Genomic DNA, 113,496 nt, shown 5'->3' with positions numbered 1-113,496 from the left:
ATCTCCCTGGTCTTTTTGCTTAGTCCTGACAATCTGTGATTCCCCGGTGGCAAGACAAATTTAGCTTTGGCTACTTCTCAGGCTTCAGGCTTTCTTGTAGACTTTTGATTTGAGCTAATGAGACCAAGTTTGGAAATTTGGTTCTTAAGGGACTCATTGATTTTTTTTTTCTGTGCTCTATCATTTTTTAATTCACTCTTTCACCAAATACTCACTGACCATTTGTTGTGTACTAGGCATTGCGCTCAACAGGGCAGTATCCCAGCCCTTCTGAGCTCAGTCTGGTGGGGAGATAGATATATAACCAAATAATCAGGAACATGTTTGATGAATGCTATAGCTGTCTTATAAATATCATGTGCTATGGGTCCTGGGAGAGTGAGGTGGATAGTTCTGCCTGGAGGCAATCAGGGAAGGTTGTAGCGAGGAGATGAGCTATATCTGAAAGGTTGAATAGTAGTTCTTCAGGGAGAGAGGAACAGAAGAGGAATTCTAAGCAGAGGGAACAGAGTGTGCTGTTCCTGGTGGTATGAAAAAGTAATTAGATATGGCTGGTGCTCTGAGACATGTGGCTGACTAGTGGGAGATAAGGATGGAAATGTGGCTTCAGACCTCATTATGAAGGGTGTTATCTGCCAGGCCAAGGAGTTTAGACTTCATCCTGAGACTACAAAGGAACCATGAGGGTTTTTACACTGGGGGAGTTATATGTTCACGTTTGTTTTTGGAAGATCTCTGGCAGCAGCCTGAGGGAGCTGTTGGAAGTGAAGAGGCAGTTAAGGGCCAGTCTCACAGCTCAGGTGAGTGATGATGAGGGCTGGACCAAGGCAGGATCATGGCGATTGAGAAAGGACAAATTCAAGAGATGTTTAACAGGTCTTTAGTTTGGGCCACTGGATGTTTAGTTGTGCAGTGGCTGCTCAGGGAAGAGGAGGGGGATTTGGCTGGAAAAAGTAATGACTTCTGTTTTGGACATATTGTATTCAGGGGCTCTGGGAACCACCAGGGAGGTGGGTGCCATCAGCTTGTGAACTGGAGTCCAGGGAGGGGCAGGAGCCATCTCCTCCCGCTCACTTCTCTAGCCCCTCTGCCCTTCTGATTCTTCTTAGCTCATCCCAGTCATGCTCATTCCCACTTTAGGGCCTCTGGTTTTCTGCATGACTGGCTCCTCTCATTCTTCAGTTCCCAGCTCCCTAAGGGCAGGGACCTTGACTGTTTTGTTCAGTGCTGTATCCTCAGGGCCAAGCACAGTGCCTGGCCCATAGTAGCTGCTCAGTGAATGTCTGCTGAGTGAATAAATGAGTGGTAGCTAAAATCTGGAAATGAAGCAGGGAGAAAGGATGAACATTAACATTAATGTAAAAGGGATCTGCAGGGAATCTGAGGGAAGAGCAATTCCCTCCACATTTGGCACTGGAATCCTTTCGGTGTCATTATTTTTGCTGATAACGATAATATTGAAAATGACAGTGTAAGAGTTAGAGTACTTGGGCTCAGGTTTCCTTCTTATTACTTGTGTGACCTTGGGCCAGTGCCCCAGTTTCCTCATCTGTAAAATGGGGATAATAATAATGTTATCTACCACTCTGGGTTGTTGTGAAGGTTAAATGAGGTGATGCCTGTGTAGACAGGCCCAGAGCAAATGTTCAATAAATATTAGCTATAGTTATTAAATGAACATCACCTTATGTCAGGCACTTTGCTAAGGATTTTCCCTTCATGTTCTTAAATAATTTCCCCAATAACCTGGTGGGTTTTATTTTTTTTTAAATCTATGTTTCATCGTTTAGGAAATGGAGGCTCAGAAAGAGGAAATCACTGAGTTACCACCTGGCAGATGGAGGCATTGAGAGTTAAACCCAAGTTTGTCTGACTTTAACGCTGGTGCACCAAACGATCGCATCATACTGTGACCCCTCTGCAGGAGTGACCTTGGAGTCCCGGCATGGTCAAGGGAGTTGGTTACAGAGGCTGATCAGAACTCAGGGGTCCTGCCTCCTAGACTTTAGCCTTCCTCAGCTTGAGTGGGCCCCTGTGGAAGGGCAGCAGAAAGGGTATCCCAAGACAAGGGATACCTGAAGATCAGTCTTCTTACCTCTGACTGGGAAGGCTGGGCAGGGGACCTGGGAGACCTTGTGACATTTACAGTCTGGTGACCCACACCAATCTATAGACCAGAATGTTTATAACCAGTCATCACATTTATCTCCAATATCTAGGAGATATTTGGGTAGAATAAGAGGTTTCAATCAGAACAAGAGCTGCCCCTTTCAGCAATCAATCTTTAATTATCTTGCCACTCACTAACCTTGGCTGATATCATGATAAGTAAGAGGAAATGACTTTTTAAAAAATTTTTTGAATTTTATTTATTTATTTTTATACAGCAGGTTCTTATTAGTTATCTATTTTATACATATTAGTGTATATATGTCAATCCCGATCTCCCAATTCATCCCACCCCCACCCCGTTTTCCCCCCTTGGTGTCCATACATTTGTTTTCTACATCTCTGTCTCTATTTCTTCCTTGCAAACTGGTTCATCTGTACCATTTTTCTAGATTCCATATATATGTGTTAATATACGATATTTGTTTTTCTCTTTCTGACTTACTTCACTCTGTATGACAGTCTCTAGATCCATCCACGTCTCTACAAATGACCCAATTTCATTCCTTTTTATGACTGAGTAATATTCCATTGTATATATGTACCACATCTTCTTTATCCATTCGTCTGTTGATGGACATTTAGGTTGCTTCCATGTCCTGGCTATTGTAAGTAGTGCTGCAATGAATATTGGGGTGCATGTGTCTTTTTGAATTATGGTTTTCTCTGGGTATATGCCCAGTAGTGGGATTGCTGGGTCATATGGTAATTCTTTTTTTTTTGCGGTTCACAGGGCTCTCACTGCTGTGTGTGGCCTCTCCCGTTGCGGAGCACAGGCTCCAGACACGCAGGCTCAGCGGCCATGGCTCATGGGCCTAGCCACTCCGCGGCATGTGGGATCTTCCCAAACCGGGGCACGAACCTGTGTCCCCTGCATCGGCAGGCAGACGCTCAACCACTGCGCCACCAGGGAAGCCCCGGTAATTCTATTGTTAGTTTTTTAAGGAACCTCCATACTGTTCTCCATAGTGGCTGTATCAGTTTACATTCCCACCAACAGTGCAAGAGGGTTCCCTTTTCTCCACACCCTCTCCAGCATTTGTTGTTTGTAGATTTTCTGATGACGCCCATTCTAATCGGTGTGAGGTGATACCTCATTGTAGTTTTGACTTGCATTTCTCTAATAATTAGTGAATTTTAGAGATTTTCATGTGCCTTTTGGCCATCTATATGTCTTCTTTGGAGAAATGTCTATTTAGGTCTTCTGCCCATTTTTGGATTGGGTTGTTTTTTTTTTTAATATTGAGCTGCATGAGCTGTTTATATATTTTGGAGATTAATCCTTTGTCCGTTGATTCATTAGCAAATATTTTCTCCCATTCTGAGAGTTTCCTTTTTGTCTTGTTTGTAGTTTCCTTTGCTGTGCAAAAGCTTTTAAGTTTCATTAGGTCCCATTTGTTTATTTTTGTTTTTATTTCCATTACTCTAGGAGGTGGGTCAAAAAAGATCTTGCTGTGATTTATGTCAAAGAGTGTTCTTCCTATGTTTTCCTCTAAGAGTTTTATAGTGTCCAGTCTTACATTTAGGTCTTTAATCCATTTTGAGTTTATTTTTGTGTATGGTGTTAGGGAGTGTTCTAATTTCATTGTTTTACATGTAGCTGTCCACTTTTCCCAGCACAACTTATTGAAGAGACTGTCTTTTCTCCATTGTATATCCTTGCCTCCTTTGTCATAGATTAGTTGACCATAGGTGTGTGGGCTTATCTCTGGGCTTTCTATCCTGTTCCATTGATCTATATTTCTGTTTTTGTGCCAGTACCATATTGTCTTGATTACTGTAGCTTTGTAGTATAGTCTGAAGTCAGGGAGTCTGATTAAGAGGAAATGACTTTTGAATTAGTTCATTGACAACAAAGTCTTCTAAGGAAATCGTGTTTTATATATACACAGATACACATGCACACACTGCTCAGCTGCAAACATGTGAACACGTGCCTCCCAAGGTGTGTGTCTACACTGGTCCACATACTCCTGGAAATAGAAACCATCTTGTGAGGAACTTGCCCTACGTGCAAGGGCTCTTTTCTATCCAATTGTGCACACGTAGCAAAAATCAAAACAAAGCAACCACATACACACACACATAAGCCTTCAGATGACTCAAGTTTCATAGGACAGAGACTAAATAAAGGAATAATAGGAATATTATTTTCCTTCATTGAGTGCTCACTGAGTGCTGGAGATTGTTATAAGCATCTTACATTATATTGTTTCACCTAATCTTCATGGCAGCCCTCTCACCATTCCCTTGTTTCTCACTGGGAGACTGAGGCTGTGGTGAAGTCTGGATGCCCCAAAGGTTTGTATGCATATCAAAGTCTAGACACCTTGTGGTATAGCTTGCTGGAGGTTACACAACTAGTGTAATCACAGAAGCAAACATTGAACTCAGTTGTATCCTGAATACAAATCTTTGTTCTTAACTACTAAGATCTTACCTGTCTATATGTCCCTGATGGCGACAGAGAGAAGAAACATAGATTTAATTTTTACTGAATAGCAGCATAGGACAATCATCTATAGCCATCATCCTCAGCTTAGATGGAGCAGATATTTTCACAACACTTATCATTTTAATGGTAATTTATTTATTACAGCCTTTCCCACTAGGTTGTACCTCCAGCTGGACAGGTACCTAACTGTTTTATCCTCGGCTCTATCCCTAGGCTTAACACAGAACTGGCACATAGTAGGTACTCAATAAATATACGTAAAATCAGCAAATGAGTGGATCCTTAATAAGTAATTGTTGTGTGAATTAATCTAAGGGTCTTTCAATGATTCTGTTTGATATCATTTTTTTAAAATTTAAATTTATTTATTTATTCTTTTTTTGGCTGTGTTGGATCTTCGTTTCTGTGCGAGAGCTTTCTCTAGTTGCGGCAAGTGGGGACCACTCTTCATCGTGGTGCGCGGGCCTTTCACTGTAGTGGCCTCCTTGTTGTGGGGCACAGGCTCCAGACGCGCAGGCTCAGTAGTTGTGGCTCACGGGCCTAGTTGCTCCGTGGCATGTGGGATCTTCCCAGACCAGGGCTCGAACCCATGTCCTCTGCATTGGCAGGCAGATTCTCAACCACTGCGCCACCAGGGAAGCCCTGTTTGATATCATTTTATTCCATTCTCTGGCCCTGAAAAAATTGCAGCACCAGTTTCACAGCTAATGATTTAAACTCTTTAGACCCCACCTTAACCAATTTGTTTGGCTTAGTGTTATGATCTGGTTGAGCCCCTAACATTTTTCAGACAATGTGCTTCAGCTCCTTCAGTCGTGTTCAGGTTGAGAAAGGCAACTAGCAACTCTGGCGTCATCAATTCTCTTGCTCATCCAGGAAAGTCAACTGAAATACTTGTATCATCTCATACATATATTCTTAGATCTTTCAAGACCTTTCAAACCCATGGTCTTCTTTTTGTGAAGTAAGCCTAGGAGGCATAATTATCCTCATTTTATAACGAGAAAAACAGACTCAGAAGTTAGAGCTACATAGAGATCTACAGTAACAGAACCTTCCCTAGGAGAGGTGTATTGTTACTCCTCCCTCTTGTATCTGAGACAGATGTTAATTATTAATGACGTTCTTTCCACTGAACTCAAACTCTACCTCAGAATCCTACTTAACACAATATTCTAACTAGCTACTACCAGTTAACTGAAGTTGACACTTGAGATGAAGACAATTGGCCATCTGTGGCTGGTGATCCTTGCTTCTGCGATCAGGCAGTTTTATAGAGAAAAAGGTTAATTTATTTTTCTTCTTCTTTTTTTTTTTTTGTTGCACCGCACAGCATGCGGGCAACCAACCAGGGATTGCATCCACGCCCCCCACAGTGGAAGTGAGGAGTTTTAACACTGCACCACCAGGGAAGTCCCAAAAGGTTAACTTATTTTTCAAGAAGGCCTGAGGCTCATAGATAATCAATACAAGCTCACACCACCACCTGGGAACATCAGTGGTATTATACTATTCCTCCTGTCTTCCCCCATTTCATTCACCTTCAGGCTTTCTGATCTAGGTGGTCCTGATCTTGCCTGCAGTATGTTAGGAAGAAGGGAGGCCTGCAGGACTTCAACCCCAGAACAGGGTCTCCTGATTCCTGGTCATGTCTGTTGTTTACTCTAGTTCTTAGCTTCCGATGACCCCCATCCCTCTCCAGTGATTCCGCACCCAGACAAGGTACAGCCACTGAATAGTCTTGAGAGGAACCATCTCAGCACAATGCTGGGTCTCACTACAAGGTGGAGCTGTAGCCCTCTTTGCTTTTAGCTTTTATCTTGGTGGAAAATGTCTAAATTTGCACTCTGTCATTCAACAAATAGAACTGTGACCAAGGTGTGGCTTCACAATTTAAATAGATAATTTAATTGACTATCCTATTTCAACTTCTATTACGTTTCAGATAGTTACAAATAATATTGTTTCTTTGCTGTGCTTTTAAGATGATGGCAGTTTTGTGTTTTCCAGAATGTATATATTAGAAAGTATAGGGGCTCTAAACCCTAACCCTCACCTTATACATATGGACTTTCCAGAAATTTCTGCTAGGTTCCTTCTTATAAGGTCTCTGAAAAAGAGGCAGCTTGGAGGAAATAATCTGGTCTTTCCATCTTCCTGCAAAATTCTAGGAGCCCTAGGCCCCTCTTGCCCCTTAGATGACATTGCTTTCATTCTATCTTTTTATTAGCTATTTGGCCTATATAAGATACTAGCATATATGCAGTGGGGCCATGAAAAGGCAGGGCTTAGTCTTCAGGTTGCTCTTAAAGCCTGTGGAGAGTTTTCCAGAAAAAGAGTATGAACGTAAGAAATCTTTAGATATTCTGGGTGTTTATTTTTATGTGTATGTTTATTCCCTGTCCTCACAGACTTCACAGTCAAATGAGAACAGGCAATGAAGTATGATGGGTGCTGTGAGAAGTACCCAGGGCTAAAGACACATGGGGAGGATATAAGCCAGATTTTAGGAGGAATGGGAGGCTTCCCAGAAGTGACATTTAATCTGAGATCCTGGGAGATGAGGTAGCCAGTTGGGGAACTGGGCCATATCTTCTTCCTCTTTTTATCTCCCCAGGAACACTTTTTCCACACAGTACCTTCCACATGAGCACTATTTAGTGTTTGTGGAAGTAAAAGGGAATTTCAGGCAGAGGAGAGATTTGGGGCAGGTAGGACCTTATAGTATCTCTCAAATTTTACTCAGCTAAAGAGTTTAGGGGAATTCAGCTTCCACTGTGCAGTGCTTGGGAATTCATGAATTTTAGAATTGATCTAGAACTAAGAGGCCATTGATTCTAATCTTTTACCCAGTGCTGGAATCCCCTGTATGAAATCTTAGATAAGTGGTCAATCCAGTTCTGTTGTTTAGTCCTTGAGGCTGAGAAGTTCACTCCTTCCACGAAGCATCCTATTCTATTTGCAGATTAACTGGTTGTTGGAAATCTCTTATATTGGGCTCTGTGCCCTTTCCACACATTGTTTCCTGTCTTCCCACTAGAAACACAAAAACTTCTGTTTTTTCCACCTGATCACCCTTCAAATACCTGAAGACAATAACCTTGTGTTTTGAGTCTCCTTTTCTCCAGATGAAATATTCCTAGTTCAGTCAACCTCCACTTTCATTCTGAGGCATTCGTGGGTCACTTTTTACGACTCAGTGAGTCTTTGTTAATGACCCACTGGGGTGGGAGGGGAGCCTGGACTTCTCTTGAGAAGCCTGGGAAGAAAAGGTAGCCCTAGGGGATCTATGTACACACATGTGTGGGAAAATCACTGCCTTGGGCTATGGTTCTTAACCTTGATTGCATATTGGAACCATCTGGGGGATTTTTCCTTTATTACACTGTAAAGGGTAGTTTATTAATTCACACTTTATTGGAAATCATAGATCTTTCACTGGTGTTTAGTTCTATGAATTTTGACAAATGCAGAGTCATGTAACTACCACACAATCAAGATACAGAAAATTTCCATCATCCCCACAAATTCCCTCATGTTGTCAGTTTGTGGTAACCCCTGCCACTCTTAACCCCTGGCAATCAGTTCTCCATTGCTAAAGTTTTGTGTTTTCCAGAATGTATATAAAAGAAATAATACAGTATGCAGCCTTTTGACTCTGACTTCTTCCATTTAGCAAAATACATTTGAGATTCATCAGTGTTGTTGCATGAATCAGCAAATTGTTACTTTTTACTGATGAATAATAATCCATTTTATGGTTATAGTATTATTTGTTTATCCATTCCCCAGTTGAGGGACATGTTTCCAATTTTTGGCATGTACCGCTTTTTGTGTGAACGTAGGTTTGCATTTTATTTGAGTAAATAGCTATGAATGGGTTTGCTGGGGCACATGTTAATTATATGTTTAACTTTATAAGAAAATGACATTGTTTTCCAGAGTGGCTGTACCATTTTACATTCCCACAAGCAATATATGAGAGTTCCAATTGTTCTATATCCTCTCCAACACTTGGTATTGTGCTTTAGGTGTCAAGTATAAGAACTCTTTGCCTAGCTCTAGATCTTGAAGACTCTCTCCTATGTTTTAAAGTTTTGTAGTTTTACATTTTACAATTACATCTATGATAGTTAATTTTTATATAAGATGTGAGGTTCAGATTGAACTTCATTTTTGTGTGTGTGTAAGGATGTCTAATTTTCCCAGCACCATTTGTTTTATTACTTTAAATTTTAATTAAATTTAATTTTTTTAGTCAAGTAGAAGTAACTTTTATTAGTCTAATGAGCAGGGAGCAGTGACAGTGTCCCAACTGTGCCTTCCTCTAACTCAGTGCTTCCCAGACTTTCAGGTGACCATGTCACCTGGGATTTGTTAATGCAGCTTCTTATTTATTTATTTATTTATTATTATTTTTGGCTGGGTCCAGTCTTAGTTGCGGCATGTAGGATCTTTGTTGAGGCATGCAGGATATTTCTTTGTGGTGCGTGGGCTTCTGATCCAACGGGTCTGGGGTGGGGCTGACACCCTGCATTCTTTTTTTTTTCAGCACCATTTAAAAAAATGTGCAATTCCCTTATGACATATAATGTTAGACATCTTTTCATATGCTATTTTCCATCTGTACATTTTCTTTGGTGAGGTGTCTGTTTATGTCTTTGGCTTATTTTAAATTGAGTTGTTCATTTTCTTACTGTTGAGTTTTATGAGTTCTTTGCATATTTCAGATAACAGCCCTTCATCAGATGTGTCTTTTGCAGATATTTTCTCCTAGACTGTGGCTTGTCTCCTCATTCTCTTGACAGTGTCTTTCTCAGAGAAAATGTTTTTAATTTTAATGAAGTCCAGCTTATCAATTATTTCTTCCATGGATTGTACCTGTATTGTTGTATCTAAAATCATCACAATACTGAAGATTACCTAGGTTCTTTCCTGTGTTGCCTTCTAGGAGTTTTATTGTTCTGCATTTTACATTTATTTAGTTCTATGATCCATTTTTGTGAAGGGTGTAAGTTTTGTGTCTAGATTAAGTTTTTTGGTATATGTGTCCAGTTTTCCAGCACCATTTGTTGAAAAGACTGTCTTTCTCTATAGTGTTGCCTTTGCTCCTTTGCCAAAGATCAGTTGACTATGTTTTTTTTAAAAAAGTATTTATTTATTTATTTTGGCTGCTCCAGGTCTTAGTTGTGGCATGCGGGATTTTAGTTGCATTGCGGCATGCAGGATCTAGTTCCCCAATCAGGGATTGAACCCAGGGCCCCCTGCATTGGGAGTGCAGAGTCTTACCCACTGGACCACCAGGGAAGTCCCCAGTTGACTATGTTTATGTGGATCTATTTCTGGGCGCTCTATTCCATTCCATTGATCTATTTGTCTATTCTTTTGCCAATATCATGCTGTTTTGATTACTTTATAATCAAATTACTTTATAATTACTTTATAATTAGCTTTATAATAAATCTTGAAGTTGGATAGTGTCAGTCCTCCAACTTTGTTTTTCACTTTTAACACTGTGTTGGCTATTCTGTGTCTTTTGCCTGCATACAAACTTGAGACTCAGCCAGCCCAACAGATGTAAGTTGATATCTCATTGTGGTTTTGATTTTCTTTTCCCTGATGATTAGTGATGCTGAGCATCATTATATACCTGGTTGTAATCTGTATGTCTTCTTTAGAAGAAATGTCTATTTAGGTCCTTTGCCAAAATTTAAAATCAGGTTTGTTTATTATTATTATCTGGCTTTGGGACTCCAGAATAAGGGTAGAATCCTTGCTGGGTGAGGTAAGTTAGGTAAGACTTGAATCATGGTTATGCCAAAGGCACAGACTCAGATTTAAATGCAGATTCCAGCTTTGCCTCTTACGACTTCTGATTTTGGGCCATTTACCTCACTTCTGTGAATCTCAGTTTCTTCATCTGTGAAACCTGGTAATAGATCTCACCTTATATAGGATTCTTGTGAAAATTAAACTAGCCAATATATTAAAAAATGCCTAGCCCAGTGCCTAGCACATGGTAAGTAGCTGCCATGATATTAGCATGGCAGTGTCAGTATTATCATTCATATTATTATTAAAGGGCAGGGCATTCCAGGCAGAAGTAAAATTGTTGAGGAAGGAACAGTGAGTTATGTGAGTGACATCTCTCCAGTGAAATGAGGACCGTATCTGATTATCTTTGGACTCCCCAGTGTTGAGCTATGTGTAGAATGTTGTTCAGGGCAGGCTGGTGAGAGTCACCTATGAAGTGGGCAGGGAAAGAGAGCTCTGTCAGATGAGTAGTGTCTAAAACCAAGGGCGGTGGGCTTCATGGGTGGTTTTCAGCTGGTGTTGTGAGGAACCCTAGGAGGAGGAGGGGGCCCTTTGCAGGAGTGAGGGGGCAGCAAAGTTTACCAGGCTCTGAGACTCCCCTCCACGAGTTTCTGCTTTAAATGTATGGTGGGGGTTCATGGGAGAGTTTATTTAAACCACAAACTCATGATATTGGATGGTGGCCAAGAGTTTCAACTCATGTCTTTCCAGAAGAATGTGGGATATGACTCTAGTCCAGCAACTGGCTTGGCTGCCTCCTCCTCACTGGGCCTGAGTGTGAGACGTGTCTCCTCCTGTCAGCTGCCGGTGGCTTCCCTGTGGTGGGAGGCTGAATAATGGTCCCCCCAAACATTTATGTCTGAATCCCTAGAACCTGTGGATGTTTCCTTATATGGGACTTTGCCAATGTGTCAAAAGAATTTTGAGATGGGGAGATTATCCTGGATTGTCTGTGTGGGCCCAATGTCATCACAGGTGTTCTCGTAAGACAGACAGATGAAGACTTGACAAAGAAGGCTTTGAAGGTGGAAAAAGGGGCCATGGGCATGTAGTTCTAGAAGCTGGAAAAAGCAAGCAAACAGATTCTCTCCTAGAGCCTATGGAGGCAGGGCAGCCCTACTTAATTTCAGCCCAGTGAAACTGATTTCAGACTTCTGACCTTGGAGTTAAAATTGTAAGAACAGGGCTTCCCTGGTGGCACAGTGGTTGAGAGTCCGTCTGCCTATGCAGGGGACACGGGTTCATGCCCCGGTCCGGGAAGATCCCACATGCTGCGGAGTGGCTGGACCCGTGAGCCATGGCCGCTGAGCCTGCGCATCCGGAGCCTGTGCTCCGCAACGGGAGAGGCCACAACAGTGAGAGCCCGCATACCGCAAAAAAAAAAAAAAAAAAAAGTAAGAATAGATGTGTGTTTTTCTCCACTTTCAAATAAAATTTAATAACAAGGAAAATCTTCATAAAAAAGTGCTAAGTAACAAAAGTAGCCTACAAAGCCGTATGTACACAATAAATGCTCCCTAAATAATTACGTATGCTTGTGTATGTGTGCGTGAGCGTGCACGTGAGCACACGTGAGTCATATGTGTGTACAATAACATACATAAAACCTGGAAGGAAAACTGTTAGCAGTGCTTATTTTTGGATCCTGGATGACTTAAAAATACTTTTCAATAGTGATCAATAGCTAGATGGGAATGCTCAGCTACAGTTTGACAGTCAACATAGAAGAAGCAGAGATGAGGCACAAAGTTAGAATGAGGAAGTCTTGACATCATTTGGGTTTCTGGATGAAGTCATGCATAAATCCAGCTCCCCATTGTCCTCACAATTTTGTTGAATATACAAATACGTTACTCACACTTTGATTTTTGCTTGTTGTGTTTTCCCTTACTTAAGCTTAGACTAGATTTCTATCACTTGAATCAAATTTGTGTGTTGTTGTAAGCCACTAAGTTTATGATAATTTGTTAGAGAAGCCATAGGCAACTTGTACACCTGCCCTCTCCCCATCTTCCCTCCCCTCCCTTCTTGGAGCAGCTGGATGTTCAGGTTGCTGCTCTCGAGTTTGTGCATCGTTAATGTGCGCTGTGGTGGAGATCTGGTCTATCACCTCTTCTCTAGGACCATACACAATACTGAACCAATTAAAAATGCAAAGAATGACTAGATCTTTGGGGTTACATGACGCAAATAATTCAGATGGAATTTTTTCATCAAACGACTTTTTTGATGAAGTAACTAATTTAATATCGAATTGAACTATAGTTAAAAATACTCTGTTATATGTTTGAAAGTTACTAAGAGAGTAGATCTTAAATGTTCTCACCAAAAAAAGGTCACTGTGTGAGGTGATGGAAGTGTTAACTAACCTTATGTGGTTATCATTTTGCAATATATACATGTATCACATCATCGCATTGTACACCTTAAATTTACACAATGTTATACCAATTGTATCTCAATAAAATTGGAAGAAAGTACTGCATTGACAAAATTGACCAGTTTTACATAAATCAGTACTTTTCTATTCAAAAGAATTGTTTTAAAATGTAGTTTATTTGTTTCTTACCAGATTAACAAAAATTATACTCACTGAAGCTGCCTATTTTTGCCTTGAATTCTGTGATTGCCCCCACTCCACCCCAGGTGTCCTGTGGATAGAATCTGAGGCCAGGTAGCTCGCTGGAATTTTGGGCTCCCCACCCCAGCTGTGAAAAGGAAAATTTCCCAGGAAGTGGGTGTGACAATGCTCCTAAAGTGATTAGTGTTTCTTGCTTCAGAGACAGATGTGACCTAAAGAGGGTGGTGCCAGCCTCTTAGGCCAAACTCCTCCTGAATTGAGCAGGCGAAAACATGCCCCTACATGACGCAGCTGGAGGAACAAGGGAGCACCAACCAAAGCTCAGTGTTCCTTCCCAAACCTTGATATCAGGGAATGGATCACCTGAGGATAGTGAGCGCAGGGCAGGGATGAGACTTACCCAAGGTCACATGCCATGACTGTTGTCAGAGAATCCCATGGCTGTGCCCTTCACCCCAGGCTGCCTCTTATTTGGCAAATACTTATCAAGCACCAGCTGTGTGTAGGGTGCTGTGGTGCTCCGACTTGCTCTGTGCTCCTATCTCGTGCTCTGCCTTCTGCCCCGCTTGCCCATTTTGCCCCTTTCCCCTGGATCATTATCATTGGTTTTTCCAAACACTGCTCACACCACTCTTCTGGGGAGCTTTCCCTGAGCCCCCGCCTCCCAGGGCACAGCCCCAATTCAATGCCCTTTCTGGAAGCTCTAGAGTACCCTATGGTTATCTTTGTCATAGCACTTCTCACCCTGTATGATATGGAGGTCAGATGTTTCCTTGTTGTCTGCTTCCCCACTAGTCTCTGAGTTTTCAAAGGCATGGGCCTAGTTTTCTTTGTGTCTGTATCCCCAGCGTTCTCCACAATTCCAGGCACATAGCAGGAGCTATGTTTATTTTTGTTAGTAGTAGTATTGCCTTATTAATTGAATACTTACTATGTGCCAGGCATTGTGCTATGTCATTGTGCTATGACCATATGTTACCTCATTAGTCATTACAATAACATTGTGAACTAGGTCTTATTATCCTCATTTTGCAGAGGAGAAAATCTGAGGCTCAGAATGGTTAAGTACCTTGCTCAATATCATACTACTAGCAAGTGTTAGAGCTTGGACTCATGCTCAGGTCTCTTGGACTCCAAAACTCTGTTCAGTAAATTATTAATAAAAACATTAATCAATGAATAAAAAGCACCATACTGGGCCTGTGGGAAACATACAGACAAATCAATATGTATTGTTTTTGAGAAGGTTTGTATTGTTAGGAGAGAAAACAGGTACATAAATACCTAAGGTTTAAGGTCCATCCATCGCAGGGTCTTGAGGTGGGAGCAATTATTTCCATTGGGAATGGAGTATGGGGAAGCTTCTTGGGGTGAGAGGGCATTTGAGCCAAGCCTTGTAGGAATGTAGTTCGGATAGGTGGAGGTGACAGGTGGGCAGTGGGCAGGACGGTCCTGCAAACTCAGTGGAGGAAATAGCATGACCAAATGCAGAAGCAGAAGGGAGATACTGGGAACAGCAACCAGTTGATTTGGGCTAGATTTAGGGTCTGTGGGGAGGGGAGATCGAGGGGGATGGGAAGCTCTTAGCAAGTTGGCATTGGATGGTGATGGGCCTTGAACACCAGGTCAAGGCTTTTGGGTTTTCTTTGGCAGGAAGGGGGAGCCCCTGACAATTTTCGGGTTAGAGTGACCTGGCACAACACCCAGGATGGACTGAAGGAAGGGGAGAATTGGAGGAGGGAGACCACAAGAGTCTGTAGCAGCAATCTAGGGAGAGATGATGGTCTGGGAGGTTGTGGGGGAAGGGGTGAGGAAAACACTAGAAGAGGCATTTCAAAGGCTGACTCCATGGGTCCAGAAACTAGCTGAGGGGTGAAATGGGGGCAAGCATCAAGGAGGCAGCATGGGGGCAGAAAGCCCAAGCTTTGGTTCTAGCTGAGCCACATGGCCTCACTGGGCCTCAGTGTCCCATTTGTGAAAGGTGGAGGATGAGTCATGCCATCTCTAGTGGACTTTCCAGAGCTCACAGTCAAGCCAGATTTTGGAATTTCCAGATCTTTGAAAAAAGCTGAGAGAGTTGCAACCTAGGTGAGCAGATTTGGAAATGCAGACTAGTTATCTTCCTGGAGGTGGTAAGCCAGCTTTGGCAAGACTTCAGCTCTGGGCTCCTAGGTGAGGTAGCTGTGATGGCTTTGTGACACGTGTATAATCAGGGAGCTGTGATAACAGAATTAGAAACTCTGCTCCCTTAAACATTTTTGCCGTGGGGTTATGTTGGCATGACTGAGGTTATCACCTAAATTGTGTACCTTCTGAGAGGAGAGTATGTGATTTATTGGCCTACGAAAGCACCAAACTCATTATGTGATAAGGTTCAATGTATGGGCCCTGCTAAAAGTCGTAGAGAAAGAGCCAAGTGTCCTGAGCTGAGCAGAACTCCCGGGAATCTCCTGTCTGTCCCTCCACCCACAGGCCATCTAGACTTTGGGCCCCAGTTAGAAGCTAAGTCTGGCTCATTTGGAAATATGGGAAGAAGGGGTCAGTAGCAAGATGCCAGAGAGGATGAAGAGAGCCCGTGGACTGAAGGAAAATGTCTATTCATGTCTTCTGCCCATTTTTAAATCAGGTTGTTTGTTTTTATTGATGTTGAGTTGTATGAGCTGTTTATATATTTTGGATATTAACCCCTTATTGGTCATATTGTTTGAAAATATTTTCTCCCATTCAGTAGGTTCCTTTGCAGTGCAAAAACTTTTAAGTTTAATTAGGTCCCATTTGTTTATTTTTGCTTTTATTTTCTTTGCTTAGGAGACAGATCCAAAAAAAAATATTGCTACGAGTTATGTCAGAGTGTTCGTCTAAGAGTTCTGTGGTTTCCAGTCTTGCATTTAGGTCTTTAATCCATTTTGAGTTTATTTTTGTATATGGTGTTAGAGAATGTTCTAATTTCATTCTTTTACATGTAGCTGTCCAGTTTTCCTAGCACCACTTATTGAAGAGACTGTCTTTTCTCCATGGTATGTTCTTGCCTCCTTTGCCGTAGACTAATTGACCATAAGTGCATGGATTTATTTCTGGGCTCTCTATTCTGTTCCATTGATATATGTGTCTGTTTTTGTGCCAGTACCATACTGTTTTGATTACTGTAGCTTTGTAATATAGTCTGAAGTCAGGGAGGGTGATTCCTCCAGCTCTGTTCTTTCTCAAGATTGTTTTGGCTATTTAGTGTCTCTTGTGTTTCCATACAAATTTTAAAATTATTTACTCTAGTTCTGTGAAAAATGGCATTGATAGGACTGCATTGAATTTGTAGATTGCCTTGGGTAGTATAATCATTTTTAACAATATTATTTCTTTCAATCCAAGAACATGGTATATCTTTCCATTTGTTTGTGTCGTCTTCAATTACTTTCATCAGTGTCTTATGGTTTTCCAAGTACAAGTGTTTTACTTTCTTAGGTAGGTTTATTCCTAGGTATTTTATTCTTTTTGATACGATGGTAAATGGGACTGTTTCCTTAATTTCTCTTTCTGATAGTTTGTTGTTAGTGCATAGAAATGTAACAGATTTATGTATATTAATTTTGTATCCTGCAACTTTACCAATTCATTGATGAGTTCTAGTAGTTTTCTGGTGGCATCTTTAGGATCTTCTATGTATTGTAGCATGTCATCTGCAAAGAGTGACAGTTTTACTTCTTCCTTTCCAATTTGGATTCCTTTTATTTCTTTTTCTTGTGTGATTGCTGTGGCTAAGACTTCCAATAATATGTTGAATAAAGGTGGTGAGAGTGGGCTTCCTTGTTTTGTTCCTGACCTTAGGGGAAATGCTTTCAGCTTTTCACCATTGAGTATGATGTTCCTGCTTTAATTTCTTTTGGGTATCCCAGAAGTGGAATTCCTGGATCATATTGTAATTCTATTTTTAATTTTTTGAGGAACCACCATACTATTTTCCATATTGGCTGCACTATTTTACAATACTACCAGAAGTGCACAAGGGTTCTAATTTCTCTACATCCTCACCAACAATTTTTTTTATAATAATCATTCTAATGGGTGTGAAGAGGTATATTATTATGGTTATAATTCACATTTCCCTAATGATTAGTGATATTAGCATCTTTTTGTATAATTATTAGAATTATTTTTAAAATTTGCCAATCTGGCACTGTCCGTATTTCAGTTTGGGTCAGTTCAATTTACTACAATTAAATTTTTTTTTAAAGGTCAAGTCTTTAATTAATTAATTTATTTATTTATTTTTGGCTGCGTTGGATCTTCGTTGCTGTGTGCGGGCTTTCCCCAGTTGCGGCAAATGGGGGCTATTCTTCTTTGCAATGCACGGGCTTCTCATCGTGGTGGCTTCTCTTGTTGCGGAGCACGGGCTCTAGGCATGCGGGCTTCAGTAGTTGTGGCACGTGGGCTCAGTAATTGTGGCTTGCGGGCTCTAGAGCGTAGATTCAGTAGTTGTGGTGCACGGGCTTAGTTGCTCCGTGGCATGTGGGATCTTCCCGGACCAGGGCTTGAACCCATGTCTCCTGCATTAGCAGGCAGATTCTTAACCACTGCACCACCAGGGAAGTCCACTACAAGTAAATTTAACATTTTCACTTCCTTTCCTAGAGAGCTGTTGCTCTTGTAAAACAAAGAACATCTGGATACAACCCAGACGTCTATTTGTAAGGGAGTGGTTCAATTGATTATTGCTCATACAGACTATGGAATACTAGTGGCCATTAAAAAAATAAGACAGTTATCAATTTACAAGACAGTTTTCCTCAATATGTTATGTGAAAAAAGTTCTATAGGGTTCCATATTCGAACTAATCTCCCATAGTAACATTTAGATTGTTTCTAATTTTTCACTCTAATGTGTAAATATTTTTGTTCACCTGTGTGAGTATTTCTGCAGGATAAACACCTTGAAGTTGGAATTGCTGGGTCAGAGAATCCACATTTAAGGTTTTTTTAGGTATTGCTAAATTACGATAAAAATTTACACTCCCACCGGCAAAGTGTGAGTGTGCCCATTTTTCTCTTACCCTTGGCAGCACTGGATATTATTCATCTTCTAGACATCTGACAATCTTTTTTTAAAAGTCGATAAATTTTTATTTAAGGAATTTCAGGACTTCCCTTGTGGTGCTGTGGTTTAATAAACCACCTGCCAATGCAGGGGACACGGGTTTGATCCCTGGTCCAGGAAGATCCCACATGCCATGGAGCAACTAAGTCCATGCGCCACAACTACTGAAGCCTGCATGCTCTAGGGTCTGCATGCCACAACTACTGAGGCCGTGTGCTGCAACTACTGAAGCCCGTGTGCCTAGAGCCCGTGCTCCACAGCAAGAGAAGCTACCACAATGAGAAGCCCATGCACCACAATGAAGAGTAGCCCCCACTCACCACAACTAGAGAAAGCCTGCACGCAGCAACGAAGACCCAGCGCAGCCAAAAAAAAAAAAGGAATTTCGCATGCTCTGATTCCTTCTACTGCCAATCACCTTAGTTCCTCCAATGTTTGAGTCATAATCTTCAAGATAGTCCTTTTAAAAAGAACTTCTGCTCAATCCACAGTTGTCATATCAGTCAATCCACAACTTTTTTAGTTGGCTTTCTTTGATCTCCAATTGGATATGAACATACTTCAAAAATTCCCCACCTGTAATCTTTGGGAGCCATTTTCTTCAAGTATTTTACTTTAGGGCCATGTTTAAGTTCAGAGTAGATGGATTTGCCTGGTTCTGAATTTTAGACAACCTCTAAACATGCATAGGTTCAAATCATGTTCACTCCTAAGTTATCACAGCCTAGAATAACACAGATTGGTAGGATATGCCAATACCTAAGATAAAAGAAGTTTGACTGTTAGGTCTTTCATAGTTTAGCAGCTCTGTCTTATAGTTATTTCCCACAGATGTAACACATAATTTACTCACATAATTCTGTGAATAAATAAAAAATCCACATATTTACTCTGTGAGGTGTTTCCAACAATGTAGGCTAATTGAAAAAGCCCCATTGGGAGAGACCTCAATGACATCTGACAATCTTGTAGGTGGAAAATGATCTTTTAACTTTTTCTTTGATTAATAAATTCTTACTCTTTCAATTGTGGCAGATGTCCTTGGGTGGAATAACACTGGGAATTCTTTCATAAGAAACAACCCTGTGGATGAATTCATTAGAACCCTGGAGAGGGTTGACAACTAGCTGAGAACAGGGCCCGAGGAGCCCAGAATTCACCTAGGGAAGAGTGCAGAACTGGGATTTGGGGCTTAGCTTGAGGAAGTCAGCCTTGGAGCCCCCAGAGGGATCTGAGGGCAGCCCGGGCAGCAGGAGCAGGCCCTGGCCTGAGAGAGAAGGGAGGGGAGCAAAAATGCAGTGGGTGAGGGAGCACATGGAGCCAGGAACCAGGGGTCCAGGACCCTAATCCCGATCCTGCCCCCTGATTCACTGTAGGACTCACAAGTTCCTGTCCCTCTGAGCCAGAGTGTGTCTGTCTGACAAGTGAGTGGTAGACTCTGCTCTTCAGGTCCTATGACCATAGAGATGCTTCCAGTACCTGGCACAGGTGGCTGAGACTGCTGCTTCTTAGTCTCAGTTTTCTTTCCTATAAAATAGAGACAGTGTCCCCAGTCGTACCTCGCTGAGTTCACAGGGCTGTTGTGAGGTGGTTGTGAGATGAGAGGTGGGAAAGTGCTCTGTGAACAGAAAAGAGCACTGCAAATATAAGGGCTTGTCTTTCCCCTTTTTATTTTATTTATTTATTTATTTATTTATTTATTTATTTATTTATTTATTTATTTTGCGGTACGCGGGCCTCTCACTGTTGTGGCCTCTCCCATTGCGGAGCACAGGCTCCGGACGCTTAGGTTCAGCGGCCATGGTTCATGGGCCTAGCCGCTCCGCGGCATGTGGGATCCTTCTGGACTGGGGCACAAACCCGTGTCGCCTGCATTGGCAGGCGGACTCTCAACCGCTGCGCCACCAGGGAAGCCCTCTCCTTTTCATTAGTTAATTTTATGAAGGTACACTTTTTTTTTTTTTTTTTTTTTTTTTGCGCGGTACGCGGGCCTCTCACTGTTGTGGCCTCTCCCGTTGCAGAGCACAGGCTCCGGACGTGCAGGCTCAGCGGCCATGGCTCACGGGCCCATCCGCTCCGCGGCATGTGGGATCCTTCCGGACCGGGGCACGAACCTGTGTCGCCTGCATCGGCAGGCGGACTCTCAACCACTGCGCCACCAGTGAAGCCCTGAATAATGTTTTTGGAGAAGAAGCCAGAGCATTGGATTGGGAACACAGATTCAGGCAATGACCATGGACAAATCACCCTTCCTCTTTGAGTCTCAATTTCCACTATAGAACGAAGGGGTGGGTTGGATGCTCTTAACCCCTTTCAGCCTGAAGAGTCTATTATCTTACATGTTGTGGAAATTGAAAACCCAACATATGCCTGATTCAGACATTAAAAGAACTAGCCCTCAAGGCCACTCACATCAGCAGCTCCCTGTGCCCAAGAAGGCACAAGCAGTCCTCCCATATCAGGGCGATGTGGGTGTAATCACAATGTTAATGACAGTTCTAATTTGAAGAGGCCTTTGCCCCAAAGAGCTCACAGCTCTTTCACATGAAACAATGACTTTGGCTTGACTTTGGAGAATACCTAAGGAAGCTCTCACAAGGAGTGGAAGTGGGAAACAAGTGGGGAGTGACTCAGGATGAGTCAAAACAAGAGATTAAACTGGGAACTGTGATGATTCCTGGCTGGAGAACAGAGCAAATGGACTTTGTGGTGGCCCACCATTAAAAATGAGGCCTTATGGTTGGATCCATGGCCTAAGCCCATATAAAAAAAAATCTCAGTTTCCTTCTCCACTTTTTTCAAACACAGCCCTGAACCATTTCCTCTCACCTATCAGCAATTTCAGTCTCACCAAGGATAAATTTCTTGTTCTACCTACCTGTCAGAACCAAATTAAAGCTGGAGGGTCGACCAGCAGGTCCTCCTCCAATCACAGAATCACTTGGAAGACAAACAGAGATTTCAGGATTTTGCATTTTGAAACATCACATTGGTTCTTTCTTTAAGTGTAGCCAATTTAGAATAGAAGGTTCTTCATCTCAGGCTTTTATTTTGTGCTTTGGGGTTGATATTTGTGTGTACATCTATGTGGGTATATGTTTGTGGTGATGTTTATATGTGTTTGTGTATATATGGTTTCATTTTTATACCTGTTCTATAATACTTTAATCAAAGTCAGTCTAAAACATTAGGCTAAGCCACAGGCCATTGACTGTTGCACCTTTGTCATTCAATGTAATGAGAATGATGCTCTTCTTTTCTTGCTTCCTGGTAGGATTTCCCAAACTTGGAAAAACCCTATTGAAGTGTTTGCCTAAAATCCTTAGAAAATCCCAGGGATCAGGGATACTTGACTAGGATTAGGTTTTTCCTCTTGCTCAGACAGAAGATCATTCTTTAGGGGAGTCTGTGCCTTAATTACTTTGTCTTAGCATTTTTGGTGTCTCAACCAAAAGGACAAATGAATCATCTTTTGGAAAAGTGTATGTGTGTGTGTATAAACAGTATTTATTTATAATGACTCAAATAATTGTTTGTGTGAATGAAGGATGAAGATAGTATTGGGAGATCTTTCATGGGTTGGGGGTGACTATGACCATTAGAAAGCATGTGTAGAAGAAGAAAGCTCTTTCTGGGAAGCCAGTTTTGTGGTTCACTTATCTTTACACTCGTAAGCATTGCCTGGGTAATCAAGTCCATTTCCCTCACTGTACTTTAAATCCCAGGGTAGATAATAAAACCAGGCAGGAGCCTGCAGACCTGGGTTTCAGCCCTAGCTCTTCCACCAACAATCTGGGTGATCTTGACAAGGTCTGTTCATTCTCTGGGACTCGGTTTCTCATTTTATAAAAATAAGGTCTTTCCCCATTAGATTGTGTACTCCTACATCTTTGCATCTTGCTGTCTACAGCACCTGAAACAGTGGCAGGCATATATAGGACACTCAGTATATATTTGTTGATCCAGTGAATATATTATGGAGTCAAGTTTGACGATCCCTGAGGTCCCCAAATACTTGAATATTCAGTGATCCTAGTGTAGTGTTCCTTCCTTCTTCTCTCTCTCTTTCCCTCCCACCCTCCCTCCTTCTTACTATCCATTGATCTAATAAATAATACATTCACATGGTTCATATGTAAGCATATATGGAGAAAGTCTCCCAGTCATCCAAATATTTTCCCTGAAGGCAATAAATTTTGCCAGCTTCTTGTGTATCCAAGAGATTTAAAAATTGTACATGTAAGCAAATATATACCTATATCCTTCCCTTACCCCCTGATATTTTATACTAATTTTAGCATACTATATGTTGTTTTGTACACTTTGCTTTTTTAACCTAACAAAATATCTTTGAGATCACTACTACATATCAATATACAAGAGCTTTTTAATTAATTTATTTATTTAATAAATTTATTTATTTTTGGCTGTGTTGGGTCTTCGTTGCTGCGTGCAGGCTTTCTCTAGTTGCAGTAAGCGGGAGCTACTCTTTGTTGCAGTGCACAGGCTTCTCATTGCGGTGGCTTCTCTTGTCGAGCATGGGCTCTAGGCACACAGGCTTCAGTAGTTGTGGTGCGCGGGCTCAGTAGTTGTGGCTCACGGGCTCTGGAGCGCAGGCTCAGTAGTTGTGGTGCATGGGCTTAGTTGCCTCACGGCATGTGGGATCTTACTGGACCAGGGATTGAACCTGTGTCGCCTGTATTGGCAGGCGGATTCTTAACCACTGTGCCACCAGGGAAGTCCCTCTTTTTTATTTTTAATGGCTGCATATTATTATTCCATTAAGTGGATAAACTGTAATATATTTAACCAATCCTTTATGGATGGATTTAGGTTGCTTCTAATCTTTGCCCGTTACAAATAGTGCTGCAATAAATAACTTAGAACATAGGTCATTTGCCCTTATGTAAGCCTATCTGTAGCATAAATTCTTAGGAAAAAAAGGTCAAAGGTATGTGAATATAAAATTTTTAAATAGATTTTATTTTTTTAGAGCAGTTTTAGGTTCACAGCAAAATTGAGCTGGAAGTACTGAGTTACCATATCCCCCTCCCTCCATGCACAGCCTCTGTCACTGTCAACATTCTGCACCAGAATGGTACATTTGTTAGAATCAATTAATCTACATTGATACTTCATTATCATCCAAAGTCCATAGTTCACATTACGGCTCACTCTTGGCATTGCACATTCTATGAGTTTTGATAAATAGATAATGACATGTATCTACAACTGGAGTATCATACAGAATAATTTCACTGCCTTAAAAATTATCTGTATTCTTCTATTCATCTCCCTTTGCTGTCTAAACCCTGGCAATCACTGATCTTTTTTTACTGTTTCCATAGTTTTGCCTTTTCCAGAATGTCATATAGTTGGAATTACACAGTATATAGCCTTTTCAGATTGACTTCTTTTACTCATTAATATACATTTAACATTCCTCCATGTCTTTTCTTGGCTTGATAGAATATTTGTTTTTATCACTGAATAATATTCCATTGTTTGGATGTACCACTTACTAAAGGACATTTTGGTTGTTTCCAAGTTTTAGCAATCATGCTATAAATATCCGTGTGCAGGTTTGTGTGCAAACATGTTTTCACCTCCTTTGGGTAAATACCTAGGAGCACAGTTACTGGATTGTATGGTAGGACTATGTTTGGTTTTGTAAGAAACTGCCAAACTATCATCCAAAGTGGGTGCACCAATTTACATTCTCACCAGCAATGAATGAGAGTTTCTGTTGTTCCACATTCTTGTCAGCATTTGGTGTTGTCAGTGTTTCGGATTTTGGTCCTATCGTTAGGTGTGTCGTGGTATCTCATTGTTTTAATTTGCAATTCTCCAGTGACATATGATGTTGAGCATCTTTTCATATGCTTATTTGTATGTCAGAAGATATATCTGTATATTTGAACAGGTGTCTGTTGAGACCTTTTGCCCATTTTCAAATCGAGTTGTTCATTTTCTTTTTGTTAAGTTTTAAAAGTTCTTTGTATAGGTTTGGTTAACAGTTCTTTATCAGATGTGTCTTTTACAAATATCGTCTCCCAGTCTGTGACTTGTCTCCTCATTCTCTTGATATAATTTTGATAGATGTTCTCAAATTACTCTGTTAAAGTTGGTACCAATTTATACTTTCACCTGTAATGTGTGAGAGTAAATGTTTCCTCTATGACTCAATGTATTATCAATTTATTTGTGATTTTTTTCCAGTCTGATAGGTAAAAAATAGTATCTTACTGTAGTTTTAATTTCCATGTACTTTATTAGAGAGAGACTGGGTATCTTTTAGTATGTTTATGTGCCATTTGTATTTTCTTTTTTTAAAAAAATTTTTATTTTTGGTTGCGTTGGGTCTTCGTTGTTGTATGCAGGCTTTCTCTAGTTGCAGTGAGCAGGGGCTACTCTTCATTGTGGTGCGTGGGCTTCTCATTGTGGTGGCTTCTCTTGTTGCAGAGCACGGACTCTAGGCTTGCAGGCTTCAGTAGTTGTGGTACTCGGGCTCAGTAGTTGTGGCTCACAGGCTTTGCTGCTGCGTGGCATGTGGGATCTTTCCGCACCAGGGCTCGAACCCGTATCCCCTGCACTGGCAGGCAGATTTTTAACCCCTGCGCCACCAAGGAAATCCTGTATTTTCTTTTATATGAACTGTTTGTATTTTTTGTTCATTTTTCTGTTAGGATTGGTTCTTACATTGCTGTGGATGGTGAGACTAAGGATAAACAAATCCTATGGGCCAGTTTAGAGCGGAGCTCAGTATTCTCAAAAATATCCTCTCTATACTCTTCATTTTTGCCCAGTTCTTTGCATCTTGGATCCATTCACTGCCAGCATCATCTGTGGCTCAAGGTCCTGAATTTTCAGTGACTCTGTTTCTGCTGTTTTGACTGATGTTATGGTTGTTCCACATTTGATACTGAGTGTGAGTTTCACCCAACTTGAATACTCCCTTCCTTCCTAGGATTACCACTCTGGGAAATCCCATTCTTCTTAGTCAGCAATACCTTAAGGTCTTGTAAATATATAATCTTTTTACTGATACATGCCAACTGTGATCATGAAATAGCACAGTTACTCATCTTTATAAGTATTTTGAAATTCCCTTTAACTCAATCCTACTGCCATTGTTACAATGGGGTCACTGTTATGTCACAATATCTCTGATGTCCGGTGTGTCATGCAGGTAGAAAGTGTGACAAACAGGACAGGAAACAGATTTAATTCAGTTTGGAGCTCTTTCACTTTTCTATCAATCCATCTATCACCCATCAATCCACCCATCCATCCACTATTCATCCATCCATCCATCCGTCCATCCATCCATCCACCCACCCATCCTGTGATTGCTCTTATTTGAAAGAGGATCAAAAAATACCTCCACACCCATTCCATAGCAGCATTAGTCACAATGGCTGAAAGGTGAAAGCAACCCAAATGTCCATTAGTAAATGAATGGATAAACAACATGTGGTCTATTTACATAATGGAATGATTCAGCCTTTAAAAGGAAGGATATTCTTTTTAAAACATCTTTATTGGAGTATAATTGCTTTACAGTGGTGTGTTAGTTTCCGCTTCTGCTTTATAACAAAGTGAATCAGCTATACATATACGTGTATCCTCATATCTCCTCCCTCTTGCGTCTCCCTCGCATTCTCACTATTCCCAGCCCTCTAAGTGGTCACAAAGCACCGAGCTGATCTCCCTGTGCTATGCGGCTGCTTCCCACTAGCTATATATTTTACATTTGGTAGTGTATATAAGTCCATGCCACTCTCTCACTTCGTCCCAGCTTACCCTTCCCCCTCCCTATGTCCTCAAGTCCATTCTCTATGTCTGCGTCTTTATTCCTCTCCTGCCCCTAGGTTCTTCCTAACCTTTTTTTTTTTTAGATTCCATATATCTGTGTTAGCATATGGTATTTGTTTTTCTCTTTTTGACTTACTTCACTCTCTATGACAGACTCTAGGTCCATCCACCTCACTACAAATAACTCAATTTCGTTTTTTTAATGGCTGAGTAATATTCCACTGTATATATGTGCCACATCTTCTTTATCCATTCATCTGTCGATGGACACTTAGATTGCTTCCATGTCCTGGTTATTGTAAATAGAGCTGCAGTGAACATTGTGGTATATGATTTGTCTCATCTTTGATGATGGTCTGTTTCCCTTACTGGGCTGGAAGCCCTGTGAGGAAGGTAAGAGCCCTGTGAGTCTTGTTCACAGCTGTATCCCTAGAGTCATTGCACATGACCTGGCACATAGAAGCTGCTCTTTTGTTGTAAGAGTGAATGAATGAATGAATGCCTTTTATGGTCTCTCCTTGGCTGCCACCCATCCCTTTCCTTCTCTGGCCACCTATGTTCTGCTGTCCTAGAAAGATCAAAGAACAGCTTGGTCCCTCCTTTGAGGTCCTTTAGCACTTCCAAGCCTTCCTCCCACTCACGCTTTGGATTTGCTCATTTCCACAGACTTCACTTTTAGAACCGGGCATGGGCTGGCAGCCTGCAGCTGGTGGTTAAAGGCTGGACTTTTCCTGTGGGTGAGCTCACTTCCAGACCAGACTGGAAGTTCCCTGAGGGCAGGGACTCTGCTTGGCAGAGTCAGGTGAAAAAGCTTTGCTGAATGCGGGAACCAGTGGACACAGATGGAAGGCAAGCTGCTCCAAGCTGTGGCTGACTGCTGAGCTCTAGGTCATGGGAGGCATCCACGGTGAAGAGCCCCTGCTTCCAAGATCCCCAAATGGGGAATTTTTTCTTCCTGTGGGCAGGTGTTATGATGGGCCCTTATACAGTTTACAGTCCTGGGGGATGGGTGGGGGAAGTGGGGACAAACAAGCACTGAAGAGGCAGGAGGGCAGTGGCCCTCAGAGGCAACAAGGTGCAAAGGAATGGGCTGCTTGACTTTAAGCAGTGGATGGATGTCTGGTGGTGGGCAGGGAGGGCCTGAGGCAGAATAGCATCCTGGCGGGTTTGGATGGTCCTTCCCCCTCCCTCACCTCATCACCTAGCAAGGGTCCCCTCTCCAAAGTGGCTGCTCTGGGGCCTCCAGCACCAGCCCCTGAGAGCATCCCAACCCTCCTCTGAACTAGGGCTGCCTTGGTCTGGGCTGCATGGTCACCTCTGTCACTGGCTCACTGTGTGACCTTTGGTGAGTTGTGCCTCTTCTCACAGTCATCTCTCTTCTGAGCCTTGACTTCCAAATTAGACATGTGTTTCCAGATGGGTAGGCTGAGCCCCCAGAAAGGGCTAGGGTTTGATGAGTTCCTTGGAAGGGATTCTGTAGTATCTTTCCTCCCTCCCACCTGCCTTGGAAGGGCCCCAAATAACATTACTGGGTGAGGCACAGGGCAAGGAAATAGCTCCCAGGGGGATCCTTTTCCCCAGTCTCAGTTCCTTCTTCCTTACAGCTGGGGTAACAGTGCCCCTTGGCGCTGCAGGCTGTAGAGGGAGAGGCAGAAAGGTGGATGGGTGAGTGGTCATCCCACTCACCCATGAGTGGCCAAGATACTGCCATCATGCTGAATTTTCTTCCAGCAACATCCAGCAACTTCTGGTTCTCACCAGAATGTTCTCCATGGAGGCCAAGAACTTGGCTGATTCCTGGAACAGTCCCGCACTCATTTTACACATGGAGAAGCCAGGTCCACAGAGAATACAAGATTGGTCCAACAGCAGGTGGCAGGTGATCTGAAGCTTCTAGGCCCCCAGCACCAGGAAGCCTGGCTCCTCAATGGAGCCGCTGGAGCCCTGGCCTGGGTGTTGCCACACAGCAGCCCAGGTGAAGCTGCCCCGTGCCCAGTGCCGGTGCGGGAGCACAGTGGGCCTTTGTGCTAGGAGGGCACCACTCCCTGGCCGGCCCCACCCCACTTGAGGGAGAGTGCTTATCTACCCGCCCACCTCACCGCCAAAGCTCTGCCAGCTCCTCCTTGTTGTGCACTCAGAGCTGCTCCCCGACGGCGCAGCGCTGGGGCTCCTGCAAGACAGCACTGCTGCCAGACTTCACGGGTCCCCTCCCTGGGACTGATCATTAACCCGGAGACCATATAAGGAGCGAACGGCCTGGGCTGGAGGGACGCATTGCGGCCGCCGTCATGGACAGTAGTACCTGGAGCCCTGCGACCTCTGCCACCGCCGAGCCCCTCAAGGCCTATGAGCGCATCCGCAATGCGGCCGACATCTCTGTCATTGTTGTCTACTTCGTGGTGGTGATGGCTGTCGGGCTGTGGGTATGTAGGGGTCCTGAAACGCGGGCTGAGGTGGCAAGGGCCAAGGGGAGGGAGGAGGGGGCACACGGAGGAGCCACCGCCTTGGTGAACTGCAAGGAGGGGAAGGTGGGCTGAAGGGTGTGTGGAGCCGGGTGGAAATGACTTGGAAATGTTTGAGAGGAGTTCAGGGGGCACCGTGTGAGGTGAGGGGCCAAGCAAGGGTGAGCAGAAGTGGGGGTGCTGGCCAGTGCCTGAGGAGGCTCCCCCACCCCGGCTCTGTGAGCAGAGAAGGAGAGTGAGAGATTGGAGAGGCTGGGGGCTGGGGGTGTGAGGGGCAGGAGAGGACCAGCTGGTAGCTGCAGGAAGGATCCCAGGGCTTGGGAAATGAGCCCCAGGAAGGTGACTACTGTCCTGCCTCTTAGTCATCCAGTTTCAGAGGGGAAAGAAGCAGGGTAGATCCAGAAGGACACCAGCCTCTGCCAGCTGCAGGTGCTTTGGGGCAGCCCAAGGCAGAGGGGCTGCCCTGCGTCCCCCACCTGGGAGAGGTCTTGTGCCCTGGGATCTAGGGGCTGGAGTGAGTGAGAGCTGAAAAGCTGGGCCCAGGAAGAGGAGGAGGAGGAGGAAGACTGGAGGGTGGCCTGGTGCTGGGGAGAGGGAAATGCGTGTGGCTCCCTTTTGGGACTATGGGGACACACCAAACCAGAGAAACTTGTTCTTAGCAGTCTTGAACTTGGAAATTTCACTTGTGACAGACGTCGGCACACCTAGCAACTGGAAGAGAGGTATTTTTAAGTGTGAACATATTCCAGTCACTCTCAAAGGCTTTCATGAGGGACCGCAGGCCAGGAGGCTGAGGTGCTAGCAGGTGGTTGAAGTCGTTTGACTTAGAGTAGAGGAGGGTGGGCATTAACCCCTTCATGGCCAAGAGATTTTTTTTTAGAGATAAAAGGAAGTGTTGATTTTTAAAAAGAAAAAAATAATTGTAGAAACCAGATGTGACTGAAAGCCTAAAGTGTCACAAGGAATCTGTGTGGCTGATTCTTGCTCAGTACTCTCAGCTTCCCAGACATGGTGGAAAGTCCAGCCAGGAGCCAGGGTTCTCAGGTTTAGCACTGGCTGTGACACATGCCAGCCTTGCGATGTTGGTAACCCCACTCAGTCTCAGTTTATTCAAATGTGCAATGCGTACAATCTTACCTGTTCTTATGACACCCCACGTGGCTGTGAGGATCTGCAGAGATGTATCTGAAAGCTCCTTATGGACTCTAGGAGTCTTCATAATGACCTTCAGAATGGTCTTTCCCTGACCAACTTTCAGAGCCTGATTCCTTGGAACTTTTTTTTGTTTCAGCCCTAGCTACCTCCCCTGCTCCTTGGGGCTGTTGGTCCCCTTGCTATTCCCAGAAAAACCACTGCAGAGGCCCTAAGACTATGGCCTATGGAAGCCTCCCTGCCAGGAGTCCAGAAATATCTGAGCCATGCTCTCCTTGGCACTGCCTAGGGCACAGGGGGCTCAACAAATCTGTGTTAATTGCCTGTCAAATATAGGTTCCTGCCTCCGTCTTCTGAGCTTCAAGGAAGTAAGGAATGTGGAAGTGTTTCAGAAAGTGAAGTGGGTTGAAGAAAGTGCAAGTATATGGGGGATGAGGGTGATCCTCTTGGCTGGCAAGGTTACTCCGTTCTAGTTTTCTATTGAATTTTTGACACTTCCTCCCCAGGCCATGTTTTCCACTAATCGTGGGACTGTTGGAGGCTTCTTCCTGGCAGGACGAAGTATGGTGTGGTGGCCGGTAAGTTTTCTCTGAAATACTATTTGCTGAACCACGATATTCCCCATAGGAGGCCATTTTCTTGTTGGCTTTGGGTGATGGTTCTTCTTTCTTCTTGCCTTAGATCCCTGATAATGGGTCACCTGCTCTCCAGGTCTCTGGGCACCCTTAATCTCTTGCAGTAAGGGAATAGCCTTTAAATAAATAACACTTGGAAGTTTTTCAAGGGATAAACAGAGGAAAGACTTCACAAGGAGGACAGCGTGGAGAAGCAAAAAGAGCACACAGTCCGAGGTGATCTTGGGCAAGTCTGAGATTCCACTTCTCTTTCTATAAAATGGGAGTTGGTAATATTTGCCTTCCAGGAGTATGATGAGAAGCGGAGACTGCTTGTGGGGTGGAAACTCAATAAATAGTAGCTCTTTTGCTACCTTTTTGCTACTTTAAGACCCACAGAGGAGAGACTTTATCTCTCCTACCTCAGGAGCCTAACACAGTGCCTGATACACAGGAGGCCCTCAATAAACATTTGTAGAGTGGCTGGAGAAGGAGCCCCCTACTGTCCCCAGTTACAGTTTTCCTCATCTCTTGGTGGATTTTGTATTTTGTATAAACGTGAGGTGTTTTCCCTGACACTTGCACATAGGCAGAAGTATCCCAATCAAAGGACGTGTGCATGGGTGGAAGAGAAACTGGAAGGGCCCTTCCATCCTAACAGCACAGGGCTCTGCTGGGTTATCAGTCAGCCCAATGATTATTTCAATCCAGAGTTCTCATCGAAACTACTGGTTGACCAGATTGGCCAAATTGTGAAATTCTTTGGGCGTAAGATACAAGCAGGACTGACTGGTGAAAGGGGCAGGGGTAATGAAATGTACATACAATGAGAAGAGAGAGACAGCTATGGAGGAAGAGAAGCAAGAAAGTGAAGATTGTCACTGTCGTATACACAGAACAGAGGGAAGGTAGGAGGAAATCATGCCACTTCCTGCACTTGGCCTTTGATCAGCTATTTGGGGATGGATTTTAATATTTGGCATCTTCACAGTTGCTAATGTTATCCCTGAAGTCATTTCTGCTTTACCCTTGGCCAAGAATACTGGGCAGATGCTGACTTCTGTGTTGGGTCCCTCATGGTGGTCTCTCCTGACACATTTTATCTTCTCATGCTTTGGACTTTGGTGCTTTCCTAAAAGCTGGTGTTGGATAGGCAGCTCTGATCACAAAGTTCAAGGCAAGGTTGGAGTAGTTCCTCTAGAACTGCACTGTGCAATATGGTAGCCACTAATCACATTGGCTTTTTAAATTGAAATTAAAATAAGATAAATAATTTGTTTCCTCAGTCACACTAGCCATATTTCAAGTGCTTAATAGCTACATGTAGATGGTAGCCACCATATTGGACACTGCAGATCTAGAACATTTCCATCATTTTAGAAAGTTCTATTGGACAGTGCTGCTGTACAGATTTCACAGCCAAGGCTGGCATGAAATCTCAGTGGACTTGAGATTTTCTGAATTAGAAAACTGAATAGGACCTTGAAGTTTACTTTAGTTGTTAAGAAACCAGTGTATCCCCACCCCATCTAATGCTTCAATGCCCCCCAAGAGTAAGCCTGCCATCCAGGATGTTTATCCAGCCTTGGTTTGCATCCTGACCTCTTTTCTCTTCCTTCCTCCCTCTTTAACAGGAAACTCATATCTCTTCATGTAAATTTTCTAGGGCTGATTTATTGGGGATAAGGCCTTAGCTTCCAATCTCTGGGTCTTGGAGAAGCCAACAAGAAGGCAGAGGCATGGGGCAGAACCACCCGTAGGAGATATACATTTTGGGCTAGGCCTGGGAACACATCACATCTTAACCAGTGATGATGTCTTTCTTCCTGATGGCACCTGGGTTTGGATCTGGGCTGAGAGTTGGGTGATGAGAGGATTAGCCCCACCCAAAACAGATAATGTGGGGTTTCCGGTGGGTGTTGTTTTCCTTACTCATGTCTCGGATTATTCTAACCAACAGAGAAACATGACATCATTCCGCTTTTGTGCAGAAGTCCCTGTTTCCTTGATGAGGCTGAAATTTGACTTTTCTTCCTCCAACAACAGTTTCCATCTAAGGTTTCACGAGATTACATTAATGGTTCATAAACCTGCCCGTGTATCTGAGTCACCTGGATGTGCTTTCTAAAAATACAGATTCCTGAGCCTCACTCCAGACCTACTAGATGAAAAAACCTTGGAAGAGGGCCCCAAGAATCTGCATTTAAAAAAAGCTTACCAGGTGCTTTTGATGATCAGGCAGGCTTGATAATCACTGGTTTGGGTAGACTCTTCCCTATATGGTCAGATTTACCGAGAATATCAACATCTATTAGGGATCCTGGCAAGGGGGATTCTTGAATGGGGATACAATGACCTCTAAGTCCCTCCCAACTCTGAAAATGCTCTAATTCTAGAAAATTCTAGAGTAGAATGAGTATGGGCTTTGAAGTCAGCTCATCTGACCTGCCTCATTTACTAGTTGTATGACCTTGGGGAAGTCACTGAACTTCCCTGAGCTTCAGTTCCTCCCTCTATAAAATAGGAGAATAATATGTACTTTGGAGGGTTCTTGTCAGGATTAAATGAGATTATGCATGTGCAGCACTCAACACTGTGCTTGGCAGGTGCTCAGTAAATGGGGACATTAACAAATGGAAGGAAGGTTAAGAGCGTCAGGGCATCTTACCCCTAAGATGCCCTGACGCTCTTAACCTTCCTTCCATTTGTTAATGTTCACAGACCTACTAGAGAATGGACTTGAGGATATGAGGAGGGGGAAGGGTAAGCTGTGACAAAGAGAGAGAGTGGCATGGACATATATACACTACCAAACGTAAAATAGATAGCTAGTGGGAAGCAGCCGCATAGCACAGGGAGATCAGCTTGGTGGTTTGTGACCACCTAGAGGGGTGGGATAGGGAGGGTGGGAGGGAGGGAGACGCAAGAGGGAAGAGATGTGGGAACATATGTATATGTATAACTGATTCACTTTGTTATAAAGCAGAAACTAACATACCATTGCAAAGCAATTATACTCCAATAAAGATGTTAAAAAAAAAAAAAAGTGTCAGGGCAACGCCCCAGCTGGCACTTGTCTGGTGCCCAGTAAATGGAAGCTAGCATTTATGTGAAGATATTGCTACCACATCACTTAAATTTAACTTTCACATTGTGTGAGTATATGAACACGATTTATATGTAATTTATTTATACTACTGTAAGTCATCAATTCCAGCTACACATTGACCGCATTTTTACAGTTCTGAGATTGACTGTGTCTGACAGTTAGTGGCATGCCATACTTTAAGTGGCAATGTTTTTTCTTCTTTGTGCTCCGTGGTATGTCTTACAATAGTTGGTGTTTTTGATTCAGTAAAGTATGGTTATATTCTAAGGTAGTAGTTTTTATCTTTTATTTTTTTTACATCTTTATTGGAGTATAATTGCTTTACAATGTTGTGTTCGTTTCTGCTGTATAACAAAGTGAATCAGCTATATGTATACATATATCCTCATATCCCCTCCCTCTTGCATCTCCCTCCCACCCTCCCTATCCCACCCCTCTAGGTGGTCACAAAGCACTGAACTGATCTCCCTGTGCTATGCAGCTGCTTCCCACTAGCCATCTATTTTACATTTGGTAGTGTATATATGTCAGTGCTATTTCTCACTTCGTCCCAGCTTACCCTTCCCCCTCCCCGGTAGCAGTCTTTAAAAATATGTTCACTACAACTCTTAAGCGCTGTAGAAATGCCTCAGGGGCTGCCCTCACTCTCCTTCCCAGCAACCCGTCTTTTATTTATTTTATATGAGGGGAATCTGCTAAGATTTTGTTTGAGGGCAAGGTTCTGCTGACTTACAAAATTTAAAAACTGCTAATTTAGAAGAAAAATAAGCATGATGATTTCCATTCTAAAATTTAAAATGATTTTAAAACTATTGTAGTACACACTTGAAAGAACAACAAGGCATGCAAGAAAATGCAAATCAAACTACTTTCTCTCCAAAATTGAAAAATAGTTTAAACTGCATCAAAACTATATTTCAGAAAGAATATATTTCTTTCTTTTTTTTTTTAAATGGATACGGCTGCCTTCTGCAGTCCCCAAATTGGAACATGTGGTTTGACCAGTTCAATTGCACTTCTGGGTGCAAAGGAGAAGCACGTGTGTGGGAAATATGGGGCACCCCCCCCCCAAGGTTTTAGGGACATTTGAGGGACCCACACCCTGGTGGGGAGGAGAGGTTTGGGGACCTCTCTTGGGTGGATGCGTGCCTCTCCCAGCCGTCCTTGTCCTCGCTCAGGCCATTGTGCTAATGTTGGCCAGGCTGGAGGGGATCCTTCTGGGTGGGCATTCAGAGGAAAATACCTGAATAGGTAGTGCAGATAATTGGGGCCTGCCAAGACATTCTGTATTTTCTTTCTTTTTTTTTTTTTTTTTTTTGGCCGCGGGGCATGCGGGATGGTAGTTCCCTGACCAGGGATAGAACCCGTGTCCCCTGCAGTGGAAGCGCAGAGTCTTAACCACTGGACTGCCAGGGAATTCACAAAACTATGCTTCTAAATTTCCCTTTGGATTAAAATACAAAGTCAGTTTAAGCCTGTCTTCGGTCTATAAGTTTATAACCAGAATATCTGTCCTCAAATGTGCTGGCCCAAGGAGGACATCACAGGGGCCACAGGCTCTTGGAGCTGACATTTCTCTTGGCCTCCAAGGGGACACTTTGCCTCCTTCATCTGCCTTTAGCACTGTTGCTTTGTGCTGTAGGATGTGTGAGCAACCAGAGAAACTTCGGAAGGATAGTCCCAGGGGATTTTTAGGAGGAAAGGACTTGTATTGACCTTGGATTGATACACCTGAGGCCCCGAGGGCTTGGATAGTCACCCATGAGAAAAGCAGGTGGAAATCAGAGCTCATAAAATCTGAAAGAAGATTGGATAAAGGAGACGCCAGTTGGGGGGCATTCCTGGGGGCTTCAGTGACTTTGAATGTGGCAGTTGTGACCTGTAACAGGTGGAGATCCAGGCACTCTAGAAAAGGACCCCGTTCTTAAAAAGTTAATGAGGCCAAGAGGGAGAAATAGTTTGTGCTTGGCCTAGGGATAAAAGTGAGGGACCATTGGGAGGAGGAGCAAGGACTCCAGGGCTGGGTAAAGGAAGGTCAACTCACAAAGAGGGCCAGGCAGGGAGGGCCCCAGAAACCTGAGTCACATTGAGGCAAGCCAAGCCAACTGAGAAACACGAAACCTTGTGAGTGAAATGAAACCTTATGTAATTGTGGGCTGGCACCATGGTTGGGTGCCTTTGATGAACAGCTGCCTGGGTGCTGTGCTATAATGATTCTTTGAGGATGTGGGAGACGTGAAAGCAGGAAAGTGAGCTTTGAAGGGGAAATTCTCCATGCCTTGGCTAGTGGCAGCAGAAATTACTTAGAGAGATAGAGCCCCAGGTACACAGCCCCACGGAGAACTTTTGTTTTGGAAGAGAGTTTGGTCACACCAGCCAGGACCACTGGCAGAGCCAGGTCCATGGGAGCAGCGAGTACAACAGGGCTGAGCCAACCCTTCAACAACCCCCAAGGCATTTTCAAACACTTCAGAAGTAAGTATTCTAAAGGGAGTGGGGACCTCACAAGGAGCCAGAGGACTTGCTTTGTCCTAGATTTGTGACGTCAGGCAAATCATCAGCCTCTCTGAGTCTCAGAGAGTCTTCTCAGTGTGGGAAACAGTAAGACTGAGATCTCAAAGCCTCTTCCAGGACTAAAATGCTGAGATTTCACACCACAGAGGAAGGAACAAGCATGGAGGAAATGGGTGTGTACATGCGAGCCAGTCCATTGCCAGTGGAAATGTGATGGCTGTGTGTCTCTCAATAGCCACAGTTTCTTTCCTTCCTTTACTATTAAAGAATCATCAGAGAGGAGTATATCACAGTGGTTTAGGTCACGGGTTGACAAACTTTCTTTGCAGAGGCCCACAAAGTAAATATCTCTGTCACAACTACTAAACTCTGCTGCTGTAGCATGAAAGCAGCCATGGACAATACATAGATAGATGGGCATGGATGTGTTCCAGTAAAACTCTATTTATAAAAACAGGAGGATGGCCAGATTGGGCCCGTAGACTCTAGTTTGTTGACCTCTTGTTCAGGTCTGGGCCAGGCTGCTTGGGTTCAAATGCAGCCTCTGCCCCTTACTAGCTGTGTGACCCTGTTTGAGTTACTAAACATCTGTGTGCCTTACATTTGTTTTCTTATAACAGAGATAACAGTACTTACTTGAGGTTGTTTTGAGGATGCACACTCAGTCTCAGAACAGAACCTGGCACACAAATTCTCAGGTTTAGCTCTTGTTCTTTTTTCAATCATCTATCTGATTGAATCCTCAGTGATCCAGCAAGAATGACGATTAACCCCATGGGTTGCCCAAGTTCACACAAGATAACAGTAGAGCTAGGGTTCTCCCTGTTCTTCTGGTTACTCAGGTCTCTTTTTCCTTATCCTTTGAGATGGAAATTTATGAGATCTATAGGTACAGTCTACAGGTTTCTCTGAAAACCAAGACAATCTTTCATTTAGGTTTGACCATAGACCCTGATGGAAATTTTCTCTGAGGAAAGAGGACAGCTTCTCATACTTCTTAGACTCTTTTGAGTAAAATGTATCTGATTAAGTCTCTAAAACCTAATGATCAGATCAAAGTTCAGTCACTTAGGATGCTACTGGAGTGGCCACCGGGAGGCCTGGAACAGCCTGGCAGGCCTAATACCTAGGTGAGAACTCATGAATAAGAGAGGAAGAGCAGGAACAAGGCGAATGGACATAGGAGAGGCAGAGAGCTCACCAAGGGAGCAAGGGTTGGGAAGATGTGAGATGGGAGACAGACAAGTACTTGACCTTCATAAGACCGGGTGACTGCCAAGTCCAGGTGGCCCTGTCTTCCTGCTCTGATTGCATGTAGCTGTGTGTGCTTTCATTTGTCCCAGGGTTGAGCCTGTGTTTTTCTTAATCTTTTTTTTTTTTTTTAAATCTCTTCCACCACCTAGTCCAGGGCCTTGCATCTAGTATGTGCTGAATTAAAGGAATGAGAGGGAGAAGAGGGATATGTCCCCAGACCCTCATACTGGATCCCTTTGTCAATGTCACCTGAGCCTTCAGCCTGCATTCTGCTCTCTGGTGCAGTGACTACACTGTGTAGGTGGTGGAAAGAATTCAGGAGATTAGGAGGATGCTGAGTCCAAGTGAAAGGCTGCTTCCAGCAGTGCTCCACGTTTCTGTTCCTATGTACACAGAACATTTTTTTCCTTTAGGTTTTTTTTTTTTTTCTTGGCTCATGGTAGTAAAACTGGAAAACCAAGCCTGGCCCTAATTAGGGTGCCTGATTTCAGCCCAGATTGGACTCCTTGGTAAAGTCTGGTGTGGCCATGCTTCCTCACTCTCTCAAACATTTGGCTTCTCTCAGTTTAAGTCAAGATTTTGCAAACCTTGTCAGTTCCCATATATCTGTGTCTCATTTGTGGTGAGAGTTTTTTGCTTAGCATGCCAGTGACTGCCTTACTCTCGAAGGACCAGTTCTTTCTCTTCCTCCTCCTCTTTCTTCTCTTCCTTCTCCTCCTCTTCCTCCCCCCTGCCTTCCTCCTCCTCTTGCTCTCTCCCCCTCATCCTTCCCTCTCTCTCTTTGGTGGACCCATTTCCCTCCAATTCTTCAAGGCTTGGTTTCCTTTGAGGAGTTTCTCTGATTCATGCACAGGCACTCACCATCCCATGTATCCTTTGTGTTCCGCGGCCTCAGTTGACTGTGTGTAGCCAAGTTCCTGTCATCTAGTTTGTACCTAAGCTCCTGGCTTCTCCTTTCCCTCTGGCTGTCTTCCCAACATTCTCTAACACACTAGCAATTCTGCCAACAGAGAAAGGGAAAAGTAAGTTATAATCAATATCTCTAGTTGGTTGAGGTCAGAAGAGTGCTGAAACTATCAGCCATTTATAATCAATATCTCTAGTTGGTTGAGGTCAGAAGAGTGCTGAAACTATCAGCCATGATGAAGTCTTTGGATTGTTCATGTTAGAAATGTGTCTGGGCTTTCCCTGTCTACTAGTGGCATGGCACATTTTGAGTTGGCTACAGCTATATGTTTGTTCTGGATAAACTGTATGCAAGGGAGGTGATTTGGAGTTGGGGTTAAGAGCATAGGTTCTGGATCCAGGCTGCCTTGGTCTTAACCCCAGTTCCATCCATTCCTATCTCTGTGGCCTTGGCTGAGTTACTTACCCTCTCCTGACTCAGTTTCCTCAACTTCAAAATAGAGGTCATAGCACCTACCTCACAGGGTTGTTTTGAGGATTAAAGTAGTTAATACATGTAAATCTCTTAGAATAGTATACAGTTAGTACTACCCAAGTTGGACATTCTTATCATCATCATCATCATTGTCCTTATTATTGTATCTCATCTCCAGATCCTCCTTCTTTTTATTTATTTATTTATTTAGCTGCTCCAGGTCTTAGTTGCGGCACGCGGGATCTTCAGTGCTACAGGCGGGATCTTCATTGAGGCACGCGGGATCTTTAGTTGCAGCACGCGAACTCTTAGTTGCAGCATGTGGGATCTAGTTCCCTGACGAGGGATCTAACCCAGGCCTCCTGCATTGGAGGCGCGGAGCCTTAGCCACTGGACCACCAGGGAAGTCCCCAGATGCTCCTTCTTAAAGTGTGAATTCAATCATTTATCCATATATGCATTGCTATTATTTCATTCTACATTTACATATTGATTACCTTCTATGTGCCACATTCTGTGTTAGGTGCTGGCATATATTTGTGTGTGTGTGTGTGTGTGTGTGTTTGTGTATGTGTGTGTGACACACATTCTTACAAAATGTATCTGAAATTACAAATAGTGGTGAGGGTTAAGAAGGAAATGTGTTTGAATCTTTTTGTACATAAGAGGATCAGGGAAGGCCTTTCTGAGGATTGGGCATTTAGGTTGAGCTCTGAAAGATGAGAAGGAGGCAGCCATGTGAAGACTGGGGGAAGAGCGATCCAAGCAGAAGGAACAGAATTGTCAAAGGCCTGAGGTGAGGAGGAGCTTGGGATACTTGGGACCTGAAAGAGGGCCAGCATAGGGGAGAGACCATGCATATTGATCAGGCCCTTCAGGTGAGCGACCCTGAGTTGTTGATGATCCCAAGGATGAGCCCGTCTGAGCTGGTGAGAGGGTTGGTCTTCAGCCTCCTTGACCTATAAATGCCAACAGAAGACCTCACCCCCCTTTTGTGCCAACAGCCTGTGGGAAGATGCCAGCTTTGGCAGTCGTTTCCTGATTTCACGCCCCTTTGGTTGTTGGGGCAAAGAGAGAGTTCATGAAGAAAATAAGTGAAAGGCCACCATTGTCCATTTTGAGTTGACATAGGGTAAACAGAGATTATGATGACTCTGGAGAACGCCTGTGTCTAAATATTTACGAGTCTCCAAAATTAAGTAGCCTGAATATGTAAGCCCCACCTTCTCTTCTGTCCCAATCCAGGAAATGTCATCCCTACGAGATGGCAAGGGTCAAAGATTAAACCTTTTCAAACTTCCCCTGTGAAAAGATTCCTTACTAAGGGAACCAAGATGTTAATTAATCAACTTATTTATTTTTAGTTTGGAAAATAGAGTCACTTTTTATTAATACATGTTATTTTTTGTTAACATATAATAAGTCTATTATTGTTATTTTAAATGATTTCACAAATACATATTCTTTCAATTTCTCATTTTATATCTCCAATATAAATATAGATAGATATAATCCTCATAAACTCTTTGGAGTCTTTAAAATTATTTTATTTTATTTTTTTGAATTTTATTCTATTTTATTTTTTTATACAGCATGTTCTTATTAGTTATCTATTTTATACATACTGGTGTATATATGTCAATCCCAATCTCCCAATTCATCCCACCACCACCACCTGACCCAAGATGTTAATTTAGATTAAAGACCAGTTCCCCAGAGGATGAGGGAAGTATCGAAATACAAGTGTGATGCAGACACACACATGCTGTTCCTGAATTTACAATGAGTCAATGAGGTGGGCTGGGGGGTCTGACTGCATTGTGCCCCTTCAGGGAAGTTCAGAAGGGAATGTCTGGGGAGGAAGGGGGAAAGACAGTGTGGTGCTCTGGCCTCTTCTTCTGTCCTTTGGACAGAAGTCACATTGGGCTGTGGGACCTTGGGCAAATCACGTCACTGCTCTTGTCCTCAGACTTCTTACCTGTAAAATGAAGATGAGAACAATATGCACTTCACAGACTGTTGTGAGCATGATCAGATAAGGTGAATGAAGTGCCTGGCCCAACACTTGGCCTCCAAGGAGGCACTGTAAGTTAGTCATCCTCTCTCCCTTTCTTATTCTCCTAGGACGGAGCTCTCAAAGTGTGGTATCCGCAGCAGCAGCAGCAAAAAAAAAAAAAAAAAACTTGGGTTCTTGTTAGAAATGCAAAATTTCCAACCCCAACCTCGACCAGTGTATCAGAAACTTGAGGGGATGGGGCTCAGCCATCTGTGGTTTAGCAAATCTTCCAGGTGATTCTGACTAGGGTTGCCAGATTTAGCAAATAAAAATACTGGCTGGCCAGTTAACTCTGAATTTCAGACAGTGAATGATTTTTTAGTATAAGTATGTATCACTCAATATTGGCACATACTTTTACTAAAAAATGTATTCTTTTATCTGAAATTCAGATTTAAGTGGACATCCTGTATTTTGAGTCTAGATTGTGGTGCATGCCAAAGTTTGAGAACCACTGTCTGAGGATATCTCGAGGGAGGCATCCAGCACAGCCCAGAGTAGTGGAGAGGAGGCCCTGAGATATCCTGGTAGCATTCCTTAAAGGAAAGTCAGAAGCTGAGAACAGGAAGCCATCTCCAGAGCTCTGGACATTCTGGGTGTTATATGATCCGTTAACAAAGAAAGTGGTTCCCCGAAATTAGCTGAGTGTATTTTCCATTTGAGCTATGAAGATCTTGCTCCCTCCAAGAGAAAATGACCACTCTGTCTAAGGAAATTCAGGGAACTCCATCAAAACACGGGCTATGTAAAAGCATCATTAATATTTCTTCTGATTAGTATGGCTTTGTGGGGTAAAACTTTCCTAAAGATTTCTCACGTGTCACTTCATTTAAGCCAGAGAACACCCTTGTGAAATAGGCTAAGAAGGATTCTTATCCTCAGTTTATAGTGGAGAAAACTGAGGCTCAGGGTAGTAATATGACTTGCTCAAGGTCACATAATTTGTCCTGGCAGAGCCAAGAATTTTTTTTCTTTGGCCGTACTGCATGGCTTGTGGGATCTTAGTTCCCCTACCAGGGATTGAAGCTGGGCCCTCGGCAGTGAGAGCGCAGAGTTCTAACCACTGGACCAAGATTAGAACTGGGTGGGAAGCCTCTCAGTGTGCTTAATAGGAGGGGAAGAAGGTGGGGTGGGGGGCAGGCACACCGTTTAACTATGCTTTCAAGGCATATACAGGGCACTCTTTTTTCAGTCCAGTGGCTACCTCTGATGGTAAATCTAGGAACACACACAGAGCCATTGTCTGTTGCTTTAGGCAATTCTTGACTCTTCAGCTCGTGGTCCTGAGTGTTCACATACTATCTTACTTTGCTAAGGGTGCGGAAGTAAAGAAAAAATGAATGTGTAAACTTGAATCACTTTCTTCCTCTGGGCTTTAATTTTGTTTTCACTTGAAAGAATAGGGTTGACCTTAATTATTTCCAAGGTAATCCCTGCTCTAACATCAGATGACTGAGTGTTGGCAAGTAATAGGCTTTCCCATATATTTCCTATTTTCTATTTTATGTCATATAAAACATAGTTTTCAATTAGCATTCAATGATATTTTCATGTCTTTTTCTACAACCCCAAAAACAAATACATAACTTCCCTGCATGCTTTGTTCTAAGACTTCAGGCTCTACAAGTTAATCTGAGACCACCCTGGAATTGTTGCCCTTTATTGTTAAAGGTATTAAAGAATTGTGTTCTGATTATAAAATTACACAAACTCATTGTGGGAAATTTAGAAAAATACAAAAACACACTTAGTGTTTTTTTTTCCAGAGATAATCACTGTTTAATTTGGATATCTCTCTATATCTATCTATCTATCTTTAAAAATTTGGGGGTCATATGGTATATAACTTTGTATGTTTTTTTATTTGACATTTTTGTCACAATCATCTCCTCATAACAAATTCTTCAAAGCTATAATTTTAAAGGCAGTGTAATATTTCATCCTAAGTATGTACCTTAATTTATCCAGTGGTTTTCCTATTGTTGGTCATTGATGTTGTTTCCAACTTTCCTGTATTGTAAATAAGGTAGCATTGAACATACTAAGAAAATCCTTACATATAAGACTTTCTCTGCATCTCTGATAATTTCTTAAGATAGAATACTAAAAGTAGGATCGTATGGTGGAAGGAGATGATCTTTGGATTTGTGCCAACAAACTGCTTTCCAGAATTACATTTCTATCAGAACTATGTGGGAGAGACTATTTACTTGCCAATACCAAATATTATCACTTAAAATTTTTTGCCTATTTGATAGACTAACCCTCAAGGTCAGATTCCCCTTGAGGTCTTGGTCTCACTAACACTGAGCTTACAGGTCACCCTTTTGACATCTCAGAGCAGTTTAGAGTTTCTAGTCAGCCCCACTGTCTTTAACGGGCCCCGTGTGGGCCTGGCAGGACAGGTTTATTGCTCTTCCTCAGGAGAGAGCCGTCCTTGGCATGTCCGCATTAAGAGTCCCGACTCCATGCAGCCAGTGGGAATAAATGCAACTCAAAGGCATTTGGTCACCATGGTTCCTGTCATTTCCCCAAGAGGAGACTCCAAGGATTTGCTGTCACTCACCCACCCACTCACTCACTCACTCAGCAGACTTTCACTGAGTGCTTGCCATGTGCAAGAAAGGTCCTATGCTAAGTGGAAGCAGAAATGCTCTTCAAGAGCTAGAGGATATTTGGGGGACAACACTTGTCCGGAAGCAGTTACCAAAATAGGGCCTGACAGGCACCAGGAGAGTGCAACAGACGACAGGTGGGGTAAGAGGTCAGAGGAGGAAGAGATTGGTTCTGGAAGGTGTCAGCAGAGAGATGGGACTGGGTTTCCCTTTGGTCACTGGGACAGTGTTTTTGCAGGTAGAGCTTGATGGAGAGGGAGTTCCAAGCAGAAGGAAATGGTGTAAACAAAAGCAGGAGGTAGGAAAGCACAGGGCATATCCAGGAGGCTGGGTCTGTGTGATTTAGCTAGAGCATACAGGACTTGGAAGAGTGTGGAGGGGCTGCTGGGATTGGAGAAGGAGGATGAGGCTAGATTGCAGAGACCCTTGAGAGCCTGTAATTCCTCTTCCCATTTTCATGCCATGGCAGGGCAGAGGAGCCCTCCAGTCGGCAATATTTATTGACTCTGGTGGTTGAGGTCATCCTCTGGGAACTCTTATAACCCCCTCTCTTGAGGAGACAAATTGTGGAAGGATTTCCCACAAAGCCTTTAAGTGGCTTCTGTAGACTTCCATATGAAATGTCTCAGTAACTTTGCTATGGCATGAGGATACTTGGGAAGTCTTTATTTAACTGAGCCTGCCGGGTCTGGGGTTCACCAGTGAGACTGGTCAAAGCTTGTTTCAGTCCATGTGCTATATGTTGGCATGTAGAGAAGTGACAGTGTCTCCCACTGGGTGGCCCAAATGCCATGGTAAACTCCGGAAGTTCAGTAGGGGATTTTGGAGAGAGAGCCTCTTTCACCCCAAACTTTTTGTTCTCATCTTAGCATCCCAAGTTTGTAGTTAGTCGCTGGCTTCTGCTCCCAAAGAGAGGTCAAAACAAGTTTAAGGAGGAACAGTGACTTTCAGTGCAGTCTAGGGCAGGTTTCTCAAACTTCACTGTGTGTAAGAACTACCCTTACTTCTCTGATTCAGTAGGTGTGGGGTGGGGACTGAGCACTCGTAGCTCTCCTAAGCTCCCGGGTGAAGCCAGTGCTTCTGGCCCGCAGAGCACTCTGTGAGTAGCTTGGTTTAGGGAGCCCATTTCTAGGGCTGAGTTAAGCACTGAAGGAGCGATCACTAGATGGACTGTTGTCTGCCTTTGGTTTGAGAGGTAGATGCAGTCCCTGCTAGCTTCCAACTCCAGACATTAATAGTTGGTATGGGGAAATGAATTTGGCCAGATGTTTTCCTTGTGGTTTAAGTGGTTGTCCCTTTAGAGAAGGCTCATGGGAAAACATCAGATTTGTGCCAAACCCTGGAGGGATTGAAGTGAAAAAAATTTAAGTGATAGAGCCACTGTATTGTTAAGGCAAACCACATTATCAGGAATCTAAATTGCAATGAGAGGAAATCTATTCTTGTTAAATGGTCCAGATAATTTAGAGGCAGATTCTCTGACAGTGATGGGAATAAGAGGGACTGGCTTTGTCCTCAGCACTGCCAAGACCCATGGCTGAGAGGCAGGTTTAAAAGTATTTGAAGCCACATGATGTTAAAAACAGATGGTAAGTCAAGAAGGGCAGCCTGCTTAGCTCCGGACAACCCATGTCTGGACTGGTCTAGAGGCCCAGGGTCTGAGACCTATTTGGGGACACAGGTGGGGCTGAGGGCAACAGAGAGAGCAACAAGGGCCACCAGTGAGGAGCAGACACATGAGAAGAGGAAGCTTAGCCTGGAGAAGATTTGAGGGTGGGTACAACCCTTGTCCTCAGATACTGGAAAGACTAGCTTGTGGAAGAGAGATTTGACTTGTTCTGTTGCACTGTAGAGGGCACAAGTAGGACTAAATGGGGAGATTTAAGCTCAAGGTAAAGGAGGACTTTGCAACCATTAGAGTTGTTCCACTATGGATTCAGCTGCCTCGTGAGGTGGGGCATTCTCTGTCACTAGAGGCACGCATCCAGAAGCTGACCTTCACTTGGTGCGGGGGGCGGGGGGGGAGTGTTTCCGAGGGGATTCAAGCTGTGACATCTATGGGCCCATCCAGTTCTGGAAGATTCTGTGATTCTCTAATTTCTCCCTAGGTTTTTCCCTCCTGCCAACCATCTAGGATAGGAAATTTAGGCAGTAAAGTATGATTGTGAATTCCCTAAAGTCAAAGGAGAACATAGTCTTTTTCTCTTTGTAATGTAATGACATTACATTATTTCCCCAATTACCATGCTGCGAAACCTGTTGGGTTTGGTCAGACCCAGTACATTTTGCACTGTGACAGCAAACCATCTAAATACTTGGAATGGCTTCTTGAGCCCCATCAGAGAATGAGGAAGGCCTGGAAAGAAGTTAGTCAGAAGCAAGGTCAAGCTGGGAACATTTCAGAGGAAGTCTGAAATCCTGAACTGAGAAGGAATGTGGGAGGAAATTACAGAGAAGGACAAGATGCTTCATAGGTCACTCCCTAGATGGGGCATGATTCCCAAGTGGACATGAACATGGGTGAGGTGTGGACAGAGAGGGCTTTTGGGAAGTCAGAGTGATGAAAGCATTGTTAACAAGCTCCAGTGAGAGGAAGGGTGGTGTGAAAACCTGTCAGAGGAGTGTAGGTGATAAAGCAATGATGTATGTATGTATTAGCCCGCTTGGGCTGCCATGGCAAAACACAACAGACTGAGTGGCTTGCACAACAGAAATTTATTTTATCACAGTTCCAGAGGTTAGAAATCCAAGATCAAGGTGCTGTCAGGGTTGATTCTGGTGAGACCTCTCTTCCTGGCTTGTGGACGGCTGCCTTCTCTCTGTGCACATTCAGTGAGAGAGAGAGAGACGGAGACAGAGAGAGAACTGGTGTCTCTTCCTCTTCTTATAAGGACCAGTCGTATTAGGTTAGGCCTTACCCTTATGACCTAATTTAATCTTAATTTCCTCCCTAAAGACCCAATCTCCAAATATAGTCACATTGAGGGTTAGGACTTCAACATATAAATTTTGGAGGAACACAGTTCAGTCCATAACAGTGTCCATTGTAGCTCTTGTGAACTGTCTTTGAGGGTGAAGTGACTGTCTTCTTGGAGGAAAGAAAGGACACTGATTGAGGGCCCGCTGAGTGTGTCATTACTGATTCATAATCTCCTTTGACTCCTGCACAACCCTGTCATGGGAGAAGATTGAGGCTTGCAGATGTTATGATCACCCAGATTGGAAGAGGGCAAGAGAGCATTCAAACTTTAATTTTTAAGCTCATGCTGCCTTCTCACTGGAGGGAACTTTAGTGTGAAATCTTGCTGAATTCCTGGGACTGCATCTTTAAACCCGGAACTGCCAGGAAAGACTGCTTGGCAGGCTCATTTGGGGGTCCGGAAGGGTCTCTGAATAGGGAAGTGACTTGATCAGAGTTGTGCTTTGGAGAGGTCATGTGGGTGGAGGGAGACTGGAGAGCACCTCGAAGCCTGTTAAGAAGCAATGACAGCCTGTACAAGGGCGATGTAAAAAGTGCTAGCTGCCTATGCCATTGTGAAGGCAGAGCCAGGGTTTTGTAAATGACTGAGTGCAGGTCACGGGGCGAAGCGGGGGAGGTCGGATGAGGCCAAGGTGAGCGACTGGAAAACAGTAGTGACCATGATAGAAATGAACTGAACCTGGACTAATACCCGCAAAGCTCCCCTGGCCCCCATTCCATCAGATGGTGAAGGGCTGCCTCAGGAAAGCCTACAACTGCTTAAAGCCCACTGTCCCCCTTTGGGGGGATCTTGGAGAGAAATTCTTGAACTTAAGGTTAATCTAATGCAGTTAATCATTACTAGTAATTATGCTCTTAATAGTATAACATTAGGCTTAATAATTTATCAAGTGAGAGATGATAAATGAAAAAAAAAAGATAATGTGTAATGACAGGCAGGCTACATGCAGAAGGGAATCCTGATTAAAAGTGAATTCTTATCCCCATCAAGCTGTGAGGAGAGGAAGGAGGTGGATGTGTTTAAACAGCCTGCTTTCCTCTCAGTTTCTCCTTCTTCTCCTCCTCCTCCTTCTCCTTCTCCTCCTCCTCCTCCTCCTCCTCCTCCTTCTTCTTCTGCATCACAAAGCATTTTACTGTTTGTGCTATAATGAGGATGAAATGCAGTCTAGATCAATAGAATTTTTACACAATGAGAATTCCACTTATGGTCAGAGCCAATGGTTATTTACTTCTTTATGCAAAGCTTACTGGGTCCTATTCTTTTAACAAAGGCAAGCATGCATATGTTGCACAACACACTTTAAAGTACAGATAACAAAAGATTAAACTCTTAAGCAGCAATAATCAAAGTACACAGTTTCCCTTCTTAATGAATGACGTCCACCCAGTTACTAAAGTCCTGAATCTAGGGGTTACCGTTGATTACCCTTTCCCGCATTTCCCACGTCTGATACATCAACAGGGCTCATCAACTTTGTTTCTAAAATGTACCCCAATCTCTATGCTTGTCTTTGTCTCAACTGCCACCACCTGAGACCAAGCCGCTATCCCCTGTTACCTACAGGCAGCAACTGCCTCCCACATGTTTTTTTGTTTTCTCTCTTGCCCCCAACAATACACTCTCCACACACTTGAGAGCAATACTTAAAAACTAGTTAGATCCTTTCCCTCCCCTGCTTGAAACCCTCCAGCGGCTTCCCATCAGACAGAGTAAAATCCACTCTCCTATCCTGGCTTGCTAGGACCTACGTGATGTATCGCCTCCCAACTTTCCAGCCTCATCTCACACCACCCATCACACTCCAGCCACTCTGGCCTTCTTTCTGCTTCCCAACCATGATGACCTTCTCACTTGGGAGGGTGTGGGGGGGTGGTCTTTTCTTTGCTGGAAAGCTTTCCCTCTGATCTTAGCATGGTTGACTTCTTTTATCATCTTGATCTCAGTTTAGAGGTCACCCCACAGAGGGACCTTTCCCAGACTAAAGCAGTCACTCTATCTATCACACCTTCTCTATTCTCTTCACAGCACTTAACTACTCTCTGATCTTTTTTGTTGTTGTTGGTGGTGCTTTTCATACAAGAATCCCCAGTGTCTAGAATGGCACTTAACACACTGAGTAGGTGCTAAGTTAATATTTGTTGAGTGAATGAATGAAGGCACTTACACCACTGTCTCCTTATCATTCTGGAGACCTCCTGGCCCGGCCTTCAGAGATCTCCCTCTCCTCTGACTTAGCATATGGCACTAAGCACCCACTGTTTTATATCGAGGAACAGTTAGGACAGTTTCTTGGAGTAATCTGCCTTTTGGGAAATATGTGTTTTGTTCCAAATTTGAACCATATTGGGGATATTAGACAAATAACTACCAGCCTCCCCCAATTGCTCAGCAAGACTGGGGATAATTATACTAGTTTGATGATCATCAAATGTTGCTATGCCTTCTCCTCCTGGGTACAGAAGAGCTCTAGAACTTTTTGGAGTTCTCTTGGACCTCAGAGGTGGTTGAGTTGATGGTACGGTACCATGATTGGTCAGTTCAAAATCCCTCTCTGGTTTCACCTGATACTTTCTCCTTCATCTCCTATTCAAAAATCCCATTCTCCTTTCCTCTCCCAGGCGTCAACTCTTGGGTATTTAGCATATGTCCTTCCAATTTGTCTTCTAACCTATGTTTATAGACATATGTATATCTTTGGAAAATGCAGTGTTTTGTGCATGTATCCATAGGACCTTTGTAAAAAAATAAAAATACTATATCGAGGGAATTCCATGGCGTTCCAGTGGTTAGGATTCCATGCTTCCACTGCCCGGGGCCTGCGTTTGATCCCTGGTTGGGGAGCTAAGATCCCACAAGCCACGTGGTGCGGCCAAAATAACTACTATATCGACTTAGAGAGTTATTATTAGCATCTCTTGTTACTTGGGAGCTCATGGGATTACAGAATTTAACAGCTAAGAGTCACTTGGAAATTATTGGCTCTACGCCCTGCCTTCTTTGACAAGTGACAAGTAACTGACGTCCAGAAGCTTCCTTTTAAATGATTTCTTTCAAAAAAACTGTCCACATTTCCTGAGATCCTGTATTGGTCAAGGTCCCAAGTCAGGAGTGCTGGGGGACACAGAGATGAATGGCACAGGTCCTGCTCCTGAGCCCTCCGCCGCTGGGGAGACTTCCAGAGGAGGCCGGTCGGGCTGTGGAGCTTCCCATGCCTTCCTGACTCTTGCGCATTGGGCTCACAGAGGACTCACAGAGATCTGATTTGGGGATACATCCCACGACTCCTTCCGCAGTCCTCTCCTTTTTATCTTTGCTATTACCCAAGTCCTCACATCTGCCTTCTGAACCAGTGGTCCCGGCAGACTCCAGCATAGTCAAGTTTCTGGCTGGCCTCTGCTCTTTCTTGTCCTTCTCTTGGATGTCATGTCTCTTCTATCTTTGGTCCACCCCTGAGAGTCCTGGTGAAGCATGGAGTCCTCACCCGACCTTCTCTTTGTGTTTCCAGATTGGAGCCTCTCTGTTCGCCAGTAACATCGGAAGCGGCCACTTTGTGGGACTGGCGGGAACGGGAGCAGCTGCAGGCATCGCCACTGGGGGCTTTGAATGGAACGTGAGTAACATCAGAGACACTGTGTCCTGGAGCTGGAATGATCTCTAGCTGTCAGCCAGCTCAGTCTATACTCAGAGATGTTCTAGATGTTAGAGAACCTCCCAGGGCCACCTTGGAGTACAGATGGATGAGGGGCACAGCTTCAGGAACCCCAGGGTCCTGCTCCCCTTCCACCATGAGAAATCACTGATTTGATGGTGATAGTGTTTCTTTCTTCTTTTAAAAAGTCAACCCCTCCTGTACCCTTTCAGCCATATCAGAGGTTTGGAAATACCACCAGATTTCCATTATTATTATTATTATTTATTTTTAAAGCTCTCTAAATGGTATTTTACTCCTGTAAACCAGGGAAGAGGCAAAAGGAGCTGTGATGTCAGTGGGTAGCCCCCCGGGTTCCTCTACACTGTTGCCCAACTGTTGTTCCTGTGGACCAATCAGGCATCAAAGTCCTTCTCCAAGCACTGATGGCCACTTAGGGAGTTGTGCCCAGAGCCCAAAGAGAAAATGCTGGGTGGATGGTCTGCAGCAGCTGCAAGCCCTGCAGGCAGCAGGATGGGCTAAGGTTCCTCCTGGTTTGACTCCACCTCTTTTTTGGTTTCAGGCCCTTTTTTTGGTGGTTCTGCTGGGCTGGGTGTTTGTCCCCATTTACATTAAGGCAGGGGTAAGTATTTGCTCTGTTATTATGTAATATATATTTCCTGCTGGCAAATATCTGTGTGAACTTGGTCCTCCTGGAGGGCAGAGGAGACTTTCTGGGATAAGAGCCTATGACTTGTCTCTCTTTCCTGGGTTATAAAGTTCCTGACTGCTCTCAGGGGCATTCAACAGATCCACTTGGCCACGACTTGTCCCTCTGGGAAGCCCTCCTAAGCAACCTCACTCTATTCAGCATTGAAAGCATCACATCCCCTCGGTCTGGGTGAATACTTGCAAGGCACTGTCGTGCATTTGCACATGATACATAACTGTCTGCCTCGGCCCCTGGAACAGAAGCAACATGAGAAAAAGTACCATATTTTCCCTTTATTTAAAAACATCAGCAGCCTTTGTTCGCTGAGCATGCATCTGGTACTCAACTACCAAATGCATGCTCAGTCTCTTGACTAAACCTCTGACATTTTACATAAGAGAGCTTTAGCAACATCTGTCCATTGAGATATAATGAGCACCTACCATGTGTACGTCTATACATTAGGAGCTGAAATCAATAAGAAAGAGGCACAGGCAGACTCTGCATCTTCTGGAGGCTCATGGACTGCTGGTGATACATGTCTGATTCCAGGAGACAGCAGGCTCAGGGTTGAGAACATGAGACAGAGTGTGGTTGGAATTTGCAGAAAGGAACTGGGAGAGCAGTTGAGCTGGCCTGCAGCCACAGTCCTTGGCAAGGCTTATGTGCAGAGCAGGGTGAAGCACACACCCAGCCTGGACACCTTTTTTGGTGCACTGGAAAGGTACCACCGTGGTTATGATGTCTTGTTCACAGAAGGTGCTTTGTATAGGACTATCTATCTATTTATCTATCCCCTCCTCCTTCAGGGCAAGGATCTGCCTTCTTGGTTATGTGCAGGCATGTGTTCATTAAAAAAATTGTTTATTGGGCCCTTCTATGTCCTGGGATGCTACCCAGCTGCCTCTGCAGTGGTAGGGCATGTGAGATTGAGATGAGCAAATGGATGGAGGATGGGGACATCTGGCTGCCTCGAAGACTTCTCTGACCAGTGAAGGTTAACCCTTGATCATACCTCTGACACCGGGGTGGATGCCTCTGCTCTGCTTGCTCTGGGCCTTCTGATCACTCAGACTGGCAGTGACCGCCCTTCCATCCCATGAAGGTGGTGACGATGCCAGAGTACCTGCGGAAGCGATTTGGAGGCAAGCGGATCCAGGTCTACCTCTCTGTTCTGTCCCTGTTGCTGTACATTTTCACCAAGATCTCGGTGAGTCCTCCGCCCTAGGGGCTGAGCACTGGCTGTCTCAGAACCTGCCTACCCTCGCTCCTCACCACATGCTGGCCCACCAAAGGGCAGTGCTATATGTTTCCATTAACTCGGTCCCTTAGGCCTTTTTGCTTCTTAGGGTAAAGTCCTATTTCACACATCAAGGAGTGAACACATGGAACTCCTTATCCTCTACTGTGGGGAAGGTTGAAGACATAAACGGTTCAAGAAGGTTCAGTGAAAGCTGTTCTTCTGTTCTAACAGAAGATTAATAGGGAGTTAGGGATGCCTGAGGGCTGGCCCCGACCTTAGAGGTAGTTGTAAGCCTTTATGCCCTGTCAGGGTCAGAATCTGGCTCCAAGTGACATTTCTGATGCGCTTAAACATGGGCAGTCAGTGGCAACTCTGGAAGGGAACTCAGAGATTCCCCCTCTTCCTTCGTGAACAGGGAAACAGAAACTCTGGGCATGGAGATTCTTGCTCAGGAGTAGAACCCAGACTGCTGGCTCCAGCTCACTGTCCTTTTCACTGCACAAGCCTTCTTATATTCATTCAGAATCAGCTCCCTGGGCCTTTAGTTGCTAACCCTCCAGGGGATTTTTGCTCTCTCTGAACCCAACCACTGGGGTGGACCCCCTTCCATTTAGCCTGCCTCCCTGCCAACCTGGAGCTGCAGGCCCCAATATGCAGAGCTGAGATTTCTCAGGGATTGGCTGGCCATTGCGGTGTGTTTGAAAGCTGTGCAGAGCTCTTGGCTGACCCACTGGAGCAAGACTTGAATTCCTTCTTTACTTCTCTTCCTTTCTTGAAAATGTTCAAGTCAACTCCTTTTGATGGTAAAACAAAACAAAGTGAAAGACCCAGGAAATCATTGAAGTTCTGAGATATATTCCCCCTGACAGTCCAAAAGATGGCAGGAAGAAAAAAGTTCGCTTATAGGTCTTGCCTGGAATTTTTTTTTTAACCCCTAAGGAGATTGTCAGTCTGATAAAGGTTAAAGCAACAGTGGAAAAAAAAATTTTAAAGAAGGAAAATGTGAATAAAGAATAACAGAAAGAAAATAGGATCTTGATAAGAAAACTATCTAGGAGAATAATTGGAGGAAGCATGGGGTTGTGGAGGAGCTGGGCTTCTGCTCTACTGCTCGCCAGTGGTGACCTGGGGCCAGTAGCATATTGCTTTACTTCTCTGGAGCTTAGCTTCTTTGTGAGTAGGATGGGGATAAAAATTCTGCCTTGCTTACCTCCCTGGGTGGTAGGGAGGATCAAATGGATTTTCTTGAAAACATGAAACGTTTTTGGGATGTAAGATATGATGATGATGAACATGAGAACCATCGACGCTCCCTGTAAGAAGCTCCCTGGATTGCTTCAGCACCCTAACCTAGCTAGAGAAGAAGGCTATATATTCTGGATACTAGGCCCTTATCAGATATATGATTTGCAAATATTTTCTCCCATTCTTTAGGTTGTCTTTTCACTTTCTTGGTAGTGTCCTTTGATGAATAAAAGTTTTAAATCTTGATAAAGTCTAGTTTATCTGTTTTTTCCTTTTGTTGTTCATGCTTTTGGTGTCATTTCTAAGAATCCATTGCCAAATCCAAGGGCAGAGAGAGAAATGGCATTTTCTGTGCTCACATAGGAAGTGGTTCCAGCTTTCCCCCTTAGCCAGCAGTTACAAAGTACTCACTGCTCTATCAGAGGGGTTATCTCATTGACTATCGTCAATTTTCCTCTTTTTTCTTGTCCTTCCTCATCTAGCACTAAAGGTGAGATTGGACCAATCTCAGCACTCGTAAAAGATCTGCCCTGGCTGAAATCTGAGTCAGTTGGATCTGAACTGAGCCTTCTCCTCTAGTTAGGTAGGGTAATGAAAAAATAGCAGCTCGTGCTTTTATTGCCCTGATTACTTAAAAGTGAGAAAACAACAATATTAGATAACATTTTCAATTTTTTTAATTTTGGAAAATTTCAAACATACACAAGCAGAGATAGAATAGTATAATGAGTACTAATGGACCTAATTCTCATCACTTGGCTTTCACAATGAACAATATTTTGCCATTCTTGGTTCATCTCTCCCTTCCACCTTTTTTCTCCAACAGTATTTTAAGTCAAATCCCAGACATCATGTCATTTCACTGTAAATTCTTCGGAATGCACCTTTAACTTTTAAAGAACTTAACAATTGTGCTATTATCATGCTTAACAAAATGTATAGTAATTTCTTAATTTAAGTAGTTTAATACCTGGTCCATATCCAGATTTTCCTGATTATCTGAAAAATGTCTTCTTACAGTTGATTTGTTTGAATCAGGATTCAAATGAAATCTACACATTGCATTTGACTATTGCTTCTTTAGAGGAAACGTATATATATCTCTTCAGCCTACCACAATAATTTTTCACTTTTATGTTATTACTTTCTACATGCATACACTTTTTTTTTTTGACTGGGTTGTCTTTTTTGATGTTGAGTTGAAAGTGTTCTTTATATATTCTGAATACTAGACCCTTATCTGATACATGATTTGCAAATATTCTCCCATTCTGTAGGTTGTCTTTTCACTTTCTTTTGTGTCCTTTGATGCACAAAAGTTTTAAATCTTGATGAAGTCTGATTTATCTGTTTTTTCTTTCGTTGCTCATGCTTTTGGTGTCATTCCTAAGAATCCATTGCCAAATCAAGATCATGAAGATTGAATTCTAGGTTTGTTCCTAAGAGTTTTATAGTCTTAGCTCTTACATTCAGATATTTGATCCATTTTGAGTGATTTTTCTATATGATGTGAAGTAAAGTCCAGTTCTCCCAGAACCATTTGTTGAAGAGACTTTCATGTCCCCACTGAATGGTCTCAGTGGGAACATGTGCTCCGGGATTGGGCTTTGTCTTGGAGTTGGGACTGACACCCAGCCTTACTGCTCCCTCCCTGCCCAGCTTCCTGACATAAAGTGCCACTGCCCTTGACTGGTGCTTGTGTTCTTTCCCTGCCTATGTGATGATTCCACCTCCTTCACTTTCTCCTCCTTTCCTTCAGGGTAGTTTTTAATTACAAGATGAAAACCCTGGGCATTTCAGTCTTATTTCCTTGGAGACTGGTGTGCATAGCCTGGACTGGGAGTTGCTGGGAGGGGTAGAGAAATCGGGCTTCCTGAGGCAGGGAAGGTCAGGTGCAAGAGGAGAAAAGGAATGTAAGTGGGAGGGTGGGGAGGTGACCCTGGCACTAGTGGAGGTTGGTGAGGGAACTGCTTCTTGCTCCTTGGTTCAGCTTGTGAGATAGCACCTGTCTACTAAGCATGTAGAGGAGGGCACTGGGATTCCCTTTCTTGGAAGCAAGCCTTCTCCAAGTCCACAGTTCAGGTCGGTGAAAGTCTGTTGGCTGAGCTTTGCCCTTGGAGCTGATGTAGCAGTAGTCATAAAAATAATCTTACTGCTCAACGTCTTTGCCTGCCTTCCCAATTACCTCACCTATTGTTCAGGTTACTGATTAAACCTCCCTGGACTTGGGAGCCCCCAGGTACCTGAGGGGCAGCCTCCCTCAGCTCAGACCCTGATGGAGTCCATCCCCCAGCAGATGGCTTTTTCTGAATTTTACTTTTGAACAGTACTTAGTATGGTTTGCCCCCTTTCTGTGTGATTTCTGCGGTTCCTTACTGGAGGCCTTGCCCAATGTCCTACCAGCTCCACCTGCTGCCCAGAGCCAGCAAACCCTTGAATAATGCACACGAAGGATGATAGCTGCCTTTTATTTGGTGCCAATAGCTTTACTTAGTCTCCAGTAGGGGCTTAACTTATTCCATCTCCAGTCCTCATAAGAGTTCTGTGCAGGTGAGGATTTTTATTTAATTTTCCACTTGATGGAGGAGAAAACTGAGTCTCAGAGAAGTTAAGTAATTTGTCCCAAATCACATAGCTAGTGTATTGCAAAGCCAGGACTGGAGTCTGGGTCTCTCTAGTCCCAGTGTCTGTGTTCTCACAATTCTGCTCTGTGCTTGGATGGGATGAAGGCATAGGATAACAGGATAGATCATCTAGTTCTATGATCTATGCTCCCCTTTTACAGAGAAGAGAAGGGGCTTTGTGGGGTCAAACAGTAGCAGAACTAGATTGAGAAGCAGAGTCCCTGATACTGAATCAAAACCTTTTGACATTATGTCCCCTGGCCTTCTAAGTCCAGTACAAACAAGTCAAAATTCAAGACCTTGGGGAAAATTTAAATAGCCAGTTAAGTGACCTTCCAATTTAAATGAGTTTCTGAGAGTAGGATTTGAGAGGACTGTAAAGGGAGAACATCAGCTGCACACTGGGTGTATAAGGGATCTGCAGGTGGGACATCTAGGCAGTGGGGAAGGACAGGGAAGGGTCAGACAGGCAAGACTTTGTAAATTTGGCTGACTTCAGGTTCACCATGGGTCACAGAGCATGAAAGCTTTAAAAGGATTACACTGATATTGACTGTACTTGCTAGGAGCTCACATTAAGATACACGAGTTCAGGGCTTATGAACAAAAGGAAAGAATTGTTAGTTAACAAAGTAAGGTAATCAAGTATTTACATTGCACACAAACAGAGATTAATCACTATTGTTGTGTGTGTGTGTAGGCATGGGTAAGAAGAGAGGAGTGGCCTTGTGATATCCATGTCCAGACAGGGAACAATCAGGGACCTACCAGGAAGGCTTTGGGAGGATGCAGGGATCCAGTGGGCATGTAATTGATAGGAGAGAAAAAGTGAAATGCATTTCAGGTGGAGAGTCCCAGATGTGGCCCAGGCCATTGAACAGGGGTGGTGTGGAGTCTTGACTATGGCTGCCATCTTGTGGCTATGTCCTTTTGGTTTCTGAGACTCAGACTTGATTATTCCACCCAGACTTGATTATTCCTCCATGTAATCCTGAATTTTATAGGCTCCTTCCCGCCCACCCACTCCACCCCAGCACCCTGCCTTACCAAGTTCGGAGAAGCATTCTGTTCTGTAAAATTTCCTGGCATTATCTGTCTTATTCAAATGTGCACAATCACTTGAGATAAAGCCTCAGATTTTATGAATTACATGTGATGACCAAATGTCCCTATTTATATTTCCTGGGGCTATTATCACAGATCACAACTGTAATAAACTTTTATAGCAACTATGCTATCTGTTTTGGATCCTTGGGTGAAAATAAGAGCTTCGGAGCTTGCTTAAGTTTTGAATGCTTATCACCTGGTTCATTCACTCACAAATGGAAAGAGAAATTTGAGTAATGGGGCTCTCCATCTCAAACCTCATTGCCAGGCAAGATCTACTGGGTGCTCAGATACAACTAGGACTAGAATGGGCAGCAAATGAACACATGTAAAATCCCAGGATTTCAAACATTAGAGCTGAGACTAAACAAACTACCCAAGGCTTATGGTCAGAGACTGTTACTCTAAGAGGTTTTCCAACTGGATCTGTATTTATTGTCCCCTGTGAGTTCCATGGAGCTTGTTCAGCCAGACTTTCAAAGTGGTGGGCTAAATCCAACTTCCTGTTTCTGTAAATAAAGTTTTATTGGAACACAGTCATGCCCATTAATTGATGTATCATCTACGGCTGCTTTCAAGCTTCAACGGCAGGCAGTCTTGAGCAGGTTGGAAAGAAACTGTATGGCCTGCAAAGCCTAAAACATGTATGAAGTGAGCCTTTACAGAAAAAGTTTGCTGACCCCTGGCCTAGAGGACCATAATTGTTTAGTTCACTTCAAGTTAGTTTTGCTTAGCAGCACTGGGGAAATTTGCTTGTTCCCTTATTCCCTCCCTCCCTCCCTTTTCCCCTACCTCCCTTCTTTCCTTTTTTTCTTCTTTATTAAGAGCTAAGAGTAGTTTAGAGAAGGAGCATTCTGAGATGAGCTGTGAAATAAATGATCTCATAGGATTAGAGGAGAGTTCTTTTATATCAAAGTTGGTGGTATATTCCCTATCCAGTCCCTGATTTTTATAAATAAAAAAGTAATGAAATGCTTCAAACATACAGTAAAGTACTATACTAATACCACCACCAGGATTCTGTAGATCTAAACAGCTTATCATTTTTTTAAAAAAGAAATAAAACATAACAGATAAGGCTTATCTATACCCTTTTGACCCTATTTCCTTCCTTCTTAAGAGGTAAACACTATCTTGAACTTGGTATGTATTCTTCTGGTCTATTTTTTAATATTTTTACTACATGATGTGTGTATAGCCATATATCCATCCAGCCAAGTAGAAGGTTCTTTATGGAGCTAAATGAGGCAGGGAGAAAAAGAACTGCATCAAGAACTGGTGAATTTGGGGATGAAGAGGGAGCAATTCTCCCTAAATTTACATGAGATAATCTAGATAAAACCACCTATCAACAAGCCTGCCACACAAGAGGTTCGTGGTGATGCTCTGGTTGTGTCTGAGTCAAGATGGATCCCATCTGTGCAGAGGAGATAAAATTATGATGTAGCTAACATCTCTCTCCACTCCAGGGTGAGGCAGGGTTTCCCTCTCATGGACTCCAGCACTCAAACTTGCTTTTGGGAATAGATCAGATAAACCTTTTACACTGAGGTGTAAATGAAGGATAATAGCCTAGAGCAGCAGTCTACAAAGTGAGTTGGGAGGAACCTCAAGGTGTTAATAGTTGTTCCTTGGCAAACAGAGTTCCATAGTTATATAAGTTTGTGAAGGGTCATTTACTATGTTTTCCTCCTGGGGATTCACAGTATATTAGAGGCTCAGAGAAGTTGTGTGGTAAAGAAACTGCTTTAACTTTATTTAATCCAGTATTTCACAGACCTCTTTGACTATGGAATTCTTTTTTTTTTATCTTGTAATATCTATTATCATCTTGAATAAATCTTGTTGGGAAATTTAGGAATAGAGCATGACTCTCAGGTATTCATATCATTTTTTAAAAAATTAATTAATTAATTAATTCTTGGCTGTGTTGGGTCTTTGTTGCTGCGCATGGGCTTTCTCTAGTTGCGGTTTGCGGGGGCCACTCTTCGTTGTGGTGCATGGGCTTCTCATAGCAGTGGCTTCTCTTGTTGTGGAGTGTGGGCTCTAGGCGCGTGGGCTTCAGTATTTGTGGCACATGGGCTCTAGAGCGCAGGCTCAGTAGTTGTAGTGCATGGGCTTAGTTGCTCTGCAGCATATGGGATCTTCCTGGACCAGGGCTCAAACTTGTGTCCCATGCATTGGCAGGCAGATTCTTAACCACTGTGCCACCAGGAAAGTCCTCCTTTTGTTTTTATTTTTATTTTATTGAGGTAAGAACACTTAGCTTGCCCTCTAGCCACTTGACAGGTTTTGAGTGTATAATACATATTGTTGACTAGGTACGATGTTGTATGGCAGATCTTTAGAGCTTATTCATCTTACTTAACTGAAACATTATACCTGTTGATTAATAACTCCCCCTTCCTCCAGCCCCTGGTAACAGCCATTCCAGTCTCAGATTTTATGAGTTTGACTATTTTAGAAACCTTGTATACATGGAATTGTACACTACTTGTCTTTCATATTCTCAACTGGGGATAAAAATATGAACCTCTAATTGTGGGAGTTCAGCCAAAGGGCAAAGGGGTGTGGGCCAACGTGGAGCCTCGGAAATCACAGGCATCGGCACTACTTGGGAGTCGGCTTCTGCTAACCCCTCCAAGTTCTCCTCCCTCGTCCCTGCCACTGACATGCCTCAGCCAGGCCCCGTGCACCCTGCAGCCAGTGGCCCCTCTCTCCCCAGCCCCACCTCTTCTCTCCTTCCAGGCAGACATCTTCTCTGGGGCCATATTCATCAACCTGGCCTTGGGCCTGAATCTGTACCTGGCCATCTTTATCTTACTGGTAATCACTGCCCTTTACACAATCACAGGTGAGTCCCCTCGAATGACTCAGCCCAAGCCCAGCTTGGGGTTAGGCACTTGTGAAGACGTGGCTTCTCCTCTCAAGGAAGAGATCCACCCAGGAAACAGTTCGAGGAAACAGTTGTAGGTGGCCCCAGAAAAATCCAGTGCTGGTGGGAACAGTCAGGACAGCTTCTTACAGGAGGTGGGACAGGGTTTGGCTTTGCAGGTTGTGGAGAGAACTTGGCTGAGTCGGGAGAAGCAGGGAGGGAGTGCCAGGCTCGGGGAGAGGTGTGAGCAAGGGAATGGAGTCAGTGCAAAGGAATGGGAGTGGCAGTGCCGGGGCAGGGTGAGCAAGCAGATGAGTTCAGCTGGAGGAGGGGCATCAATGGGAGGTAGCTGAGGGTGGGGGGTGTAGACGATGCCAAGACCTGATAGTTCAAGTGGGGTCACAGTGCGGGGGCCTTGGAAGCCAGACAGAGGCCTTGGATTTGATGTGACAGGGACTGGGAGGCACTGTAGGGAGGAAGGGAGGGAGTGACACACAGAGACCTTAGAGGAAGGCTCCAGAGGTGACCGGAGAAGCCGGCGGCACTAGTGACCATGGGGCACCTTTGCAGAGGTTGCTCTGCCCAGTTAGGGGAGCCAGGCCCAGCGATGGAGCTTGCTGCCCAGCTGGAGCCCCATGGCGCTGGGGATAAGAAGTTACTCAGATGGCCTGAGAGAAGAGAGAGTGGACTGATTTGGTTATGTCCCCAGACATCTTGTAGAGATGTCAGCTCTTTGCTCTTCCCTGCCTTTGTTTGCGCAGATGCTTCTCACCATAGCCATTTCCTGGCTTAAAGCGGTCACATCAAGCTCTCCGTCCTCAAATAGGGAGAAACATTCTCTCCCCAAGGCCTTTCCAGCATTTCTGTGAAAAGTGGAGATACTGGAACATGCTGGGTGGCAGACCTCTGTAACAGGACAAGGGAGGGAAGGAAAGGAAGGCAGACTGAGGGGTGCAGAAGGTGTGCAGAGGGAGAGGAGTGCGCGTGGGGGTGAGGGTGGGCTGACAGGTTGCCCTCCTACCTGAGGTTAGATGCCTTGTCTCCTTTGCTTGCTCAGGGGGCCTGGCGGCTGTGATTTACACGGACACCTTGCAGACGGTGATCATGCTGGTGGGGTCTTTTATCCTGACTGGGTTTGGTAAGTGGGGCTGGGGCAGGCTGAGGAGGTCGGGGGGCAGAGGTAGAGGCCCAGGGAGAAAAAACGAGTCCAGCCTCCCTGTCTGCTGCTCTCCTAGACAGTGAGCTGGGTATGCTCTGCTCTCCCCAGGGGAGTCTACTGGCCTAGATTGGCAGTCACTGTGGGTGTGCAAGGGACACCTTCCCTAGCCCTGGAGGTTTCAGGCTGGGCCCGGCCCAGACAATACCTGGATTCCTTGCTGCCCTCTCTAGACAGTCTGGGCCAGTGGGCCCCAGTGTGGGCCGCTGATGTCACGAGAGGTCTTCTCTCCACAGAGAAACTGGACTTAAAAAGGATAAGGCTAAATATCTATTAGGCTAAATATATTTAAATGTTGCATCTTAAATCTCAGATTATGTCATCTACATTTTGATGTTAAATGTCCTTTCTTTTATGAATGACCATTTTCTTATTTATTTCCTGATTTGGTAAACTTTAAAAATTCAGCCACAGAGTAAGTCAGAAAGAGAAAAACAAATACTGTATGCTAACACATATATATGGAATAAAAAAAAAAGGCTCTGATGAACCTAGGGGCAGGACAGGAATAAAGACGCCGATGTAGAGAATGAACTTGAGAAGACTGTGGGGGTGGGGGTAGGGGAAGCTGGTACGAAGTAAGAGAGTGGCATGGACATATATACACTACCAAATGTAAAATAGATAGCTAGTGGGAAGCAGCTGCATAGCACAGGGAGATCAGCTGAGTGCTTTGTGACCACATAGAGGGGTGAGATGGAGAGGGTGGGAGGGAGGCTCAAGAGGGAAGGGATATGGGGATATATGTATACATATAGCTGATTCACTTTGTTATATGCAGAAACTAACAAAACATTGTAAAGCAATTATACTCCAAAAAAGATGTTAAAAAAAAAAATCAGCCACTCTGTAATCCCCGTCCTCTCAGTTTTGAAATTTTATTTGTCTATGAAATCCTAAGGACAAGACTGGAAACCCTACAAATAGAGGTACTTGTTATGGGAGGACATAAAATGCCATTTTATTTTTAAGGGGGCCTATGCTCTCTGTGTGTCCTCTGAAGCTTCTTATCCTCTCTCTATGCTATGTTTTCCAAGAGCTTCCATTTGATTTTCCCCGGTGGTCCTCAGGTGTCTGGAGCAGGGGAAAGGAATGCCTTATTCTGCAGCACAGGGTCTGGAATGCCTTATTCCCACAGCCAAGAGGTGGCAGGGCTCCAGACTTCCTCACCCATTCTTTCCCATCCCACCACACTGCTGGGACTGGGGGCCTAATCTGTGTCTGTGTCCAGAATCCCAAAGGCCACTGCTGATAGCAGGGGGTGAGGGGAAAAACAGAGTCTTTGAATCTGGTTCAAAAGCAAGGTCTTTCTTTTAATAATTCAAATACTTTCCCTTTGTAAAGAAGTTTATGGTTGGAGTACTTTCACAGGTTGTTGCTTTGGACCCTCACAGTAGCCCCCTGAGGGGGCTGGGCAGGGTTAATAATCCCATTCTATGGATGAGAAAGCTGAAGCCCAGAATGGGACAATGACTTGCCCAAGACCCCACAGTGAGGGCTCTGGCTGTGGGTTTCTCAGGCATCCACAGGAAGAAACTGCTATGAAGAGTTGAGAGTTTCATGATGTTGACTTATGTTACCACTGTTTTCCAGCTTTTCACGAAGTGGGAGGGTATGATGCCTTCATGACGAAATACATGAATGCCATTCCAACTGTGATTTCTGATGGAAACACCACCATCAAGAAAGAATGCTACACCCCAAGGGCTGACTCCTTCCACATCTTCCGAGATCCTCTCAAGGGAGACCTGCCATGGCCTGGGCTCATCTTTGGGTTGTCCATCCTCGCCCTGTGGTACTGGTGCACAGATCAGGTACCCATGCTGGATGTGTTGGGAGGAGAGGGTCTTCCCCAGGGTGCTACAGAGACTCCTGTCTGCCTGTGGCTTGTGGGGCTGGGAAAGGTAGGGCAGGGCTCACGTGGTCTGAGGGCTGCTGAGCCTCGGTGACATCGGAGTGCCAGGCCAAAGACCCGGGATGGTGGGGGAAGCTGGGGTGGTTAGAGCCTGTTGTGGGGTCTCTTGCCTACACCCCTCCCTCACTGGGCTTTCCCGGGCAGGTCATTGTGCAGCGGTGCCTCTCGGCCAAAAACATGTCACACGTGAAGGCTGGCTGCATCATGTGTGGGTACCTGAAGCTGCTGCCCATGTTCCTCATGGTGATGCCAGGGATGATCAGCCGCATCCTATACACAGGTGATGCCTTCTGCTGGACTTGCTGGCCTCTCTCTTCCATTTTCCTGGCTCCAAGTCACTTCTAAAGTCCTGTAGATCCCTGTTTCTTTTTTTCTGCCCTCTTCTTTTCTTGCCATGATTACCAAGCATTATTGTATCCCCCTGCCCCAGACAGTGAGCAACTTGAGGCCACAGAATGTGTGGAGTTGTGTTCCCTGGTTCTTTACATTGGCAATTATTTTTCCCCTTTTGCAAATTCTCTGAAGTCATGACGTGCCTCCAACTATAGCTTCTTCTAGCTAATATTTACTTATTTTTTGCTCTGTCTTCTCCCCAACCCCCAGGCTATAGTAGTGTGTATGATGCCCTTAATGTCAAAGGACCGCAGCCAGTCTCTAACTGCTTGCTGCCCTGTTTCCTGGACCATTTCTGTGAAGGGGCCCCGAGCCTTGCACTTTGCTATCCAGGGTGTTAGATTCTTCCTTGGCCTGTTTGTGGCCTCTCCTACACTTCCGTTTGCGTGTGTTTTTCGGTCAGCCATCATAGGTCCAAACTGATTCCTGGAATATAAAATAATGGCAAAAAGAGAGCACCACAGAGTGAAAGTTTGATGAGCACCTTCCAAAATGAAGACAAGACAGTCTGGGGCCACTTGTTGCCGTTGGCTACATGCTCCTAATAGTGCTTTCACCCTCCTATACTGGCTCACCTGTCACGAGAAAAATATATCTAACTGAAGATTTTAAAGTATAATGGATATAACACACAGACAAATATTTGAGGTGGTGCTGTGATGATTTGGTACTATATGGGGCAGCACTAAATGACCTACCTGTAGTAAGTACCTAATAAATGCGTGTAGATCTGAATTCTATAGAAGTTTTTAGAACTTCCTCCAAGTCTCTAGGTCATGTCCCCTTCCCCTCCCAGGTTACTGCCTTTCTATTTCTAGCCCAGATTTTCCACATCTGGGAAGTTCTACCCCACATTCCTCCCGCTGGAGAATTCCCTTAGTTGTCTAGATGTTCAACCCTACTTGCAAGAGCTGTTGAAAACAAACCTCAAAATTAGGAACAGCAAGTCACTGTGATCTTCAGGAGAAACAAGAACACAGTCACTGCTGAGCAGAGTAGCTAGCTAAAGTCTGAGGACCATGCCCTCTCCTTTCCTACGTAAGCATTTCTTTGCTTCTCCCTCATCTGCCTAGGAACTGTCTTTCCTCCCCAGGCAGAGCTTGGGAATGGTCAGAACCAGCAGGGCAGGGGGATGGCATGGAAGGGCTTAGTGGGAGCTGTGCTCTTTGTGGAACCATGTCAGGGCCATGGGCAGGAACATCCTATTTGAAGCCCTGTCTTAAGAAGGTGAATCTTGGAAATAGTTCCCGGATGTCTCTTGCTGACATGACTCTTCATCTCTCCTCAGAAAAAATTGCCTGCACTGTGCCCTCGGAGTGTGAGAAATATTGCGGCACCAAGGTTGGCTGTACCAACATGGCCTACCCGACCTTGGTGGTGGAGCTCATGCCCAATGGTGAGAGTTGTCCCTGCTGGCAGGGTCTTTCTTGGGAGGCTGATTGGGCTTGGGCTGTATCTACATAGCGGTCTGTGGGCCTTCTGGGGCAAAGCCGTTTCTGAGGCTGGGGTGCTAGTAGGGAAAGCCTCATTCCGGGCATCCTCAGTTTTTGAGCAGGTCTTGCCTTAGTAGGGAGGAGACATCTGGCTTGGTTGGGCTCCATGAGTCCTGGCACTTGTCCATCAGTCAGGCATGGAAAGGAGATGATCTGAAAACATGTTAGGGAAAAACACGACTTTTTCATGCTCATCTAGAAAGTCTTTCGATGCTCTCCAACAGACATTAACATGAGGCTTGAACTAAATGGAGTTTTACCTGGAGAATGAATTGACTTCCAGGCTGTTCCAAAGAAAAACATGGAGAGAAAGGCAAAGAGCAATTTTAGCTCTAGAATGAGGAAGTTCAAGGCAGTAGGTAGATTGGATACAAGGGGGTTTCTCATTATACAGAATGTGGTGTCCTAAGAAAGTGAATACTTAGAGTCCAGAATAGTTAGTTTTGGGGTAGACCTGTATGGTTACTGTTCACCTTCATGTTGAAGAAAAATCTAATTCTGGCTTAAGGGATGGAAATCTCATTAGGTTAGGGGTCCCAGGAGACAAAAAATTCAAAGGTATTGATCAGGAAAATTTAGAATAAACATAAAATTTTATTACTGAAAGGAAACATGGAGATCATCTAGTCAAACCTGTTCATTTTACAGTTGGGGAAATTGAGGCCTACAGAGAGAAAGTGACTTTTCCAAGGCCACACAGTAACTCAGCGTCTGGCATGGTTAACTCAGCTGAAGACTAGAATTTAGGAATTTGGATTTTTTTTTTTTAAACCACAGACTGGATAGATGACCTTGGGCAAACCCTTTGCATTCAACTTCTATGAAAATGGGAGTAATAGTTAACTATTCCACTGAGCTGGGTTGCTTATTAATTAAGGTTGCAATTAACAAGAATCATGGCTCTTTTAGAGTTCTGGCTGGGATTCTGGCCTCTGTGGCGTGCTTATGCTATTTCCTTAGACTGGCAGATCCTGGGTGAGGACTGTAGCTCTGAATACTGTGCTAGAGTGGATTGTGCATGACAGAAAGCTGTGTGGCACATAGGACACCAAAATGCTGCTTTTGCATGTACCATTGTCGTTCCTCCCTTTTGGCTGGAATCTGGCTTCTGTAAACACCAGATTCCCCAATGACCTCTCCATGCTAGATCAAATAGATATTTTCCATTGGTCCCTCAGTAGCATTCAGCATTATTGATCACTCATCTTTTTTGAGTTATTCCCTTCTCTTGGATTCCATAACACTATCCTCTTCTGTTTGTCCTCCCCCCCCGCCCCCTGCCCCCATCCTTTCCAGCTGTTCCTTTTTGTCTCATTTGCAGATTCAGCCTCCTTCACTCAGTCAGTAAATATTCCCCCACCAATCCATCACCAAACTCTGTCCATTTTACCTCCTAAGTATCTCTTATATTCATCTACCTCCTTCTCTTGTTATCTCCATCACTCTACTCTGATATATCGTTACTTGTTGCCTGGACTGCTCTAAAATTATGTTAAACAAATATTTGTTGTGTGAATAAATGAACGTGAGTCTGAGAAGAGTATCATACAGAGGGAAGAAAACTCTATCCCAGCTGAGCAATTAACTGGTAAAGTAACTCCGAGCGAATGGCAGAACTAAGACTTGAAGCCTTACCTACTAACTCCTTGAAATGGATCTTTGTTTTATTAATTGAAAAATGAGATAGTTGGATGAGATGGTCTTTATAACTCCTACTATAACTCCAATAGTCTGTAGTCTACATGATAGACACTCAAGTGGGACCATTAAAAAAAATGTCCCAACAAATGACAAAATAATCAGAATAGGCAACCTTTATTTTTCTTCTTGTGAGGTTGTAGATGAAAACACAGCTATAAAATTATTTACAGATACAATACCTAGAAGGTGACAGAACCATGTTCCAAAAAGATCTCAAGAAGCAGGAATGTTGACTCAAAGCTAACCAGCTGAAGTTTAGTAGAGATATATGTCAAGTTCTATTATACAGGGATAGTACAAGAAACTGAAGATGTTTAGCTTGGAGAAGAGAGAGTTCAAGAGAATATGAGTTGTCTTTGAATATGTGAAAGATGGAAAAATGGATGAAGAGTAATACCGCTTCTGGTGGGTGGCTGAGGCTATCAACAGGCAGATATCTGCCTAGTTAGGACTGTCCAAGAGGGAGCAGGCTCCTGTTGCTGCAGGGTTTAGGCAGAAGAAAAGTTGTGGAAAGGATTTGTGTATCAGATGGGTGGTAGGCCTAGGTGACACCTAAGGTTACCTTTACTTCTGGGATTGTACTCTCAATAGTGGGCCCTCAGCATGGCCTGGCCTCCTAGCCTCAGTAGGGACAACCTCGTGCTCTCCTTGGTTAGTATTTCACAGAGATGTGAAACTATCACCACAGTCAATTTTAGACAATTTTCGTCATGCCCCAAAGAAATCTTGTACCCGTTAGCAATCACTCTATGTTTCATCCTAGCCACCCCACAGCCCTAGGCAACCACGAATCCACTTTTTGTTTCTATGGATTTGCTTAGTCTGGACATTTCATATAAATGGAATCATGTACAATATTTGTCCTTTTGTGTCTGGCTTCTTTCACTTAGCGTAATGTTTTCAAGGTTCATCCATGTTGTAGGCATGTACTAGTATTTCATTCCTTTTTTAAAAGTGATATTCCACTGGATGGATATACCACATTTTGTTTATCCATTTATCAGTTGATGGACCCTGTGTTGTTTCTACTTTTTGGCTATTATAAATAATATTGTTATGAACACCCATGTACAGGTTTTTGTACAAACCTATGTTTTTATTTCTCTTGGGTAGATGCCTAAGAGTGGAATTGATGGGTCATATGTTAACTCTATGTTTAACTATTTGAGTAAATATTTACCACAGTGGTGGTACCATTTTACATTACTGCCAGCAATGTATGAGTGTTCCTATTTCTCCACATCATTACCCATGCTTGTTATTATCTGTCTTTTTAAAAATTATAGCCCCTCCAGGGGGTACAAAGAAGTATTTTATTGTGATTTTGATTTGAATTTCCCTGATGCTTAACAACTTTTCATGTGATTATTAGCCACTTTATCTTCTTTGGAAAAGTGTCTGTGTAGGTCCTTTGCCCATTTTAAATTAGGTTATTTGTCTTTTTATTATAGAGTTGTAGGAATTTTTTATATATTCTGTATAATAGACCCTTATTAGATATATGCAAATATTTTCTCCCATTCTATGGGCTGTCTTTTCACTTTCTTGAAACCTTGTCTTTTGAATCCTAGTTTAACTATTTCTTCATTATCATTAATCTTTTGAGTGAGAGACCTTGTAAAAGTCTGCTCAGATGGAAACACGTACACACACACACACACACACACACAACACTATCACCACCACCACCATCACCGCCACCACCATCAATCACCCAACAGCAAAGCATTTACCTCATGTGTATTTTGTCCCTAGCTCTTTGTTGACTGCTGTGGGCTTACAATGTATTTTTAAGCTACAGTCCATTCCTTAAAGTTCTAATCTTTCTGGAGAGATAAATCAGAGAATATGGTGTGGTGTAAGAAGGCAAAAAACTTTCTAAGTCTTCACACTTTCCAAGCACAAAAGACCTGAGGTTCTCCATGTACCACTCAGAACCTCCTTTTCTTTCAGGACTTCGAGGCCTGATGCTGTCAGTCATGTTGGCCTCTCTCATGAGCTCCCTGACCTCCATCTTCAACAGTGCCAGCACCCTCTTCACTATGGACATCTACACCAAGATCCGGAAGAGAGCATCTGAGAAAGAGCTCATGATTGCAGGAAGGTAAGTTCAGCTCCCCCTGTCATGCACCATAGAAAGCTTGAATGATCAGAGAGTTTCCCTCAAGCTGGGGAAGATTGGTACATGCTGGGTAGAATGGGAGTAACCTCTGTGGCAAGTTATATTTGCTTTCAGTGGCATTTAACTTTAAATTAGAGAGCATCAAACAATGTCCTTCTGAAGCAGGAAATGACATCAGAGATCATTGAATCTAACCTCAGTTTATCAATAAACAAGATGAGGCTTGTGCTGCCCAAATCAGGAAGCAGAGGCAGGACTGGAACCCATGGCCAACTGAGTTCTTGTCCAAGGCCCTTTATGCTGTCCCACGCTTTCTTTCTCAGCCCTCCACACTGCAGCTCTCCTCACTGGACTTCTTTTAGACCCAGGTGCCTCCAGTACCTTGACCCTTTGCTGTAACATTTTTCAGGACCATTGTGAGGATTTGGTGATATTACGCTTGTGAACATGCTTTGTAAAGTCTAAAATACCAGGCTATGTGCACGCTTGTAATGGGCACAACAGGATACTGAATGCAGTAAGCATTAATCCGTGGGTCAGGTGTGCCCATTATCCCGATTATCATGGAGCAGATGCTCTGGATAGAGGATTAGCAGAAGCTCTGCTGTGTCTCTCCATGGGGCTAAGGCAGGCCAACCTCCTCAGGGGAGGTGGAAAAAGTCCCTGGGATGTCTGTCAAGGGAAAGGTTCCCAGGGAATGCTGCCACCTCATAAATCTCATGAGCAAGATTAGGGCAAAGGAAGGAAAGGAAAATGGCAGGCCACTTTCAGGAGATGAGACACCTGGCACTCAGGGGAGGTCTGACCACTGGGCCAGAGTCCACCACTCTGCTTCACCCGGAAGCAGCACAGTTACCCTGACTGGGTTTTCCTTAGAAAGAAGTTTACTGGTGTTTTTCTGCTATTTATAAGGCTCAAGATGCAACATGGGAAGAAAACCATTTTGTTGCTTTGCTCAGGGCTGGACCTCTTGGCCTGAGATTATGTTGGGGCTCATATATTTTTTGTGCATCCAATGACTGCTGCCCAGGGGTTTGTCCTTGTCCTAGATGAACTTACAGTTACATGAAACAATTCCAAACTTTGCTGTGGCACCTGTAAGAGCAATCAAGGGCTCAGAGAAGGGATAGATGAGTGCACCATGCAGTAGCTGAGGAAGGCTCCTGGGGGAGCAGCATCCAAAATGGCGGATAAGAGTTGGGTAAATGGGAGGCAGTGGGAAGGGCATTTTAGAGGGAGAAATATGTAAGTGAAAACACTGCCCCGCAAAGGTTAGCTTAAGACTCTTGCCTTAAATTCAGGTAGGAGAGATAAGACAATCACAGCCTTCCTTCTATTTAAATCCAGAGGTTATAAGGAACACTCCAATCTGTTCAGGACTTGAAGTGAAACTCAAAAGGAGGAAAGCTAGAGAATTCCCTGGTGGTCCAGTGGTTAGGACTCCGTGCTCTCGCTGCCAAGGGCGCAGGTTCAATCCCTGGTTGGGGAACTAAGATCTGCAAGCCACGTGGCGTGGCCAAAGGAAAAAAAAGGAGAGCTGGCTCCAAGGTCCATACCTCTGTTCCTATACTCCACTGCCTCTCAAAGTGGGATTCTCTCCTGGTAGTTACTGGGTCTACTTTACTATTGAAAATCAAGTGCATTTTACTTACAGGTGAAGAAGATTTTCCTGAAGAAGCAGAATACAGAAGAAAAGAGTCTCAGTGAATTTGCTAATTATTTTTCCTTGCTGTGGTCATATAAAACTTTATATCTATCTATCTATCTATCTATTTTTATGTGTACATCTATATTTGCTAGTTATACACACACACACACACACACACACACACACATATATATATACACAGTGATATATATTTATTCATGTGGAGGCATTTATTGACACGCTATTGTGGGGGCTTTGATTTCAGGTTGTTCATGCTGGTGCTGATTGGCATCAGCATTGCCTGGGTCCCCATTGTGCAGTCAGCACAAAGTGGGCAGCTCTTTGATTACATCCAGTCCATCACCAGTTACTTGGGACCACCCATTGCAGCTGTCTTCCTGCTTGCTATTTTCTGCAAGAGAGTCAATGAGCAGGTAGGTATCATACATGTCTAGAAAAATCATTCTGGAACAGAAATTCCCATCTGGATTTGTATATTCTCTGGGAGGGATTCTGTTTCCCAGAGATCTTAAGCAGGAATGAATGTGCTGCTGAGGGTTTATATGGAAAAGCCTCCAGGGACCATGGGACTCTCCTGGGTTCACATTCTCTCAGACTTCCCTCTTCTCTTTGCTGCAGGTTCCAAATTAATTCCCAACTAATGATGTATGTTTTCCATCCACTCCTGGTGATTTTGACCCAACTGCATGGCACTCCCTGGGAAGTTTGTAGCCCCTGGGTGAGCAGCTCCAGAGGAAGTTCTAGCACAGGCTACCTCCTTGGTTCGGCAGTGAGCTAGATTTTCCAGCCAGCACTTTTCAGGGCCCAGTGAAGGACTAAGTAGTGATACTCAAGCAGGATAGGGATGAGGGACTGTCAGGAATCTCACCTGTTGAGAGAGTTTGTGTGTGTGGATAATGGAAGACTCAGCTGGAAAGGCAGGTTAAGGTTAGACTAGGCACAGTCCCTTTGAAAGCCAGGCTGAAGAATTTGGGCCATCAGTGGGGCAACGTTGCAGATTTTGAAGCACCACGAAAAGAATGCCTTTGGATAAGGCTTCTGACTGGGATGTTGCTCAGTGTCTCTGTATCCAACCATCTCTATGCCTGGGAAGGATTGGGAAGGGGTAGGGGTGTTGACTGTGTAGCTGACTGTCTGAAACAATATAAACAATGATGTATTTTTGGTTAGACAACCCCTTTCTCTCAATAGGACAGAGACAGATATATATCAGGGAAACACTTCACTGCAGTGACCCAGAGTTGAGGTGTGTGAATCACAACACGTGTCTCTCTTCCTTTGTCATTTGCCATTAGGAACATAGTCCAGATTTGCTGGGAACACAAAACTGGGTGCATGGATAAGTGGCCTTGAGAGATCAGAATTAAACCTGCAAGTGATCTTGGAAAGTTAGGGAAATTGGCACACATCTTGGAATACGTTTCAATAGGGATTGACAGAAACTGGTTCACTGGGAGATTTCTAAAATTCAGGTAAGGAAAGTGTGGCTAGAAGCCCAACTGGGTATTGCAGTGGGCCACAAGCAGACTCAGTTCAGCAATGGACCAGAGCTTTCAAAAAGTAAGGCTAGGGACTTCCCTGGTGGTCCAGCGGTTAAGACTCCAAGCTCCCAATGCAGGGGGCCCAGGTTCGACCCCTGGTCAGTGAACTAGATCCCGCGTGCCGCAACTAAGACCCAGCACAGCCAAATAAATAAATATTAAAAACAAAAGTAAGGCTAAGAATTGGAATAGATTGTCATGGTTCTCAACTGGGGGTAATTTTTCCCTGTCCCAGGGGATATTTGGTGATGTCTTGGAACATTTTTTTTTCGTATCTGTGAACATTTTAAAATTATATTTCATATTTTAAAATTTTGGTCAAACAGAAATTGCTTTGATACCCCAAATCCAGATTATTACCTACATTTCAAAATTCCTTAAGGAAAGGTTCAGTTTATCCTACTATTTTGATTTCCTTGGTAGGAGATATAGCTATATATCTTTACGTCCATGTCTATGACACTCTGAAAGGAATAAACACATTTTGTTAGCATTGTTCTCCTTTATTTGGCAGTTATTTATAACCACTCTTCAACTAACTTCAGAAGTATTCCAAGTTATTAAAGGGAGTGCTTTTTGGGTATGTAAACACCCAATAACTACTGTATTGGGAACATTTCTTTTAATGGTGCACTAAATTCATCTCTTTAATTAGGAAATGAGATGACTAATTTTCACATCATAAATGCAACATTCTCTTATTTCATTATTTTTTTAAAAAATTTATTTATTTAATTTATTTTTGGCTGTGTTGGGTCTTCATTGCTGCATGTGGGTTTTCTCTAGTTGCAGCGAGTGGGGGCTACTCTTTGTTGCGGTGCACAGGTTTCTCATTGTGGTGGCTTCTCTTGTTGCAGAGCATGGGCTCTAGGCACGCGGGCTTCAGTAGTTGTGGCTCGCAGGCTCAGTAGTTGTGGCTCGCAGGCTTTAGAGTGCAGGCTCAGTAGTTGTGGCGCACGGGTTTAGTTGCTCCGCGGCATGTGGGATCTTCCCGGACCAGGGCTTGAACACGTGTCCCCTGCATTGACAGGCAGATTCTTAACCACTGGGCTACCAGGGAAGCCCTTATTTCATTATTTTGGAACATTTTTTTTCTTGGCCACGCCGTGCAGCTTGTGGGATTTTTAAAGTTCCCTGATCAGGGATCAAACTAGGGCCCTCTGCAGTGAGAGCACGGAATCCTAACCACTGCATGGCCAGGGAATTCCCATTTGGGAACACTTTTGATTGTTATGATTTGGAGAATGTTACTGGTATCTAGTGGGTAGAGACCAACATTCTACAATGCACAAGACACCCTCCTACCCCACTTCCCCCAACAAAAAATTATCCAGCCCAAATGTCACAGTGCTGAGGGTGAGAAGCCCTGGCCCAGAGTCTCTGGAGAGTAGCACACAGAGACTGCAAAGTGATTCTCAGGACTCATCTCGCACTCTGTTTGCTGAGGGGTGACCAAGTCTTGAGGAAAATTTCAAAGGATCCCAGATTTTTCTTTTTTTCTTTTTAATAAATTTTAAGCTACACTAATTTTTTTTTTTTTTACTTTTAATTAATTAATTTATTTAGGCTGTTGCTGCGTTTTAGTTGCAGCACGCGGGATCTTCGTTGCGGCACGCAAACTTGTAATTGCGGCATGCATGTGGGATCTAGTTCCCCCACTAGGGATCGAACCCAGTCCCCCTGCATTGGGAGCGTGGATTCCCACCCACTGGACTGCCAAGGAAGTCCCCCAGATTTTTCAAGAGCCTCTTGAGAATAGAGACTAAAGGAATAAGAGCAGACTAATTGCCAAAAGAAAAGGAAAACCTAAGCGAGTTTTATCAATACTATTCACACAAACTAAAATTAAGAAATAAATTTTTTACTGAAAAAGTGTATGAGGGACAAACGGGACCTCTTTTTCTTCTTCCTTATTCATTTATTCATCCAGCAGACACTTCCAGATGCCAGCATAGGGCTAGGCATTAGCAACACGCAGGGAATGAATCCTGGTTCCTTCTCTGAGCAAGCTCCCAGTTCAGATGGGGAGACAGGAGCGAATGCATGATTACATGGCAGTGTGGTCGGTGCTGGTGTGGAGGTGTGTCCACAGTGCTGCAGCCACAGCAAGGAGGATGCACCCACCCAGTTCTGTCTAGGCAGAAGGAGAGGAGACCTTCCAGCTAGGGCAAGGTTCCCAGGAAGGGATGAACCTGTGCCCTCCTAGGTAGAGAGAATGACCTGTGCAAAGAGACAGGACACGAACATACATGACACGTTTAAAGAATAGCTGGTAATTTAGCACACCTATAATATACAGTGTCGGGGTACAGATGGCTAGCAAAGGAGCTGTTCAGACCAACACTTGACAAAATCACGAAGCCTCCTTTTGGCCACCCTTCTATGTGCTCACTCTGCTTTGTCATTGATCCTCTTAAAATATGACCTGTAGACTCAGACCTTGTCCTCTAGGTGAGAACTGACTGAAAGGAAGGAAAGAAGGAAGGAAAAGAGGGAGGAAGGAAGAGAGGGAGGGAGGGAGGAAAGAAAGGGTTTTTTTAAAAACCTGAAAAATTGTCCCCCAATGTTACTAGTCTCTTAAGGGCTTTCCATAATTCTAATATGTAAACCCAAAATTTAATGTAAAAACACACAGTATAATTTTATGTTCTCAAATTAAAAACAGTGACTTTGGATCTATAAAAGGGGGTGATGGAAAATTCCTTTCTCCTCTGTCCCCAAAAGACCCAATTTCTTTTTCCATGTCTTCAAAGAATACAAATTACTTCACAAGTAATTGCTGTACATCTGAATGTGCCTAAATCTGGAGGCTGATGGTAAAAGTAGCTGCAGGTAGAGAAATTCAAATTATTTTTAAAGTTAAAGGGAATTAAGGCCTTAGGTTGCTATTCTAACCAGTTATTAGGCACTTTACTCCATTATCTTGTGAATCCTTGTTTTATGACTTACGTAAAATCACATTACTGAAACGTGGTAAACGCAACCACTGAAGGCCTGATGTAACATTCCTAGCCGTATTCTGAACTCCACTGTTTCCGTTTTAGATAGCCTGGAGCTCTCATTTCTCTCACTGTTATTCTTTTGCCTCTGTCCCCACAGTGAATGTGCAGCTGTTTTCTGTATACAGTGTTTCTTAACCCTGGTTTTTCTTTCACAGGGAGCCTTTTGGGGACTGATCATTGGATTTGTGATTGGGGTGTCCCGTATGATTGCTGAGTTTGCCTATGGAACTGGGAGCTGCATGGAGCCCAGCAACTGTCCCACAATTATCTGTGGTGTACACTACTTGTACTTTGCCATCATCCTCTTTGTCATTTCTCTCATCATCATCCTGGCTGTCTCCCTCTTCACCAAGCCCATTCCAGATGTGCATGTGAGTATCCATCTGGGAGACCTGTCCTGCCCTGGTTTCATCTTGGTTGCCTTTGGCTCAATCAGACGTCACCAACTCACATGACTAAAATAGGCCATCCTTGCTTTTGGTGTCATGTAGAAGGATACAGGACAGAAAACATGGTTTCCCAGTAGAGCAGTGTTAAGAGTGTGTCTTCAGCAGGAGTCCTCACAGCAGGCCTCATTTCACTCCAGAGGCTATTCTCTGGATCCTGCTCCCCAAGTGACAGCTCGGTACAAGGGAATGAGATCACATGGGCAGGCACAGGGGTCACCCTGGCTTAGATGCTTATGCCCCAGATAGCAACACATATTTCTTGTAACAATCTCCTGGTCATAGCTTCCAGGGGTCCCAGCAAGGGACATACCTGGTTATAAAAATCACCACGTTGAGGGAAATCTGAAGTATGATTTACCCTTTATTTTTTCCCAATTAAGCCTCCAAACAGTTGCCCATAGAATTTAAGAAATTTCAAATAGTATCAAAGTCTAATTGATTCAAGACTTTAAAAATCGCAAGTACTCTTCTTTAACTCTAGATGTCACCCTTGGTTTAGGGTATGTTCGCAGCCCTCCCAATGCAGATGAAGATTACCAATTATGGGTCATTTTTACCATAAGCAATATAGTCTGATAACCCAGCACAGGTGACATTCTATCCTTTTCAGTTTTCCAAGGAACAGAGCTAGAGAGTTAACCCAAGATCGCATTTGTCTGTAGAGAAAGAGAAAGGGTTTTGTTTATCCCTTTCTGGTGCGTGGACAAATACAGGGCTTACGGAATCCCTGAGAGACCTTCAGTCTCACTGCCAAATTTTCAAAACTGTGACCAACCTTAATATCAAACAAATATTGCTTTTATAGCAGCAGAACCGCCATCATGGTTAGTGGCCAAATCTGTCACAGGCTCACTTTATGTTGTATTAATTGCTTCTTGATGTCTCAGTTTTTGAAAGTATTGTAGCCCCAAACACATTTAATTCCATGCTTCCTCTTGAAGTAAAGTAGTTTCTGGTTTTATGTCAATAGAAACTGCACCTCCAGCTGTTCCCTGTTCTAAATGGCTTATGAGTCTACAATTCTCCCCCCATAATATAGTACAGAAAACCTGATCTTACACTGCTGGTCTAGATAAATGGGTGTCTAGCCTTGTTTCCCAGCACAGGTGCTAAATGGAACAAATTCACTTATCATATGTAACAAGAGATCATTCATTCAAAACATTTCTATGTTCAAGGCAGTCTCATAGCCTCTGAATATGCACATAGCATAGGGGCTGGTGTGCACGTGTGTAAGATTTATATCCACATTCCCAGCATATTTAGAGATAGTGCTGTGGATGGGAACTGTTATCTGTGTTCTTTATGGTATTGAGAGCCACATTCCTTTTCCTTTCTTGATATACATCTCTTTGTTCTCTCAACTTCTTGGCCCAAGACACTGTTTGGATCTTTCTGCTAACCTGTTCTGCTTTCTCCACAGCTCTACCGCCTGTGCTGGAGCCTGCGTAACAGCAAAGAGGAGCGTATTGACCTGGATGCAGAAGAGGAGGACATTCAAGAAACCTCAGAGGAGACCATTGAAACAGGTGATTTGTGGCTCAGAGCCTATTCCTAAGCCCTAAAGAGTTACTCCTCCAACAGCAAGACCACCTTACTGAAGCCTTCACTAAGTGCCTCATCAAAGCTCAGATCTTTCTACTAGAGGGGAGTGAGGAGTGGGGTGTGGGGTGAGATGGATAAGTGGGTTTTGAATAGTTTACTCAAGGTCTGGTCAAGGGGAGGAAGGGGATACCAAATCATCCCAGCTCTTCAGTCCCTGGTTTTTAGTGCTCAGTGAGTAAGCGTGGGTGAGATACATGCCACCCTGACTTGGTTTGGGGCTTGGCTAGGGACAAGGGAAGGCTCAGGACTCTTCCGACATAGCCTGTGAGCTGAAAGAAGTTGGAACCAAAGCTATGGTCAGTTCTAGTGATATCAGGGGGATGGGATAGAGGCTCGTAGGGTCTTGTGTCTTACCGGCTTACCACATCATATTTAAAAAATCAAATTTCCCTGGAAGTCCAGTAAGATAATGCTTAGGCAATGCCAAGAGACTTATCCTGATCATGGAGCAATGCTTTCCTCAACTTCTGTGTTGCAGCTTTTCCTCCCTAGATGGGAGGGGTGCACACATGGAGGATGGTTGTGGTGATGTGCAGTGTGCAGAAGTGTGGTAGCACAAGGTCATATGTGTTTTACCTGGTACTGGGCTGGAGGTCTCATCACTCCATCTGAAGGGGAGCATGGATGCTGCACAACAAGGTCTGAATCTGGCCATCAGGAAACTCATAGAACTAGCTCTGGAAAGGGCCCTAGAGATTGTTTGGTCTTATCACCTCATTTTACAGACATGGATATTGAGGCCCAGGAAGGGAGAGGCTTTGCCTATGGTCCCAGCTCTGATGTAGTCTGCTCTGAGATCTCTAAAGACCTCTCAGTTCTGAAATGTAACCCTGCAAGTGCTGGAAGGAACCTAGAGCCATAGGCAGCTGGCCATGGTATTGAAAAAGGCTGCCCCTTCCTGCTTCCTTGGGACAGGCAGGTGTGAACATGCCCCCTACTTCTCCCACCCCTCAAAATGTCTCCACATTGAGTGAGAATATCAGATTTGAAAGGAACATGGATGAGGCATATTTTGCATGTTTTAATGTGGAAGAAGAGATTAGCTCTGCACCACAGGGAAGGCTTAAGACAGATGGGTGGAAAGAACTCTTCCAATTTAACTTGAAGTATGGAGGCAGGATAGTGCAGAAACTGTGTGGTATTTGGATTTGGGGAGAACTGAGGTTGAATCCTGAATTCTCTACTTACTACCCTGGGCAAGAGATTCCATTTTTCTAAAGGTCAAGTTCCTCACAAAAGTATTCTAAATGATAGGTTACACTTCATAGCATAATCCTCCACTATAAGCATAATCCTCCACTATAAGAATTGGCTATAGTTATCACCGTCATTACTGATACTTAAGGAAGAGTTTTCTAACTGTGTTTGTCTGGAAAGGGGTGGGCAGCAAGTATGCATCTAACAGGGATGCCATAGAGGAGACTCCTACACTGACTAGAGAACTGGCTTAGTGACTTCTGAGGTTCCTGGCAGCACTTGAATTCTGTTGTTTCTTGAACTCATGGTGAAATCAGACTGAACACTCTGCCCTATTAAAGTTCAAAAAATGAAGATCTCTTGAGGGCTTTTGCAGGCAATAGGTGTGACCCTCAACATTCTCTGAGAAATGGCAGCATGAGGAAACTTGCAGCTGCATCATCATCATCCCCATATCATCACCACCAGCACCATTGTCATCATGACTGATATTGATATGATCATAACATTTTAATTATGAATACTTTAGTCTAGTGATACATTTTAGCACTGCATCATACTTATAAGGCATATAATGCAAGTGTAAGTCTTCCAATTTTACAGATGAGGAAAATGAGACATAAAGACTTTCTCAAGGCCACCCAACTTTTTATTGACCCAGATAACCAGGCATTTCTCACTTGGGCTGGTTAGTGAGCCCAACTCCTTGCTAATCCCTCCCCATTCTCCTATTTTGGTAGAGTTTACTGAAATGGAGGGGTACAAGGAGGTTTGTCTATCTTTTTTATGTGTGTGAGAGAAAAGAGAGGGAATGGAAGGGGACTAACACTTCCTAACCCCTACTACACACTGGGCACTCTCTCAGGAAATCTTATTAATGAAGAAGGTGTTATTTATCCAACTTTACGTATACTTGAATATGAGAGGTGAATTAAGAAGGCCATAAAGTGGATTGACATATATACACTAATATGTATAAAATGGATAACTAATAAGAACCTGCTGTATAAAAAAATAAATAAAATAAAATTCAAAAAAGCAAAAAAAAAGAAGGCCATAAAGCTGGGTTTTGGTTCCAGTTCTGACACATGTATGTGCTTGACCACTGAGGTTCTTTCCAATTCAGTAAGTCTGTGATTCTTAGAACTGGGAGAGTGGAGAGCAGTGGTCCCTGACCATGGTGCTGAAAACACAGTGGGCTTGATTTTGTATCTAGTGAGTCACAAACCTGAGATTCTAACCCAGGTCTGCCTACCTCTAATGCCACACCTGGGCTCAGCAGACAGAATTAGTTCCCTTGGTGGGCATCCACTTTGAATGGCAAGGTCAGTTGAATGGTTCGACACAGCAGTATCAGATCTTAAGCCCTGGAAGTGTTGATCACTGCTGCCTTGTATCAGGGACTATTCAGACCAATCCTTATCACATGGCTGGATCTGTTGTGAAGCCTTGGAGTTTCCAGGTGTAGCCAGTGCACTCCTGAGTCATGCCAATCTCATTGCTTTTCAGTGATGTAGCAAACAGACATGAGTTTCTGTGTTTGGGAGGTGGGTTTTCCATGTTCTTCATACGTCACAGTCCCCAGCCAATTGTTAACATTTCTCTCTCATAAACTATTATTTCCTGTTTGATTCTGACTGTTCTAAATTAAAATGTATTTACATTGGGCCCAACAGAGATAAAACGTAGGCAAGCTGATCATAAGGATGTAGAATCCATCTATTAACATCATCTTATAATTATGTTTATACAAACATAAATTTGTACCATTTTCATTCTTGCAAACAAGAAAACTGGGAAATGTCTGCAAAATGGCAGATGTTTCATGGAATGGCATCTCCCCTGGAAACATTTTCTGGTGCCTCCTGCTTCTGTATCCAACAATCCTTTTATGCTTTGCCCTTGAAACAGAAGTTCCTGAGGAGAAAAAAGGATGCTTCAGGCGGGCCTATGACCTGTTTTGTGGTCTGGACCAGCAGAAGGGTCCCAAAATGACAAAGGAAGAGGAGGCAGCCATGAAGCTGAAGATGACAGACACCTCGGAGAAGCCTTTGTGGAGGACGATAGTGAACATCAATGGCATTATCCTGCTGACCGTGGCCGTTTTCTGTCATGGGTATTTTGCCTGAGTCCTGCCTTCTGCTGCAGGCTGTGCTTGTGAAGGCTGGGATCTTTATTCTGTCTCCTTTTAATCCCGTTCTGCAGTGTTGAAGGGACACCAGCTAGTTGTAAAATTTGCCCAGTTGATAAATGTGTACATTTGTAATTACAGGCTAGCTAGAGAAAAATTGCTGTTTTGCTGTTAACTTGTATTTGAGACCAGTGTGATACAATCATCTGTACATATCGGAGCTGCAGAAGGAAATTCCACTCAGTCTGATGTCTAGGAAAAGGCAGTGTGGTGTCTAGGAAAAGGCAGACTAAGAAACAGAAGCCCATGATGTCTGATGCAAGTTTGTCTCAGGTAGATTCAGCACGTCAACATTGTTTGTGACCCTTGAATATTATGTTAAGAGTTGTGGTCTCCCTGGTTCCTACCACTTTCCCTATCTAACTTCCCCCTTCATTTTTTTTTTTAAAAGAAAAATCTCCCCTGCCTCATGATATCCCAGTCAAGGTTTTCCTGGCACAGGAAAGATCAATCTGATAAACTGATGAACACGTTGAAGCTGAGGATGTGAACTTGATGGGGTCCCTGTCCTGGGTGTTTGCTCTTTGAAGGAGGGGCCTGGACATGGCAGTACTAACACCAAAGGGAGGGACCTAGGCTCCAGCCTCAGGCCAGCGGGGAGAGCAGATAATTCCGAGTCAAGGGGATTTTCTGGTTTTCTTAAAAGTGTCCATTGTCAGTTCTTTGTGTTGAGATTTCATTCATTTTAGCACTTCCTGTGCCTGGACTCTCTTAGCCACTCAGTAATGTTTGTGGACTGAATGAATGATGTGGGTATTTGTTAATAAATGCTTGCTTTATTTTTGGTTAACCTTATGGCTGCACAGAGTACACACTCTGGTGACTATAATGAATTGGGGTGCATTTTTCAGAGGCTCCTCTTCCTCATGGTGCTGATATTGACATACAGGCTTAGTAACTGACTCAGTGTCACAAAATAGAGCACATATGCCTCTTGGGGGCATCTGTCATCTCAAAGCAGCTGCACTCTCCTGAAACACTGAAACTTTTAGCCAGAGATCCTCCTCCCTGTGAGTTCATGTGACCACAGCTCTTCTTTTCTTAAGTGTCTTGATTGGTGGTCATCCATTGACCAAGTTTGGGGTGGGTGGTCTCTGTTCCAGGTGGTAGCACTCAACACTTTTATTTCTTGTTTTACCTGTTTCCTAGGGAGAAATGTTTTAAATTAAAATTAAATTTAATTAATTTATTTCTTTTAGTTCCACCTGTGGAATCTTAATCATATTGTAATATAATCCTGTGGAAGTCATGATGTTAGTATTGACTGATTTCAGGCTAGCTTAGAAAAGAGCTGAGAGTGGTTCCTTGGGTATAAAAATGGTTCAACAGGTAAAGAATGGCTTCTTCTTGTGAAAGGAAAAGAAAATATTTGATGTGCCCTCATACTCCCCTTAAGCTAGGCAGAAAACAAGGAAAAGTGGAGAATTTCACATGGCTAGTATTACTCAGAGTACTCAGTTTTGTGGGGAGTTTGTGATATTTTTGAGCTTTGAGAGGATAAAGGGAGAGGATTGAAAGCTAGTGGATGGAGCATCATAAAGTATCTAGATTGTCCTAGATTCTGTTTCTGACCTTGTCAATGATTCACTATATATATTGTGGTAAATTATTTTGTCTCAACTCTGTATTTTTCTCTTTGAAAAATGGGGACCTTGGTGCTCATAGCATCTACCTACCTCCTCTGGGTGTGACGAGGTCACTTTGAAAAGAGGATGAGCAATACATACATGAAAGATGCCAAGCAGATGTAATATTAAGCTGCATTTAGTCCTGTACATTAAAATTTATTACTTTGGTAAAAAATAAAAACATTAAAAAACCATAACATCCTGATTTCCTGTTTTCTAGAGATTCTAGACAAATACTGAGCTTGTCTGTGGTGAGCATTTGTTGGTACAAGATATGGATTAGGAAGCAGGAGCCAGGACAGTTGAGAATAGAATCTAACAACTTGAACAGTTTAACAACAAGTAGCAAAGTTTGAAGATGATTTCCACTTGAAAACCACTAGTAAACATGAGGTGAGTAACTACCTTCAATGCACAATGTCCCATTAGAACAGACTGAACCACTTGGGTAACCAGGGCCCAGTAAGTGATTAACTATACTAGAATAATTTCAGGGATGTAGGAAAGAGCTATTCGTTTCCTCAGATGGAAGGTGTGTGTTATGGTGCAGAGTGATTGCTCATTAATGCTAGTTTTTAGAACTGAAAAACCAGGCACTGTCAGGAATAAAGCTTCTTTAAGTATGGATGACCATTTTAAAAGGAATCTTTCAAAATGAGAAGATAAAGCTCCTTGTCTGCAGAGTGACGTTGGTCCTGGGGCCTTTGACATACCTGGGAGCATTTCTTACTTCCATATAACTGAGTCAGGCATTGGTGTATACGTGAAAAAATTTCTACCTCTGAAACTCACTAGAACCCACTTTTTCCTAGTACTGAAATCACCATTTCCTAAAAGATATGCTACAGCTTGTTCTGCTTCACGAAGGCAAACCTTGGGAGAAAAACATGTGTGTACTTAGTTGCAGGAGAGAGATTTTTTTAACATTACCCCAAACTCAGCCCGAAGAGTACTCCTTCTAAACTCCAAGTTGGATTTCGGTGAACCAAGTTGTTTGAATGAGATGCCGTTGCATTGATGGGTTGGTGGGGATGGAATTAGGGAGATGTGGGTGAGGTTAATGGGGCAGCATTATTTGACTAGCTCTGGAGGATTCAGGTGAGTGTTATTCAGTCCCCGAGGTCCACATTGCATCCCTGACCCAGCCAGCTTTTTCTGTCAGAGGAGCTTCTGCTCTTCTATGAGGGCTCTTCCAAGACTCCCAGGACATGGATAATGATGCTTTCTGGTTCTAGGGCACCCCCAGCTTGAGAGAAGTTGGTCCTTGAGTGGACCTGCATTCCTAGATCACACTCAAAGGCCAAATTGTCAAACTAAACACTAGATATTTCAGATTGGAGAAAATTCAAATTAGAATGCTGGTGCTTCGCTTTATTTTCTGATAGTCCAGGAGTCAAGGTGCCTGAGTCCTGGGAGCAGCAGATGCTTTCTCATTAACTCTTTGTTGAAAACCTCTGTGATCCAGCCACCCAAAGGCGCTGCCCCACCTGCCTTCCCTCACCCTCAGGCCCTATATGTTCAGTTTGTAATTCTGTTTCCTTTTGCTGCATGACATCCACTTTAGATTATTTTTTCCACAGGAACCCATGACTTGGAAATCCATAAGATGCATAATTAACTTTACCTGTGCTATAAGCTTAATTGTGTTCTCTTCTCTCACGCATTCATTTGTTAAAGTCTAACCCCCCCCAGTACCTCAGAATGTGACTGCATTTGGATATAGGCTCCCTAAAACGGTAATTAAGTTAAAATGAGATTACTAGGGTGGGACCTAATCCAATATGACTAATGTTTTTATAAGAGGAGATCAGGATGCAGGTACACACAGAGGGAAGACCATGGGGAGACACAGGGAGAAGACTGCCCATCTATAAGCCAAGGAGAGGCCTCAGAAGAAACCAGCCCTGCTGACACCTTGGTCTTGGACTTCCAGCCTGCAGAACTGTGAGAAAATAAATTTTTGCTGTTTAAGCCACCCAGTCTGTGGTACTTCGTTATGGCAGCCCTAGCAAACTAATATAATCTGTAAGGAGATTAGATCCTGTTCTGCATTTTCTTAGATTCTGTATTTGTCAGTTTGATAGGCATTTATCACAGGGTCAAGTATATTAACTATATTTTCCTATTTTCTGTACTTTGATGCTCTGGCATTTGGAGGCCTTGCAGACTGGGGAGAGATGGCAAAGTGCTTGTTCCGGATCACATCTGTCATAAACTGACCAACCAATCATGTTTATACGCCAGTCACCTCCTTATCTAACTCTCACACACCAAGGCAATATTTCTTCTGTCCTAAATCATCCCAGGGCCAGGTACTTGGCAATTAGAGACCACCTCAATAGCCCAAAGCGCACCAGAATTACTCAAACCGGCCAATCCTAAGTTGTTTACCTGCCCTGCCTTGCCTTTCCTGAAGAAACCCCAATAAAGTCTGTGGCCTAGGCCTTCCTCTTGCTCCTTTCTGCCTTCTGACTGACAGTGGTGCTTCCCCCTGTGGCCCTGCATGGCATGCAGTGCCCTCCTCTTTGGGATCTGTGACTATAATAAACTTCTGCCTTTCAAGCCTGGTTCTCTTCTCTTGTGGCTGCACCGACTTCACCATACCATACCCCACACCTACATTATTAGAACAGATCCACTTCTCATAGCTGTCTCAAAGGTCTATAGGGCACCATCAGACAGACTCTTGATCAGGAATTGCATTTCCATTTCCTTACAAGACTGTCTGTCTTCTTCTCAACCTTCCTTCTTCTTAACCCTCTCTTATTCTTCACCCTCTCTTCTTCTCTCTCTGTCTCTATTCTTGTCTCCTCAATAGTCATTCACCTGGTCCAGCCATCTTGCAGACTCCATTTTTTTCTACTCAGTGAACCCAACACCACTTTTCATCACTTTCTGACCCCTCTTGAAGCCAGGAACACACCTATGGCCCCACAAAGCTAGGTTGATTCAACTTGCTTCAGCAAGGGAGACAATCAAGCAGAAGTGCAGCTTCTCACCAAATAGAGGAAGAGATAGAGTTACCATGGGATTTGGAGGAAGTGTGGAGTTTAGGGAAAATTTAGGTGAGACTGTGTTTGGCTCAAAGTAAAACAGAGAGAGTGTGTAAAGGGGTTAATATACAGGCTGGTCTAAGAAACAGACCCAGGGTTCCCATTATCTTGGAAATTCAAAGTTAAATGTGGAATATTATGTCTGAAGACCCCTATCTGAAGCTCTGCGCCTGGGTTGGAAAGCGAGGCTGTTTCTCTGTTAGTGACCTGTGTGACTCAGAGCCATCAGGCAAGAGTGAGCTATTTCATTCTCACTGATATCATTTCAAATAGCCAAGCTTCTCAGTCTATGATTTTAGAGAACAAGTTTTCACACCATGTCCACGATGTTAGTTAGCACAAGCTGTTTTTACACACTTACATTCCTTGTCTCTCATTCTCACACCACAACTCTGACTGCTCCAGGACCAGGGTCCTGACTTCTGAGTTCCAGTTTGTTAATATTGTACTATACTATCTACCCAAAGATATTGAAAAGGGAAATTTAACTTGTTGAAACAGAATACTTGGAAGATGGGCTAAATAGCAGAATGGACAGAACTGACCTTAGTGGATGGAAATATGAAGCCCATGAATTATCCTAAAACGTACTAAAAAGAGGTAAAGTGATAGAAACTGTGAAATAAAATTCAGAAGACATGGACCCAGGAAGGCCAACATTCATCTCTTTGACGTTCCAGAAAGAGAGTAGGCAGAACATGAAGTGAGGAAGTAATACAAAAAATAGCAAGCAGTTGGTAGGTAGACTATTCAAAGAATTCCTGCGAATCAACGAGGAAAAGATAGCAGGAAACTATTAGGGAAAAAAGGACAAAGAATTTAAAAAGTCTTCAAAGAAAAAGAAATCAGGAAGAGATCATAAAAACGATGATGTCTGCAATACGGTGGAGTAGGCCACTCCAAACTCTCATCCTCCAATAGAAACATTGAAAAATGAGCAGAATGGGGACATATGTATATGTATAACTGATTCACTTTGTTATAAAGCAGTAACTAACACACCATTGTAAAGCAATTATATTCCAGTAAAGATGTTTAAAAAAAAAGAAAGAAAAATGAGCAGAAACTGTCAGAACCAATTTTGTGAGAATTATGGAAAATGATTTATAAAAGTTTATAGCAACCAAACAAGCATGGAATCAAGAAAAAGTCACTACAAAATGGTAGGAAGATTTTGTGGCAATCTTACTGCCCTTCCCTTACCCTCTCGCTGTGTGGTGGCAGTTTTAAAGCAGCACCAGTCATAAATTGGCACCAGTTTTAAAGTAGGGGTAGCTCATGTCCCCAGTGTGGAACCATTTCCCTAGCTCCAGAGGGAGCAGAGCAGACCACATTCACAAATTATTGTGTATGCCTCTTCTAACCTGTCTGGGAGGCTACCTGAAGGACTGACACTAGGTACAGCTCTGTTTTACCTAACTCTGAACTCAGACTGGAAAATCTTGAAAACACTGCAAGCCAAACTTGCAAAGACTCTTGTGTTGTCAAAACACAACAGACTGCCTAAGGCAAAATCTGGGGAAAGTGTCTCTGGGAAATTAAGACATCCAAAAACAACTGTATATAATGGGGAATTTAGAAAGCCATATTTATGACCAGGGTAAGACACATGCTTAGAAAAGACCTGAGAAGACCCTAAGCTTTCACCTTGGTCAGATCCAGTGCAAGCCTGGCTAGGAGTTGAAGGAGGCCCCCAGCACAGTCAACTTTAAAAGACTGGGAGAGCTTCTGTCACTCAAGGAAATCTCTATCAAAACAGTAGCTGAGGGCTTCCCTGGTGGCGCAGTGGTTGAGAGTCCGCCTGCCGATGCAGGGGTCACGGGTTCGAGCCCCGGTCCGGGAAGATCCCACATGCCGCGGAGTGGCTGGGCCCGTGAGCCATGGCCACTGAACCTGCGCATCCGGAGCCTGTGCTCCGCAACGGGAGAGGCTACAACAGTGAGAGGCCTGCGTACCGCAAAAAAACAAAACAAAACAAAACTGGAAAGAACCGTTTTTGCTCTAGTGTCAGAATATTTCATTGTTTCATTAGTTAAGAGCTAGATATAGTCATTGATTTGTGTTTTGCTGCAGTGTTGTTCAAACAACAAAAACTTCTCTTTCAACTCTAGGCTCACAGAGTCTCAGTCAACAAGATATTTCCTTCATGAGAGTGTCATGGGGAAACAAGATGGATACTGAAAATAGGAGATTTATGCACTTAACTTTCACTTACTCTGAAACATGTGCTCAAAGTATTAAAATGGCTTCAGGACTATCTTTATTGTTCCAGCTATACTTTTGCTTTATTTTTCCAACTGAGCTGGTATAGTTTAATTTTCATAAGTTAGTATGCATGAGGTGCTACACCAAAATATCTGGTTCATGAAAGCCTGCTTGAACTATTACCACACATCTCCTCCTACAACCAACCCACTGCCCCAATTTTCCTTTCCTGATTCTGTGCCTTGGCATCGTGTATTCATTTGGGCCCTGCCTTAGATTTGCCAGTCTCAGGTCTAAGCCACTATTTTATCCTGACCTCCCATGTGTATGATACACTGGGTTCCAAATGCCACTCTGCGTACCAAACACATAGCTGGGCCCAGTCACCATTACCCCATCCCATTCACTACATCATTAGGTGCTCACACCAAATACTGAGGATTCTGTTTTCTTTGCTCTAGCTGTGTTTCTGGGTCTGTGCTTGAATCTCACAATGGAAATAAAAGGATATCCTTACATGGCAGTGACAAGGCTAACACTGAGGATGCTAATGGCAGGTTGGGGTGAGATCAGCAGAAGTAGCGTGACTGAACCAAACATGCAATGGACTCACCAGTGGTTGTGCAAATGGCAGTGATAGCCGAGAGGATGAAGATCTCCAGATAAAGGTCCAATCCCAAGACCAGTGTGATGAATATGGCTCCAGAAAATATGTCTGACTAAAGAGGGAACAGTCAGGATGGAAAAGAAACATGCACTGCGTCACTTAGCTCTTCACTGATGACTAATATTTACTATAGTATACATGTCACTAATATTTACTATAGTATACATGTCACCTCTACAATCCAATTATGAACACCTTAGAAGCCAGATCTCATCCTCAGAGGATCAATTACTGGACTGACCATCGAGGCTAATAATGAGTGATTGAACAGAAGGTGAGAAATGTTTGCACTATAGCTTGTGTAGACTACTCTTTAATGATGGTAAGCAGAGAAACAACAATAAAGACTAGACTAGTAGATAGAGGAGATACAGAATAGATGAATAGTTATGGCCAGGAAGGAAGATACTTGAGCATGCTTGGGGTAACAGAAAGTAATAGGTAAAATATGATGGGAGGAGGGTAATTATGAAGCAAATAGCCAGAGGCATTGAGAAGAGATGGGATCAAGAGTAGGCAGAGGTCAAGGGGTTGGCCTTTGACAAAAAGGAAGACTCCTCATCCTCAGAGTAGTGGGAAAAAGTAAGAACAAGGTTATTTGGGTGGAGGAGGGATGAGTGGTTGGTTCATGCCTAAATTTTCTAGATAAAGTGAGAGATGAGGTTTTCTGATAAGAGGCAGAGGTCCAGGAGGTAAAAACATTGTGGATGGTTTAGAATAGTCATTGAGAGGACCAGGGAGAAAATCATAAAGAAACACAGATAAAAGGACTATTGGTTGAGGTTTAGAAGCCAGCAGGGAGTCCTGCAGAGGGATGCTGAGATGCAAGGTCATGTCCACCCAGCTCTGTTGGCACCCATATAGCCCCAAATTGTGCTTCCCAGCTTCTCTGATCTTTCTTCAACTCAACAGGTGTTTTTCTTCAACTCTGATCCTCCCAGGCTTCATATCAAAAACCAAACCCAAACCAAAACAAAAACCTGAGAAATAGGATGTAAGCATGTTAGAAACACAGAAATAAAATCTCTGGGTACAGGCACAGAGTCAGAGGGAAGCTGGATTCAACCAGGGTTGGACTTTTTGCCAGGGGAGTTCAATGAAAGTGGAGATAGGCAAAGAAACTGAGGCTATGTGCTTAAAGAGTGATTATAAAGATGGATCGTGGAATCTAAGGGAAAGGAAAGCATGAGTGGGGTCAGGGCAAAGGATAAGGCGGCAGGATTCAGAATCAGAAGAATTAGAGGTAGGTTTCTTTGTAGAACTTGGGTTTGGAAGGTGTATAATAGGAGATGGTTGCTTTTTTTTCCCCCATGAAATTTGAAATAAAACTTGGTATTTTATCATCTCACCAGACATTCGTCTTGTTGAAAAGCCTGTTCTTGATGATCTGAGCCTAGAGCCTAACTCTGTGTTACCAACCCAAAGTACTTTCTGCAATGTTGTTATCACTGGGTTTTCAAGGAATGCAATTACTGTGTAAATTGAGGGAAGATTGGACTTTTTACATAACTGGATAGTTACAAAAAGTCTATTTATCATTTCAGAAAAGATATCACCTACTGAGTTGTTACTCATTGTATTTGAGTTGCCATGAAACATACCTGCATCCGTCTGCATTTATGGCTGTCACATTCATACCGACGTACATTGTATGTACAATTATTTAAGCACAGTATTACGACTTGTGTACTCATGCATAATTATTTACATATGAAAACACACATTACTGTATTATGAATTCCTTGACTTTGGTTTCTCTTATATAGTACAAGAAAGGCAATAAATTGATAGTCTTGAAATTATAAATAAGCAGCTTATATTACTAATGACTTTTTATTTTTTAAATATTTATTTATTTATTTAGGCTTCACAGGGTCTTAGTTGCAGTGTGAGGGAACTTTAGTTGCGGCATGCGGCAGGGATATAGCTCCCTGACCAGGGATCGAACCCGGCCCCTGTGCATTGGGAGCACAGAGTCTTAACCACTGGACAACCAGGGAAGTCCCACTAATGACTTTTTATTGTGGTAAATATATGTATATATGACATAAATTTTGCCATTTTAGCCATTTTAATGTGTATAATTCAGTGAACTTAATTACATTCACAATAATTATAAAATATTTCTCATAAAAAGGAAGCATTTCATGATTCAGGATTTTCTTTTGCTTTTAAAGGATGTTAGTAGGACAATTGTCATATCTGAATAAGGTCTGTAGGTTACATATTAGTAACCTTAGTTTGTATCAAAGTTAATTTCCTGGTTTAAAAATTTGCAGTGTGTTTTTCCTAAAAGAATATCAATATCTTTAAGGCATACAGGTTGAAATATTTAGGGGTAAAGGTGCATGATGTCTGATAGAATACATATAATGATTCTCAGTATATGTATTATTGGAGGTTGAGAACCAGTGAACAAGATGATCTTTTTAAAACTTGGGGCAGGGGAGGACTGTGAAAGTTTGATCTGTTTAATAAGTAACCAGGACAGAATCTGTTATAGAGTGTAATAGTACACAAAAGGTAGTATCTAAGATTATTAATACCACTTAAAACATAACCTTGTAGGGACTTCCCTGGTGGCGCAGTGGTTAAGAATCCACCTGTCAATGCAGGGGACATGGGTTTGAGCCCTGGTTCAGGAAGATCCCACATGCTGTGGAGCAACTAAGCCCATGTGCCGCAACTACTGAGCCTGCACTCTAGAGCCTGTGAGCCACAACTACTGAGCCCGTGTGCCACAACTACTGGAGCCCGTGTGCCTAGAGTCCATGCTCCGCAACAAGAGAAGCCACCACAATGAGAAGCCCACATACTGCGACAAAGAGTAGCCCCCACTCGCAGCAACGAAGACCCAGCACAGCCAAAATAAAAAAATTAATTAATTAGAAACCCCCCCCCCCCCCAAAAACCACCATAACCTTGTAGGTAAGAATGGACTCCTGCCACTGAATCTTTCCAGGTGACCACAGCAGACCCTGCACAGTCACACTCATGCTCTTGGCCTTCCCTGCTGTTTCATTCAGCTCCCCAATATTCCATCCCCTCCCCACAAGCAGGAACCATCTACTCCAAGAGTCTACATCCCTTGGGGGCCCCTTTGGCCACGTCATTCTGCTCCAGCACCTTGTTCATGCTCTTTAGGATCATAAAGCTCTAGATGTCAGAGCCAGGGAGAATGGAGATCACTAACTCCCACCCACCTGAGGAGCATGTGAGCATAAAGTCCCGGACACCTGCAGGCTCCTCTGCCTCCCTTGGGCTCTCCTCACCTTTCTGTCCTGGGGCTTAAGTGCCCCCAACCCCCATCAATGAGGATGACCTCCAATTCCAATTCCACCCAACATGGACTACCACCCTCTTTCCTGGTCTGCAACACATTTCCTGTACTTGTCCACACACCCTAGTCCAGCTCTTAGTTTAGTATATTTGCATATATTGTCACAAAGTGCTATTTCATGTGTAAAATTCTTACACCCTTAACCACGTGGTGAACTCCTAGTGAATAGGAATCTTGTTCCCCCTGACATGGAGCTCAACAATTTATAATAAGTGCTGGGAAATACTCACGTTGCATTAGAAAGGCTCATGCCATTTAATCTAAGCAACTGGTTTACTTCCAGTCATGATTCAACTCAACAGAGGAGCAATAAGGATGGTGAGCTTCTGCTCTCATGAACTGCCTAGACTATAAACTTGCAGGAGATTATTTCCTTAGTCACCGATACATGAGGAGCTTTTTCTTTGTTTTCTACACGTACTGCTGAATCTTCAATTTCCTTTCTTCTTTCCTCAATGATTATCTCCAAGGGTTTTAACTGTTAAAAAGCTTTAGAATTCCATTCATCTGTTGATGGACACTTAGGTTGCTTCCATGTCCTGGCTATTGTAAATAGAGCTGCAATGAACATTGTGGCACATGACTCTTTTTGAATTGTGGTTTTCTCAGGGTATATGCCCAGTAGTGGGATTGCTGGGTCGTATGGTATTTCTATTTCTAGTTTTTTAAGGAACCTCCATACTGTTCCCCATAGGGGCTGTATCAATTTACATTCCCACCAACAGTGCAAGAGGGTTCCTTTTCTCCACACCCTCTCCAGAATTCTTTTTTTTTTTTTTTTTTTTTTTTTTTTTTGCGGTACGCGGGCCTCTCACTGTTGTGGCCTCTCCCGTTGCGGAGCGCAGGCTCCGGACGCGCAGGCTCAGCAGCCATGGCTCACGGGCCCAGCCACTCCGTGGCATGTGGGATCTTCCTGGACCGGGGCACGAACCCGTGTCCCCTGCATCGGCAGGCGGACTCTCAACCACTGCGCCACCAGGGAAGCCCTCCAGAATTCTTTTAACACTTATTTGTGACATTTGTTTTGTAGGGGCGATAAAATAGGGTACATTTAAGCAAAGTCAGTATAATAATACAAAACACTTTCCTTCTGGTCTACACGTCAGATAATCAAGCTGAAAAGGAAAAAGTAAACCTAAACTGGCTTTGACAAAGAGAATAAAGAGGTTATTGTGCGGGGGGGAGCCAGGGTGCCAGAGAATCCTTCTCGTTTCTACTACTAAATAGCTGTGCTACTTGAATGAGACATTCCGATCTTTCTGTACATCCATTTTTTTTCACATCCTTAATGAAAGGGTGGGTTTACACTCTGGAGCCTCTCGTGACATGTAATTCTTTTTTTTTTTTTTTTTTTTTTTGCGGTACGCAGGCCTCTCACTGCCGTGGCCTCTCCCGTTGCGGAGCACAGGCTCTGGACGCACAGACTCAGCGGCCATGGCTCATGGGCCCAGCCATTCCGCGGCATGTGGGATCCTCCCGGACTGCGGCATGAACCCACGTCCCCTGCATCGGCAGGTGGACTCTCAACCACTGCGCCACCAGGGAAGCCCTACATGTAATTCTTTTACTCCACAAATGCAGGGTCTCTGAAGTTCCTTTTTTTTTTTTGCATAAAATCTTGGTAGAGAGACCCCATGTAGTTTTAAAACATCTATATGGCTTGACCTTTAAAGGCTCTCTGATCTTAGCACTCTCATCCCTCATGAAGCTAAAATGCCAAGAGGGCATTGAACTCACTGAGATTCTCAAAGCCACACAGATGAACAGGGAGAGAACGGAGAGGTAGTGTGGAGTTGCTTCCCACCAAACCGCTTCCTCATATATTCTGGCATGGTCATCACCTTCAGAGACAGACATCAGCAGGGATTCACCTTCAGGGTCCAGCACATTCAGATCATTCAACACTTATTAAGCACCTGTGGGCAGGTGACTGTGTGTGGCACCTTGGGAAGACACAAGTGAGAAAGGCACAGTCCCTTGGGAAAGCAGCAAGGCTGGAATGCACACAGGCATTGGAATCAGGCAATCTTGGGATCTGTTCCCAGATCCAACATTTACTGGAAATATGAACTTTGGCAAATGACAATCTCTCTGAACCTCTGTTTTCTCATCTGTAAAGTGGGCCTTTAATATGAAGGTAGATGTAAAATACCTACCACAACACCAAATGCATGGTAGACACTCAACAAATATTTTTTTATTATTTTCACCAATAATGTTGCAGTCTAGCAAAAACAATATAAATAATGAACCATAATTAGGATTACATAATAAATTGATAATTCAACAAATTGCAGATATATATGCAGGTGTATATTTACGTGATTATCTTTATTGAAAAAAAGAGAGTTATATTAACTCTTATGTAGAGAAAATTCTGAGGTTATCATTACCGAAATACGAGATCAGCTATGTGATCAGTTTAAAAGGTGCATTTTTCTGGTTCCTTCATAGTAGTTTGAGCTCATGATTTCATCTCCCCCCATATAAAAGAATGTTAAGTAAACATTTATATAATATTATCAAAAGCAAGAAGGGAAATTCTTGGGGCTCAGAAACTGTGCAGAACCCCCTCAAAGATGGTAAGCTATGTCCAAGAACACATGCATAAGTTCTGTGGTGTGTATTCTTACACCAAGGAGAGCAGAGCTTGTTCAAGCCTGGCACTAGAAGGGACTCAGGATGAGCAAAGAGGGATTATATAGTGACCTGCAGAGGTACTAGACAGAAGGCTTGCCCCCTGGACACCGTCATCCCAGGAATTATCCCAGGATATAGCACCCCTCAGCCTGTGCACCAGCTGCAGAAGGAATAAGCATGGGAGCTAGGCTCAGAGAGGCAGAGCAGTGCCCTAGTTGGTTGACAACACCGAAGTTGAAGGGGAGCCACCAGAGCATGGTATTTCCAACCCCTCATTAAAAAAAACAACAAACTACCTTACAAACATCAGAATGGCAAAAATCAGAATAAAGGAAAATACCATGCGTTGGTGAGAATGTGGGAAAATGGGAACCCTCACAACAGTGATCAGCAAGAGGACAGTGGATTGCAGCCGTTTTCAAGAGCGATCCGGCAGCACTTAGCGGTCTCATTTAAATGTAAGCCCAGAAATCCTGGGACTAATGATATTACCCAGGTTTCATGACTTTGCAGAAAGAATGAGTGAATAAATGAATGCTAGAAAAATGCACCAGAGAACACCTGTGGATGCTCACCCCTTCCTTGATGTATATGGGGACAAAGAACCACCCTAGGACCAGCAACAACAGCAAGGCCTACAAGAAACCAAGAACAGAGTGGAAATTAGAGAGGTTTGGCTTGTGGGCTTTTTCACCTCATGACCTCTGAGTCTGAAAATAAAATGCTTACTTGGATCCTGTCCCACTCAACCAATTATGACCCCAAGACAGCTGTGGGTCCCTTACCTCTGTTTCCATGATTCAGAGGTCACCGTTTCCTGGGGCTTAGGATGTGACAAAAGATGTATGGTGAAAAGTAGCCAAAGAGTAAGAGATATGAGCTCAGCTGGACCACTAGAAGGTCATACAATCTTTGCCAAAAGGAATTATTCTTGAATGTCAGGAATTTCTTTCTCAAACCAATGAGAAAGAAATTTAGAGATAGAAGAATATTCCCAGTGACTGCCCCCAAGTCTTGCCATATATAATAATGATAATGGTATAGTCTTACATGAATATTAATGTTTGCAAAGAGCCTTCACTTATATCACTCATGCTTTTCTTACAACACCAGGTGAGGCAGATGTGATAAGCACAGTTATTCCTGTTTTGTGGAGGGGTAACCCAAGCCTCACAAAGATTAAGGAAGCCCAAGGTCACAGGCTAAAAGAGCCAGGCTCTCAGCAACCTGTTAGTCACACCCACTGGGGCCATAGGGTATTTTGTCCACACTTCTGGAGACTGGCCCCTTTCTGGAGTGCATGGCACTATCAAAACAAAACTCGGACCATAGGGCATGTGTGGAGGCTGGGTCCATTCTGGAGTCTCTGATACTACTAAAGTAAAACTAGGGGCAAAATCTTCAACAAGGGAGGGGCACAGTTATTTGTGATGACATAAGGTCACTTTCTGAGTCTATCCAGGGATGGTCTGTTTATACATTTGCTATGATCCAACTTTCTTCCACATAAGCATCTCCCTCTGACTGATAGGCATATATATGCATGCGCAAACACTAGAAAGGATAAGAGACTAGACCTGAAAAAACTCAGTCAGCTTAAGAAATATTTATAGCATGTGCTCAGTCAAATGCTGGATGATGGGGTAGTGTGAGTGACACGAGAGGAAATGGTCCCTAGTACTTAAGGAACTTAGGATCTAATTAAGAAGACACAGCTTCTACTGCTGAGATGGCAGTAGAACAATTAGGAACTTAATCACCAAGTCTTGAAGTTTTGATCTACTAGCTCTAAATCATTCACTCCTTACTATGCTATCACTTTCTTCGTCAATTTCTACTCATCCATCTGGCATCGGCCCCAGGAAGCTCCCTGGACATGTGCCAAGTCCCAGCCACCATCTAGGATAGATGCTCCTTCTGTGCGAGGTCTCTCAACACTGCATGCATACTTCTTTCTTTGTAGTTTCTACACTGTAGTGAATGTTTATCTGTTTCTCTCACTGAGATGTAAGCTTCTCAAAAGAAGGGATCATTACTTTTACATTTTTTAATTTCCTGCATCTAATTCAGAACTGGATATATAGTGTAATAGCTCAAGGAGGAGAGATAGAAGTGAGAGCTAAAATGATCAAGGAGGTCAAGTGATAGTGGGGATTAAATGATATAGAAATGACATTCTTGGTGGGAATAACTGCTTTAGTGAAATCTCAGAGGGGGGGAATGATGTGACTGGAATGACCCAGGCAGAATGGGCCACACAGGGAAGGCCCTGAGGTTTATCAAGGGATGGGTTAGGAAAAGGAGAAACAGAAATCAAACCAAAGAGGAGTTTGTCCTATACAGACTCCCAGACAAACATACCTAGAGTTCTGATTTAAAGAAAAAAGCTTATGATGCCACTTACATTCCATTCAAATGCTGCAATGGCGATTCCCGAATCCGCTCCCATCCCTGTCAGCCCCACGAAGTGGCACACTGGCGATATTACTGGCAAAGAGAGAGGCGTTCAGCTGGAATCCAAGAAAACAGACTAGGATCAGAGTTAAAAGTCCCAAAACAGACTTCTTAAAAGCAGGTGAATGTTGAGATGTTTCCATCACTTCTCCTTAGGGCAGGAGTCAGCGAGCTAGAGCTCATGGCCTAAATTTAGCCAGTCACCAGTTTTTGCATGGTTGGTAGATAAGAATGTTTTCATACTTTTGAATAGTTTTTAAAAATCTTAAGAAGAATGATATTTTGTGAAATGTGAAATTATATGAAATTCAAATCTCAGTGTCCACAGATAGTTTTATTGGAATACAGCCACACTCATTGGTTTTACATATTGACTAAGGCTGCTTCTGTGCTACAACAGTAGTTGTGTTGTTGCCGCACACTGTATGGCCCATAAGCTCTAAAATACTTACAATCTAGCACTTTATGGAAAAGCTTTCTTTATTTTTTTAAAATAAATTTATTTATTTTTGGCTGCATTGGGTCTTTGTTTTTGGGTCTTTGTTGCTGCGTGCAGGCTTTCTCTAATTGCAGCGAGCAGGGGCTACTCTTCGTTGCAGTGAGCGGGCTTCTCATCGTGGCAGCTTCTCTTGTTGCAGAGCTCGGGCTCTAGGCACGCGGGCTTCAGTAGTTGTGGAGAGCAGCCTTCAGTAGTTGTGGCATGTGGGCTTAGTAGTTGTGGCTCACGGGCTCTACAGCGCAGGCTCAGTAGTTGTGGCACACAGGCTTAGTTGCTCCATGCCATGTGGGATCTTCCTGGACCAGGGCTCGAACCCATGTCCCCTGCATTGGCAGGCAGATTCTTAACCAGTGCACCACCAGGGAAGCCCCTGTCTATTTGGAAACTTTTGTGGCAGGATTTTTCCCCTATATCTGTGAAAAAATATCATTGGTGTTTTAATGGGGATTTCATTGAATCTACAGATTGCTTTGGGTAGTGTGGATATTTTGACAATATTAATTCTTCCAGTCCATGAACATGGGATATCGTTCCATTTATTTATATCTTCTTCAGTTTCTTTCATCAAGGTTTTATAGTTTTCAGTATACAGATTTTTCACTTCCTGGGTTAAATTTATTCCTAAGTATTTTATTCTTTTTGATGCTATTGTAAATGAGACTGTTTCATTTATTTCTTTTTCAGATAGTTCATTGTTAATGTATAGAAATGCAACTGATTTTTGTGTGTTGATTTTGTATCCTCAACTTTACTGAATTTATTAGTTTGAACAGTTTTGTGTGTGTGGAGTCTTTAGGATTTTCTAAATTTTAGGATTTCTTGCCTAATTGTTCTGGCTAGGACTATCAGTACTATGTTAAATAGGAGTGGTGAGAGTGGGCACCCTTGTTTGATTCCTGATCTTAGAAGAAAAGCTTTCAGGTTTTCACCATTGAGTATGATGTTAGCTGTGGGCTTGTCAGATATGGCCTTTATTGCATTGAGGTAAGTTTCTTCCATACCTGAGAAGTATGAGAGTTGTTGAGAGTTTTAATCATTAAAAGGTGTTGAATTTTGTTAAATGCTTTTTCTGCATCTGTTTTCACATCTGTAGATGGGACTCCAATCAGTGAGTCTGCCACCTGGGCGTGGGCTCACCTTCTAAAAATTTCCCTCCTTGGTCTTGGACTCCATCAGGGATTCACACAATTCCCAAAGGCACTTTTGCCCACGGAAGGATACCACATTATTGTTTCTGAGGAGGAATACTAGCCAGGGACCTCCTATTCCACCATCTTGCTGATGTCACCTCATGAACGCCCATACCATTTTGAAGATGTCTTTTTCTTTGTTGAACATTTGCTTGATTGTTGTCAACCTTTGACTGTTTTCCATTGTTTCCACAATGTTCTGGTTGGTTTTTTGATGTTTCTGTTGGGGAATGAAATCTTGGAATGTCCTAGTCCACCATTTTCCTGGTCATCTCATGGTTATAATGGAGTTCTGTTGACTGAGACATCTCATCAGGTCATTACTGCTCCCTCCCACACTCTCCCAGAGATCCTATCCTGCGTAAGGCATTCGTGCACATCTGTCCTTTCCTCTGCTCTGCAAGCAACATCTGTGTGCATTTCTGACCATTTAAATGCAGGACAAGAAGTAAACTTGATGAAATAAGAGCCTCAAGAGGAGCCGAGAGGAAAATCAAATGGGTCCCAATACAGGAAAGTAGGAGTAGAGCTAAGTTAACTAAACCTTAATTTAACATAAAAGAAGTTTGTGGCACAGCTGTATCTCACTAGGAAAAAAATTTAAAGATCAACCTTAGAATAAGGCAAGAAAAAGTCACTTTTTAGAGAGCTCTGTGAACCTGAGTCCAAGACCCTCATAAAGCATGAGGAAATCTGCACGAGAGAAAGGACTTGGTTAGCTCCCACCAAAGGACACATATTTATAACTTGCCTTTACCAAATAAATAAGCCCATCAAGCAGCAGGTCTCCTTTGGATCATTTTTCTTTCTGAGTAAGAAGTTTCTGTTGGGCATCACATTGTCTTCCACCTATAGGCCTGGAGTTTTGAACCTCTGAGCTCCTACCTCATCCTGTGGGCAGGATGGAGGCTCAAGGTGCTGCATCCCTTCCTTCTGAAGCCCTTGCTCTGCTAGGCTATGTGGCTTCAGCTTCTCTAGTTCCAGCAGCTGCACTCACATACTCTCATCTCATGCCCAGGGACAGGGAGAAGGAGGAGGAGGGAATCTGGGCACGAGGACACCTCAGAGACCTGTGGGTATACAATTCCTGAACATTGACCAGTCTGGAAAAATTGGTAAAGTAACTTTATTAGTTTATTACTCCAGAAGAGGAACAAGCTCTACTGCCTTCTCTGGGAGATCTATAGAGAAGAGTTGGTTTGAAAACTGTTTTTGCATATATATGAGTCTGGGTTAGTCCATGGGAATGGTTCCATCCACCTCCTGTGTCCTCATCTCCCTGCTGAAGTCACAATGCCTTCTGTCTGCTACCTGTCATATAAAGCACCCCTCCCCTCCCCCACCACAAGCCTCTCTTGTTCCTTTCCTCATCTGCCTAGGCTTTTCCCACCTCACCACCTTCGGCAGTTGGCACACACATCAGACTTCTGCCACCTCCTGGATGTCCCTTGACCTTAAATGATGCAGAGGTTTTATGCCTTCTATTTCTTCTCCTTACAATGTCCTTTCTGCTATCCCTTCAGAACTAGAAGAAGTTCTACCTTCTCCAGGAGACCCAGATATAAAGAGCCATATGGTAAGGGGCTGTGTTAATTGTTGTAACATTAAGGCTAGGATAGCGTGTGACAGGTAGGTGTCATGAAAACGATGTGCATTGCAAACTCTTGTAACCCAGTTAGAACAAGAAAAGCCCCAGGATTAATCAGGTCTTTGGAAGAGAGGGAGTTCAACTTGAACCAGCAGAGGGTGCTGTGGGACTAATCGTGGGTAGTCTGCTCTCAGCTGCTCCCAGGAGGATGAACCCCAAGCTTGAGGGCAGGAGACTTTTGCTCACCATCGGGGACTTTGCAGCTGTGTCCCCCTGGGAGGGGCATCAGTGGAGTCATAGGTGATGATCTATGAATTATTCAGCAGAAGTCTGGGAGCCCTACTCAATTTTTCTTGAGATTTACTGGTTCTAAAATAGTTAGCTTGGTTCTGTGGTCTTCTGTGGTTCATAATTTTATTTCTTTGGATCCCCAAAGGCATCATTTTTATATAATATTATATATATGATACAATATATAATTTATATTATACCATATCATATCATATATAATATACAAGTTATAATATGTAATCTATATTATAGTACAGTATAGTATAATATAACAGGGGTCTCAGAGTGGTTCTTGGGCTCCGTATCAGGCAGGTGGCCTTCCTGACCATCTCTGGGCTCCAACCTGAGGAGGAGGCCGATTATTACTGCTCAGTGTGGTACAGCAGCCTCAGAGCTCACACAGTGCTTCAGACACAAACCCTGAGCTCCCCCAGCCTCACCCAGCACCTGGGGGAACTCACAGAGCACTGTTTAACTGGCCCATGAAAAGACAAGGGCTGGGTTCCAACTGACAATAGCGTGTGCTATTCAGGAGCATTAAAAATAATATGAGAGAGAAAAAAATATGAGTTAAAATGACTGGACCTACACAATCGGTAAACGTATATTTATCATTGTGAATATATTTGTGGCAACTTAAAGATATATACATTCACACACAGTAAAAATTGGTAAAAAGGAATACAAGGTTTAACTAAGGGAACATATTTATTTCCAGATTTTTCTTTTCTATTCCAATTGGAGATGCTAGATTCACATGCTGGGGTCATCAGCCACCAGCCTGCCTTCTTCTTCTGCCCTTGGCACATGCCGTGATATCTGACTCTAGGGATCTTTCTTCCTTTCTGCCATGGAGACCGCTTGACATCCTACAGATCCAAACTTATGCATCAGACTTTTTTGAGACTTCTTTGGCCCAACTTCCCTCTGCTCCTCAACATGCATAAAGGGTAATTTCCCATGTGTGTGTTCCTGTTGCACCCTTTAACTGCCCTTTCACATATGTGTGCAGTGTCTGGAAACAGCAGGCAAAGTTGGAGCTGTAGGGGTACAGCTGACAGAGACTGACATTTAAAAAAATTGATATTTTTCCATCGAAATAAAAATCCAGATGTGAAAGCATCACTGTTCCAGTGGTGGATCTTCTGAGACATCTACTCACTCTGTTATCTGAGGTAATGACACCAGGAAAAAATTACAGTACAAAAAGGACATGTGCTAAGTGTTATCACAGTGACCAGAGGGTGTAGCCCCTGTGGCCAGCAGGGGGCGCTTGTGATGTCCAGAGAGCGCAGGTGTGCTAGACAGCTGATAAACCACTCAGCTTGCTTCAGAGTATTTGGGTAAACTGTGTTCTCACTAATGTGTGACTTTCCTTCACCTGTGATGCCTCCTTATCACCCTACGAGATCCTAGGTCTGTCTCTCCCATGGCTTCAGATTTGAGTCAGATCCTTTTCTTCTAGAGTCTTTGCCCAAATCTGGTCCAGGAAGGACTGATAGACAGTGAGGATCCAGAATGTGGATAGAGTAAGTCTGTTCCTAGGAGAGTCTGGCTAGAGAAGCAAACACAGCTTGTGGGCATAATCCCCACCATGGATCTTCTGGAGACAGAGCTCTGAGGCGTCTCCAATGTGCCCCAGAGCATTTTCCCCTCAGCCTTTTATAAATGGGGCATTTTCCAGGGGTTTAGGTGAAGGGGCTCCCGGGGTCAGACAGGTTCTACCTTTATCCTCTGGTCTATAAGAAGCAGTCCTCTGATACTAGACTCACACCCCTCTGTCTCAGTGTATTGGTCACTTGATTAGAAGGTCACCACCTTCTGCAATGGAAGCCTTAGAAATGTAAGCAATTTTGATGCAGTCTTGCATCAACAGCTGTTATTCTGAAGCACTGTAAATGTGATTGATGTTTTTTGTTCCCTGGACTATGGCCTGAGGGGAAAGACTGATTACTACTGCAGACCTGGAATAATAGCCTTGCACTACGATCTTGGCCTTGGGAAAGTGGGCCAAGGCAACCCCTCTGCACCCTTTGCTCAGTCATTTACTTCCCTATCACAACATGTGACCAACACTAGCTCACTGGGGATATTTCTGCTGTCACTTCTGCCACCAGCACCTGAAGAACTAAAGTATTTGGGTCTTTAGAAATGTCTACTTGTGTGGTCCCATCAAAGCTTAGACCTAATCTTTTTTTTGGCTGTGCTGTGAGGCTTGCAGGATCTTAGTTACCCTGACCAGGGATTGAACGCGGGCCACGGCAGTGAAAATGCCGACTTCTAACCACTGGACCGCCAGGGAATTCCTGATTACTCTTTTTAAATTGCGTTGTCCGTGGTTACAGAACAATGTTGAATAATAATGGAGGTAATGGGCAACTTTACCTTTTCCTGATCTTAGTGGAAGGATTAAGTGAGATGCTGACTTTAAGACTAAATTATACATGTGTGCAAGAGAGAGAGAGCGTATTACCATATTATAAATGTATCTGTCTGTTTTTATTTTCTTAACTGGTTTTTCTTAGGAAATGTTGTTAAATTTGGTGAAAGGCTCTTTCAGTATCTATTGAGACAATCTGATCTTATCTTTTGATCTATTATTATGGCATATTATATTAAAAGATTTCTTAATATTGATCAAAACTTGCATTTCTGGAATAAATTCCAGTTGGTAATGGCATTTCAATTTATTAATCTGGTATTACATTCCATTTGTTAATATTTTACTTAGAAATTTTATATCCATATTTAATGATATTGATCTGTAACTGTCCTCTTTTTGTATTTCTTTGTCAGGTTTAAGTAGCAGTGTTATAAATCTTTCTATGAGAACTAGGAAATTTTCCCTCTTTTCCAGTGCTTTGGAAAAAATTATGAAGCAAACAAATTGAAATCATCTTATCTTTGAAGATCTGTTAGAAGTTTTCTATTAAGCTACGTGGGCCTCATGTCTTTCTGTGGAGTAGTTCCATAACAACATTCTCTATTTTTTTCCTAAAGAAAGTAGTCTGTTTAGATGTTTTATCTTTAATGGGACCAACTTTGCATTTTCCAAGGATGTATACATTTCATCTAGTTTTTTTTCAATGGAAGTTATCTCTTTAGGATTTTTTTCATTTTAAGTTTTCAATATTTTCCACATATTTGACTTTATACATTTTCATTGAAAAAGTTAGTAAGTGGTTTTCCTATTCTGTCATTTAAAAAAAGATTTTGATGTGCCAGTTAGATTTACTATTTTTTATCCTCTACCACATAACCTGTTACTTTTCTTGTGATGGGGAGATGGGTTGTTTCTCACTTGTCTTTTTAATTTTCTTGTACCTGGTAGAACTCTAAATTTCTTCCCCTTGCTTGTTTTTTCCTTCACAAGATGGTTCCCACAGAGCTCTCCAGCCTTCCTTTTAAGGAGGAGATGGAATCAACCCAAATGTCCATTGACAGATGAGTGATAAACTAAGTATGGTATATATACATACATCAGAATATTATCCAGCCTTAAAAAGAAAGGAAATCCTGTCACATGCTACAACGTGGATGAGTAGAGGATATTATGATTAGTGATTTAGGCCAGTTATAAAAAGACAAAGACTGTGTGAATCTACTTATATGAAATATTTAAAGTAGTCAGATTCATAGAAACAGAATGTAGAATTGCAGTTGGGGGAGTTGAGGGGATAGAGAGATGGAGAATTATTGTTTAATGAATATAGAGTTTCAGTTTTTTAAGATGAAAATTTCTGGAGATCTGTCATATAACAATGTCAATATACCCAACACTATTGAACTGCACGCTTAAAAATGGTTAAGACAGTGAGTTTTATATTATTTGTTTTTTAGCAATATTTTCTTAAAAAGAAGCTGGGCCAGAGATGAAGGGTGCTGCTGAAGCATAGGCATGGAGTATGTAACGGAAGTCAGGGTGTGTGAACACTGATAGGAGGTAATACCATCTACATTTTCACTCACCTTGTGTGGCAGAATAGCATGTCCATCCCCTCAGGGTATTGGCAACAAGCCACAGCTGTGGTGACACTGGCTATGACCATGCCACCAAAGGAAGTCATAGGTGTTTTCATAAGACAACATAGTGGCCATAGAATCTCCAAATACCATTTAACCTCATCCTACTTCAGAATCGCCAACTCTAATAATATAATTTCCTTAATAGAAAGGCCCAAACTGGGCTTAAACTCTTCAACATAAAAATAAAAGTAGTAATACCCAACTGGTCCACAAAATGAGAAACTAAAATGTATATGGACTCTTCTTTCTACCCTACCCAGGTATCCAATTGATCACTAACTTTGTAGATTCTCTCTCCAAAGCTCTTTCAAATTCATCAGGTCCTGTTGACTTTCCATTCTAATGTCTTATTTCAAACCTTCCTTGCACTTATTGATTATGGGCTATGATTGAATTGACCCCTGATTGACATCTGGCCCCTCCCCTCACTCCTTCTCCTTTCTGGGCATCTGGCATCTTCTGATTGTGAAGTCTGGTCCCAATTCCAGGATTCCTAGCTCTTCTTGCCTGAATAGCTGGGCTCCTTTCAGTGAATGGCTCAGAATCTCACCCCACATGGTCCCTCCTGGAGAGGGGAGTGTCTTTGTTTCCATTTCCTTCCAAACAGAGCTCATTCTGGTGATATTTATCACCTCCTTTAACACAAAGTGACTCTAAATGTCTGGACCAGAGTAGTGGCCCTTGGTGCATCTAGAGAAATGTAAAGGTTTAAATGTATTTTGATCATAGCACGCTGCACAGACACACCCTGGACTCACCGCTGGAATTGTGAGGGGTGCAGATTGGGGAAGGCAGGAGTCCTGAGCAATAGCACCTGCCCAGGGTCGGCATGTGTCCTTCATCCACCAGAGGGCGCTGTGTCCTATGCACCTGCTTGATGCTCTCCAGTTTCTCGGCTGATTCCCTCCCCTCTTGCAGGTGTTCCTGTGACCTCACTGGGGTGAATAACACCTCCCTCCTACAGTCTCTCTTCTTATCAGGTGGAGCCAAGGCTAAGGTTGAAGGAAGGATTTGAACAGCCTCCAGAAAGGGGAATATTTGCATGGAGACCTCCTACCCTCAGGATCAGGGTGACATATAAGAAGGGTTGGTGGGCTCAGGCCTGGCTATGAGGCTCAGAAAGCAGAGCCTGGGGGTGTCTTCACCATGGCCTGGGCTCCTCTCCTCCTCACTCTCTTCGCTCACTGCACAGGTGGATGCCTGCAGGGAATTCTGGGAGGCCTCCTGTTTGTCACCTGGGAGGATGACCTCTCCCCCTTCCCTGGGAATGGGATCTGTCCTGTCCTCACTGGGTCTTGGGCAGAGGTTGTGTTGACTCAGCCCCGCTCTGTGTCGGGGTCTCTGGAGCAGAAGGTCACTATCTCTTGCACCCGCAGCAGCGGTAACATTGGGAGTTACTATGTGCACTGGTACCAGCAGCGCCTGGGCAGTGCCCCCACCACTGTAATCTACAAGGATGACCAAAGACCTCCGGAGTTCCCAATCGTTTCTCTGGCTCCATTGACACTTCCTCCAGTGCTGCCTACCTGACCATCTCTGGGCTGCAGCCTGAGGACAAGGCCAAGTACTACTGTCAGTCTGGTTATGACAGCAACAAGGACACAGCGGTCCAGACCCATGGAGAAGTGAGATCAAAATTCCCTAGAGCCTCCCTGTCCTGGGTCTGCCCTTGACCCATCCCCACCAGGGAGGACTGAGTTTTTCCCTGTGCTCTTCTTGAAAGCTCAAGCTGGAATTTTCATGAGTTCCTCTCTTTTCTTTCCAAAATATAATCTTTTCCTCTCGTGTCTTGATAGACGATCTCATAATCCTTTGCAATCACTGCATGGAGGAGCTTTAGTTCAAAGCAGGGTTTCTGAACCTCAGTGTTCCTTGTGGAGGGGCTGTTCTGTGTATCGAGGACATTTAGAAGCATCCTTGGGCCCCACACATCCGATGCGAATAACAACCTACTCTCCATATTGTGACACACAAAAAACCTCCAGCCATTTTCAAATGTCCCATAGGAGGGCAAAATCACCCCAGTTTGAGAACTACACGTTTTAAAAGAGCATGATCTCAGCTATTAGGAAGGCTTTGGCTTTGAATCCTGTTTATACCACCAGCTGGGTGTACGGATGTATCATCGCCCTATGCTTCTGTTTTCCCAGCTTAGGCAAAACAATAACACATAATTCAAATTATTGTTTTGATGGATGAATAACATTCTAAGCATCATGAGATCAGAGAACCTATGACCCAATCATATGGAATCTCCTTCCAACTGGAGTGTGACTTTTGGCCAGATTAGGTGTGTGATTAATATTTTAAAACTTTATACAAAGCACATGAAAATCTCTCTTCATTTATTCCCACAGGGAGCATTTTTCAAGCATGGGATACAAAGATGAAGACATGAAAAGGCCCGGTACTCTAACAGTTTGCATTTTAAGATGGGTATGAGAAAACAGACCAGGACAGCAGCAAAGATGGGTGTATTAAAATGTCCTTTCTTTGGGCTTCCCTGGTGGCACAGTGGTTGAGAGTTCACCTGCTGATGCAGGGGACGCGGGCTCGTGCCCTGGTCCGGGAGGATCCCACATGCCGCGGAGCGGCTGGGCCCGCTGGAGCGGCTGGGCCCGTGAGCCATGGCCGCTGAGCCTGCGTGTCCGGAGCCTGTGCTCCGCAACGGGAGAGGCCACAGCAGTGAGAGGCCCGTGTACCGCAAAAGAAAAAAAAAGTCCTTTCTTTTACCAGAGTGTTTAGGTTCAAATTTTGGCTCTGGTTCTATTCGGTTCTCTTCAAATTTTGGTCCTTGGACTTCCACTGTTCAGTACATATAGTCTCCACTAGCAGAATGTGGGTATTTATATTTCAATTTACGTTAATTAAAATTAAGTAAAATTTTAAATTCCATTTTCTCAATCACACTTGCTGCACTTCAACTGCTTAATGGCTGCGTGTGCCTCATGGCTACCATTTTTGAGAGTGCAGGTATAGAACATTTCTACCATGGCAGGAAGTTCTACTGGACAGTGCTGACTTGAACAATTCACTTGTCACTCAGGGATAAAGGCAGCCCATTTAGTAAAAAGTATTCTTGTGAAAACTCTTCTGTGTGCTGTGAGGCATGGTTCTTTTGGATACAACTCTAGGGTATCTTTTTTTTTTTTTTTTTTTTTTTTTGCGGTACGCGGGCCTCTCACTGTTGTGGCCTCTCCCGTTGCGGAGCACAGGCTCCGGACGCACAGGCTCAGCAGCCATGGCTCACGGGCCCAGCCACTTTGCGGCATGTGGGATCTTTCCGGACCGGGGCACAAACCCGTGTCCCCTGCATTGGCAGGTGGACTCTCAACCACTGCGCCACCAGGGAAGCCCGGGTATCGTTTTTTATGTGCATGAATTTTAACCAGGGAGTGATGATAATAAAAAGAGTAAAAGAGAGATCTGGATATGCAGACTGAAAAGTCTCCCGACCATCCTGGCAAGTATCCTATGGGAGACAGGTGGGATTTCTAATGCTCCTGCTGGCCTTTAGGGTTTGCTCCACTCTGTGTCAATGTGGGGCCTTTAAGATCCCAGATTTGTGTCTCGTGTGGACTGATCTGGTGTTGGTAGCCGATCTCCAAGATGCTCTTAATGGTCACTGACTCCTGGTATTCTTGCCCTTGTACATACTGATTAGAGATGACCTGTGAAACTAATGGAATATTGAGGAAATGACCGTGTATGACTTTCGATGCTACATCATAAAGGACTTCCATTGTGCTGTCTTAGATCACTCGCTCCGGGGAAGGCAGTTGCCATGATGTGAAGACTCTCAAGGAGCCCTATGGGGAGGTTCATGTGTCAAGGGACTGAGACCTTGTGCAACCAGCCTTGTGACTCAACCAAACTGGAAGCTGGTCCACCAGCCCCAGTCAAGCCTTACTATGACCATCACCTGGTCAAAATCTTGACTGTAACCTAATGAACAAACTTGAGCCAGAAACACCCTTCCAGGCTGTTGCCAACTCCCTGATTTTTTTTTTTTTTGCGGTACGCAGGTCTCTCACTGTTGTGGCCTCTCCCGTTGCGGAGCACAGGCTCCGGACGCGCAGGCTCAGCGGCCATGGCTCACGGGCCCAGCCGCTCCGCGGCATGTGGGATCTTCCCGGACCGGGGCACGAACCTGTGTCCCCTGCATCGGCAGGTGGACTCTCAACCATTGTGCCACCAGGGAAGCCCCTTTGGGTAAATCTTTGACTATAAAATAGTCGAAGGACACGGCCCTCTTCCACACTTTGATATTTCAGTATTGAATTCCTTAAAACAAGGTACCTTACCCTCTTTATTATCTTTATTTTTCACTCCCCCACCTTTATCAGACGTAAAGATTTATGTAGACAGTCACCTTATGTATTCCTTTGAATAATAAGAAGCATCTGTGTACATTTCTGCCCCTTAACTAAAAGACAGAGATGTTGCTTTAACAAGAGGGGTCACCCAATGGTAAAGATGAAAAAAATATATATATAGCACGTCCGAATTCAATAGAGCTAGGGAGTGAAGTGAACTTCCCAAAGTAGATTTTAGAAGAGACTCTCATCTTTTTGTCTAACTAATCAGGAGAGAGTCAAGTCCTGGATTTTGATGGAATATGTCCATAATAGGAGGAAAAAACAACACTTTAGAGCTCATCAGCCAATATGGCATTGAAGACCCTCTTCAAGCCAGGAGAGCAAACGAAGAGGAAGGAAGAGAGAGCCTCTGGTGTTGGCAATCTTACCACAAAGACAATGGTGAGTTTCACCTCGTGAATATCCGGGGGCCTCATGAAGTGAACTGATGAAGAATATTCGTATCTTCTGTTGACAAAGGCTGGTGTTGCCCCTGGGAACATCTTCACCTCTCTGTCTCTTGTCTCAGCCACAGTGGCCTTCTTTCATCTCCCTCACATCTGGCACACTACTGGCTTGTTCCACTCTTTTCATAAGTATTTCTGGAATGGATGGAAGCATTTTTCTAAGTGAGAAGTATCCATTATGCGGATCTTTTAGGGTCCTTTGTCCAGACTGTGCTGACTCACCCATCCATGGTGTAGGAATGTTAGGAAGAACTTTCTGAAACATCCTGTGGCCTGACAACAAAAGCATCCAAAAAATGCCAGACCCAGAAATATGAGACGTTTTGCCATTTCCCAATACCCTACACTATTTGGTGTCTCTGAATATTTGAACACTCTGCTACACCTTCTGAGAACCCTGCCCTTCTCTAGAAGTGTTGCTTGCTTTGTTGCTCCACAAACAAGACCACTACTCTCCAGTCCATTCCGACCCAGATGACCAGTCACCTCCTTCCTGTTGCCCTCTTGAATGGGCTGCTCAAGTCTTTGTTCCCAAATCCATCTGCTTTCCCACCTCGCTACAGCCTTCGTCACGTGGTATGGTGGTCATATTTCTTTCACCTTAAAATCTAGAAAGAACTCAGTTGAGAAAGATGTTTCTTAATATCAATTATCAATGGACACTACAGGGTGTGGTCCACAGATATTTCTGGAAAGACAGGGACCAGGCTTTCAGACCAACGCCATTAACATAATTTCCACGGAGAAACTGAAGTTCGAATTCATTGCGCAGTAGGGGGCGCTGTGGGATTTCCCCAGGTCTGCACAGTGGGTGCCCTCTGCTGTGTAATCACTCACACTCTCCAGGGCTGGGGCTGTGTTTGCTGGTGGAGACTCAGCTACTGTGTCCTCTCTGGGCTGGGCAGGGTCTCCTGCTCAATGGTCTGTGTCAGGTCCCAGCAGCTGCTTCCTCCCTAGTCACTCCCATGGGGCAGGCTCTGAGTCTCACCCATCAGCCCCTCTGTCTAAAGAACCAAGTGCAGACCTCAGCTGGTCCTCAGGGTGGAACAGAGGTCTCCAGTATGGGAAACAAATTTACATGAATAGCCCCTCCTCCCTGAGGCCACTGGAAGAGATAAGAGATGTCTGGGCAGCCCAGCTCCAGTTCAGGTGTCTCAGGAGGGCTGCATTCACCATGGCCTGGACTCCTCTCCTCCTGATGCTCCTGTCTCACTGCACAGGTGGGGACATTCCTCAGAGACACAGAGCAGCCCCACAGTCTGTGTTAGCCTCTCTGGCTCAGAATCTCAGGCAACTCAACTCTGGTCCCTGCCCCAGCACCCATATGTGTCTATGTCTGCAGGTGCCCTCGCCCAGCCTGTGCTGACTCAGCCACCCTCCCTCTCCTCAAATCTGGGAGCATCAGCCAGACTCACCTGCACCCTGAGCAGTGGCTTCAATGTTGGTAATTTCTGGATACGTTGGTACCAGCAGAAGCCAGGGAACCCTCCCAGGTATCTTCTTACTTTCCACTCAGATTCAGACAAGCACCAGGGCTCCGGAGTCCCCAGCAGATTCACTGGATCCAATGATGCATCAACTAATGCTGGGATTTTGCTCATCTCTGGACTCCAGCCTGAGGACGAGGCCGACTATTACTGTGCTACATATCACGGCAACTCAAAGGCTTTCACAGTGCTCCAGACCCATGGGGAAGTGAGACAAAAATCTCCCCAGTGCTCTGCTCTGCTCACAAAGGAAGCCTGGAAGTTTCTTCCACCTCCCCCAGCATCGGGTGGGCCCTCAGAACTGCACAGACAGAACCTCTCAGACATCCCTCAGTCCTGGGCCAGAGACCCTCAGGTTGTGGCCACGTCAGGGTCAGAAGAGACCTTGGCCCACAGGTCCTATCCCCTTGATTCCCCCGGTTCACTTCCTAGCTCCAAAAAGGCCTTAATCTTTGAGTCCTCACCTGTGAAAGGGAGATCAGGACACTGTCTGCTTCATAGGGTTGGGAGAGGATTAAATGAAGTCACAGATATGAACTCATTGCAGTGTGCGGCCCAGACCAGCTGCTGTGATCACCGTCACCACTAATTCAGCCTAGTCTAGGACCAGATGCTCCCAGAATGTTCTCTTCCTATTCCCAGACTCCCGCTCCTCCCCTGCTCCCCATTCTCAAGACTCACCCATCAAGAGAGGGAATTTAAAGAGAACTTGTTTTTCACTTGGAAAAATCTAGATTGAAAACCTGCATCTTTCAAATATTAGACATGCATCATGGACCTGATTCTGAATTTCCCAGGGTGTCAGTGTCATTGTCTGTAGCATGGACACAAAGTACCCACCTGATCAGCCTGGTGGGTAGAGTGCATGGGATGGGGTACACAGAGTAGTGACAAGAATGGTCAGTGCTATCTTCCCTTCATGACCTCAAATGTCCACTGAACAGTGCTCTTAACTTGAGCCAGCCCTGGCTCCACTATCCAGAGAGCCTGGAAGAGACACCTCCCAATCATACAGACACTTTGGACTCAAGAAAAGAGTCCCAGACCAGGTGGGAGAGGGCGGCAGAGTGTGGGTGCAGCAGGTTGGGGTGGGTGCTGCTGGGTGTTCCCTGTGCTTCACCTGCAGTGTGCACCTGGCGTGACAGGTTTCTCACCCCCAAGAACGACTGTGGGAATTGCAACCTGTTGATGAGAATTATGACCCAGAAGTTCTAAAGAGAAGAGGGCACCAGTGTGATTTCAGGGCTCCCGGCAGTATTTCCAAGGCTTAGAAATGGAACCTACAATGGTGAATCCTGATTAGAAAATCCAAAGAACCACCCCCCTCCAAATTATAGATTTTCTCAACAGCTGCACTGGCTTGTCCCAGAAAGAGTGTGAAGATGTCCTGCAACAAACGGAGTGCTGATAGCCTGGTCTTGTGGGGTTATGTGGGGTGGGCAATTATGCACAGGGGGAAATCTTGTGCCCTGACCTTCACTTCCTTGTGACTGTGACCTCTCAAGGTCTTTGTGGGAACAGAGTACAGGCTTCCCTTGGGCCACCATTTATCCCAGATTGCTCCACAGAATAGAACCCTGCAAAGGGCCAGAAAAAGCAGAGTAGGACAGAGATTTGGGTAAAGGGCTGTGTATGATTTACGGTTCTCTTGAGAGACAGAACCAATGGGATGCAACTCTATCTATCTATCTATCCATCCATCCTCCCTGTGGACAAAGTGAGCAGGGACCCCAAATCTCACCTCTCCCTATTTTTTATATCTTTTAGGTTTCTGTTTCTTTCTAGGCTCTGTGGACACATCCATCCATGATGTTGGAGTGAGATCTCAAAAACAAGTTCATTTATAGCAGAAAATCAGCAACATATAAATGAACAAGAAAAGCTTGCTATGGCCTGGCAAGAAAAGCATCAAGGCAAGAGTCCTGAACATGTGGACTGGGGAGATCTTGACTCAGTGCCATCTGAGACGGAAACTCTGGCTTCAGGTTGGCCAATGGATGGTTTCTGAGGGTCCCTTAGACCCTGTCCTACAAAAAAGCTGGTCATTAGGACCAGACATGGGATGATCTTGACACAGAGTTCCAGACCCTGGAGGACTGGAGACTCAGCCATCCCCTGTCCTCCCACCGTCAGGCTATAAACGTTGGCTGCCTGTGTGTAACATTACGTCAAGGGTGACCTTGCTCCTAACTATGCCACCACCACCTGAGGACCTGAAGACTTTTCAAGGACTTGTGGCTTTGAGGGTGGCTGGACCATTTCTCACCCTCATCACTGCTCCACAGGCAGAAACTTTAGCTTCAGGACACAGAATCCTTTAGGGCAATTGATAGAAGGGCCAGAGGGAGGCTGACACTGGCCGTGCCCAGCATAAGAGTTAAAAACTACTGGAATAGACCATAGGTCATCCATTCAACCAGTACCTGGTCTTCATCTGTTAAGAACCCAAACTACTTTTTCTTATCTGTACTCAAACCCTTCCTGGTGGCCCTCTTCCTGTCCTCCTGAGGCCACAAGCCTTCACCAACTATTCTGGTCTCCTGGGCCTGACCCTCACCTCTGGGTTAACATGTTCCTTGTAAGCTCCCCGCCCTTAGATGCCAGGCTTCCTTGTGAAGACTGGCCCTCCTGCAGACACAGGAAACCAGGGGTGAGGCTACTCTGTGAGTCGGCTGGAGGGAAAGGAGGGGACTGTGATGGCTGCGGATCCACGTCCTTAGTACCGTGTGTCCCTGATCTCTGGGCTGCCAGGACTGCAGATGTGTGGTTCTTTAACTAGATCACGAGAACTATGCTACAGTTCATGAGGGCAAAAAGGAGACAACAGTCCCCATTTTCTTATCATTCAACCAAGGCACTGGCCTCAGGGCTTTCAGTTCCCGGGAAGATTCTAGAAATGGAAGATGAAGGCTGTATAGCAGGAGTTGGGAATCAAACATGAGAATCAGTAAATGTTAAGCTTTATAATAAATCAAAGAGAAATAAAAGGGAGGATCAGTCATGAGGGCAAAATGAATGAATTTGTTTCAAAAACCACCTTTTTTTGGGCTCCTTTCTCAATGCATAAGATTTGAATAGAAAAACACACTTTCCATTTTCAATAAATGCTTTAGAACCTGCCACTTAAATTCTATCACCATTTCTGCCTTTATAAAAATAAATATAGAAATGAAGAAATACAGGAAACTTCCTTAATGGCTTAATGATTATGTATCTTTAAACTGGAGAAGAGCATTGTTCCTCCAGGCGAAATGCTAGAATTGTTTCCATTTTAATCTGACCACACATGATGGCTGCTGGCCTCTCCTGTGAAAGATTTTAACCTGGGATTTGCATCAAATCAATAACAGAAGTAAAAAAATATGAACATATTTTAAAACAAAGAATCAATTTACACAGAAGCCTAGAGATTGTACCGAAAATTCATTGGAATGAATATAAACATTTTCAAATTCTCAATTAATAAAAATACTATATAATTTTAAAATTATATAAATTTAAAAGTACTTCAAAGTGTATGTTGTTCCAGTCCCAGTATTAAAAAAAAAGTAGAAACTTTGACCATATATGCAGGAAAACAAATAAAAATTCAGCAAGGAACATAAAGGAAAATT

At 43.7% G+C, this 113,496-nt stretch overlaps 1 protein-coding gene, 1 long non-coding RNA gene and 1 pseudogene across 5 annotated transcripts; 1 reads left to right on the top strand and 2 right to left on the bottom strand.

Moving 5' to 3' along the window:
* Positions 1-18,913: 18,913 nt before the first annotated feature.
* LOC117198122 (uncharacterized) lies at positions 18,914-19,060 on the bottom strand (annotated as a pseudogene).
* Positions 19,061-26,939: 7,879 nt separating this feature from the next.
* SLC5A1 (solute carrier family 5 member 1) lies at positions 26,940-80,067 on the top strand. Of its 4 annotated transcripts, none has more exons than XM_004283674.4 (15): positions 26,941-28,346; positions 30,044-30,115; positions 49,567-49,671; positions 50,273-50,332; positions 51,507-51,611; positions 59,369-59,474; positions 60,553-60,633; positions 62,305-62,525; positions 62,771-62,906; positions 64,308-64,415; positions 68,167-68,317; positions 70,249-70,417; positions 74,703-74,918; positions 76,420-76,525; positions 79,710-80,067. In XM_004283674.4, exons 1-15 carry the CDS (start codon positions 28,212-28,214, stop codon positions 79,925-79,927), a joined length of 1,989 nt encoding a protein of 662 aa, XP_004283722.1. In that variant the 5' UTR covers positions 26,941-28,211; the 3' UTR covers positions 79,928-80,067. The 4 variants fall into 4 exon arrangements, with proteins under 4 accessions (XP_049554006.1, XP_004283722.1, XP_049554007.1 ...); XM_049698050.1 differs by lacking the exon at positions 26,941-28,346 and adding an exon at positions 28,538-29,107; XM_049698049.1 differs by lacking the exon at positions 50,273-50,332 and having other exon boundaries at positions 26,940-28,346.
* A 1,002-nt stretch (positions 80,068-81,069) lies between these two features.
* LOC125961264 (uncharacterized) lies at positions 81,070-96,126 on the bottom strand. The gene is made up of 3 exons (XR_007471713.1): positions 95,927-96,126; positions 87,489-87,594; positions 81,070-81,134 (listed from the first exon to the last, which is right to left on the bottom strand). It is a non-coding gene; the product is annotated as an uncharacterized LOC125961264 (long non-coding RNA).
* Between the last annotated feature and the right edge of the window lie 17,370 nt (positions 96,127-113,496).

Source organism: Orcinus orca, chromosome 15, assembly GCF_937001465.1.
Source record: "Orcinus orca chromosome 15, mOrcOrc1.1, whole genome shotgun sequence".
Taxonomy (NCBI): domain Eukaryota; kingdom Metazoa; phylum Chordata; class Mammalia; order Artiodactyla; family Delphinidae; genus Orcinus; species Orcinus orca.
This window is presented reverse-complemented; position numbering and strand designations above follow the sequence as displayed.

Bases quoted from the DNA above. Each gene is read 5' to 3' on its own strand.
- SLC5A1 (XM_004283674.4), top strand. From the start codon at position 28,212: ATGGACAGTAGTACCTGGAGCCCTGCGACCTCTGCCACCGCCGAGCCC. The intron at 68,318-70,248 runs GTAAGTTCAGCT...CTTTGATTTCAG, and splicing joins GAGCTCATGATTGCAGGAAG to GTTGTTCATGCTGGTGCTGA. The intron at 76,526-79,709 runs GTGATTTGTGGC...CCCTTGAAACAG, and splicing joins AGAGGAGACCATTGAAACAG to AAGTTCCTGAGGAGAAAAAA.